General features: G+C 34.3%; 3 protein-coding genes across 33 annotated transcripts in view; 1 reads left to right on the forward strand and 2 right to left on the reverse strand.

Annotated features, from left to right (window-relative positions):
* The window catches only part of CERS3 (ceramide synthase 3), a 114,412-nt gene extending 110,480 nt beyond the window's left edge, over positions 1-3,932 (reverse strand). The window contains exon 1 of the mRNA XM_056807439.1: positions 3,609-3,932. The gene's annotated coding sequence lies outside the window, so the exon portion shown is untranslated. The remainder of the gene's footprint in view (positions 1-3,608) is intronic.
* Positions 3,933-48,838: 44,906 nt separating this feature from the next.
* LINS1 (lines homolog 1) lies at positions 48,839-78,925 on the reverse strand. Of its 26 annotated transcripts, none has more exons than XM_056807405.1 (13): positions 78,766-78,902; positions 78,091-78,167; positions 75,594-75,675; positions 68,435-68,529; positions 68,007-68,101; positions 62,055-62,190; positions 60,783-60,880; positions 57,147-57,637; positions 56,966-57,055; positions 55,259-55,400; positions 53,917-54,516; positions 52,407-52,578; positions 48,839-51,226 (listed from the first exon to the last, which is right to left on the reverse strand). In XM_056807405.1, exons 8-13 carry the CDS (start codon positions 57,540-57,542, stop codon positions 50,332-50,334), a joined length of 2,295 nt encoding a protein of 764 aa, XP_056663383.1. In that variant the 5' UTR covers positions 57,543-57,637; positions 60,783-60,880; positions 62,055-62,190; positions 68,007-68,101; positions 68,435-68,529; positions 75,594-75,675; positions 78,091-78,167; positions 78,766-78,902; the 3' UTR covers positions 48,839-50,331. The 26 variants fall into 26 exon arrangements, with proteins under 26 accessions (XP_056663383.1, XP_056663366.1, XP_056663387.1 ...); XM_056807388.1 differs by having other exon boundaries at positions 75,594-75,726; XM_056807409.1 differs by lacking the exon at positions 68,435-68,529 and having other exon boundaries at positions 78,788-78,925.
* A 211-nt stretch (positions 78,926-79,136) lies between these two features.
* Positions 79,137-119,407, forward strand: ASB7 (ankyrin repeat and SOCS box containing 7). Of its 6 annotated transcripts, none has more exons than XM_007479453.3 (7): positions 79,137-79,299; positions 79,603-79,799; positions 79,984-80,068; positions 87,727-87,849; positions 91,018-91,279; positions 102,677-103,282; positions 114,477-119,407. In XM_007479453.3, exons 5-7 carry the CDS (start codon positions 91,069-91,071, stop codon positions 114,614-114,616), a joined length of 957 nt encoding a protein of 318 aa, XP_007479515.1. In that variant the 5' UTR covers positions 79,137-79,299; positions 79,603-79,799; positions 79,984-80,068; positions 87,727-87,849; positions 91,018-91,068; the 3' UTR covers positions 114,617-119,407. The 6 variants fall into 6 exon arrangements, with proteins under 6 accessions (XP_007479515.1, XP_056663441.1, XP_007479514.1 ...); XM_056807463.1 differs by having other exon boundaries at positions 79,603-79,710; XM_007479452.3 differs by having other exon boundaries at positions 79,137-79,283.
* The last annotated feature ends 24,772 nt before the right edge of the window (positions 119,408-144,179 follow it).

Below are 144,179 nucleotides of genomic sequence, written 5' to 3' on the forward strand. Positions count from 1 at the left end.
AATACTCACAGCATGCTTCTTTTAAAATATGATTTCTAAATTTCAGAAGATACACAAAACTTTCTCGTATACTAACAGAAAACATTTGGAAAATTCAATGAGAACAAATATAATATATAATATAAATAAAATTATACAGTGACAATTAAATTGAAGCTATACAGTGCCTTTCTAACAAGAAATTCAAAATGCTTTACATATATTTATCTTCTTATTTATCTTCAAACATCCGTGTGAGAGAAGAAAGAGAAAAGAATTGTTTAAATACTAATAGACGCAATAATAGGAATGAAATCTCAGAAGTAAATATAAGGGTAATGATTATAATGATAGATGGCATTTCTTCACCAGGTCTTCTCTAAGCCAATGAAATCACAAGTTTGGTTTCCCGTCACCTCTGTAACCCACAATGATCATTACAGTAAGCATAGATAACTTATAGAATATGTAAAATCTCTAACCCCAAAGCGATTGGGGGTTTTATTTTATTTTTTAAACCCTTACCTTCTGTCTTAGAATTAATACTGTGCCCTGGTTCAAAGTGAGAAGAATGGTAAGGGCCAGGCAATGAGGACTAATTGATCTGCCCAGTGTCATCCAGCTAGGAAGTGTCTGAGGCCAGATTTGAAGTTGGAAGTCTTTGGGCCTGACTCTCTCCACTGAGACAACTAGCTGCCCCCCTTTTAGGGGTTTTAAATGCAATTTCTATTTTAATTAGGTCTTGAGTTTTATTATATGCCTCTACCCTGGACAACACTAATAAATATATGATTTTGAGGCAACATACAATAAATGACTCTAAGGTAGTAAGACTGGTTATCATATCTGACTTGTAACAGTCTCATTGTTTTGTAGCCAAGAGCCCAATGTTGTAAAAACATGTTTTGTCAATTCTGGGTCCCAGAGCAAATGGCTATATAAACAAAAGGACCTAGAAAACAATAGACTTCTATTTTATAGAACTAACAGAATTTCAATTTGCATACTCTGAGAGGAGTGGATGAAAAGAAAATAAGTATTAATATGAAGAGCAGGTAGGTAGAGACAGTGCCAGGCCTGGAGTCAGGAAGACTCATTTTCCTGGGTTCAAATATGGCCTCAGACATTTCCTAGCTATGTGACCCTGGGCAAGTCACTTAACCCTGTTTGTCTCAGTTTCCTCACATGTAAAGTGAGTTGGAGAAGGAAATTGCAAACCACTCCAATATCTTTGCCAAGAAAACCCAGAAAGAGGTCATGAGGAGTTGGACACAACTGAAAAATGATTAAATTGAATTAATATTCCACTTAACTGCAGAGTGAACAGCTCCTATGTTTCTCCCTTTATCTACAAGACTGCAAGATTCAAAGTTTGGGATTATTCACAGATGCATATTAGCCATGATGCTGACTGACCCACTAACCTGGTCTGGCTTACAGGAAAGATTATCCAAAATTTTTTACAAATTAATCTTTATAATGAGGCACATTATCTGAATGGCTAATCTTTTTTTTTTAATAAACCTTAGCTTCTGTCTTAGTGTCATTTCATTTCTAAGAAAGAAGAGCAGCAAGTAATTGGAGAATTGGGGTTAAGTGACTTGCCCAGGCTCACACAGCTAAGAAATGTCTAAGGCCATATTTGAATCTAAGTCCTCCTGATCCAGGTCTGGAGTTCTCTCCACTATTCTACCTCGCTGCAGCTCCAGAATATTTAATCATTTAAATGAACTCCTAAATTCAGTTCTGGGAGGTATGGTTAATCCAAAGGCTAATCAAGAGATGCCTGAAGTCCTGGATAAATAATTCCACACTCTGGCACATTCCTCACGTGCATGAAACTAGCCTACGCTCATAGCATTTTAAAGTTTAGAATGCTTTTCTCTCAGTTACCCCCATTTTATAATGCGGAAATTATAATTTGGTGAGGTTAAAGTAACTAAGATCACACATGTACCAACAGGGCCTTTATATTGAACAGATTTTTTCCTGGTTTCAAGTACAAGTTTTTGATTCTACTATAGTCTTTGGTACCTGACTCAAAGAGAAGCAGCTGAATATAGGGGCTAGAGAGCTATTCTCAGTCAGAAAGACGTGGGTTCAAGTGCTGCCTCTGATGCATATGATCTGTATGACCCTGGATAAGTCTCTTGATCCCTGAGCCTCTCAGAATACTGACCCATTATATTAATATAACTAATATTACATTATTAATTAGTATAATATATAAACATATATAATATATTATTTTATTATTGTATTTTTACCTCATATTAATAAAGAAATCACTAGATGACTTGTGTGACATCACACAGATGCTATGTGTCTGAGGTTACATTTGAACCCAGGAAGATTAGTCTTCCCGTCTCCATGCTTGGCACTGTAATCACTGCATCACCTACCTGACTCATTGTAAAGGATGCTAGTAGAAAACATTAGACTGGCACTTGAAATAAACTGAAATACTAGGCATTTGAACATGATAGGTAGGAGCATAAACTTCTATAGGTCAAAAAGAAATTCAAGAGAGGTTAATGTAGTGGATTAAATATAGAGGAATGTTCTCCAGACAATGCACATCCCAGTCAAAGAAATCAGTTAAAGCAATTTCTATCTGGGAAAAGAAGGAAATTATTTTATAGTGACAGAGGGTTGATGGAGAAAAATTTGAATTCCTAAACAAATGAACATAATCTCATATTCCCTTTAAATTACTCACCCCATTTTCCAGTAATTCTATAGATAAATCCCAAAGTGGAAAATCTTGTATCTTGAAAAGTTATTTTTTAAAAAGGAAGAATAAAAATCTAACTCACAAAACATAAATATTTCCAATGGGAGGAAAATACATTGAATATAATTAAAGAGTAAAAAGTTCTTAATCTCATTAAGTCCCAAATTCTGCTTTTATAATGTGTTGTTCCACATGTATGATGTTTCTGAAAACACAAACTCCTAAAGAATATCCTTGTATCCAACAATTGTTAAGAATGAGGGGAAATGTTTTATTTTCTCTAAGTCCACAAGGGCTTAGTTTGGTGAAATGATAAGTAATGAAATTCTTCAGTGCATGACATTGTATGTTCTAACCTTTAAGGCAGAATAGCTTTTTTTTCCCCTAAATGATCAAGTGCCTGTTACTTTAATTTGAGTAAGTCCTTTACAACTCTGATGTATAAATGTTCAGAAATACTTTAAAACAAACTGCCCTGGGCAGCTTTGAAACTTGCACATTTTTTTCATAATTCTTGAATTAAGGACTTACAAATAAATAAGTATCTTAAGAATAGTTGTTCTGTATTTTGATATTATGGAAACTTGTGCTTCTAGATCTTTTAAAGGATCCCTTGTGGATCCCAGGGCACAAAGAATTTTTAAAAATGTAGTTTAGAAGAAAAAGTTTTGATTCAATGTGTTATAATGTACTAATAATGTTTTCAAGGTGAAATTAGTGATGAAAGTTAGAGAGTTTCAAATTTTCTATCTGAATTTATGCCAACAGTAGGCCAAAAGGTTTCTGAGTATATTAAAATTTCAGTCATTACTCTTAAGACAAAACCCAGTCATGGCTAATGAAGTTCTCCCACTATAGTTGCTTAGCTGACGATATATATAAAAGAGACTCCTACCTTTCTGAAACTTCAGTCCACAGTGATGCACTTCACTAAGCAAAAAGCCGTCAGAGACATGGATTTCCAGCATTCATGCCAGTTTCATTCTCAACAGAGATCAACACACCTCATCTCTGAGCTTTGAAATTCTTCTGGGCACACCCTCTAAAGTTGTAAGTCAAGATTTCTAAGAGCAATCAGTGACGTGATGAAGAATGGCTGGGTGAAGTTTTGAGTTCTCACAGATTACTGCTTCCTGTTTCACTAATTTGGAAAGAGAAAATTGAAGTTCAGACCCCAAATTTTAAAGTGCACTTAAGTACCCCAGTCTTTGGCTCATTTTATACACATAATCATTAGTCAGCAGCTGAACAGGATTGGTTAGTTGGTTGCAAAAAAAAAGGGGGGGGGAGAGAGAAACCTGAAATACAGTCCACAATTGCATTTTATGATCTGGTTTGACAACTACATAAGAATGTATGTATTTCTGGGAGTGTTCAGAGAACTCATAGCTTTTGGAAAAAGGCCTCCATTACCAATGGTTGAAATATAAGCTAACACTATAAAGAACAAAATAGAAAATGTACTCTCTTTCATGAGACTTGTTTAAACATGACATGTTTAAATTATTTTAAGTTAATAAAGCAAATAAAAGCCCCACTTTAATTTTTTATTACAATGAGATATAATCCATTTTGCTTTTTACTTTTTCAGCAACTAATATAACCATCATATAGAGAGTAAGAGTGAAAAAAATCGAGACCTAATTGGATGATGAAATAACACTTGGTACAAAGTAAGTTTTCAGTGAATTGATTAATTCACCCACATTTTCTTTGGGTATTTCAAATTAATAGGCTAGGTGAAAGGGTATGCAAGTTTAAGAGCATTTCTTTTTGATAGACCACATCATTGTACCGATTTTCTCTTTCTCATGTCTAAAAATGAAACACAACCAGAGGCTCAGAATATTTAGAGGTGCTTTTCCAAAGAGGAAAACCCTCAACAAGTTGATTCATGTTGCTTCCCTGATGTGATACACCCACATTGGCAAGCTTAATTCATACTCTTCTCATTGGGCTGAACTTGTTTCCTTAAACCTCTCTTTACTTTTAATTTGCTCTAATAGTTGACTGATGAGCACAGTCTAAAGACAAAGAATGAAAAATGTTAGTTTTAGATACTTAAGTGAGAAACACAAGTTTCTCAGATTTCACTAATAAATTTGATTTAAAGAATGACCTTTGATAAACTTTTAATCATTGCCTCATCAAGGGAAGATAGCATCTGAACTCAAAAATGAAAGAATCATAATCCTTTTCAGGATATTTTTATGAAGGGGGTTGATGAGATTCTTAATCTCTTTTTACGGGAACTTATTATAATAATAAAAACTCCACCAGTTCAAAATTTCCATAATAGGAGTTTTAAGTATTTTATATTTAATTTTTTTAATCCCAAAAAATGGGAGCTATTATTCTTCCCATTTCATTCTGGGGTTTGGGTCACAAAGGGAGAAAGTTGACTACTGGAAGTCAAAAGCAGACCCTTATTAGACTGGGAAGGATCTGGTACCTGTGAACTTTAATTTACTCCATCCTACTTAGATCTTACTTTATGGTGAAGATAAAATTGTTATCTCTTGATTGAACAATGAAGGTACTTAGCTCTTACTTTATAGTGAAGCTAGAACTTTAACCTAATTCTATTTATAGATCTTACTACAAAAAGGTGTTAAGTAACTATCAAGGGTAAATTAATCACAAAAAAATCAAGTAACTAACAAAAGGTGAACTTAACAAAGAAGTGTTGAGTAACTCAAAAGATATAATCTAATCAAAGAAGATGAGAACTAAAGAATGGGCAGTCTTGGAGAAAAGCCTCTGGTGTTATTGGTCATGTGAAAATTTAGAGGGGACACAAGAGTAAAAGGTCTATATATTTCACATGACTTCCTCTCTCCAGGACCTTTGGCGGATTAGAGGTGGCTGGTGGCAGCATGCTGGGCCTTTTGGCATCTTGTCATGGCTACAGCTACTGTCCCGTTCGGTGGTGAGTTTCTGGCTGATTTTTTCCTCCTTTACTTTCCAAATTTTATCCTCTTAGAAGCCTCTAACCTAGTGGTGGAGATCTTGAACTCCCCCTGGCACAGGCCAGGCAGGAGAAATCCTATACCCTCTTCCCTCTTTCTCCTTAAATCCTTCCCTCTATATTAATTAAAATTACCATAAATTTCCAGACTGACTTGGGTATTTTATTTGGGATTTTTCCCTGGTGACCAATTAATTTAGATTTTAAGTCACAACCCAAAAGTTATTTTTACAAAGGTCAGTCATTGATGGCAAACCTTTTAGAGGCCGTGTGCCCTCCCCCTCCCAATGCAATGTATCACCCCCACTGACCCCACACAAGGGAGAGAGAAAGTGCTTCCATTAGGCTGCTGGGCAGTGGGGTAGTTGAGATGAAAAAATGCCCTCAGGAATGGAAAAGAGGGTAAGGGGAGCAGTTCCATCCAAGACCCTCTGCCTTTCTAGTAATGAACTCTGGCAGGGGATGGGTGCTCATGCCAACAGAGAGTGTTTTTTGTGCCATCTTTGGCATATATGCCATAGGTTTGCCATCATGAGTCTAAGCAAACAAAGGCTCAAGTTCAAGATATTTAGGTAAAGTAAGGGGAAACTAACAAGTAAATCAGTACTGGCAAGGTCCAGATTATGACAGACACATCCACAGGCATCAAGATTTCTGGGAACTGATTGAGAAATAAACTATCAGACTCTAGATAAAGAATGAGGCAAAGGGCATCAGTAAAAGAACAGTACTTTATATGAAACTAAAGTCTTTTTTTAAAATATATTTTATTTGATCATTTCCAAGCATTATTCATTAAAAACATAGATCATTTTCTTTTCCTCCCCCCCACCCCCCATAACCGACACATAAATCCACTGGGCATTACATGTTTTCTTGATTTGAACCCATTGCTTTGTTGATAATATTTGCATTAGAGTGTTCATTTAGAGTCTCTCCTCTGTCATGTCCCCTCAACCTCTGTATTCAGGCAGTTGCTTTTCCTCAGTGTTTCCACTCCCATAGTTTATCCTTTGCTTATGAATAGTGTTTTTTTCTCCTAGATCCCTGCAAATTGTTCAGGGACATTACACCGCCATTAATGGAGAAGTCCATTACGTTCAATTATACCACAGTGTATTAGTCTCTGTGTACAATGTTCTCCTGGTTCTGCTCCTCTCGCTCTGCATCACTTCCTGGAGGTTGTTCCAGGCTCCATGGAACTCCTCCACTTTATTATTCCTTTTAGCACAATAGTATTCCATCACCAACATATACCACAATTTGCTCAGCCATTCCCCAATTGATGGGCATCCCCTCATTTTCCAATTTTTGGCCACCACAAAGAGCGCAGCTATGAATATTCTTGTACAGGTCTTTTTCTCCATTATCTCTTTGGGGTACAGACCCAGTAGTGCTATGGCTGGATCAAAGGGTAGATATTCTTTTGTCGCCCTTTGGGCATAGTTCCAAACTGCCATCCAGAATGGTTGGATCAGTTCACAACTCCACCAGCAATGAATTAATGTCCCTACTTTGCCACATCCCCTCCAGCATTCATTACTTTCCTTTGCTGTTATGTTAGCCAATCTGCTAGGTGTGAGGTGATACCTCAGAGTTGTTTTTATATTCATCTCTCTGATTATAAGAGATTTAGAACACTTCTTCATGTGCTTGTTAATAGTTTTGATTTCTTTATCTGAGAACTGCCTATCCATGTCCCTTGCCCATTTATCAATTGGAGAATGGCTTCATTTTTTGTACAATTGATTTAGCTCTTTATAAATATGAGTAATTAAACCTTTGTCAGAGGTTTCTATGAAGATTTTTTCCCAATTTGTTGTTTCCCTTCTGATTTTAGTTACATTGGATTTGTTTGTACAAAAGCTTTTTAGTTTGATTTGGTGAAAATTATTTATTTTACATTTTGTGATTCTTTCTAATTCTTGCTTGGTTTCAAAGTCTTTCCCCTCCCAAAGGTCTGACCATGTATACCATTCTGTGTTTGCCCAATTTACTTATGGTTTCCTTCCTTATGTTTAAGTCACTCACCCATTTTGAATTTATCTTGGTGTAGGGTGTGAGGTGTTGATCTATTCCTAGTCTCTCCCACACTGTCTTCCAATTTTCCCAGCAGTTTTTATTGAATAGTGGATTTTTGTCCCAAAACCTGGGATCTTTGGGTTTATCGTATACTGTCTTGCTGAGGTCACTTTCCCCCAGTCTATTCCACTGATCTTCCTTTCTGTTTCTTAGCCAGTACCAAATTATTTTGATGACTGCTGCTTTGTAATATAGTTTAAGGTCAGGGACTGCAAGGCCCCCATCATATGTGTTTTTTTTTCATTATTTCCCTGGATATCCTTGATCTTTTGTTCTTCCAAATGAACTTTGTTATGTTTTTTTCTAAATCAGTGAAGAAGTAGTTTGGTAGTTCAATGGGTATGGCACTAAATAGATGAATAAGTTTGGGTAGGATGGTCATTTTTATTATATTGGCTCGTCCTATCCATGAGCAGTTAATGTTTTTCCATTTGCTCAAGTCTAGTTTTAGTTGTGTGGCGAGTGTTTTGTAGTTGTGTTCATATAGTTCCTGTGTTTGTCTTGGGAGGTAGATTCCTAGATATTTTACTTTGTCTAAGGTGATTTTGAATGGGATTTCTCTTTCTAGTTCTTGCTGCTGAGCTGTGTTGGAGATATATAGAAAAGCTGATGATTTATGTGGATTTATTTTGTATCCTGCAACTTTGCTAAAGTTGTTGATTATTTCAATTAGCTTTTTGGTTGAATCTCTAGGATTCTTTAAGTAGACCATCATGTCATCTGCAAAGAGTGATAACTTGGTCTCCTCCTTGCCTATTTTGATGCCTTCAATTTCTTTTTCTTCTCTAATTGCTACTGCTAGTGTTTCTAGTACAATGTCAAATAGTAGAGGTGATAATGGGCATCCTTGTTTCACTCCTGATCTTATTGGGAATGCATCTAGTTTATCCCCATTGCAGATGATATTAGCTGATGGTTTTAGATATATACTGTTTATTATTTTTAGAAATGACCCTTCTATTCATATGCTTTCTAGTGTTTTTAATAGGAATGGGTGTTGTATTTTATCAAATGCTTTTTCTGCGTCTATTGAGATAATCATGTGGTTCTTGCTGGTTTGCTTGTTGATGTGGTCAATTATGTGGATGGTTTTCCTAATGTTGAACCAGCCCTACATTCCTGGTATAAATCCTACTTGATCATGGTGAATGATCCTTCTGATCACTTGCTGGAGTCTTTTAGCTTGTATCCTATTTAAGATTTTTGCATCTATATTCATTAGGGAGATTGGTCTATAGTTTTCTTTCTCTGTTTTTGACCTGCCTGGTTTTGGAATCAGTACCATGTTTGTGTCATAAAAGGAGTTTGGTAGAACTCCCTCTTTGCTTATTATGTCAAATAGTTTGTATAGTATTGGGATTAACTGTTCTCTGAATGTTTGATAGAATTCACTGGTGAATCCATCAGGCCCTGGGGATTTTTTCTTAGGAAGTTCTTTGATGGCTTGTTGGATTTCATTTTCTGATATGGGATTATTTAAGAATTCTATTTCCTCTTCTGTTAGTCTAGGCAGTTTGTATTTTTGTATATATTCATCCATATCTCCTAAATTGGTGTATTTATTGCCATATAATTGGGCAAAGTAATTTCTAATGAGTGCCTTAATTTCCTCTTCATCGGAGGTGAGATCCCCCTTTTCATCCTTGATGCTGTTAATTTGCTTTTCTTCCTTCCTTTTTTTAATTAGATTGACCAGTACTTTGTCTATTTTGTTTGTTTTTTCAAAGTACCAGCTTTTTGTCTTATTTATTAAATCAATAGTTCTATCACTTTCGATTTTATTAATTTCTCCCTTAATTTTTAGGATTTCTAGTTTGGTTTTCTGCTGGGGGGTTTCAATTTGATCGCTTTCGAGTTTTTTCATTTGCATTTCCAATTGATTAATCTCTGCTCTCCCTTGTTTGTTAATATAAGCATTCAGGGATATGAATTTACCTCTGATTACTGCTTTGGCTGCATCCCAAAAGGTTTGAAAAGATGTCTTGCCATTGTCATTTTCCTCAATGAAATTATTGTTTCTATGATTTCTTCTTTAACTAAACGGTTTTGGGGTATCATATTGTTTAATTTCCAATTGGTTTTAGATTTGGTTTTCCATGTACCATTACTAATCATTATTTTTATTGCCTTGTGATCTGAGAAGGCAGCATTCATTATTTCTGCTTTTCTGCATTTGTGTGCTATGTTTCTGTGACCTAATGTATGGTCAGTTTTTGTGAATGTGCCATGTGGTGCTGAGAAGAAGGTGTATTCCTTTTTATCCCTATTTATTTTTCTCCATATGTCTATTAATTCTAATTTTTCTAAGATTTCATTCACTTCTTTTACCTCTTTCTTATTTATTTTTTATTTGATTTATCTAAATTTGATAATGGTTGGTTTAAGTCTCCCACTAATATGGTTTTACTATCTATTTCTTCCTTCAATTCTACTAGTTTCTCCATTAGAAATTTGGGTGCTATATTATTTGGTGCCTACATGTTGATTAATGATATTTCCTCATTGTCTAAAGTCCCTTTTAACAAAATATAATTACCTTCCCTATCCATTTTGATCAGGTCTATTTTTGCTTTGGCTTTATCAGATATCATGATTACCACTCTTGCTTTCTTTCTGTCAGTTGAGGCCCAGAAGGTCTTACTCCATCCTTTAATTCTGACCTTGTGGGTGTCAACCCGCCTCATGTGTGTTTCTTGAAGACAACATATGGTAGGGTTTTGGATTCTAATCCATTCAGCTATTCGTCTACGTTTTATGGGTGAGTTCATCCCATTCACGTTCAAAGTTATGATTGTCATTTGTGGACTCCCTGGCATTTTGATAGCCTTCCCTAATTCTAACCTTTTCTTCTTCGACTCTACCTTTTAGTCCAGTGATTTACTTTGAATCAGTCCCCCTTGTCCCCTCCTTTGATGTTTCCCTTTTTAGTCCCTCCCTTTTTGTTCCCTCCCCCTCCCCCTCTCTTTCCCTCCCTTTTTGTTTTCCCTCTCCCCCTCCCCCCCTTGGTTATCCCTTCTCCCTACCCTTATTGGGTAAGATAGAATTCAAGATCCCAATGGATCTGGATGTTTTTTCCCTCTCAGAGTTGATTTCCCTGAGATTAAGGTTTAAGTAAAAAACCCCTCTCTTCCTCTCCTTCTTATAGGAGTTTTCTTCCCCTCCCCTTCCCATGTGAATCTTTGTGTGAGAAAGATTATTCTATTTGGTCTTTCTTTACCCCCTATTTATACATTACATTTTCCCCACATATTAGTATACATAGATTGATATAAATGTAGTCCTTATAGAAGAGAGTTTGAGTAAAAGAAGAAGATAACATTTTTCCCCTTTCGTTAATATTTACCTTTTCAGGTATTCCTTGCTCTTTGATTTTCGGTATCAAACTTTCCACAGAGCTCTGGTCTTTTCTTTGCAAAAAAGTTGGAAGTCTTCTATTTTGTTGAATGCCCATACTTTCCCTTGGAAGTATATAGTCAGTTTTGCTGGGTAGCTGATTTTTGGTTGAAGACCCAGCTCTCTTGCCTTTCTGAAGATCATGTTCCATGCCTTATGATCATTCAGAGTAGAACTTGCAAGGTCTTGTGTGACCCTGATTGGCATTCCTTTATATCTAAATTGTCTTTTCCTGGCTTCCTGTAGGATTTTTTCTTTTGTTTGATAGCTTTGGAATTTGGCAATTACATTCCTGGGAGTTGTCTTTTGGGGGTTTAGTGTAGAAGGTGTTCTGTGAGCTCTATCAGTGGCTGTATTGCCCCCTTGTTCTAGAATCTCTGGGCAATTTTCTTTGATTATCTCTTGTATTACGATGTCAAGTTTGGTGTTTATTTCTGGCTTTTCTGGAAGTCCAATTATTCTTAAATTATCTCTTCTTCCCTTATTTTCCAAATCTGTCACTTTGTCAGTGAGATATTTTATGTTCTCTTCTAATTTCTTGGTCTTTTGGCTTTGCTTTATTAATTCTTGCTCTTTTACATGATCGTTGTCTTCCAGCTGCCTGATTCTGGCCTTTAAAGCCTGGTTTTCCTTTTCAGTTTGGTCACACCGGTTTTGTAGATGCGTGAATTTCTTTTGCATTATTTCCCACTTTTCCTCCCAGAAGGCTTCCATCTTTTTGGTCATTTCTGATTCAAATTCTTCATGGGTTTGTGGAGAGTTTCCATTTCCTTTGGAAGGTTTCGGAGCATTTTCTTGCGTATCGTCTTCTATCTCCTCTGTATTTTGTATTTTGGCTCCATAGAATGTGTCCAAAGTCGCCCCTTTCTTCTTATTTTTCTTGGGATTTTGGGGCTTCTGTGCTTCTGTGGAGTTTGCCATCTCTGAATGTGGAGGATTTGCTTTTCTTATCTCTGGTGTTCAGAGGCTTTAGTCCTGGGCAGATTGTCGGTTCTATGAGCTTTCCCTGGGTTTAATTGAGTATGCCTCACTGGAACTAGAGCGGAAGGGTCTGACCAGGGGGCCACACTCTCCCCCGGCTCTATCTGCTTCCCTGCTGCTAAGGTGCCCCCTCGACTGGACTGGGTTGGGTTGCTTTCCGGAAGTTGCCTTCAGAATAGCTGGCTGTGAGGCTGCTTTGTCGGCCCTGAGGGTTGCTGTTGTTTCAGAGGACCCTGCTCTCTGCGGAGGAAGGAGCCACGGCTTCCCAGAGCTCAGAGGGCAGTGACTTTCACTGAGACTCCGATAGAAGGATCCAGCCCGTGAGGCTGTCTTGCCCGCCCTGAGGGTTGCTCTTGTTTCAGAGGACCCTGATCTCTGCGGAGGAAGGAGCCGAGGCTTCCAGGAGCTCCGAGGGCAGTGACTTTCACTGAGACTTGGATAGCAGGATCCCGACCGTGAGGCTGTCTTGCCCACCCTGAGGGTTGCTGTTGTTTCAGACGACCCTGCTCTCTGGGGGGGGAGCTCCGAGGGCAGTGACTTTCACTGGGACTTGGATAGAAGGCCCTGAGGGTTGCTGTTGTTTCAGATGACCCTGCTCTCTGAGCGGGGTGGGGCCGCGGCTTCCCGGAGCCTTGGACTCTGTGCTCCTACCCCTTAGGTCTGAGTGATCTCAGGTTCTGGCTTTTGAGGGGGGCCGTACCTTTTGATCCGGGTCCAGGTCCAGGAGGAGGATTCCCAGGGTCTGTGCTGTTGATCGTTTTGAATTTCGGTGCCTTAGGAGCTTATAGTTTGAGATCAGTCGGGAAGGGTTTTCCGGAGATCTGAACTTTAGCTTTCTCTAATCCACCATCTTGACCGGAAGTATTGACACCAAACTAAAGTCTTTAGGAATCAAAGAATTCTATATACTCTGCTGTGGGCCAGACTTCATTCCAAATATGAGTGGGCTCAAGTTTGAAGGCAATGGTTAGCAACTACAGCTGACTAATGTGGGAAAACAAAAGGTTTAGAAACAAAGGAATTCCTCATATCTCATGCTTCAAAAAGATATCAGAAAACAGAGTCCATCTGCAGAAAGTTAACTTCAATTACTACTTTCTTAAGAAGAAATTCTGATTTGAATGGGAATTGATATGTCTTTCCATATTTTCACATATACTACAAAAGGAAAAAGAGCTCTCTCAGAATACGAAGGGCATGTAATTTCTCCACACAGAAAAAGTGAATACAATATCTACAATAATTACATTTCAAGATCACAAACTATTCACAGAAAATAACTAAGTGATTGGTTGCAAGAAGTCATAGATTTCAGATTGTCAAAGAGATCTCTCTCTCTCTCTCTTTATATATATATATATATATATATACATATATACATATATGTATATATATATATATATATATATTGTAATGGGTTGCCATTTCCTTCTCTAGTTCGTTTTATAAATGAGGAAACTAAAGCAAATAATGTTAAAAGACCTGCCCAGGGTCAAATAGCTAATAAATGTGAGGCCACATTTGAACTTGAGTCTTCTTGACTACAGATACATATATCCAAAGAAGGACATGTTTTGCTTGACTATGCATATCTGTTAAAAGAAATTTGTTCCTCCTTTCTCTTTTTACTTCCCAGTGGGGTAAGAGATGGAAAGATATAGATTTCTATTAATTAATTTAAAAAATCTTAAAAAGAGAAGTGGAAAAGATGCTACAGATGTATTTTAATGTAATTGTAATTATTATTGTTATTAACAATTGTAATCTCTCATCCACAACATTACAGTATATACTTTTAGATAAGATGGTTACATAGTTTTATTTTTGTTACAAGAAGGTAATCCATACATGTGATAAAACAAAACACAGAAATAAATTTTTTTAAAACTATACATGAAGCCACTTAATCAACTTAATCATCTACTATATTCAAGGAATTATATTAGTCGGGTAGCCAGGAATATAAAAATTTTCCAGCCAGTAATGTAATTGCCCTCACAAAGATCACAAAACTAACTACTAAATGATCTTTTCTCATTTTCATTCCCATTTGCTTCATAAGATGATTAATTTAGAATGGAAAAGACCTATCTTGAAACAATTTCATCAATGTCTTCAGTTTATAGATAAGAAAAGTTACGGACAGAGAGGTTGTGTTTTACTCATGATCATACAGGTATTAAGAAGTAACACTAAATTTGAACTAGGTCCTATGACTCACTCAATGCAGTGATCTTTCTTTCATATAAGCCTTTAATTTTTAATCTAACAATTGTTTTCAATGTTTTTCCAAAAAATTTTTAAAAATTTAAACATTAATTTTCTAACATTTTGAGCTCCAAATTCTTTCACTTTTTCATCCCCTCCTTTCTCCCAGAGAAAGTAAGCAATTTAATATACATGATACATTTGTGATCATGCAAAACATATTTCCATATTAGTCACATTATGGAAGACACATCCAAAAAAGGGAAAAAAATTTAATTGTATACTTATCTGCATTCAATTCCCATCAGTTCTTTCTCTGGAAGTGGATAGCATTTTTTATCATTGGATTTATCTTGGATCATTGTTTTGCTGAGAATAGCTAAGCATACATACTTGATCATCATAAAACATGGATTTTACTGGGTACAGTGTTCTATTTCTGCTCACTTCATTGTGTAACAGTGTGTGGAATTCCAGGCTTTTCTGAAATCATCCTACTTGTCATTTCATATGGCACAATATTATTCCATTACAATCATTAATTTTATAAATTACAGCTTATCCAATTGATGGTTAACCCCAAATTTCTAATTCTCTGCCATCACAAAAAGAGCTGAAATAAATATCTGTACAAATAGGTCTTTCCCTCTACTCCCTGGCCATTTTTTTTAATCTCTTTGGGCTATAACCCTTCTAGTCATATTCCTGAATCAAAAGGTAGGCACAGTTTTCTAGCCCTTTGAGCATAGTTCCAAACTGCTCTACTAGAATGGTTAGATCAGTTCACAACTCCACCTACAGTACATCTAGTGTCCCAATTTAGTGTCCTGAATCTTCTCCAACATTTTCTTTTTTGTCATAGTAGCCAATCTGATAGATAGAAGGTGGTACCTCAGAGTTGTTTTAATCTGCATTTCTCTAAAAAATAATGAGTTTGAACTTGCTTCATATGACTATAGTTTTTTATTTCTTCATCTAAAAACTGCCTGTTCATTTACTGTGACTATTTATCAGTTGGGGAATGACTTGTATTATAAATTTGACTCAGATTTCTATATAGTTTAGAAAAGAGACTTCCAAAAAAGACACATGTAAAAAAAAATCTCCAGTTTTCTGCTTTCCTTTTAATCTCAGTAGAATTAGTCTTATTTGTGCACAACCTTTTAATTTAATATAATCAAAATTATATTATTTAATACTTTCTCTTACTTGGTTACCAATTCTTTGCTTATTTATAAATCTTTTAGGTAAACTATTTCATGCTCCTCTTATTTGTTTTTGGTAGCACTCATTATGTCTAAATCATATACCTATTTTTACCTTATTTTGGTAAGTATTGTGAGGTTCTAGTTTATACCTAGTTTCTGTAATATTGTCTTTTAGATTTCCCAGAAGTTTTTGGTCAAATAATGAGTTCTTATCACAAAAGCATGGATCTTTTAGTTTATAGAACACTGGATTACTATGATCATTTACTACAATGTTTTGTGCATCTAATTTATCCCACTGAAACACTACTTTGTTTCTTAGCCAGTATCAGATTGTTTTGTGATAACTGCTTAATAATGTAGTTGGAGAGTGAGGCAGAGTCAAGACAGCAGAGTAGAAGCAGGGAAAACTCAAACTACCATGAGAATCCTCTCCAACCAATCTTAAATAACAACACAAAATGAATACTGGAGTGAAAGAACCAACAAGGAGATGGAGTGAAGCCACTTCAATGCAGAGAACAACTTGAAAGATAGGCAGTGAGCATCTGGTTGACTAAGGTAAGAGGGGGGCATAGCCAGGAAGCTACACCAAAGAATACCTGTGAAAATCAACAGCAAACCCCTCACCCAACATCTACTATTACAGAACCTGGGCCCAAGCCAACATCCAGACTCTGAGATCCAGCCTAAGCAATAGCCGTACAATTTCATGCACAACACATACAGTTCCAAGTCCCAGCCCAAGCCTGCAATAAGGTCCAGAATCCCTGTCCAAGGAGGCTGTGCTGTACACCTAAGCTGTATGAGCCCAGAGCAAGGCCAAGAGCCCTACTTCAAATTTGTAGTGAGGGTGTGAATCCCACCTTGAGGTAGTATGGACACTCCTTCTCTATGTAAGCAAATTAAAAAACTAGAAAGTGAAAAAATTTAAAAACCTCAGATGAAAACTAAATTAGAGATCTTAAAAATCAAATGAGGAGAAATTAATAAAATTGAGTCAAAGAACTATTGATTTAATAAATAAGACTAAAAGCTGGTACTTTGAAAAAACAAATAAAATAGACAAAGTACGGGTCAATCTCATTTAAAAAAGGAAAGAAGAAAATCAAATTGACAGTATCAAAGATGAAAAGGGAGACCTCACCTCTAATGAAGAGGAAATTAAGGCAATCATTAAAAACTATTATGCCCAATTATATGGCAATAAATATGACAATCTAGGTGACATGGATGAATGTTTACAAAAATATAAATTGCCTAGACTAACAGAGGAAGAATTAGAATGCCTAAACAAACCTGTATCAGAAAAAGAAATTGAACAAGCCATCAAAAAATTGCATAAGAAAAAATCCCCAGGACCAGACGGATTCACAAATGAATTCTATCAAACATTCAAAGAACAATTAATCCCAATATTACACAAACAATTTGACAGAATAAGCAAAGAAGGAGTTTTACCAAATTCCTTTTACAACACAAACATGGCACAGATCCCCAAACCAGGCAGGTCAAAAACAGAGAAAGAAAACTATAGACCAATCTCCTTAATGAATATAGATGCAAAAATCTTAAATGGGATAATAGCACAAAGATTCCAGCAAGTGATCATGAGGGTTATTCATTATGACCAGGCAGGATTTATACCAGGAATTCAAGGATGGTTCAATATTAGGAAAACCATCCATATAATTGACCATATGAACAAGCAAACAGACAAAAATCACATGATTATCTCAATAGATGCAGGAAAAAGCCTTTGACAAAATACAACACTCATTCGTATTGAAAACACTTGAAAGCATAGGAATAGAAGGGCCTTTCCTAAAAATAATAAACTATGTATCTAAAACTATGAGCTAATATCATCTGCAATGGGGATAAACTAGAAGCCTTCCCAATAAGATCAGGAGTGAAACACGGATGCCCATTGTCACCTCTATTATTTAACATTGTACTAGAAACACTAGCAGTAGCAATTAGAGAAGAAAAAGAAATTGAATGTATTAAAATAGGCAATGAGGAGACCAAGCTATCACTCTTTGCAAATGATATGGTCTACTTAAAGAATACTAGAGAAATAACTAAAAAGCTCGTCGAAATAATCAACAACTTTAGCAAAGTTGCAGGATACAAAATAAACCCACATAAGTCATCAGCACTTCTATATATCTCCAACCCATTGCAGCAGCAAGAATTAGAAAGAGAAATTCCATTTAAAATCACCCTAGACAATATAAAATACTTAGGAACCTATCTGCTGAGACAAACATGGGAACTATATGAACACAACTACAAAATACTCTCCACACAATTAAAACTAGATATAAACAATTGGAAAAACATTGATTGCTCATGGGTAGGACGAGCTAACATAATAAAAATGACAATCCTACCCAAATTAATCTACTTATTTAGTGCCATACCCATTGGACTACCAAAAAACTTTTTTACTGAATTAGAAAAAAACATTAAAAAGTTTATCTGGAAGAACAAAAGATCAAGGATATCTAGGGAAATAATGAAAAAAAAATATGAAGGAAGGTGGCCTTGCAGTCCGAGATCTCAAAATATAATATAAAGCAGTGGTCATCAAAACAATATGGTACTGGCTTAGAGATAGAAAGGAGGATCAGTGGAATACATTTGAGGTAAGTGACCTCAGCAAAACAGTCTATGATGAGCACAAAGATCCTAGCTTTTGGGACAAAAATCCTCTATTTGATAAAAAGTGCTGGGAAAACAATATGGGGAGAGATTAGGCTTGGATCAACATCTCACATGCTACACCAAGATAAATCAGAATGGGTGAATGACTTGAATATAAAGAAGAAAACTATAAGTAAATTAGGTGAACACAGAATAGTATACTTGTCAGATCTTTGGGAAAGGAAAGACTTTAAGAACAAGCAAGGTCAGGCCGACTTCCGGTCAAGATGGCGGCTCAGAGAAAGCTAAAGTCCAGATCTCCTGAAACCCTTCCTTACCGATTTCAAACCAAATGCTCCTAGGGCACCGAAATCCAAAACGATCAACAACATAGACCCCGGGAGTCCTCCTCCTGGACCTGGACCTGAATCAAAAGGTACGCCCCCCCCCCAAAAGCCAGAACCCAAGACCACTCGGACCTAAGGGGTAGGCAGAAGGAACGTCCTAGGACCCATCCCCCCCCCAACCCAGAGCGCTGAGTCCGAGTCCGAGGCAGCAGAGGCAACCTCAGAGCCCCAAGGCCTGCTATTCTGAAGGCCGCTTCCTGAAAACAACCTGACCCAGTCGAGGGGGCACCCAGACAGCAGGGAAACAGAGAGAGACGGGGGAGCTCTTAACCCCCTGGGAGGAGCCCTTGGAGCTCCAGGAAGCCGCGGCCACTCCCCCTCAGAGAGCAGGGTGGTCTGGAACAACAGCAAAACTCAGGGCTGGCAAAAGGGCCTCAGGAGCCGGCTATTCTGAAGGCCACATCCTGAAAACAACCTGATCCAGTCGAGGGGGCACCCAGACAGCAGGGAAACAGAGAGAGAGGGGGGAGCTTGTAACCCACTGGCTGGATCCTTCCATTGGAGTCTCACAAAAAAAGTCCCTGCCTCAAGGCATACTAAATTCAACCCAGGGGAAGCTAATCTCATTAGGAGCCCTCGGAGCTACAGGAAGCCACAGCCCCTCCCCCCCTCAGAGTGCTGCAGCTGACGGGCTAAGGCACAGGAACAAGGGCCAAGCTAGGCTCAGAGTGTGGAAGTAAGGCAATGGAGAAGCATCAGGAGGGTGCCGAGGAGAGGAGGGCAGTAACAGGGACACACCAGCAATTCCTGGCTCCCCGGGAAGACAGAATAACAACTGCATAGAACAGACAATCTGCCTAGGGCTAAAACCTCTGAACTCCAGACAGAGATAAGAAAAGCTAGTCCTCCTCACTCAGATAGAGATGGCAAACTACACAGAAGCACAAAAGCCCCAAAATTCCAAAAGAAACAAGAAGAAGGGGGCAACTTTGGACACATTTTATGGAGCAAAAATACAAAACACAGAGGAGATAGAAGAGGAAACATAAGCAAATTCTCCGATACCTTCCAAAGGAAATGGAAACTCTCCACAAACCCATGAAGAACTTGAATCAGAAATGAGCAAAAAGATGGAAGCCTTCTGGGAGGAAAAGTGGGAAATAATGCAAAAGAAATTCACGCATCTACAAAACCAGTTTGACCAAACTGTAAAAGAAAACCAGGCTTTAAAGCAATAACTAATAAAGCAAAGCCAAAAGACCAAGAAATTAGAAGAGAACATAAAATATCTCACTGACAAAGTGACAGATTTGGAAAATAAGGGAAGAAGAGATAATTTAAGAATAATTGGACTTCCAGAAAAGCCAAAAATAAACACCAAACTTGACATTGTAATACAAGAGATAATCAAAGAAAATTGCCCAGAGATTCTAGAACAAGGGGGCAATACAGCCACTGACAGAGCTCACAGAACACCTTCTACACTAAACCCCCAAAAGACAACTCCCAGGAATGTAATTGCCAAATTCCAAAGCTATCAAACAAAAGAAAAAATCCTACAGGAAGCCAGGAAAAGACAATTTAGATATAAAGGAATGCCAATCAGGGTCACACAAGACCTTGCAAGTTCTACTCTGAATGATCATAAGGCATGGAACATGATCTTCAGAAGGGCAAGAGAGCTGGGTCTTCAACCAAAAATCAGCTACCCAGCAAAACTGACTATATACTTCCAAGGGAAAGTATGGGCATTCAACAAAATAGAAGATTTCCAACTTTTTGCAATGAAAAGACCAGAGCTCTGTGGAAAGTTCGACACCGAAAAACAAAGAGCATGGAATACCTGAAAAGGTAAATATGAAGGAAAGGGAAAAGGAGAAAAATGTTATCTTCTTCTTTTACTAAAACTCTCTTCTATAAGGACTACATTTATATCAATCTATGTATACTAACATGTGGGGAAAATATAATGTGTAAATAGGGGGAAAAGAAAGACCAAATAGAATAATCTTTCTCACACAAAGATTCACATGGGAAGGGGAGGGGAAGAAAAACTCCTATAAGAAGGAGAGGAAGAGAATTTTTACTTAAACCTTACTCTCAGGGAAATCAACTCTGAGAGGGAAAAACATCCAGATCCATTGGGATCTTGAATTCTATCTTACCCAACAAGGGTAGGGAGAAGGGAAAACCAAGGGGGGGAGGGGGAGAGGGAAAACAAAAAGGGAGGGAAAGAGAAGGGGGGGAAGGGGAGGGAACAAAAGGGGAGGGACTAAAAAGGGAAACATATCAAGGGAGGGGACAAGGGGGACCAATTTAAAGTAAATCACTGGACTAAAAGGTAGAGCCAAAGAAGAAAAGGTTAGAACTAGGGAAAGATATCAAAATGGAAGGGAGTCCACAAATGACAGTCATAACATTGAACGTGAATGGGATAAACTCACCCATAAAATGTAGACAAATAGCAGAATGGATTAGAATCCAAAACCCTACCATATGTTGTCTTCAAGAAACACACATGAGAATCATGGCTGCAATCTAGACGCCACATGCTTCCTCTCCCCGGCACCGAACGAAATAGACTACATCAAAGGAGCATAAAAATCACCTTTGGAGAAACAGAAGGACACCCCAGTACTCCCAGTAATTCAGAGAGGTGAATGTACGGGGGGCTTGAACATTTCCACACTATAATAAGGAGGAAAAGCTTGCACAGAAAAGTGAACTGAGCCGCCCTTCCCCGACCCGGCCTCCCCCACCAAACCAGAGTGAGCTACCTGAGCGCTCACCGAGACAGCAAGTGAGTAGGGAAAGTCTCTGTCTGGGGGGGGAGGGGGCACTCCATGGTCCTTGGGATCTGGGGACTGCCAGGAAAAAACTTCTCAGGGCGGTTTCACTGGATAATCCGGCGCTGATTACGGGGGTCAGTGGAGCTATACTTGGGGCGGCTGCGCTGAACATCTCCATGGAGCAAAACACCAGGGGTGGACCACGCGCTGATTATTTGGGCGGAGCTGAACACCTGGGCAGTGTGGCTGTGATCAGGGACCCAGCCCTCTAAGAAACCTCGGAGGCTGGGAAGAACTAGTCTGAGGCAACCTAAATTCACAGAAAAACCGCCCATATAACCCAGACCCCAGACCAAAAAGGAAAGGGGAATAAAACCACCAAAGGGATGGCTCACATAGCCCAAAATCAAGCCTCCAGGAAGAAAGGGAAAAAAGTGACTATTGAAAACATTTATGGTGAAAGTACCCAAGGAAAAGAGGAGACTGAGGAGGAAATCCAAAAAAATTCAGAACACGCCTCCCAAAATGGAAACTATCAACAAGCTCTGTAAGATCTCAAACTGGAACTTATCCAAAAGATGGAAACTTGGAAAGAAAAATGGGAGAAAGATATCAGCAGTCTGAAAGATAAGACTGCTCAATTGGAAAAAGAACTCGAAGCATCCAATAGAAGGGCAGACAAGGCTGAAAAGCAAAACCAGTCCCTAATGACCAGAATTAAGCAACTCGAAGAAAGCGAGATGATAAAACAGCAAGAATCAATAAAGCAAACCCAAAAAAGTAATGAATTCGAAGAAAACATAAAATATCTCACTGAGAAGGTCACAGATCTGGAAAACAGAGGGAGAAGAGAAAACCTCCAAATTATTGGTCTCCCAGAAAAACCAGAGATAAACAATAAACTCGATATTATTCTACAGGAGATTATAAATGAACATTGCCCTCACATTCTGGAGCAAGTGGGCAAAATAGAAATAGAAAGTATTCTTAGAACACCTTCTATACTAAATCCCCAAAAGACAACCCCTAGGAATGTAATTGCCAAATTCAAGAGCTTCCAAGAAAAGGAGAAAATCCTACAAGAAGCCAAGAAGAGGAGCTTCAGATATAAGGGGGCTCCCATAAGGATCACACATGACTTAGCGGCTAACACACTAAGAGACCGCAAAGCATGGAACACAATATATAGAAAGGCAAGAGAGCTGGGTCGACAACCAAGAATCAACTACCCAGCAAAACTGACTATATACTTCCAGGGGAAAGTATGGGCATTCAACAAAATAGAAGATTTCCAAGCATTTGCTAAGAAAAGACCAGAGCTCTGTGGAAAGTTCGATATCCAAGCACAGAAAGCAAAAGAAACATGAAAAGGTAAATATGAAAGAAAGGGAAAAGGAGATAAATCTTATCTTTTTCTTTAAGTCAAACTCTCTTCTATAAGGACTACATTTACATCAAATTATATATATTAATATGTGGGGAAAATGTTTTGTGTAACTTTCATAAATTGTACCATCATAAGAGTAGTTAGAAGAAACATGCATAGGGAAAGATTGGGGCATTAAGAAGATTTGGGGAAAGTGGGAGCAAAGAAAGGAAAAGGGAGGGAGAACCGTCGATAATACTAAGATTAACTTCAAGAAATAGGGGGGGACTCAATAGAATAATCTTTCCCATATAAAGATACACATGGGAAGGGGAGGGGAAGAACTCTCATATGAGAAGGAGATGAAGAGAGCGTGAAGTGGAATTACTTAAACCTTACTCTCAGTGAAAGCAAATCTGAGAGGGAAGAAAATCTAGATCCAGTGGGATCCTGAATTCTATCTTATCCATTGGGGCAAGAAAGAAAGGAAAATTAAGGAGGGGAAGGGGGGAGGGAGTATAAAAAGGGAGGGAAGGAGAGGGGGGAGGGGAAGGGAGCATAAAAAGGGAGGGGCTATAAAGGGAAGCATCTCAAGGGAGGGGACTAAGGGGACTGACCTAAAGTAAATCACTAGTTCAAAAGGAGAAAGCTAAAGAAGAAAGGTCAGAGCTAGGGGAAGATATCAAAATGCCAGCAAATCCACAAATGACAATCATAACATTGAACGTGAATGGGATGAACTCACCCATAAAACGTAGACAAATAGCAGATTGGATTAGAACGCAAAACCCTACCATATGTTGTCTTCAAGAAACACATATGAGACGGGTTGACACTCACAAGGTTAGAATTAAAGGTTGGAGTAAGACCTTTTGGGCCTCAACTGATAGAAAGAAGGCAGGAGTTGCAATCATGATATCTGACAAAGCCAAAGCACAAATAGACCTGATCAAAAGGGATAGGGAAGGTAAATATATTCTGCTAAAAGGGAGTATAGACAATGAGGAAATATCACTAATCAACATGTATGCACCAAATGGTATAGCATCCAAATTTTTAATAGAGAAACTAGGAGAATTGAAGGAGGAAATAGACAGTAAAACCATATTAGTGGGAGACTTGAACCAACCACTATCAAATTTAGATAAATCAAACCAAAAAATAAAGAAGAAAGAGGTAAAAGAGGTGAATGAAATCTTAGAAAAATTAGAGTTAATAGACATATGGAGAAAAATAAATAGGGACAAAAAAGAATAAACCTTCTTTTCAGCACCACATGGCACATTCACAAAAATAGATCATACACTAGGTCATAGAAACATGGCAATCAAATGCAGAAAAGCAGAAATAATAACTGCAGCCTTTTCAGATCACAAGGCAATAAAAATATTGATCGGTAAGGGTACATGGAGACCCAAATCAAAAATTAATTGGAAATTAAATAACATGATACTAGAGATCCTAAAAATTAAGGGAGAAATTAATAAAATCAAAAGTGACAGGACTATTGAGCTAATAAACAAGACTAGAAGCTGGTACTTTGAAAAAATAGACAAAATAGACAAAGTACTGGTTCAGGGCTGGTTCAACATTAGGAAAACTATCCACATAATTGACCACATCAACAAGCAAACCAACAAGAACCACATGATTATCTCAATAGATGCAGAAAAAGCCTTTGATAAAATACAACACCCATTCCTACTAAAAACAATAGAAAGCATAGGAATAGAAGGGTCATTCCTAAAAATAATAAAAAGTATATATCTAAAACCATCAACTAATATCATCTGCAATGGGGATAAACTAAATCCATTCCCATTTAGATCAGGAGTGAAACAAGGATGCCCATTATCACCTCTATTATTTGACATTGTATTAGAAACACTAGCAGTAGCAATTAGAGAAGAAAATGAAATTGAAAGCATTAAAATAGGCAAGGAGGAGACCAAGTTATCGCTCTTTGCAGATGACATTATGGTCTACTTAAAGAATCCTAGAGATTCAACCAAAAAGCTAATTGAAATAATCAACAACTTTAGCAAAGTTGCAGGATACAAAATAAACCCACATAAGTATTCAGCATTTCTATATAATTCCAACACAGCTCAGCAGCAAGAACTAGAAAGAGAAATCCCATTCAAAAATTACCTTAGACAAAATAAAATACTTAGGAATCTATCTCCCGAGACAAACACAGGATCTATATGAACACAACTACAAAACACTTTCCACACAACTAAAACTAGACTTGAACAATTGGAAGAACATTAACTGCTCATGGGTAGGACGAGCCAATATAATAAAAATGACTGTCCTACCCAAGCTCATCTATTATTTAGTGCCATACCCATGGAACTCCCAAAACATTTTTTTACTGATTTAGAAAAAACCATAACATAGTTCATTTGGAAGAACAAAAGATCAAGGATATCCAGGGAAATAATGAAAAAAAACACATGATGGGGGCCTTGCAGTCCCTGACCTTAAACTATATTACAAAGCAGCAGTCATCAAAACAATTTGGTACTGGCTAAGAGACAGAAAGGAGGATCAGTGGAATAGACTGGAGGCAAGCAACCTCAGCAAGACAGTACATGACTAACCCAAAGATCCCAGCTTTTGGGACAAAAATCCACTAATTCATAAAAACTGCTGGGAAAATTGGAGGAAAGTGTGGGAGAGATTAGGAATCGATCAACACCTCACACCCTACACCAAGATAAATTCAAAATGGGTGAATGACTTGAACATAAAGAAGGAAACTATAAGAAAATTAGGCGAACACAGAATAGTATACATGGCAGACCTTTGGGAAGGGAAATACATCAAAACCAAGCAAGACATAGAAAGAATCACAAAATGTAAAATAAATAATCTGGATTAATCAAATTAAAAAGGTTTTGTACAAACAAAACCAATGTAACTAAAATCAGAAGGGTAGCAACAAATTGGTAAACAATCTTCATAAAAACCTCTGTCAAAGGTTTAATTACTCAAATTTATAAAGAACTAAATCAATTGTACAAAAAATCAAACCATTCTCCAATTGACAAATGGGCAAGGGACATGAACAGGCAGTTCAGAGCCAAAGAAATAAAAAATATTAATAAGCACATGAAAAAGTGCTCTACATCTCTTATAATCAGAGAAATGCAAATCAAAACAACTCTGAGGTATCACCTCACACCTAGCAGATTGGCTAACATGACAGCTATGGAAAGTAATGAATGCTGGAGGGGATGTGGCAAAGTGGGGACATTAATTCATTGCTGGTGGAGTTGTGAATTGATCCAACCATTCTGGAGGGCAATTTGGAACTATGCCCAAAGGGCGATAAAAGAATGTCTGCCCTTTGATCCAGCCATAGCACTACTGGGTCTGTACCCCAAAGAGATAATGGAGAAAAAGACTTGTACAAAACTATTCATAGCTGCCCTCTTTGTGGTGGCCAAAAATTGGAAAATGAGGGGATGCCCTTCAATTGGAGAATGGCTGAACAAATTGTGGTATATGTTGGTGATGGAATACTATTGTGCTAAAAGGAATAATAAAGTGGAGGAATTCCATGGAGACTGGAACAACCTCCAGGAAGTGATGCAGAGCGAAAGGAGCAGAACCCGGAAAACATTGTACACAGAGACTGATACATTGTGGTACAATCGAAGGTGATGGACTTCTCCATTAGTATCAATGCAATGTCCCTGAACAATCTGCAGGGATCTAAAAAATACTACCCACAAGCAGAGGATAAACTGTGGGAGTAAAAACACTGATGAAAAGCAACTGCTTGACTACAGGGTTGGAGGGGATAAGACTGAGGAGAGACTCTAAATGACCACTATAATGCAAATTCCAACAACAGGGAAATTGGTTCGAGTCAAGAACACATGTGATAACCAGTGGAATCATGTGTCGGCTATGGGAGAGGGAAAGGCGGTGGGGAGGAGGGGAGGAAAAGAAAATGATTTTTGTTTCCAGTGAATAAGGTATGAAAACGACCAAATAAAATAATGTTTAAAAATTAAAAAAAAAACACACATGAGGCGAGTTGACACCCACAAGGTCAGAATTAAAGGATGGAGTAAGAACTTCTGGGCCTCAACTGACAGAAAGAAGGCAGGAGTGGTAATCATGATATCTGATAAAGCCAAAGCAAAAATAGACCTGATCAAAAGGGATAGGGAATGTAATTATATTTTGTTAAAAGGGACTTTAGATAATGAGGAAATATCACTAATCAATATGTAGGCACCAAATAATATAGCACCCAAATTTCTAATGGAGAAACTAGAAGAATTGAAGGGAGAAATAGACAGTAAAACCATATTAGTGGGAGACTTAAACCAACCATTATCAAATTTAGATAAATCAAACCAAACAAAAAATAAGAAAGAGGTGAAAGAAGTGAATGAAAATCTTAGAAAAATTAGAATTAATAGACATATGGAGAAAAATAAATAGAGATAAAAAGGAATACACCTTCTTCTCAGCACTACATGGCACATTCACAAAAATTGACCATACATTAGGTCACAGAAACATAGCACACAAATGCAGAAAAGCAGAAATAATAAATGCAGCCTTCTCAGATCACAAGGCAATAAAAATAATGATCAGTAAAGGTACATGGAAAACCAAATCAAAAACTAATTGGAAATTAAACAATATGATACTCCAGAATCATTTAGTTAAAGAAGAAATCATAGAAACAATTAATAATTTTATCGAGGAAAATGACAATGGCGAGACATCCTTTCAAACCTTTTGGGATGCAGCCAAAGCAGTAATCAGAGGTAAATTCATATCCCTGAGTGCATATATCAACAAACTAGGGAGAACAGAGATCAATCAATTGGAAATGCAAATAAAAAAACTCAAAAGTGATCAAATTAAAACCCCCCAGCAAAAAACCAAACTAGAAATGCTAAAAATTAAGGGAGAAATTAATAAAATCGAAAGTGATAGAACTATTGATTTAATAAATAAGACAAGAAGCTGGTACTTTGAAAAAAAATAGACAAAGTACTGGTCAATCTAATTTAAAAAAGGAAGGAAGAAAAGAAAATTAACAGCATCAAGGATGAAAAGGGGGATCTCACCTCCGATGAAGAGGAAATTAAGGCAATCATTAGAAATTACTTTGCCCAATTATATGGCAATAAATACACCAACTTAGGTGATATGGATGAATATATACAAAAATACAAACTGCCTAGACAAACAGAAGAGGAAATAGAATTCTTAAATAATCCCATATCAGAAAATGAAATCCAACAAACCATCAAAGAACTTCCTAAGAAAAAATCCCCAGGGCCTGATGGATTCACCAGTGAATTCTATCAAACATTCAGAGAACAGTTAATCCCAATACTATACAAACTATTTGACATAATAAGCAAAGAGGGAGTTCTACCAAACTCCTTTTATGACACAAACATGGTACTGATTCCAAAACCAGACAGGTCAAAAACAGAGAAAGAAAATTTTGACCAATCTCCCTAATGAATATAGATGCAAAAATCTTAAATAGGATACTAGCAAAAAGACTCCAGCAAGTGATCAGAAGGGTCATCCACCATGATCAAGTAGGATTTATACCAGGGATGCAGGGCTGGTTCAACATTAGGAAAACCATCCACATAATTGACCACATCAACAAGCAAACCAACAAGAATCACATGATTATCTCAATAGACACAGAAAAAGCCTTTGATAAAATACAACACCCATTCCTATTAAAAACACTAGAAAGCATAGGAATAGAAGGGTCATTCCTAAAAATAATAAACAGTATATATCTAAAACCATCAACTAATATCATCTGCAATGGGGATAAACTAGATGCATTCCCAATAAGATCAGGAGTGAAACAAGGATGCCCATTATCACCTCTACTATTTGACAGAAACACTAGAAACACTAGCAGTAGCAATTGAGAAGAAAAAGAAATTGAAGGCATCAAAATAGGCAAGGAGGAGACCAAGTTATCACTCTTTGCAGATGACATGATGGTCTACTTAAAGAATCCTAGAGATTCAACCAAAAAGCTAATTGAAATAATCAACAACTTTAGCAAAGTTGCAGGATACAAAATAAATCCACATAAGTCATCAGCTTTTCTATATATCTCCAACACAGCTCAGCAGCAAGAACTAGAAAGAGAAATCCTATTCAAAACCACCTTAGACAAAATAAAATACCTAGGAATCTATCTCCCGAGACAAACACAGGAACTATATGAACACAACTACAAAACACTCTCCACACAACTAAAACTAGACTTGAACAATTGGAAAAACATTAACTGCTCATGGGTAGGACGAGCCAATATAATAAAAATGACTGTCCTACCCAAACTTATTTATCTATTTAGTGCCATACCCATTGAACTACCAAAATATTTCTTTACTGATTTAGAAAAAACCATAACAAAATTCATTTGAAATAACAAAAGATCAAGGATATCCAGGGAAATAATGAAAAACAACACATATGATGGGGGCCTTGCAGTCCCTGACCTTAAACTATATTACAAAGCAGCAGTCATCAAAACAATTTGGTACTGGCTAAGAGACAGAAAGGAGGATCAGTGGAATAGACTGGGGGCAAGCAACCTCAGCAAGACAGTACATGACAAACCCAAAGATCCCAGCTTTTGGGACAAAAATCCACTAATTCATAAAAACTGCTGGGAAAATTGGAGGAAAGTGTGGGAGAGATTAGGAATCGATCAACACCTCACACCCTACACCAAGATAAATTCAAAATGGGTGAATGACTTGAACATAAAGAAGGAAACTATAAGAAAATTAGGCGAACACAGAATAGTATACATGGCAGACCTTTGGTAGGGGAAAGACTTTAAAACCAAGCAGGACATAGAAAGAATCACAAAATGTAAAATAAATAATTTTGACTACATCAAATTAAACAGCTTTTGTACAAACAAAGCCAATGTAACTAAAATCAGAAGGGAAGCAACAAATTGGGAAAAAATCTTCATAGAAACCTCTGACAAAGGTTTAATTACTCAAATTTATAAAGAGCTAAATCAATTGTACAAAAAATCAAGCCATTCTCCAATTGATAAATGGGCAAGGGACATGGATAGGCAGTTCTCAGATAAAGAAATCAAAACTATTAATAAGCACATGAAGAAGTGTTCTAAATCTCTTATAATCAGAGAGATGCAAATAAAAACAACTCTGAGGTATCACCTCACACCAAGCAGACTGGCTAGCATGATAGCAAAGGAAAGTAATGAATGCTGGAGGGGATGTGGCAAAGTTGGGACATTAATTCATTGCTGGTGGAGTTGTGAACTGATCCAACCATTCTGGATGGCAGTTTGGAACTATGCCCAAAGGGCAACAAAAGAATGCCTACCCTTTGATCCAGCCATAGCACTGCTGGGTCTGTACCCCAAAGAGATAATGGAGAAAAAGACCTGTACAAGAATATTCATAGCTGCACTCTTTGTGGTGGCCAAAAATTGGAAAATAAGGGGATGCCCATTAATTGGGGAATGGCTAAACAAAATGTGGTATATGTTGGTGATGGAATACTATTGTTCTCAGAGGAATAATAAAGTGGAGGAATTCCATGTGAACTGTAATGACCTCCAGGAATTGATGCAGAGTGAAAGGAGCAGAATCAGGAGAACATTGTACACAGAGACTGATACACTGTGGTACAATAGAATGTAATGAACTTCTCCATTATTGGCAACCAGTGATCCAGAACAACCTGGAGGGATCTATAAGAAAGAACCCTCCACATTTAGAGGAAAAACTGTGGGAGTAGAAATACCAAAGAAAAATAACTGCTTGATTACATAAGTCAAGGTGGATATGATTGGGGATGTAGACTGTAAATGATCATCTTAGTGCAAACATCAACAACATGAAAATAGGTGCTGATTAAGGACACATGTAATACTCAGTGAAATTGTGCGTCAGCTACAGGAAGGGTGGGACAGGAGAGGGAGGAAAAGAATGTGATTCTTTTAACCAAGGAATAATGTTCTAAACTAACTAAATAATAATAAAATAAAATGAAGTGAAAAATAAAAATAAACAAGAAAGAAATAAAGGATTTATATATATATATATATATATATATATATTTTTTTTTTAGAAAAATCAGAACTAATAGATCTCTGTAGAGAATCAATTGGGAATAAAAGGAATATACCTTCTTTTCAGCAGTGTATGCCTCCTACACCAAAATTGACCATAGGGCAAAAAAGAAAAGCAGAAATAAAAAGCATCTTGTCCAGATTATAACACAATAAAAATTATAACCGATAAGGTTCCATGGAAAGATAAATAAAACTAATTAGAAATAAAATAATCTAATACTAAAAAGGGGGTGAGTCAAAAATTACAGAAACAATCAATAATTTTATTAATGACAATGACAATGAGGAAACAACATATCAACATTAATGGGATACAGCCAAAACAGTAATTGGGAGAAAATTTATATCTCTATAAACATTTGCATCAATAAAATAGTAAAAATACAGCTCAATGAATTGGGCATGTGACTAAGAAAAAACTAAGAAAGAACAAATTAGAAATTCTAAAAATGAAAGGAGAAATTATTGAAAACAAAGTAAGAGAACAATTGACCTAATAAATAAGACTAGTAGTTGGTTTTATGAAAAAAAAATAGAATAAAGCATTGGCCAATTTGATTTTTAAAAAAGGAAAGAATAAAATCAAATAATCAGTATTAAAAATGAAAAGGGTTAACTTGACACCAATAAAGAGGAAATTAAAGCAATCATTAGGAGCTGTTCTGTGCAATTAAATGCCAATAAATCTGATAATCTAAGTGAAATATATGAATATTTTCAAATATACAAATTGCCTAGATTAACAAAAGAGGAAATAGAATGTTTAAATAATCACATCTCAGAAAAATAAATTGAACAAACCATCTATGATCTCCCTTAGAAAAAATCCACAGGGCCAGATGGATTCAGAAGAGAATTCTATCAAAAGTTTTAGGAACAACTAATCTCAATACTATATAAGCTATTTGGGGAAATAGGCAGAGAAGGAATCCTTCCAAATTCTTTTTTTATGACACAAATACGGTACCTTTACTTAAGCAAGGAAGAACAAAAACAGAGAAAGAAAATTATAGGACACATTTCATTAATGAATATAGATACAAAAAATTTAAATAAGATACTATCAAAGAGATTATGAGCAATATATCAAAAGGATCATTCACGTTGACCAGATGGTATTTATACCAGAAATGCAGGGCTGGCTAAATATTAGGAAAACCATCCACATAACTGACCAGATCAATAAGCAAACCAACAGAGGTGGAGTCAAGATGGCCATATAGAAGGAGCAGAAGTTCAGACCTCTGAATGCCTTTCAGTACTGATCACAAACTTAATGCTCCTAGGGGACTGAAAATCAAACCTAACAACAAGACAGAGCCTAGGAACCCTCCTGCTGAACTTAATTTAAAAGGTACACCCCCAAAAGCCAGAATCCGAGAACAACTGGGTTTAAGGGAAAGGCAGAAGGAAGGTCCCAGGACCCATTCTCCCACCCACACCTAGAGTGCTGGGCCTCCAGAGGTAGCGGGAATCTCTGGGAAAGCAAAGGCTCTGGTCTGGTGGGTGTACCTTGTGGGCAGGGAAGTACCAAGCTTGGAGCATCAAGCACAGATGGTGGGGAATGAGCTGGAGAAGGAGCTGGCAGCCCTGTCAGAGCTGTGGAGATCTTCCATACTGCTCCAGCCTTCCTGCAGGTCTTTGGCCTTAGAGCACACCTAGCCCAACCCAGCTGAACTTAATCCCATCAAAAGTCTTCAGAACTCAGGGAAGCCTAGGTTGGGACACTGACTGCTGGACTTTAATCTAATCAAAAGCCTCCAGAGGACAGGGAAGGCCAAACTCCAACACTCTTCCCCCAGAGACTGCACTGAGAGATCTGACAAAGCTCCAAGAGGGGAGACTGACAGAAAGCCCCAAAACCAAAAACATGAGAGGAGCAAGAGCACAGACAAATAATGGGGAGCAAAGAAGGGGTAAATATGAGCAAATAACAGAAAAAGAAGAAAGAAATTACAATTGACAGCCTCTGCACAGGCAACAAACCAAGAACAAACAATACACGGGAAAATGCAAGTAATAAAACAGAAATCCCAGCAAATTGGACACAGGCTTTGGAAGAACTCAAAATGCAATTCAAAACACAATTAAGAGAGGCTGAAGACAATTGGGACAAGAATTTTAAAACTAAGATAAGTCATCTAGAAACAGAAAATAGTGTCTTGAAAGCCAAAATCAACCAGCTTGAAAATGAGGCAAAGGAGATAAAAGATGAGGCAAAGAAGATGAAAGATGAGGCAAACAAGATGAGAGATGGGGTAAAGAAAATGAAAGATGACCTCCAAAGAAAATCAGACCAGAATGAAAAGGATGACCAAAAAGCCAGGGATGAAATCTAGTCTTTAATAACCAGAATACAACAACTAGAATCAAGTGACCTCACAAGGCAGCAGGACACCATAAAACAAAACCAAAAGAATGAAAAAATGGAGGAAAATATGAAGCATCTCATTCACAAAACAGAGGATTTAGAAAATCGTTCAAGGAGAGACAATTTAAGAATCATTGGTCTACTAGAAGACCATGACAAAAGAAAAAGCCTGGACATAATACTACAAGAAATTATTCAAGAAAACTGCCCCGATATTCTGGAACAAGAGGGAAAAGTGGAAGTTGAAAAAATCCACAGATCACCTCCTGTTCTTAATCCCCAACTGACAACACCCAGAAACATTATAGCCAAACTCAAGAACTATCAGACCAAAGAAAAGATATTACAAGCTGCCAAGAAAAAGTCTTTCAGATACCATTGAACCACAGTGAGGATAAAACAGGATCTGACTGCATACACACTGAAGGACCAAAAGGCATGGAATATGATATTCCAGAAAGCAAGGGAACAAGGTCTACAACCAAGAATTAACTACCCAGCAAAACTGACTATATTCTTTCAGGGGAAAGTATGGTCATTCAACAAAATAGAAGAATTCCAAGAATTTATACAGAAAAGACCAAACCTGAACAGAAAATTTGATCCAAGCACAGAACTCAAGAGAATCATGAAAATGTAATTTTAATAAATAGGAGGAAAAGAAAAACAAAACAAAACAAAACAAAACCCTCTTTTTTTAAGAGACTCAATAAGTTAAAATGTTATGTATCCCTATAAGAAAAGAGGGCATTGGTAACTCTTAAAAACTGTTGTTATCATGTGGGCAGCTAGAAGAATTCCACTTAGAGGGAACCGTGACAAACTGTATAGGATGAAAGGACAAGACATAAAGAGGTATATAGATATATGCATGCATAAATACATATACATATGTGTATATGTACATACATATATACAACTAGAGCTAAAAAGAGGTTAATACTAAAAGAAATGGGAAAAGAAACAAATGGGGGTAAATTTATATATCACAAAGAATCTTATGGTGGGAGGGGGGAGAATATCAATACACTGGAAGGGTAAAGAGGTTGGAGATAGGAAATTCTCAACTCTTATGTGCATTGAAATTGACCCAAAGGGGGAGGAACAATCCAATCCATTGGGGAAGAGATTATATTTGTGCCTTATAGGGGAGTAGAAGGGTAACAAACAGACTGGTGGGGAGGGAAGCAGTATAAGGGAGTGAGAGGGTGGGGTGTAGTTTTAGAAAGACTACAGGTAAAATAAGGGGGTAACAAGAAGGGAGGGGGGTCGAAAGGGTAGTAAAATAAGGGTGGCAATTAGGGGGACTGATTAAAAATAAACATTGGTGTAGAAGGAAATAGTGAAAGAAGAAAAGTCAGGACCAGGAGTAGAAATCAAAATAATGGGAAATACACAGCTAGTAATAACTCTGAATGTGAATGGAATGAACTCACCCATAAAAAGCAAGCAAATAGCAGAGTGGATTAGAATCCAAAACCCTACCATATTCTATCTGGAAGAAACACACATGAGGAAGGTAGATACGCATAGGGTGAAAGTAAGAGGATGGAGCCAAATCTATTGGGTATCAACTGATAAAAAGAAGGCAGGAGTTACAATCATACTATCTGACACAAAGTAAAAATAAATCTAGTTAAAAGAGATAGGGAAGATGATTACTTCCTGATAAAAGGAAAAGGCAGTATAGACAATGAGGAAATATCAGTACTCAACATGTATGTACCAAATGTCATAGCATCCAAATTTCTAAAGGAGAAATTAGTGGAGCTCAAGGATGAAATAGAAAAACTCTACTAGTGGGAGACCTGAACCTTCCTCTATTCAAACTACATAAATGAAACCAAAAAATAAATAAGAAAGAGGTAAGAGAAGTAAATAAAATCATAGAAAAATTAGAGTTAGTAGACATGTGGAGAAAAATAAACAGGGACAAAAAGGAATACACCTTCTCTTCAGCAGCACATGGTACATTCACAAAAATTAACCATGTATTAGGGCATAAAAACATTGCAAACAAGAGCAAAAGAGTGGAAATAATAAATGCAACCTTCTCAGATCACAATGCAATGAAAATAACAATTAGTAAGGGTACATGGAGAGGTAAATCAAAAATTAATTGGAAAATAGGGAATACTATTCTCCAAAAACAGTTAGCTAAAGAACAAATCATAGAAACAATTAATAACTTCATTGAAGAAAATGACAATGATGAGACATCCTTTCAAAACCTATGGGATGCAGCCAAAGCAGTACTCAGGGGGAAATTTATATCCCTAAGTTCATATATTAACAAATTAAGAAGGGCAGCGGTCAATGAATTGGGCATGCAAATTTAAAAAAAACTAGAAAGTGAACAAATTAAAAAACCTCAAATGAAGCCTAAATTAGATATCCTAAAAATCAAAGAAGAAATTAATAAAATTGAAAGTCAAAGAACTATTGATTTAATAAATAAGACTAGAAGCTGGTACTTTGAAAAAAACAAATAAAATAAACAAAGTACTGGTCAGTCTAATTAAAAAAAGGAAAGAAGAAAATCAAATTGACAGTATCCAAGATGAAAAGGGAGACCTCACCTCTAATGAAGAGGATATTAAGGCAATCATTAAAAACTATTATGTGCAATTTTATGGCAACAAATATAGCAAAATAGGTGATATGGATGAATACTTACAAAAATACAAACTGGCTAGACTAACAGAGGAAGAAATAAATTACCTACAAAACCCCATATCAGAAAAAGAAATTGAAAAAGCCATAAAAGAACTCCCTAAGAAAAAATCCCCAGGACCAGATGGATTCACAAATGAATTCTATCAAACATTCAAAGAACAATTAATCCCAATATTATACAAACAATTTGACAGAATAAGCAAAGAAGGAGTTCTACCAAATTCCTTTTACAACACAAACATTGCACAGATCCCAAAACCAGGCAGGTCAAAAACAGAGAAAGAAAACTATAGACCAATCTCCTTAATGAATATAAATGCAAAAATCTTAAATATGATACTTAAATATGATATGAAAACCATCCACACAATTGACCATATTAATAAGCAAACCGACAAAAATCACATGATTATCTCAATAGATGCAGAAAAAGTCTTTGATAAAATACAATACCCATTCCTACTGAAAACACTAGAATGTGTTTCCTAAAAATAATAAAAAGTATGTATCTAAAACTATCTGCAAACATCATCTGCAATGGGGATAAACTAGAAGCCTTCCCAATAAGATCAGGATTGAAACATTATCACCTCTATTATTTAACATTGTACTAGAAACACTAGCAGTGGCAACTAGAGAAGAAAAAGAAACAAGTTATTAAAATTGGCAATAAGGAGACTAAGCTATCTCTCTTTGAGAATGATATGATAGTTTATGTAAAGAATTCTAGAGAAATAATTAAAAAGCTCGTCAAAATAATCAACAACTTTAGCAAAGTTGCAGGATACAAAATAAACCCACATAAGTCATCAGCATTTCTATATATCTCCAACCCATTTCAGCAGCAAGAATTAGAAAGAGAAATTCCATTTAAAATATCCCTAGACAATATAAAATACTTTGGAATCTATCTGCTGTGACAAACACGGGAACTATATGAACGCAACTACAAAACACTCTCCACACAACTAAAACTAGATCTAAACAATTGGAAAAACATTGATTGCTCATGGGTGGAATGAGCTAACATAATAAAAACGGCAATCCTACCCAAATTAATCTACTTATTTAGTGCCATAAAAACACCAAAGAAAAACAACTGCTTGAATACATGGGTCAAAGGGATATGGTTGAGGATGTAGACTCTAAATGAACATCCTAGTGTAAACAACATCATGGAAATAGGTTCTGATAAAGGACACAAGTAATACCCAATGAAATTGCAAGTTGGCTGTGGAAAGGGTGGGTGGAGGGGAGGGAGGGAAACAATGTGATTATTGTAACCAAGGAATAATGTTCTAAATTGACTAAACAAACTAATTCAAATGGAAAAAATAAGTAAACCAACAAAAATCACATGATTATCTCAATAAATGCAGAAAAAGCCTTTGACAAAATACAATACCCATTCCTATTAAAAAATACTGGAAAGCATAGGAATAAATGGATCATTTCTTAAAATGATAAGTAGTACCTACCTAAAACCATCAGCAAGTACCATCTACAATGGGGATGAATTAGAAGCCTTCCCAATAAGATCAGGAGTGAAGCAAGGATGCCCATCATCACCACTATCATTTAATATTGTACTAGAAATGCTAGCTTTAGTAATAAGAAAAAGCAATTGAAGGAATTAAAGTAGGCAATGAGGAAATTAAAGTATCATTCTTTGCAGATGGTATGATAGAATACTTAGAGAATCCTAGAAAATCAATTTAAAAAATAGTTGAAATAATTAATAACTTTAGTAAAATTGTAAGATACAAAATAAATCTACATATATCAATAGTATTTCCATATATCACCAATAAAGTCCAGCAGCAAGATAGAAAGAGAAATTCCCTTTAAAATGACTTTATACAATATATAATACCTGGGAATAGACTAGCCAAGACAAACCCAGGAATTATATGAACACAATTACAAAAATATTTTACCCAAAAAAAGTCAGATCTAAACAACTGGAAAAATATTGCTCATGAGTAGGCCAAGCAAATATAATGAAAATGATAATTCTGCCTAAATTAACTTATTCAGTGACAAAAAGTCAAAAATATCAAGGAAACTAATGAAAAAAATGTGAAGGAAGGTGGCCTAGCAGTACCAGATCTCAGACTACTATAAATCAGCAATCATCAAAACAGTCTGGCACTGACTAAGAAACATAACGGTGGATCAATGGGAAAGGTTAGATACACAATATATAGTGATAAATGACCTTTGAAACCTAGTGTTTGATAAACCCAAAGACCTCATACTTTAGTATAAGAAGTTGCTAATTACCAAAAACTTTTGTGAAAACTGGAAAACAGAATGGCAGAAACTAGGTACAGACCAATAACTCACACCTTATGCCAAGATCAGGTCAAAATGGGTATATGATTTAGTTATAAAGAGTGATACCATAATTAAATTGGGGAAACACAGAATAGTTTATCTGGCATATCTTTGGCGATGGTAAGAATTTAAGACCAAACAAGAGACAGAGAGCCTTATAAGATACAAAATGATTAATGCTGATTATATTAAATTTTTAAAGCTTTTGCACAAACAAAACTAATGTAACCTAGAAGGGAAACAACAAAGTGGGGAAATTTTCTATAATAAATTTCTCTGACAAAGGTCTAATTTCTCAAATTTATAGAGAACCAAGTCACATTTATAAGAATACAAGCCATTCCCTAGTTGAAGGTCAAAGGATATGAACAAGCAATTTTCAGATAAAGACTTTAAAGTGATCAATAATATGAAAAATGTTCTAAATCACTCTTATTAGAGAAGCAAATTAAAATAACTCTGACATACCCCCTCACACCTATCATATTGGCCAATATGGCAGTAAAAGAAAGCAATAAATGTTGGAGGGGATGTGGCAAAATTGAGACATAACGCATTGTTGGAGTTATGAACTGATGCAACATTCTGGAGGGCAATTTGGAACTATGCCCAAAGGACTACGGAACTGCATACTCTTTGATCCTATAATACCACTAATAGGTCTATATCCCAAAGGGATAATGACAAAGGGGAAAGGACCTACTTATACAAAAATATTTATTGAAACACTTTTCGTTACTGACGAAAGTTGGAATTTATGGGGATGTCCATCAATATGGGAATGACTGCTCAAATTATGATATGTGTTGGTGATTGAGTAGTATTGTGCTATAAGAAATGATAGCAAGATGATTTCAGAAAAGGCTGGAAAAATCTGCAGGAACTGATGCAAAGAAAAGTAAGCAAAACCAGGAGCATTGTACAGACTAACATCAAGATTGTATGTTAATCAACTGTGAAAATTTGGCTACTTACAGCAATGCAATTATTTGGGACAGTCCTGGCATGATGGGGAATGCTATCCATGTCCAGAGGAAGAACTGTGGAGTCCGATGAATGTGGATCAAAGCATACTATCTTTCACATCAATGTATTTATGTTTTATTTGGGGGTTTTGGTTATGTATCTTACAGCTATGATCAATATGGAAATGTGTTTTGCATGAAAATAAAAAATTAAATAATACAATTGGAGATTTGGTATAATTATACTGCTTTTCTTCATCCTTTTTTTGTTAATTCCTTTAATATTTTTGATATTTGTTCTTTCCAGATGAATTTTAAGTTTCTATGTCTATAAAATAATTCTTTGGTAGTTTGATATTGTACTCGGTAAGTAAATTAATGAAGGTAGAATTGTCATTTTTATTACATTGTTTCAGTCTACCCATGAGCAATTAGTATTTTCCAGTTGTTTAGATCTGACTTTAATTAATGAGAAAAGTGTTTTCTAATTGTGTTCATATAGTCCCTGGGTTAGTCTTGGCATGTAGACCCACATGTATTTTACATTGTCTACAGTTACTTTGAATTGAATTTCTCTTTTAATCATTTGCTGCTTCACTGTCGATAATATATTAAAATGGTCCCGATTTACAGGGTTTTGTTTTGTATTCTGCAACTTTGCTAAATTTATTATTTCAATTAGTTTTTTAGTTAACTCTCTAGTATTCTCTAAATATAACATCACATCATCTATAAAGAATGATAGGTTTGTTTACTCATCACCTATCTAAACTCCATTTTTTTTCTCTTACAACTATAACTAGCATTTCTAATACAATATTGAATAATAATGATGATAATGGGCATCTTTGCTTCACCCATGATCTTACTAGGAAGACTTCCAACTTATTCCAATTAGAAAATGGTTGATCTTTGTTTTAGAGATATTTCTCATTTGAAGGAAAGCTTCATTTATTCCCATTTTCTCTAGTGTTTTAATAGTTTTTTTGTCAAAAGCTTTTTCTACATCTACTGAGATAATCATATGATTTCTGTTTTTATTACTGATGTGATCAATGATGCTGGTAGATTTCCTAATATTTCTATTGAAGCAGCCCTGCAATCCTGGCATAAATACTACCTGGTCTTAAGAGGATGATCCTTGTTTATATTGCTGTAATCTCCTTGCTAATTATTTTATCGACATTTTATGTTAATAATCATTAGGGAAATTGGTCTATATATTTTTTTTTTGTTCTCCCTGGTTTAGGTACCAGCCTTATATTTGTGTCATAAGAGGAATTTTGTAGGACCCTTTTTTTTTGTCTATTTCCCCAAATAGTTTATATAGTGTTAGAATAAATTGTCCATTTTAAATGTTTTGTAGAATGCACTTGTGAATCTATCTGGCTTAATAAATTTTTCTTAGGGAGTTCATTGATGACTTGTTCAGCTACTTTTTATGAGCTGGAGTTATTTTCTTTTTATGGTTCTTCTGTTGATCTCGGCAATTTATAATTTGTAAACATCTATACATTTTATTAGATTGTCAGGTTTATTGGCATATGATTAGGCAATATAGTTCTCAATAACTGCTTTAATTCCTCTTTCTGGGTAAATCCATCCTTTTCTTCTTTGACACTGGTAATTTGGTTTTCTTTAATTTTTTATCAAATTAATCATTGGTTTATCTATTTTATTGATTTTTTCTCATAAAACTAACTCCCAATCTTGTGAGTTGAAAATTTTTCTTATTTTCAATTTTACTAGTCTCTTTTTTTGATTTTCAGGATTTCTAATTTGGTGTTTATTGGAGATTTTAAAATTTTGTTCTTTTTCTAGATTTTTTTAGATACATGCCCATTTCATTCATCTGTTGTTTTTGTTTTTCTATTTTATTGATGTATTATGCTTTTTAGAGAGAAATTTCCCCCCTACATACTTCTTTAAAGAATGTCATATTTATTACATTGCAGTCTTAAGAGAATACATTTAATATTTCTGCATTTGATTGTGAGGTTTTATGTCCCATCACATGACTGACTTTTTTTGTAGGTGCCATATACCACTGAGAGAAAGATGTACTCCTTTTTATTCCCTTTCAATTTCCCCCTAGAGTTCTATCATATCTAACTTTTCTAAAATTCTATTCCTCTCCTTCACTCCTTTATTTTTTGGTTAGATTTACTAGTTTGGAGAAAGAAAAATTGAGGTGCTCTGCTAGTATAGTTTTAATGTTTATTTCTTCATGTACTTCATTTAACTTCTTTAGGAATTTGTATGCTATACCATTTGAAGTATATGTTTGTTATTGATATTACTTCATTAAGTAGGGTATCTTTTAGGAGGAAATAGTTTCCTTCTTTATCTCTTTTAGATTTTTGCTTTTGCTTTGTCTGAGGTCATGATTGCTATTCATGTCCTTCAGGAACAATTATCTCTCCACTATAGTTAGACTCTGTGTGGAATATTGCTTTCAGTTCTGAGTACCACTATTTAGAAAAGGTACTGTTAAAATGGAGAGCATCCAAAGGACAACCATGTCATATAAAAGGACTAGAAACTTTAGCCTCAGAAAATAATTCTTTTAGAAATGTATTTAAATAATTAAGCAGCTATCATGTGGAAAACATATTAAACTTGTTCCATTTGGCCACAATGGGCAGAACTTCAATCAATGAACAGAAGGGAAATTTTAGGTTTGATGTCAAGGAGAAACCTACTAACAACTAGAACAGATTGAAAGGGAAATGGGCTACATTAGGGACAGTGTGAGTGGTAGCCTACTAGGGCTCTTCAAAAGTTTGGATGACCACTTAGAGGGTATTCTAAGAGTTCCTTTTGAAAACAGGTCACTGAAGCTCTGATTCCATAGAGCAACTATAAATAAAGGAATTATACTAGATCTCATAGGTCCCTTATAACTCTAAAGCTATAATTCTATGAGATGTTTCTTAAATTGAACTAAAGAAGAGTACCTCTTAAATATATAAAAATAAAAAAGAGATACACATACACATGAGAGAAATATGTACAAAGATAAAACCTTTCATAACATATACTTAGGTCAGAAATGTAGTAAGTGGTATGACTCTAACACATTCCTACTGATCAAGATTTTGAGAAGATTTTTGAATGACTTTATGTCTCCTCCTAATGCTACATTAAGAAGTATTCCACGAGGAGCTCATGGAATAGTTGGGGAGAAATGGGTAGACATGTAATAACTTAGGGAATAAAAGAACTATATCAACATTTATAACGATAGCATTCAGTTACACAATACAACTAGGGAATTATCCATTAATGTATAAGGTACTAATAAAACAGCAAAAACATTAAGTGCTAAAGGAGGTAGACAAAGCATCTTTGTCTTTGAAACCACACTACTGTGAGGTCCCTGTGGTTCTGAAGAAAGTAATCTACAATTGTTGATACATATTGTGCTTAAGAAAAAAGAACACTGCATTTACTGTATCTTCTTGATTATGAAACTTCATTTCTAGTTTTCAGTGTAAACAGTGTAACTCAAAGATTCTAGAATCTTTGGCACATGGCAATAGTAGGAATGACCCATAAATTATACTTGCATGATAAAAGGTGCATCTCATAGCTTCCATAATCTGCAACTACTAGAGTGATTTGATCTTACATTTTGGAACAATTCTGCCATTCCATTCATTTTATGTCAATAAAGACATAGATTTAATGTAGGGGGACAGACATCTAAGCATATACCATACTAGCAATATGAAAAATAATGCCTAATACTGAACTAGGGCAAAAATACTTTACTACCCAAAAATATCATATACTTCTCAGTAAATATTTCACACAGACTATTTCTGTACCCATAGCTCTTTTCTAATCTACTGAATATTTATCTGATGGTCATAGTGTAAAATACTCTATTATTTCTATGAGTTCCAATAGTTCCCCAAACAATGTATGGATCTTGATGCCTAAATTAGCTCTATCGCTTTAAGTATATTTTCTAATAGCCTTAAAAAATCAACTTGCCCAAGTGTTCTTTAAAAAACACAACTTATTTAAGCCCTTAACTTCTGTCTTAAATTTGACACTTAAGTGTGTGTGTATACATATATATGTATATATAGAAATAATGTCTCTTCTATTAAAACATGAGGTCCTTGAGAGAAGTGACTATTTACCCTTTTTGTTTCTCCAGCTCATAACACAGTGCTAGTTTGGCAGAATAAATACTCAATAGATGCTTTTTGAATGATTCGTGCCCTTTTCTCTTGACATTTTTACCCAAACTGTTCCCAGTCAATGGAAGCAAAGAGAGATCTATCCTGCCCATAAGAATTCAATCTGCTTTGCATACACTGGTTTAAATGGCATCCTGTATTTGTATATCTAACCTCCTACATTGGTGATGTGTCACCACTGACCTGAAATTAATGGAATGAGAAATCTCTGGAATATAAGTTCCTGCCATCTTTTTACTATTGATTTATAATGAATTATAATGTTCATTCACATTTCACTGTATTTTTAAAAGAAATATCACTATGTATGCAATATTGCTCAAAAATCAAGGAGTAGATGACCCCTTCAGGAAATTTTATGGTCTATATCAGGGATAGGAGAAAGAGTAAAATCTATAGTTTCATTTGTAAACAAAAACAAACAAACAAACAAACAAAAACCCTCTCATATAAGGAAATTTCTACCAATGCCTCCAAGCAGCTTCTCTACAACTTATCTAAAGGGCAATCAGAGTTAAATAGCTTGCTGGGTAACATAACTAGTATGTGTTAAAGATTGGCCCTGAACTAGGTCTTCCTGGCTCCAATTCTACTAAATACTACTAAAATTCTACTTATTCTGCCTTTTATCAAACATCAAATTACTCAGAAATCCAAAATACCAACATCAATAGCTGCAAAAATCTCAAAATGCTGACAAAGGCTTCCAGAAAATCAGGTTTGACTTATAAAACTTGATTATTTCCAAGTGGTATTACAGTTCCAAGGATTCATAACTATTAATTTATAATAAAAACAACCCATCAAGTGGTGGAATCTGCTACTGCCAAGTATTTTTATTTTGAATTTACAAGCCACCTATCTTACTTACCTATTTACTTATCTATATTTTGAAAGTTGTGAATATTTTAAAGGTTATAAATCATTCATCTAATAAAAGGCCATCTAACTAAAAACTTCTAAAAGGTAAAAATGTCTCTAAAATTTTCTTAAATTTAAAAAGTATGTGGTGAGTATTCAAAAGGCACAAGGGGAAAAATACCACAAAAAAAGTATCACAATTTTGTGAAAAAGTCAAAATTAGAACTCAGACTTACAATAGTAAACTCATATACACTTTTTTTAAATAAGTGGGAAAACACAAAAAATATATATTTAGAGAAATTTGCTTTTTCAATTACCATTATCATATGAAACAAAGAATATGCTGAGAAAAACATAATTTTAAAAGCATGTGCATATGCAATAATGTTGTATGGTATTCACATTATATACCTCAAATGAAAAATGATAAAGCAGAGAACCTCAAGCACCTAAGAAACACAAATATTACAATTATTCTAGCAACTTATTCTGCATCACCACTTATATAAACTGGTTATTTTCATTTTTAATGTATACTCATGTTTTAAAGTTCCACAGCCTTCAATCATTGGTCAGATTGTTCTCTCAAACTTAGTTGTATGAATACCTAAACTTTTCCATGAAATCACAGAGAAGGAAAAGGAATGGTATGCATTAATGTAACACCCTTAATGGTTTTGTTCTGTTCTTCACACTTATTAGAACATTCTATTTTTTGAAAGGTTTTATATATATATATTCTAATTCTGAAAAAGAAAAGTTTAGGTCCAGGATTAGTCTTAAATATATAAGATAAAATTCATTTGGAATTTGGAGAATTTTGCGTTAAGCTATTCTCAGAGGAAATGGCATGTTAACAGGAATAAAAAGATATTTTAATGAAGTGACAAATTTATATGAAATTATAAATGATTATTAATATTGGTAAAAGTTTTAAGATTTATTTCAAAATATGGGAAGTAGAGCATATGCATCAAATGGATAAAAGTAACAAGTCACTGATATGTATTTTTCCATTGAGATTCATTTATTTTTCCCAATTAAATGTAAAAACAACTTTTTAACATTTATTTAAATTTTGAGTTAGAAATTCTCTCCTTCCTACCTTCCTTCCTCCTTCTCTGAGATGGTAAGCAATCTGATATAGATTTTACATGCACAATCATGTAAAATATTTTCCCATATTAGTAATTTAGTGGAAGAGATTTCAAACAAAAAAAAGGAAAAATGAAGAGAGTGAACTATGGCATTTTTCATGAGTCTATGGGATTGTTTTAAACCACTGCTATTATGATTCTGCCCAGTCTCTGGCATATATTTGGCTTTGTATTACTTCAGGGTTTAAAGCAGTAAGACAATTCTCTTTTACAAACAAATAAAGGCAAAAATGACAAATAAGAAGGTGGATTCAATGACTGACGACTGCTGAGTTTCTAATTTCTGATGTACTGTCTGCAAGATAAAATGGGAGGCATAATTTTCCATTATATCCAGTTCTTAAGTCTAGCTTCCCAACTCTATAAAGTTCCATCTCACACCCATCTGGTAGACAAAGATGACAAAAAAGGAAAATGACAAATGTTGGAAGGGTTCCAGAACAAACTTATTAATGCATTGTTGGTCAAGCTGTGAACTGGTTCAGTCACTCTGAAAAGCAATTTAGAACTATATCCCAAAAGTCAATAAACTCTGCATATCCTTTGACCCAGCTTTTCCACTTTTGGCCTCTAGCCCATTAGGATTAAAAAAGGACTCAGGTGTATAAATATTCATGCAGTTCTTTTATGGTGGTATAGACCTAGAAACCAAAGGGATGTCCATCAATTGGGGAAATCATTGAAAAAAAATTAAGTAATTCATATAATGTAATTATGCTTCAAGAAATGATGAAAGGAATGACTTCAGAGAAACCCAAGTATTTGAAACAATTCAAACAAAATGAAGTAAGGAGAATCTGGAGACTAATTTATACAATAACAACACTGTAAAGGCAAACTCCAAAAAATTTAAGAAGTCTGATCAATTCAATGGTTTGCAATGATTCCCAAAGGAACACTAGCACTGGGGGAGACTCTGGCTATCCTGTTAAAAGCCAGTCTCTTCTATTGGCCTCTTCTTGACTGCAGGAGACAACATTCCATTACTATGCCAGTCTCTGGTCTTCTTTTCTGCAGGATAAGGAGTGAAAAAACATTTTCTAGAAAACTTACAACTAAGATATCTATCTAGCTTTTTCTTGCTTGCAGGGAAAGGGCAGACATGTTGTTTCATCAGGCCTGTCTTTTTATCCAGTCCTCCCTCTGCCTATCTCCTGTCTTGTCTCATTTCTGCTACACTGGGAAGGGAACCATATTTCACCCTGCTGTTTCCACCAGTGTCCTGGCCAGGCCTGCTGGCAAGGGAAGGAAAGAAACATCATCCTGTCTAACACAACAGATTGTTCCTTATTAACATCCCCATTACTGCCCCATTTTCAGTATCTCCCTATCTGCTGGTTGCTTCCCAAGAAACAAGTTTATATTTTTGTCATTCTCAAAAAACTCTCGCTTGATCTACCTATATACAAAATATCTTCTCACATTTCTTCATTTTGCACTAAATTTCTTGAACGGGCCATCCACAATCAATGCTTCTCTCTCTTTCCTCTTATTCTCTTAACTCTAATCTGGCTTCCAGCTTCAGTATTCAACCCAAATGACTGGGGTTGGGCATGTGCAAAATCATACCTGCTTATTGGTTAAGTGAGCATTGATACTTCAGAAATCAGCAAACTACAGACCAAGAGTTGGTTTGCTTTTTTGTTCACTGCTTATGTTAAGATATAGTGATGGAAATGTTAATATAAATGAAACATGACTTTCTGCGGGTTTTTATAAACATTTACCAGCAAACCTCTTTAAATGTGTGCCCCCAAAGTTATAGTCTTAATTGCTAAATCTAATACCCTTTCCTCAATATTCATCCTTCTTAACCTCTGGAGCCTTTGACAGTGTCAATTCACCCGCTTCTTCCCTCTTGGTTTTCACAACTGTCCTGATTCACCTTCTAATTACTGCCATCTCCTTTACTCCTTTGTCAAGGTCACACTCACTAATGGTAGAGGTCCCAGAGGGTTCTATCCTGGACCCTCTTCTCTCTTCCTTTACTAGCATTCCACTTGGAGATCTAAGCAATTTCCATGGATTTAATAATTATCACTATGCTGATGATTCTCAGATCAACTTGCCTCCCTGATGTCCGAGTTTCTCAACCATCCAAAACTGAATTATCTTTCATCAACCCTGCCTTCTCTCAGCCAAATTTCTCTATTACCGAGGGTACCACCATTTTCCTAGTCACCCAGTATCTTAACCCAAGTGTCATCCTCAACTTTGAGTTCTTTTATCTCCCAAATCCAATCTGTTGCGAAGTCTTGTCAACTTTACCCTTATAGTACCTTATATATGTCCTCTCTTCTCTCTCACTGCCATTGCCCTGGTACAAAGCTACCATGACTTCACATCTGTACTACTGTAACAGATTATTGGCTCGTCTCCTTGGTTCGGTTTTTTATCCATTCCACTCCAAATTTCACTCAATGTTAACAGATCTTCCTAAAGCACAGATCTAACCATGTGACCTTTCTATCCAAACTGCAGTGGCTCCCTATGACCTACAGCATTAAATATAAAATCTTCTAGAGTTTAGAAGTCCTTCTTAATCTGGACCCCTACTTTTCTAGTTTTCTTAAACCTTACTCACCACTGATGTTGACTCCCATGAATGGAATTCTTTCCCTCTTCTTCTCCACCTCCTGGCTTTTCTGGCCTCAAGTGCTAGCTAAAATCTCACCTTCTATGAGAAGCTTTTCTTGAACGCATTACAATGTTTGTGCCTTCTTTCTCACTACCTCTAAACTTATCTTGTATGTCTTGTTAGTAGATAGTTGTTTTCATGTTGTTCTTCTATTACACTCAGCTTCCAGAGAACAAGAATTGTCTTTTCTTTGTGTCCCAAGAACTTGACAGAATATAGTGCTTACAATATATTACTTCCTTAAAGAGAAGTGATAGATTCAAGATACAGATTAAGATATGTATTTTGGGACATGGCCAATGTGGAAATTTGTTTTGTTTTACTATACATATCTACAAGAAGGGTTCTCCATCCCACCTCATTGGAGGGAGATGAGAGATAAATGTTAATTAAAAAAGAAAATGAAAAATGTATTAAAAATCTAGCTACCCTTTCTTTAGCATTATCAAGGTTAACTTCACAAACAAAAATCCTATCTGTTCATGAGAATCGTTTTAAGTTCTATTATGATTAATGTCATTAGTTAAGTTGGATACTGTAAGGTGAAAGTTCAGATTTAAGCAGTTTTTTTAACATCTTAAAAAGATTAGTCCTCTAATAAGATTAAAGTCTACTGAAAATAAAATTCCATTTACAGGTCAGATTCCTTATAATTAACTCGATAGATACTGAATACATATATGTAAGTTATGGTGATAAGTACTATGGAAGACAAGGTCTCTGTCTTAATGGAACTTAGTTTAGCAGAGGAGATGTAAATAACACAACTAAATTTAATTCAGCATATATTTATTAAAAACCAATGTGTACAAAGCATTGTTCTAGGCACTGGGTATATAAAGGAAAAATGAAACAAGGACTCATATCAATATGCTTATATTTTACTGTACATTTATCCAACATAGAATGTAAAAGTGCAACCAGGGATAATTTAGAAGAAAATTATTTCCATCTTGGAGAGATGAAGGAATACTGTATGGAGCTGGCATATCAGCTTGGGTATGAATTAGGCTGGCAAAGCTTTGGGGAATGAGAAGAGGAGAGAACTATAAGTAAAGGCCAAAAAGGTAGACAATGATGGTGATATTTAGGGGAATGGAAACTAGTAATTTCTCACCAAAACATGGGGTAAGGGGCAGCTAAGTGTCTCAGTAGATAGAGCTAGTCCTGGAAAAAGGAGGTCCTGGGTTCAAATTTGACCTCAGGTACTTTCTATGTGCCCCATGGCAAGGTATTTATCCATCACTGCCTAGCTCTTAATGCTCTTCTGCCTTAGAAGCAATATGTAGTATTAATTCCAAGATGGAAGGTGAGGACTTTTCTTTTTTAAGCAAAAGCACAGGTGCCTGATGGAGAATAGTAGGGCGAAGACCAGAAAGACAGAATTGAATTAAATTTTGTAGCACCTGAATGTGAGACCAAGGAATCTGACCTTTATTCAGGAAGCAGTTGGTATTGGCTTTTTTGGTATGGAGACTGTATATGACATTATCAGAACCCGCTTTAAAGAAAATTAATCCAAGAACAAAGTAGAGGATAGATCAGAAGATAAAAGACACTGATCATATAGTTACGAGTTAAGAGATTTATTAGTACATGCCAGATCCTCTAGGTTCAAGACATAGGGAATTGTTAAAGATTTAAAATTAAGGTTAAAAATGTTTTTTAAAAAAATCAATAATGCAAGTACCTGTAAAAGGAGAGGGAATAATATAAAGGATAGCATAGGTCAATTTTATTTCTTCCTTTGAAAGGTAGAAGAACTGAAAAAAGAACTTTTGAGTCAGGAAGAGTAGAAGTTGGAAGCACTCATATCAAATACTGTTGTCTAAGTAAAATAAAAAACGAAGTTATCTACAGTGAGCAAAAAGGTAATAAATAGACAAGAATGGAATAAGTTCTTAACAAATGCTTTGAGGAAAGTAAATTGACAGTAAGTCAACTAAAGATGAATATAATGATTTTTAAGGCAAATGGAGGATCTGAGATTAGACAATATTAATTTGTACTACAATAAATCATCACTCTTGTAATTTTCTCTGGCAATGCTCAGTAGCCTAAAGAAGGAGAACAAAGGGACCAAAAAATGACATAAGGGCAATATTAGCTGAAAAAGTCCATTAGTAACAGCACCTGAAATAACCCTGATGTTCAGTCTGAGTAGGGGAGTGGTGAAACAATAACAAAGGGAATAAAAGTGCCTAGACTTCTAAAAAATTTTTAAAAAGCAGATTAATTAGGAAAGGCTACATGGAAACGTAGTCTTTATAACAGGTTCACAGTCTTATTTATCATTTCAGTGTGTTTTAACAATTTCAATAATGCCGAAGGATTGTATGGAAAGAGATGTCTCCTCTGCAAACGGGAAATTGCCTCTTCTAGCTCTTTCAAGCATTTAAGTGTTTTAGAAGATATTACAGTTTGGGAAGCAGTATTATTTAGGGTAGCTTCACAACCTAAAGATGACAAAGTAGAAGACTTTTTTGGATCTAGTAATCTGGCATTAAAATCTAAGATATTCTGGTTCTTTTCTTCAGTCATATTAACAGTTTCCCTTATCTTCATATTGGCTTGATGGTTCAAAGGAGTCTGTTTAATGCTTGATAAACATTCTTCTTCCACTGACTCCTCTTCAGACTCCTCTGAGCTGTCATAATCAACCAGGCGTTGAAAGGCTCCCAGTGAAGATGTGTTATCAGTGCATATCAGTAAGTTAGGTTGCTTAGACTTCATTGTCTGGTTGTCTCTTTGTTCAATATTTGTTCCAGAAGAAGTAGGATCAGAAGTCAAGGGCAAAAGAGCATAATTTGTACCACAAAAATGAGGCTGGTGAGGAGCTTCATTGCTGTGTCTTTTTTCAATATATGAAGTGAAAGTACTAGAAATATGCATATCATCTCTTAATTCTGCTACATCAAAGAACTTACAAACTTTTAAAAAATGGTTCCTTTCTACTTGGAGCAGTTTTAAATACCTAACAAAGTATTCAAGAAAGCAGGTTTCTGATGAAATTAAAAAGTCAAGGAGAACTGTTGCATCAAAATCAATATTTTTTAAGAGAAATAAGAAAATACAGTGAGGATTAAGGCCATTTTCATGTGTCTGATGGTCCCAAGTTTCTTTTTCTTGGGTCGTGCCCTTAGCAGCTTCATTCCATGCTCTGTAAATAAATGTATTTATATAATCCAGATTAAATATAAGCTCAACTACCAATTATTTTCAAAGCAAATAGACTTCAAAAAAACATCCTTTTCCAAATTACTTAATAATCTGATCCCAAATGACAACCAGAATGAAAAAAGCAAAATACTTAAAACATTCAGTGTGATTTCACGACATATTGAACATTTAAAGTTCACAGAAAAGCTATTTCATATGAAAACTTCAAATTTATTCATAAATACAATTTAGAAATATCTGCTTCATTGTGGGGGAATAAGAAACCAATTTTAATGTAACTAAGTTTCAAACTGGATTCACATTTGACCTTTTTTAAGCCTCATTCAAATTGCAGAGGAATTTATGTTCCTGATTTAAAATCCTTTGGAAATCTAGCTCTAAACATTTAGTCTCAAAATAGACATTGCCAGCAATGTCATAAGTACTGGGAGCAAAAAACTCCACATAAGATCATTAATAAGAAATCTTTCTCACTAGCCAAGAAAAGAAAATAGAGAAAATAGGTTTGGTTTTAAACACAGCAGAAGCAGAAGCAGTGTAAAAAATGGTCATCTGTAACTTAATAATCAACTACAGATATTCACTTTAGGAAGACTGTCTCAAACTCATTTGCAAAATAAACGTAACATTCAAAAGGGATGGTTTAATTATTTCCATGTATATATTCATATATAAAAGTATAAAGATGAAAATCACTTTAGAAGTAATATTTCTTATTAATGAAAAAACCATAGAATTTTAGAACTAAAAGAAATTTTAGCAAGTGTTTAGTATAATTTCTCCACTTTACAAATAAATGAACACAAAAAAAAATAAATTATTTTCCTTGGGGAATACAGCTACTAAGGAGAAGATCCAGATCTAAACCTGGGGTTTTGACTTCAGTTGGTGTTCCTTTTGCTATGCCACTTATAAAACTGTGTCAGGGAAGTTTTCATTGTGAGGACTTAAATGAATCCTGTCAGTCAGTAGGCATAAAATTGAGTTCCATCAGAAAGTAGGAATAAACACTTATTAGGAAAAGTTTTAGTTTGTTCAGTAAAAAAAAAAATCAATACAAGCTTTTAAAAGCAACTATTATTCTCATTTTCCTGGTATTTACTGGTACAATAATAACTTTTAAATATTTTATAGGGTTAACTAATAAACAATATACAAACCTAGTCAGCTTTTGGTAAATGCCTAATGATGCTTTTGCAGCCTCTAGCATGTCATCATCTTGTTCTATGAAGATTTTAGACAGCCATTCACAGTGATGATTCAGTTTTAAGGAAGACGGAAGATGGTGTTTCAAGACGGCCAGCAACTCAGACATGAATTTCTGTAATTCAACTTGACAAAAAAACCCCACAAAAATAAAATTATCAAACTACAAATAATGAAAAGTTTTCTTTCTAAATAAAAATTCTTACAAAAACACATCTTGTCAATAAAAGACCTACTAAAAGATATTTCCTCATGGTATCTCAAGAAGGCAAAACTAAATTTTTAAATGGTTAGTATAATGCAAAGTTATTCATTTAATACTTTTCACAAACAGTTAACCATAGAAATTAGGGAAATATAATTTTTGAAGTAAGTTTTTGTTAAATTTAAATTGATGAGTGGAATATGTATAAAATATAAATATGATAAGTTTTATAGTGGAAATGTGAATTATTAAAAATTCAAAAATGACAACTACTAACCAACTGCTATAAATATGCTATAAATAGCGGAAGTCTTAATTATATGGAAAAATAAGTGCATGCTTTAAAACTCTTACCTTTAAATAAGCATACTGCCAAAACTGCTAAAATCACTAAAACTTATAAAATTACCATGAGTAATTTTTTTTACTCCAATGGCAAACTCTAAAATTACACAGGAATGCCACCTAGTGTTATGCCTTATAACTGCACATGAAATAGAAATATTTCTAGAATTAAAGATTAAGAAACAGCCAGGATAAACTTGTAAGACTTGTAATTTGTTGTAAAAGGTGTCCTGGTGTGAAACTTTACCATCGAATCAATATTCTCTTCATGCAAGGCTTAGATCTGATGGTTTCTCTTTAGTAAAACCAAGGAATTTTTTTCATAGTACCTAAACTAAAATGTCAAACTTTAAATGATCTTCATTTGATAAGTTATCCCTTCCTAACTAGTTAATTCAACAAAAATATCTGTAAATGAAATAAGGATTCTCCATATTAATTTTCCCAAAAGACCCTGAATAACTAGAGATTTAATGCAATCATTTCTTTATTAAATATCTCACTGATATGTTTCATTTCTAAGTTTTATCAACATGTATACTGGCAAGTGTCACTCTTTTATATGGGGTTATTGTATAAAAATACAATGCTTGCATAAAAACTAATTTTGTTGGTCCTTTCTTAGATAAATTAGCTGCACATTTTTTTTTCTGAAATAAATTTAATCAATAAAAATGGTAGGTATAGAATGTACTCATTTAAAATTAAGTGGAAGCGACTAATTACAAAAACTACTTTATATGTTTATTAGTTCATACATACTTAGAAAAACTTCATTAATATTCATTTACTAAGTTTGGAGAAAATTTCATAATAGTTCAAATTAGGAAGAAGTACAAGTTTCAAGCTCTAGAAATAGCTTAGAAATCATTTATCACTCTTCATTGAGAGTAAGAGGGAAAATGTTAAATTACCTTTTATTTCAATTGCTGATGTACAATTATGCGCCTTGATTTCTAAAGATTTCAGTAAAACCAAACTTGATGCTCTGAGCATAATGAGATCAGGGACAAGAAGACTTTTATTTCCAGGTTGAACTTCACTGCCTCCAAAATGGCTGGGTTTTCTACTTATAGTTAATTGCTTCAACCATCCCAAATTCACAGCTTGCAAAAAAGCATTGCCCAAAGCTAACATGTCCATATCTAAATAAGGATCTTGTATAACTGAAGTGGAAAATGAAGTTTTTAGGGCATCCTCACCCACTTTATGTAGTAGACATCTTTTAATAAGTATGATAAACTTCTTTTTGACTAAAGAGTGAATAGGCCAGGTAATAATATCCAAAGCACAAGATATGTTCAAATAAAAAATCCTCTGGCAAGTAAAATGTAACTTCAGGTAAATTCGGGAGGCTATTAGAATTTCAAGAAATTCCAAAAAACAAATCAAGAAATTTGTAATTCGGGGATTTAGTAAAGAATCTTGACAGTTTTCAAAATACTGAGAAAAAACTGAATAGTAAAAGACTTCAAAAGGAGAATCAAAAGATGTCAAAAACTGCTTCAATATTTCTGAAAAAAAAAATGGGACTGTTATTAAAGCACAACTAAACAAACATTAAGAATTTTAAACAAAACTTTAAGGCTGATTCTATGTCATAACTATAATCATAAGAAAAATAAAATGTCTAATGCCCCAATGAAAATATTTATTAAATGCCTACTATGTGCTAAGGAATAGAGATAAAAAGAAAAAAGTTTATGAGGAACTTAAGACTTATATGTAAAGACATTTAATAGAAAAATAAACTACAAACTAAAATAAGATAAAGTTTAAAATACTCTTAAAGTTAGAATTTAGAAAAGGAGAAAAGGGGAAAACTTGAAATTTAAGGTTATATGGTATAGTAGAAAAAAGACTGGCCTGGTAGTGAAAGGACTTGGGTTTTAGATTCAAATCCTGCCTCTAACAATTATTACCTACGTGACCTGGGCAAGTAATTCAACCTCGGTTTCCTCCATTATAAAATTAGATAGCTCTATTAGATGGTTCAAGAGGTCTCTTTCCAGCTCAAATTTATAGTATATTATTTAAGGGTCATAGGGTTAAATAATAATGGAAAGCTTCAATTTCTACTTCAAAAATACAAACTTATAAAGTTAAGCTATTACTCTAGATCTTTGAAAAGCATTATAAGGAAAGTCTTTCTTATTTTAGTAAAAGATGGGCAGTTGTGAAATAGAATTCATTATATACTATAAGCATAAACTACTCCTGGGGTAATGGTGCTTATTTATGTCAAAGAACTGGCACCTGTTTTTTGTAAACATGTAGCTTTCAATATTTCTTTTATCACGGCTGTAAGAGTCCAGAGACAATATGAAATTGCATTACTTTCAGGATAGTCAGAAAGAGTTTTTAAACAAAAAGCCGTCCATGTTTTATTTATTATAGCCTATAGGAGAAAAGAGAAAAAAAGAATGTTTTAAATTCTACCACAAATCGGTTATTCTTTATGATATAAAGCAATGCTGCCCAAACATTTTAAAATTTAACATTTTTTATTAACAAAAATCTATTTTCTCTCCCTTTTATCACTGTCCTTTAAAAATTATATTTTAAAATGCAAAGTCAAGGAAAACAGATTCTCATATTGGACATGACCAAAAATGTTTCCCTCTATAACCATTTCATAATAAAATATATTGTGGCACTTCCAGAATTGTATTTGGCTACTGTTTGAAGTTAACTTTTAAAATGTCATTGTTATTGTATAAATTGTTGTCCTGATTCTACTTACTTCAAACCATCTCTAACAAGTCTCCTAGGTTTCTCTGAAACCATCTTTTTATCACTTCTTGCAGCACAATATTAGTCAACTCTATTATATTAACTTATTATCATCTCTCCATTTGAGAGGCACTTCCTTTATTTTTTTTTTATTTTGCCACTAAACAAAGAGTTGCTATGAATATTTTTGTATATGAGATCTTTTTTCTTTTTCTTTTGATTCCTTTGAGATACAGGCTGAGTACTGGTATAAGCTGGTTAATATATAGTTTTCTGATACTTTGAAACTAATTCCAATTAAATCAATTCACCATTTCACCAAGTATTTGGCTATTCTACTGGAGTTGCTTCTATTTGTCATTTCCCTTTTGTCATCTTTTCCAATAAAATGAGTGTAAGGTAAAACTCCAGAGTAATTTGCATTTTTCCATCTGGCTAATGATAGACTTGATTTCTTCTTCAGAAAACTGCCTGTTTATATTACCTATCAGTGGAAAATAACTTTTATCCTTTTAAATTTGAATGAGTCTCTTCTATATCTTGGAAATTAGACACTTAGAGAACTTTGCTATAAAGGCTTTTTTTCCTTGCTAAACATTTCCTATCTAAGTTCTCCTCCAAAGATTCCCCTCTCCTTTCCCCCACTTATCAGTTACCATTCTAATTTAGTTGCATTGGTTTTAAGTGAAAAAAAAAAAAAACAAAAAAAACCTGCTACTTTTACATAATCAAAATTCCCTTATAAAGAATTTCGTAATGATGATATACTCACCCACAATTTCATATGAAACAAATAAGATAAAAAATAGGCTGTCTGGCATTTTATATATTCTAATATTATTCAAGCTAGTAAGTGGTATTAGTTGATACTTGTTTGTGAAGAAATCAAAATAGGAAATAGGAAATAAAGCTGAAATTGTATACAGTATATATGTATATGTATGTATATAGATAGAAGTGGCAAGGGTAATAAAGGCTAATCTTAGAAATGCACACTAATTTTTATATTTATCCTAAATTTGATAATAATGATCTATTCAAAAGTTTCATGATTCTAATTCTTTACTCATGTTTATATTATTAGAATGTTATTTAGCACAATACAGTACTAATCAAGAAGCGTAAAAACAAAATTTTAAATGAAAAAAATTCATAAATCTCAAAATAATCACTTAAATTTTCAGAAAATTTATTTTGGGTTTTTTTTTGGTATCATTTTTCTATACTTACTTTTTCTCTTAGTTGTAAATATAATATTGAGGCAAGACACTTTGCAGCCATATGAGACAATAACTTATCAGAACCATGGAATGTGCTGATCTGTATAAAAGCAGAAATTCATCAGTATTCTTAAAATCTGAATTTTAAAAGCTCAACTTTGACATTAATATTTTTAGATTAAAAAACTTACTAATTTGGATTCCAGTTCATAAGGCTTTAAAAGAATTTCAATTATATCACTGTACTTCTCTTTTATACTGAATTCCATTTTTGTGGATAATATTTTGGTTATCATCATCTTGATTACTGTTAGTTGAAGTAGCATTATATCTCTGGGGTTATTAACTTGAAAATTCATTTTTAAATTTATTGATGCTGTTGGAGTGGGAAAGGTATCCACATTAACAGAATTAGCCTGGTCACCATGATGAACACTTGGCCACTTTAGGAAATTTGATGTGGATAAATCTTGGGCTGAAAATGATAGATTGAGATGAAATGCATATTCCTGGCTATCATTTTCAAGTGTAGCTTCAAGAAGTACCTCCTTATATAACTGTTCTAAAACTTGATAGGAAGCTTCCATTTTTTTTCCCCCAAGATGTTATTTGTTTGATCTTAATTCTCTTGAATTGTAGTCTCTTCAACCTAAACACAAGAAAAATATTTCTTCAAAGATACCTAAAATACAAATATATAACAGTATTATAAATTTCATTTTCAATATTACAAATAACAGTTAATTCTCTTTTTAATCACTTATGTTACTTCTAAAACTGATGATATGCAATAAAAATGACATAAAAATTTTAATAGCAGCACAGCATAAGATACAAACCCTGGAATCTTTGATAATTTTTTGAGTGAAATAATTTAATTAAAGTTTATAATTAACATCTTTAAATAGAAAACAATGGTTGAAATAAACTTGACTATGCAAATATGTATTATCTACTTTAGGTTAGGCACTAGGAAAAAAAGGGGGTTAGCTAAAATACAATTCCCACACTAAATGAACTCATATAGTAAGAAGATGATAAGCAAAACAAATTATCTAAATGTATGAATAAGGTTGAAGTCGAACATTACATCATGTCCAAGTGGATAAATGTCACTTCTAAGAAAGATCACGAAAAGCAGGTACAGTCTGGTCATTTGGTACATTCCCTTAACTAGAGAGCTTCAAGAAGCTAGATGACCATTTGTAGAGTAGAGTGAGAATTTCAAGTATGAGTCATAGCTGGTGATGTCCAACTGTCAAATTGTGATTTTGTTTTTCAAATTTTAAGGCAGAATTTCAATTGGCCTTAAAAAAGATGAGCAAGAATGTAAATGTTTTAGAGCAGAGGTCTCAGGAATGTAGCCTCCAACATTCCTGGCATGTTATATGAATCAAAATAAAATGTGATTGGGAAATATTTAACAAAATAAATAAAATATGTTAAAACAAAGATAATCCTACATTTTAAGAATAAGCCAATATGTGTCCCACAGGAATGCTTATGTATGAATTAATGGCCCTCATTTCTATTTAAAACTCCACTGCTCTAAAGGATGTAACCTATCAGGTCCGCATGAAAAAGTAGAAGGCAGTCCTCAGCAAAGGGAACAATAAGAGAAAAGTAGAGGGTATGTTTAGCTGCAGCATGGAGTATGTGCAGGCAAGCTAGAAAGAGATTAGCATTTATATAGTATCTATTATGTACTTGCAACTGTGCTAAGAGTTTTTAAAAATATAATACTTCATTTGATTCTGATTTTTTTTTATGCACTGACATCAGGGTCTATAAGTTTATTTGCTCAACGTATGATAGTCACATGACTCACATTCATGATATTCCATCACTGAGGAAAACTGCTAAGAATGTGTGTGAAATAATCCCTTACAGAAACACAGAATTAAAAAATAATCTCTGATTAGACCTTAAAAATAGTTCATTGCATAACATGACAAAAAGCACAAAGGTTCATTCCAAGAACATATTCATTGTTTTCCTACACTGTGATAGTTATAATTTCACTGTGACAACAAACACCAGACATTAAGATTAATCTAATCCTGGGGTTTCTTTTTCTTTGTTTTCCTTTTTAGAAACAAAATAAGATAAAATTGCATGTCACTATAGCAACATCTATAACAGATCAATTATCTGTTATATATCAATATATCAATATCAATAAATCAACTTATACTATTTGGTAGTGCAAACTTTACCCCTAAAAGAAAAAAAAATGAATTTAAAAACTTAAAAAAATTTTTGAAGACAATTTTTTTTGTCGTAGGAATAAATAACATCTACAGTATAAGTTAATAAATTTCAAGCTATGTATAGAAATACAACACTAGCATGCACAATATGGTAACAAGAGTAATGGAGCAGTCATCATTTCACTCGAGAAACAGTATCATAGGCAATCATGCATTTCTTTCAAAAAAAAGAAAAAAAAAGAAAAGGCCATTGAAGCTGCTTAAAAATCAAATCCCCGCCCCCATTCCTCTCAGCCTCTGTGTGATCTTGGCCTGAATGGTTTTCTAAAAGTGGCCAGAGCCAAAGCTGAAGTTAAAAAAAAAAATTAGGTTTTGTAATTCCAGTAAACCACACACTGGGAGGTAGCTACTATTATATCCATTTTACAAATACAAACAGGTTGAATGACTTTCCCCAGAGGCACACATCTATTAAGTATCTAAAGCCAAATTTGAACTCAGGGCACCATGACTCTAGGTCTCTCGGCATCACCTAGCTGCCTCAGTAACATAAGGCTAGAAAGATAGGGAAGTGGTCAGATTGTGGAAAACTTTTTTTTTATGTCACAGGGGAAGATTTTAAATAGAGTAATAAGGCCCAAAAGATGGATTTCAGTGGCAGAGTGGAAGCTACAGTCCATGTTGGCAGGAATCAGGTCTTCTAGTAAAGTGGTGGCAATGAAAAAAAGGGGGTAAATGTGAAAGATACTGCCAGAGTTGCTTCTACAGGACATGAAATAGTGCCTTCATCATGGTAGATGCTCAATAAATATTTGGGTTGAAATAACTAATTGGATATGAAAAAAAGAGGAGAGGGAAGGGTCAAAGATAACAGTAAAGTCTGAACATTTTGGGTGCCTGGGTAAATAGAAGTGTCACTTATAGGAAAAGTAAAATGGGAAGGAGAAATTTGTTTTTGGACTTACAGAATTTGAGGTACCACTGGAACTTTTAGGCAAATACATCCTGTAAAGAGAGATGTGCATTTTGGATTTGGGGAAAAAAAATCAGGGATAGATGGAAATGCGGTAGTTTGATATATATAGGTGACAGTTAAAGTACTAGGAATGAATGAAATTGCTGAAATTGTAAAAAAAAGAGAATACAACAAGTAACAAAATCTATTTTATCTATTCAAGAAGAGACAACAAAGGAGACAAAAGTTGTATTTTGAGAAAAGAACCAAGAGAATGATGAAAAGTTAAGGAAAAGAAAGCAAAAGAATCTTTAATTACTCTCTTCCAGAAATATACAGTCCATTTTTAAAAAGAAAAACTCCATTTTTTTTGTTTCAAATCCTTTTTCCAAAGACTATGTACAAAATGTTAAAGACTGATTATGAACCAAGCACAAACTAAGACTGATTACAAAAATATGGCATAAACATATAAGAAACTCAAGATATTAATGGTTAGAATGGGCTTATAAGAAAAATGTTAGACGAAAAACAACATTTTTCTTAAAGCTAGGTATAGAATGGGACTAGATTTAAAACTGGAAGGTTCCTTAAATTTCATTTAGTCCAAACCGTCATTTTACAATGAGAAAACTAAGACCCACAGAAGATAAATTACTTACTTAAACTCATACAGGTAGTAGAAGTGCAGATAATGGAATTCAGGTTCTTCAGAGATATGAGATCAAACTGTATTCAGATACTCCAAATCTGGGACTTGCTTCATGAAAATGACAAAGAGAAACTTCACATTATAAAGGATAAAGCAAATAGCATTAACTAAAGCCTAAGAAAACATTCAGCCATTTTAAATTATGTGACCTAGATACATTATATTTTGGAGTTCCAAAAGAATTTCTAAATGATTTCCCAGTCAATCAAGTTCTCACCTATGGAGAACTTCATTCTTCCTTCTCTTTCACCTCCATCCCCATATAACTGTTTGACTGAATGTATATTATCAAGTCCTGATTCTTCTTTAACAACATCTTATATCTGCTCCTTTTTATCTTTTCCCCTGACCACCATTTGAGTTTCATGTCTTCATCACTTCTCACTTATAATAGCTTTCAAATCATTATCTCTGACCCTAGTCTCTTCCTTCTCCAAAATATCCTATATGCATTTGCAAATAATCTTCCTAAGGCAAAGAGCCAATTGTGTCACTTCCACCCTTGTTATTAAAAAAACCCTTTAACTCCTTAAAAATGGAATGCACTGAATACAAACCACTTGGCATTGTGTTTAAGTAAAAATCCTCCAAAATCTGACTCCAATCTCCCTTTCCGATCTTACTTTTTATTATTCTCGACCTACTCTGTGTTCCAGATACATAAGATTGAGCTACTCAGCATTTCATGAGTTCACTCTTGTAAAAACTCCATTTCCATTTCCCCTTCTTGCAGGTGGGAATAGACTATGAGATTTAAGAGACTGAGAACTAGAAGAACACTGGATGTTCAATAACTTGCCTGGAGTCACAAAGCAAGAAGTGTTAGAGATAAAAGTTCATTTCAGATACTTGCACTCAGAAATCTTTCCTAATTCATTCAGCTGTGGTTTTCTCCCTTCCTCATGTCCCAGCTTTGATTACTAACTACTGGAAGTGTAGTGTGCTACATACAGCAAGAGCTTAATGGCTGCTGACTTGAGTTCTAGATGTGAAACTGTTAGTAATTTTTGAGAAATGGCAGCCAAGTGCTCATTGCCCATGTGCAGATCCAGGTTGCAATTCTGGGGCATGTTCTCAGGGTGAGGAAGATCACAGGCTCACACCAGCAGTTGCAACCACAGGGGAGCAAGGGACCTTGGTCACAGTTCCAAAGAGTAAAAGAGTGCTTAGGGGTTACTCACAGAACAGAGCACAAGCCAGAAGAGTATTAAATACATCTCACCTTTCATCATACCACCCTGGAAGAACTGAAAGCAGAATAGATTCCCAGAACTAGTTCTGAAGACACAAAGAACCTGAAGCTTGTAACAGTGTTATCTTCACCACTGTTATAGAGCCCAACTTTAACAGTTTTTAAACTAAAAGAAAAGAAAAGAGAAGGTAAAATAGAAAATAATGAAAAAAGAAACTCAACATAGTTATTTTGATGACATAGTAGACTCAAGAAGTCGGTATTGCTACATTCAAAGACTCCAAGAAAAATATGAATTGCTCTCAAGTCCAAAAGAATTAACAGAGAAGCTCAAAAGGGATTTAAAAACATCAAATATGAGAGGTAGAAGAAAAGAAATGAGTGATAACAGAAAATTCATGAAAAAAGAGTCAAAGCTTGGTAAAGGAGGCACAAAAATACTGAATAAATTGATACTTTAAAAAACAGAATAGGTCAATTGGTAAAGAAGGCACAAAAATTTAGAGGAAAAAAAACCAACAACAACTCAAACAGTAGAATTGGCCAAATGGAAAAAAGATATACAAAAATGTACCAAAGAGAAAAACTTGAAAGACAGAATTGGCCCTTTGGAAAAGAGGTACAAAAAAATCACTGAGGAAAAGAACTCTACAAAGTAGAACTGGCCAAATAGCAAAGGAGGTACAAAAGTTCAGTTAAGAAAATCATGCCTTAAAGATTAGTATTGAACAAGTGAAAGCTATGAACTAGGAAATATCAAGAAACAATCAAAGTAAGTCAAAAGAATGAAAAAATAGAAGAAAATGGGAAATATTTCATGGAAAAAACAATTGGCCTGGAAAATAAATCCAGGAGAGAATTTAAGAATTATTGGACTACCGGGAAGCCATGACCAAAAAAAGGGCTTAGACAAATCATGAAGGAAAACTGCCCTGATATTCTAGAATCAGAAGGCCAAAATAGAAATTTAAAGAATCCACTGATCACCTCCTGAAAGAGATTGCAAAAGGATGACTCCCAGGAATATTATAGCCAAATTTCAAAACTCCCAGGTCAAGGAGAAAATACTGCAAACAAGCAAATAGAAACAATTCAAATATTGTGAGACCACAGTCAGGGTAACACAAGACTTTGCAGCTTCTACATTAAAGGACTGTAGGGCCTGGAATATGATATTCCAGAAGGCAAAGGAGCAAAATAGAGCATAATCCTTTAGAGGAAAAAATAACTATATTTAATGAAATAGAGGATTTTCAAACATTCCTGATGAAAAGACCAGAGCTGAATGAAAAATCGAACTCTTAAATACAAGACTCAAAAGAATCATGAAAAAGTAAATAGGAAAGAAAAATTTAAAAAAAAAATTCAATTAGGTTAAATTGTGTACAACCCATCCCTACATAGGGAGCCTATTCCTGTAACACCAGAGAACTTTGTCATCATTAAGGCAGTTAGAAGGAGTATAAGTAGACAGAGGACAAGGGCTTATAAGTTGAATATGATAGGATGATATTAAAAATTAAATTAAGGCATGAGAAAGAGGAATGCACTGGGAGGAAGGGGAAGGAAAAATAGAATGGGGTAACTTACTGCACACACAAGTGGCAGGAAAGAGCATTCACAATTGAGGAAAAGATGGGGAGGATGGGGGGAAGAGAGCAAGTAAATCTTACTCTCATCAGAATTGGCTCAATGATGGAAGAACATACACAATTAATTGACCTTATGCTATAGGAAAAAAGGAGGGGAAGGAGAAAAAAGAAGGGGGAAGAGGACTGACAGAAAGGAGGACAGACAAATTAGGGGAGGCAAAAATCAGAAACTAAACAGGGGTAAATAGGATGGAAAGTAAATGATAATCATAATGGTGCAAAACTTTTTTACAAATCTAAAAAAGGACTTATTTCTCAAATACTTAGAGAAATGAGGTAAATATATGTAAAAGAAGTCATTCCCCAATTGACAAAAGATCAAAAGATATCAATAAGCAGTTCTCAAACAAAGCAATTAAAGCTCTCTATAATCATACCAAAAAATACTATAAATCACTACTAATTAGAGAAATGCAAATTAAAATAACTCTGAGGTGTCACCCCAAACCTATCATATTGACTATTATGACAGAAAAAGAAAAATAACAAAACTTAGAGGGGATGTGAGAAAGTTGGGACATGAATGTATTGCTAGGGGAGCTGTGAACTGATTCAGTCCTTTAGAAGAGCTATTTGGACCTGTAAACCTCAAATTTCCTTAGACTTATAAATGTTGGAAATTTCACCATTGGGATATTTCATACTTGGAAAATTTCTTACTGATAGTCTATTGGAATGGGAACCCCATTGGCATGGGAGGTTCCTTCTCTTCCCTTCTTAAGATTACTTTAGGACAGAAACCTTTTGCTGAACAATGGAAAGGACTTTGACCTATGCTTAAGCATAGAACAGGAATTTCTTTGAGTCTTGATTGATTTTAGAATTGATACAATGGAGATACTTGGAATAAATCTCCACCCTATTCAGTCCTAATAGGATTGAGTAAGGGCTGCAGCCTAGATCAAAATTTAATTATTCCAATCTCTACCATACTCAAGTTAACAGGATTTAGAAAGGGCTGTAGCAAAGGAGTAAAGATTTAATCATTTGAAAATATGACCTTCAACAGACATGTGCAAAAGCCAGAAACCTCTGGGCGGTCCTGGGTTAAGCTAGAGCCTCCATTGGCACAGGGAAATTGATGAAGAGTGATTGGTAGATGGGAGAACTGAGGGGAGGAACCTGGATGGTTTCCTTAAAGATAGGAGGGTCTGGAGACTGGGGGTGGTTGAGGAGAGTTGGTCGGTGTGGTTCCTGGGCTCTGAGAAGGCTTGCTCTGAAGGAAGCTGAAGGTGGGGGCCTCTGAGACTGTTTCTCCATTTTGGACACGTGAGTAATAGGGACTGATCTCTTTTCTTTGCCCCAGCTATCTAAGGGCTTGGGCCTTTTGGCCCAGCCTAAACACAAGGGGTATTTAAGCCCTATTCCCTTCTCTCCCTTTTTCTCTCTCTCTATCTCTAATTCCTTTCTTACTCCTATTGTAATTAAACTCCAAAAAAGGCTGACGGCTGACTTGAGTTTTTCATTTAGGAATTACATAGCTGATTCCTTGGCGACCTTAAATTAATATATATCAGTCTTTTAAAGTGATTCCCTTGTTACAGACCTATGCCCAAATGGCTATAAAACACCCTTTGACCCAGCAATACCATTATTAGGTTTGTAATCTAAAGAGGTAAAAAAACAAAAAAGGGAATCACTATATGTACAAAAATATTTAAAGAAACTTTTTAGGCAGGCAAAGATTTGAAAAGTTAGTGGATATCCATCAAATGTGGAATGGCTGAGTAAGTTGTAGTATAGGATTACAATGGAATAATATTGTGTTGTAAGAAATGATAAGCAGGAGGAGCTTAGAAAAACCTGGAAAAATTACACAAACTGAAGCAGAGTGAAATAAGCAAAACTAGGAGGCATATAGTATAGTGCAGGAATGCTATACAGTGACCAACTGAGAAAAACAGATATTCTCAGCAATACAATGATCCAAAACTATCCCAAAGGATTCTTGATTAAAAAAAAAAATACCATCTAATTATGGAGAAAAAGAACTGAGTCCTAAATTCAGACCAAAGCAAACTTTTTTCACTTCCTTAATTTTTTCTACTTTTCTTACATCTAATGAGGGTCTAATGAGGGAGAGAATTCAAGCTCAATATTCTTTGAAAAATGTTGAAAACTATTTTCACATGTAATTGGGGAAAAATAAAATAAAAAAAAGAAGAAGGAAATTCCTTTGGTGGCAATGTGCAGGATAGATTGGTGTGAGGATGGTCATAAAACAGAGAGATCAATAATGAGGTCACTATAACAACAAAGAGATGCAGCCTAAAGTAAGGTAGTGGTTTTGAGTAGAACTAGATGTTGGGGAGTTTGAAATAAGACTTGACAACTGATTGGGTAAGTGAGAAGAGGGACAGCATGAAATTGAAGATGAATATAGCATAACAATTATTTCTATATGGATAAAAGAAATGTGGCTCATTCATTATAATATAGTTAAATGGGTCCATAAGTGATTAGATGATCAAACTCAAAAGAATTCTAATTCATTTTAGGCTAGAAAATCTCTAATGAATGATATATTACAAGACATGTAACTGACAGAGCTGGGGCATGTGCCCATAAGTGGAATTTAAAAATTAGTATATTTTCTACTTCTGAAATTAGTGTCATCATCTATTACAAGTTTTAAGACATTACTGAAATAGAACATGAGCTGTTACTGAATGCTAAAGATTTATATTACATAAAAATAGAATTTTTGGCATTAAAAAGCAGATATTGGGGCAAGGAACATGAAGTCTATTCCTGTGATTTCATCAATGTAGTGAACTGCCTGTATGGAAATTATCTCATTAATGTAGAGCCTGGGCTTACCAATAATTTATAGGCTTTAAAAACTGCTTAGGGGCACCAAGTGGTAAAGTGACTTGTCCATGATCAAAGCCAAGTGTTGGTCAAAGGAAATACTTGAACTTGTGTCTTCCTGACTCCAAAGGCTTATTCTTTATCCATTATATGACACTGTCTTTTCAGGAATTCATAAAAAGTGACATTTAAAAGGATTTCTCATTATGACCTCTTCCCCCTAAGAATTCTCCATCAATGGAAGTCTTTAGGCTAGATGTCCAGAAAATTAGGAATTTTATGAAGATTGGATTTGGCTCTCCCCTGATTGTTAACAATGAAGGTACTTAGCTCTTCCCTGACTCTGAAAATTTAAATTGTAACTCATGTATATTTTTAGATTTTAATCCCCATAAGTGTAAAAACACTACTTAAAAGTTAAGTATGAAGATCTGTCCATTTAGATCTAATCACCAAAAGTACAAATATCCCACTTAATCATGAAGTGGAAGGTCTGTGACCCACGTGTGATAGTGGGTAATGAATCAGAATCGACTAACTGCCTTCTGGGCAGTCATAGAGCAGAGCATCAGATGTGTTTGGTAGACGTGGAATTAGGGGAAGTGACGCAAGAGAAAATGCCTTTAAAAGAGAGAGTGCTATATAGAGTTTTGGGGATTCTTGGAGTGGAGTTCAACTTAGACTTCCACTTCTGCTGGAGTTCAATTCTTCATGTTTTCGAGTTGAGGCTGGTGAAGAGGGGCAGAAGGATCTGCTGACTGGACTGACAAGTGGTGAGTGAAAAAGCTGACTCTTTCCTGGACATTTTCTGAAGAGACTAGCCTCAGAAGAGACTTCCCCAGGTCAACTCTCCCTGTCCTGGTTTTGAGCCAGGGGCTGTGAGTAAATTACTTAGTGTTTAGGCTAGATATCTTACCTTATCCTCTCTGATTTCTTGCTTCCCTCTTTTTACATTTTTAAAATAAATTGTAAATAAAATTTCTTTGGAATTAATTAAATAATCAAGTCTAACCTTTAAAAAATTAACCCTTTTTCCAACCCTTACAATTTCTACAGAAGTGCTGACTGGATTAAATGCCCCAAGGTTCTTAACTGAAATTCAGTACTATTGTAGTCTTAGCAGCAACCTGTATTTATAATTCTAGTTTTCATTTTGATCCTTGAATCTGATCTATTCAACATTTTTATCAATGATTGGGATGAGGCAATGGTAAGTATGTTTACCAAATCTGCAGATAGATAAAAACTAAAGATAGCAAATACATATAATGATAATCAGGATAAAGAATATCTATGAACCAAAGCAAAGGTTATTATATTCAACAGGAAAAAAAGTAATGTCTTATTTTTTAGGTTAAAAAAAAAAAGCAAATATAGACTAATGCGAAAATGACCTAACCTAATGTAGGTGAGAGAAAACAAATGGGGGAAAAAACTCTCACCTTCAATTCAATCACTTGGATTTGAATAAATGCACAAAGGAACTCATTTATTCAACAAAAATTTACTGAGCACTTACTGTGTATGGAGTGCTATGAAAAGACTGATTTCCAAGATAAAGAGTTCCCATCATTGAAGGTGTTCAAGTACAAGTTTCTCAGGACTGTTAGGAAACTGAATTAGGGAGGAGGAAAAGAGGGAAGACAGTAAGTGGAAGGGCACAAAGGAAGCATAATTAAATGACAAATAAGGTCCATTCCAACTCAAAAGATTTGTCAGTGACATATGATCAATATAATTTCAGACTAGTTTCCTATGCCTTCTACAGCAATACATATAATATGTAATAACCAATATTAAAAAGCATACCTACTAAAAATCCTAAAGAAACCTTACATTTTATACCATTTTAAAGTTTACAAAGTACTTTACATGCACTTGATTCACAATGGATCTGTGAACTCATCATGGATGTTATTTCCTCCAATAACAAAAATCCCAACCCACCCATTCCTGCTCTTCCTGACTGTTGTGCTCATGTTTTCCCATGTATTCACCACAAAGGGGTCTTCCCAATGTACTGGTACCTTTCTTGAATTCACCTGACAATAAAGCATATAGGTTTATTAATTATCCATTATTCTTAACACATGACCAGCCTATCTTTTTTAATCATACATTTCTTTGTCATCCTTTACACTGTTTACTTTAAGTAATTCCTTACTGGAAAATATCTTACAGACTGCTCATACTTGTTCACCTCTCCACTGACTTTTAGGTGAATTTCAATTTCACTTTTTTAGAAACTGTAGTTATTTATGCCTTGTAGTCATACATCACCACTAAATATTAGCATTAAAAAGATAGTCCTTTGTTTTGAAGAGAAGCTTGAGAATATTACAAGAATTTTACAATTTCTTCAAGGCAATCTAATATACTCATCTAATCCTGTTCCAATCTGAGACTGATTCACTATCCAGGTGAAGGGGCTGTCTGAAATATATATGCTATATATGTTTTTTAGTTTTTTCTATTTAACTGAATAAAACCTATACAATAGACATTCTTTACCCAATTATTCTGTTTGTTTGTTTTTATGTGGCTAGTTAGGCCAGACTCTTCAGAGTAACTGCTGGATCTCACTTGGGAGACAATAATCCTGAGCTTAATGTAATCTATCATCTGTGAGCAGAAATATCTGGAGGACCTAACTATAAATGTGGTTTGCTTCTTTGGTTCTCTGCACTAGGCCATGACAGCAATGTAACTATAAAATATTATATTATTTTATGCCTTACTGGATGTGAAATTAGAAGGGCAAACCATGTTCTCTGTATTAGATAAGAAAACTGCAGTTCAGAAAAGAGCATTGCCCTTTGGTCAGATAGCTTTATAAGCAACAAGGACAAAACCCAAGTACGCATTTCTTAATTCCCATTTAACATATTGCCTCACCACTGTGGTAGAAAGACTACAGAGATGATCTTTAATATCACTATTCCAACTAGGAACCCTGAGCAAGTCACTTCCCTTCACTACGCCCTGATTTCTTTATTACCACTATTATCATTATTATTGGTGTTGCTAATCCTTCATTTTGAAGAGGTCCAATGACATTACAAGAGGTCTTGACTCAAGCATGAATTTGATTAAAGTGAGACAGTTGCACAAAGTCATTAGTCTCACTCTTTCTTCCAGTTTCCTAAATCCAGTGGCAAAACAAAAAGTCAGGACAACTGGCAACAGTCCAGGATGCAATGGATGACCTTGGCCATCTCTGATGAATGTCAAGGTTTTAAATATGTCACAGTGGCTGCTTCAGCCACCTTCATGGCTATTGGAACAAACTGTCTCACAAGTCCATTCCACCTAGGAAAGTCTTCACCTGGTTGGAACAGACATCTCCCTAACTTGTCAATAGGTTTGAAGCCTGTCAGTTACCCTCAACCTGACTTAGCCAGCCTGCCTTCCTTCTAAGATGGTTTACCAGGATGTGGCCACCGGATATGCTATAGTTTCTTGGAACCACAGGAGAGAATTGGGTGAAAGGTGGACCAAAGGTAGATAAGCAGTCCTGAAAAGGGCACCCACCAAGACCTCACACCTGAAGTGCTAGTCTTTCTAAAACGCCCCACATAGATCCCTGATTTCTCTACCTATAAAATGAAGGAAATGGATGGGACAGTGACTATGGCCCTTCAGTCCTATGATTCTTTTTAAGACAATTAATTGAAACTTTATTTTAAGTGTTTTTTAAGAGGCATTTGCTTTAGAAACTCCAATTATAAAGCTGAGCTATCCATATGAAGATGATCTACCTTACAAGTTCTTACAAAATGCAAAATACTTCAATGTTTTTAAATGGATGCATGTTATTAAGAACCTAAGTTTTATCCTCAATTGATGGATATCTTTAACAGTGCAGACTGGACCACAGATCTGGAACACCATGTAATTTTGTGATAAATATTTTAGTAAACATTTAAGATTACTAAGATTTTATGATTTAACAAAATTTTATAACTTCAAGTGAAGCAAAATGGGAATTTTCTTTTCTTTTTTTTTTAAAACCCTTACCGTCTGTCTTAGAATCAATACTGTGTTCCAAGGCAGAAGAATAGTAAGGGCTAGGCAATAGACATGTCTGAGGCCAGATTTGAACCTAGGACTTCCTGTCTCTAGGCCTGGCTCTCAATTCATTGAGCTACCCAGCTGGCCCCAAAATTTTCAATAGGTATAAAAATATGTGTTTTCTTAAAAAAAAAGGGAAAGAAAGGAGAAAAAAGATAAAACAGAAAAGATATCCAAGTAGGACAGATATCTTAAAAGTACAAATTGTTCACTGGAAAAACAACATTGTCACATCATTGCAATTCCAAAAGTATCAAACAAGCTACAAGTAATCTATCTCCTATATTCTGCCAAACAAAATAGCTGGTTCCCTTCTGATATGCCTAATAATTTTTTTGGTTTACTGATAGTTTCAGAAATAAAAAATATAACTGATGCCAATTAGGAAAAGTAAAATGTGATGAGTGAGTAATGCAGTGAAAGAAATGAGATCTCAAGTCAAAGAATATGGATATAAATTTCACCTCTGTTATATACTATGTATCTTTGAGCAAGTCACCAAAACTCCTCATCTGTAAATTGAAGGAGTTATACTAGATGGTTTCTATGTCCCCTTTCAGTATATGATCCTCAATAGTAATATGGTAATTACAGTACAGTAATACCTTTACTAATGAACAGTTTGAATTACAATGATTTTTTTTTATCAGAAATGTCATAAGTATAGGTAGAAATAATACAAGGGACCCAAGTGTGCATTTCATGACAAAATTTTTGAATCACTTAACAGTAAAATGATACAAAACATATCTGTAAATCTTGGGGAAAAGATTGGGTGAAGGCTACATTAAATTAGATTAGGTAGAGACAAGGGTTCCTTCTACTCTCAGGAAAAGTAAAGGGGTTAGGGGGTTTAGAAGTATTCACCTGCTTGCAAAGGACTTTATAGAAATACTATTATGTTCATCTTATTAATAGTTAATCCATCATTTTATTCTTCAGAGACTATTGGGACCCTAATTCTATCATCCAACATGTTATTTATCCTTTTCACTTCATATATTTCAGAAACTAAACATATTACTTTATCCAAGTCATTGACAAAAATGTCAAATAGGATACAGCCTTGTGACATCTTACTGAATACCTTTCAGGGTGACATAAATCTAGTAAACATTAGTCAAAGGTTCCAATCATTCAGCCAGTTCTAAATCAATTTACATAATAATGTAGACACTAATAGTGACCCTCTACTAGAATTCTCAGCTACTTCCTTCTGTATCTCATTGAAAATATTCACTGAATTCCCCCTCCTAGAAGGTATATACTTCTGGTGACCTCATCAAAGTCATGATCTCCCTGAACATGGTAGCAACTATTATGGTACCTACAGCTATAGAATCTGATCATCTGATCATCCTTTAAAATCTTCCCTTCCTGGGACCATGATTCTTCTACTGCCAGAAGGTCCTTGGATTAAGACTTTAAGCAATTTCATCTAAGCATTCCTAGTGATCTGAGAGAGGGGGAGAAAGAAGAGGAAGAGGGAATCTCTGAAAGATAACCACTCAGATTTACATACAGGCATAAATGAAAACTGAGGACCACATAATCATTTTATAAATGAATAATCCAAAGTGAACTGCCCAGATGTAATTCGAACTGAGAATTCCAAAATGAGAGATCTCCTTCCTAGTATTCTGACACAGTGGATTTTCTCAGCTTCTCCTAGGAACCCAAGAAACCTTAAAAGGATTAATTGAGGTAAATTCAGATACATGTACCAGTATAACCAGGGGGATTTGGGAACCTAATCTCAGAATCTGGCTTCAATTGCAGTTTGAGATTCATTTAAGAATCAGAAACAAGTTTTGTTTTTTTGTTCTTTTTTTCCCCACAAGCAGAAGTTTTAAAATGCAAAATTATAGTTGAGGTAACACTTCAATGTGAAATGATCAAAAAATAAATAAATAAATAAAGTGCTACTCCCCAGCTGAATATAAAAGACCAGAACCAGTCCAATTTAAAATTTATAAAACTAAGATCTATCCACTAATATATAAATTGGTAAAAAGATATGAACACAAAGTTTTTAAATGAAAATACTCAAGCCATAATCATATGAAAAACGTTTTTAACTTCTAATAATTAGAGAAATGCATATTAAAGTAAATTTGAGATTCTATCTAACACAGACTGGCAAAGATGACAAAAAAAAAAGACATACATTGAAGAGAGGCTGTGGGAAAATAAATACAACTAGTGCACTGCTGGTCAATCTGTGAATTAGTCCAGCTAGTTTGAAAAAGCAATTTCAAATTATCCCCATTAAGTTACAAAACTGTTCATACTCGTTGACTTAAAAACCTCTAGCCCTATACCTCCAAAGAAATCAAAGAAAAAGGACCTATCTAAATATACAAAAATGCTTATAGTAATTTGCTTCATGGTAGTCAAAAATTAGAAACTAAGGGATTATCCTGCTATTGGGGAATGGATAAACAACTTGTGATGTATGGATACAACAAATATTATCATGCCACAAGAAATGATGAAATGGAGAATTTCAGAGGAAAATAGGAAGACCCTTGCAAATTGGTGTTGATCAAAGTGTATATGGCAAAAAAACCACAATTTTTATAATGATAATAGTGCAAAAAAACTTTGAAAGACTTTAGAGCTCTGATTAATGCAATGATAAAAAAAAAACATATACAAAAGAAAGCCAGATGAAACAATGAGCTTCCCTCCTGATAGACATTATAAAATTTAAAATGCATTTAAAAAGACAAAAACTTTCAGATATGGCTAAAATGAAAATTTGTTTTGCTTGACTATGTAAATATGTATTGATGAATTTTATTAGGTTTTTTTTTTAATCCAGTTTCATGGGTTTTGTAAAGTAATATGAACAAGAAAACATTATGTGGGGGTGCAGCTGGGTAGCTCAGTGGATTTAGAGTCAGGCCTAGAGATGGGAGGTCATAGGTTCAAATTTAACCTCAGACACTTCCTGGCTATGTGACCCTGGGCAAGTCACTTTGCCCCATTGCCTACCCTTACCACTCTTTTGCCTTGGAACCAATAAATAGTATTGATTCTAAGGCAGAAGATAAGGGTTTAAAAAAATAAAAGAAGACATTATATGCCCAAGATGTACATGAAGACAAGGAAATTGTCCACATGGCAAGTAAAAAGTATAAGATGTTGGGTAGAGAAGAAAAATTTCTTAGACTTAACTCTATGGTTGCATACAAAGAGAACTTGTGCAAAGAGGTATTCATCCCCTCATACAATTCCAAATTTATGTGGCTATTTAAAATAATTTATGGAGATTTTCTTATTTTTTTAACAAAGTATGAAACAATTTTGTTCCTACAGGATTAGTAGTTATTTGAGTATCTCTATAACCCAGAACACTAGAAATTATCTACTTCTTTAGGAATATAATACTATCATTCCAGACAGACAACTTTTAAGTCTTTGGATTTCAAGAAATTTTACTTAAATCTCTACTAAAAATAGTACTACAATCTAATAATGGACACTGACTAAATTGCATTTTGCTAAATGCAACTTTTTTTTTGCTTAAAGGCAAAACTGTATTAATCACTGTGAGGAAAAAGTGTCCTGAATTAGAAAAGCTAACTTCTGATTATGTGACTATGAAATGTTAAATGGAAGGCTTGCTAATCACTCTAAAGACCCCTCAAAAATATCAGAAAAATGCAGCTGCAAGTATATCTAATTATTTTGAATTGGCATATATACACAGCAAATAATCTAAGATAATGTAATGAAAGCAGTAAATTAGCTCTGCAGATAAAGAGCTGGGCCTGGAGTCAGGAAGACTTGAGTTGAAATCCAGTCTCTAATATCTACTAGCTCTGAGTAATTCACTCAACCTGTTTGCCTTGGAGTCAGCAAGGTGGCTCAGTAGAAAGGCCAGAAGCCTGGAAGACCTCATTTTGAATCCAGTTCCAAGTACTCACTAGTTGTGAAACCCTGGGCAAGTCACTTAATCTCTATTTGTGTCATTTCCTAGAGAAGGAAATGATAAACAATTTCAGGATCTTTGCCAAGAAAACCCTCTATGGGGTCACAGAGAGTTGGACAGGATCAAACATCAAAACAAGCAGCAAAAAAATCTGGGACAGTATAATAAAGTCGTTACTTTATTCAACCACAGTTAACTACAAAAATGGATTTTATGCACTTCATTAGAATTTTGTATTCTTGATGAAATAAGAGAAGACTTAAGGGCATCAGAATTTGACAACCCACCCTGAAGTCTTGAGGTTCAGTTTGTGTTTGTTCATTGTTAGCATATATTGATAGCAAAACTAAATTATCCTATCAAGTCTTTTTTCATTCCTTTAGTAAAGAATTAAACTCAAATTTGAGGCACAACTTCATGATCCAAGGTCTCATAAAACTTATTCTCAATTACTTTGTGAACATGTTTAATTATTACTCCCATTCAAATTTAATATTTATTAAAATGGAAGATAAAACAAATGTTAAAAAAAAACAAATCATTAGTTAAAAATCATTCTGTAGTCAGAAATGTTTCTTTTTAAAAATCCAAAGTAAGAAGTTACTATCAAATTTAGAATTATCCAGAAAAGTCTGGAGGTGGAGTGGGTAAGGGAGAAGTACTCTGTATACTATTCAGTCCTTTGAGTCATGACTTTTGGGATTTTCTTGGCAAAGATTCTGGAACAGTTGGCCATTTCCTTTTCCAGCTCATTTGATAGATGAAGAAACTCAGACAAAACAGTGTTAAGTGACTTGCACAGGGTCACACAACTAATGAGGCCATATTCAAACATAGGAAGATGCCACCTAGCAAGTATTTAAATAAAATTGTTAAAAAATAAAGAAAATTAGGTTTTGCTGATCTGCACTTTGAAATTTTAATTCCGGACCAATAGAATGGTCTATGGTTACATTAAACATCTAATTGTTTTGAAGACCATTTTAAGTTCAAGGTAGCAGTATATAGTGAGAAAAGCACTAGACAAAAAAGAAAAATAAAGCACCAGAAAAACTGAATTTTGACAACTAGCTCAGCAACCTCAGGCAAATCACTTACCTTTTCTGGGCCTCAGGAATCTTATTTGTGACATAAACGGTGTGTAGTAGTAGATCATCTCTAAAGTTCTCCATTGGTTTTACTATCAATGTAGGTTTTGTAAAATAGAATTATTAATTTTGAAATACTTTGCCTATGGAAAATAATAGTAAATAAAAAAATTACTGAAGATGTTGAAAAACTACAATCTGTTTAAAATTATAAGATTTATAGATTTAATAATTCAAATACTTTTATTAAAGGCTAGATATAGAGGGAAACAAAAAGTATAAGACCCCTTTATAACTTCAAGTTATTTATAAATACTATTATATGGCTTTACTATTATATTTTCACTCTATTAGCAGAAAAGCAATAATTATGTGCTTTAAAACTCAATACTTATAATAATATTAAACATGTCTAGACTGTACATACAGGGTATGATTCCAAATTAATGGATAATTTTAACAAATATATCCAAGAGAAGACTATCTCCTTCAAAAGTCATATTTCAAGATACGTTAATGTTTTTAAAATTCTTCCATTTGCACAAAGCATATTGTTTTAGATAATCTCAGAAAATCTTTGTTTTTAAAAGTTTATTTTTTTCAAAAAGCCAAAATTAATTTGGAGACAGCGTGTAAAAATGAAAAACAAATTCTGGCTCACTCTTTCTACCTAAGAGACCATGGGCAAGTTTCTTTTCCTTTCTTTGTCTGTTCCTTCATATATAAACTGAAAGGATAGAGTTGATTAAGGTCCTTGCAAGCTTTAACTTATGCAAGCTATGAAATCTGCTGAACCAATATGGGCAATTGCCTGTTCTGGTCAAAAAATGAGTAGCGATTATGAAACTGATTTTTCTTATGAGATTAGCAAACTTGCATTACTCTTAATTACCAAACAAGCACTGAAAAAATATTGTAGCAGTATCAGAATGAAGGTATGCCATTAATTACTTTGAGGGAAATCACTTGTTTTGGTCAGTTTATTTTTTAAAATGTTTTGTTATCTTAATTATAGTATATTTCTTTTGTTTCATGGTCATAGAATTAAAATTGGTCAACCATAAAGGATTCCTTTAAAAAATATAATAGAAAAAAGTTTTATCTGATGACCCTTTGATTATTAACATTAATGAATCATAAAACAAAGTGGTATATACTTGGCAAAGGTATTTGCCACAGTTATGGAAAATTTGGAGCAGTCTAATGGATATGGGAATTCCCTATAGATAGTGAGACGGTGGATAGTATAGTGAGCTTGGAGTCAGCAAGATTTGCGTTCAAATTTGGTCTCAGTCATTTATTAGCTATGTGACCTTGGACAAGCCACTTAACACTGTTTGCCTCAGTTTCCTCATCTGTTAAATGAGTAATTGAAAGATATGGCAAACCATTACAGTATCTTTGCCAAGAAAACCCCAAATGAGGCAATAGAGAGGCACAAGACTGAAACAACTGAACAGCCTAGGATGTGGGGTGTTTCAGAAGCTTCTTTGAGAAAGAAATTTTGTTAACAAGCCTAGACACACTGCATAGCCTCCTGAGTGATATTTACAATAAAGAGTTTGGCCTATTAATCCACAAAGAAGAAGAAAAATCAAGCAGTAGAGAATGCCTGTTGGAGAGATTATAATTCAGCTGGGTGGATAAACCACCAGTACCTATATTTTGAATAGTAACTGTACCTAGGCAATAATCTAAGCATAAAAGCACTGGGAATAGGATAGTGGGCTGGAGTGACTTTGCAAAATTGTACAAAGCTTTCCAGTTTCTATTTGAAACAAAAGTTTTATAATTTTAATCCAATATTTTCTTACAGTGCAGTCTAGAATTCAATTCTGTGCTTATGAGATTCTATCTTGTCTTATACTCCTTTATGTATATATAATAGATTGACAACTCTGATAACAGAGGTTCTCTTTCATCTTTGCATACCCAAAGTAATCATTTGTGTATGCTTCCAGAATCTGATTTCAAGTGGTCACACTACAGTAATGTAGACTGCAAATTGCCACTTTTCAGAAGTGGTTGTTCAATGGATTGCTGTGGCCAAAAATAAACAAACTTCATCTTCTGTTCAACCTTTTAGTGATGGGCTTCTAAACTCCAAGGCTGGACCTTGGAGAACATAGGGTCCATAAATAAGAATGTTATACTTGGGATTTCTATGTTTGGTTTCTTAAGAAATCTGTCTTGTTTAAGATTGTCAATAGGCCTCTCTACAGTTCCAGGATCACAAGACTGAAAGCCAAAGAACCCTTAAAGGGTATCTAATTGAAGTTTTTCATTCTACAGAAAGTAGAACGCTGGTAGTGGTCTGTTGAAGTTGTCAGGGGAGGAGGAAGACCACAATTCTTTATAAGTGACTGTATTGTATATATACCATTACATTGTAGAATACATTACAAATATTTAGAAAGAAGTAAAATTTCATAGATTTGGACCCCACAAATTTGTACTCAAAGGTTACCTGAGAATTTGTAGAGATTTCACACCACACTAAAGCTTACCTTTTCAAACTCTATTTAAAAAGATTCACCAAGCAAAACAATAGTATAAACCGGATGTCACATTTGGTAACTAATATCTGTAAAAAGTGAATATAATTGCTAAGTAAACATTTATTCCTTAAAATTAGAAGAGTAATGTTCATTTCCTAAAATAAGATGCTGTTTAAATTTAATTGTCAATTACTAGTCCGACTTTTGTAAAGTAACAAAACATTAATTTAACAATAGCAACAATGGCTTAGATAGACTTGATTCTTTTTCTATTCACAAGGCGTATTCCCCACAAAAACGCTTCGAAGTGATATCTATTTTACAAACGTCTAGTCCTTGACTCTTTTTAAGAGTAAACTTTTTTGGAAAAGAAGGGCAGAGGAGGTGGCTAGTACCAGCCCCTGCCCCGGGAATCTCACACATCAGATTCTAAATCAAACTTCCCAAAACTCAGGAACAGAAACCAGAGCAGGAAAGGCTCCTCCCACGGCCCCCAGCGTCCCTGGGAAGTAGCGATCAGCCCAGTCTGCAAGTGCCTCCGGGCAAAGGAGCCAGAAGAGGCGTCCGTGCTCCGAGACCTCAGAGTAGGGCAGGCGCACATCACCGCCACCCCAGCCATCACCTCTCCCCCGCCTACTCCCCTCTCCCCTCCCCCACATCAGTCTCTTCTCTCAGTATCACAACCTCCTCGACCGAAATTCCGTACTCCCTGGCGTCGTCAGCTCTTTCCTTCATGTCACCGTTTTTATCCGCCCTGGAGATCGGTCGAAACTTCCTCGATTTCAAGCTCAAGATCCAAGTGGACCATGGATCCCCGGGACGCTACCTCATCGCTACCTCCAGGGCACCGTAGTTCGAAGAGACTCGAATCCCCTCCTAGTCTCCGCCCACCGCATGCGCAGAGACCCCTCCCTCGGGCTGTCGTCGCTTAGCAACTTCCCCGAGTCCTCTCGCTAGGGGCGGAGCCTGGAGGGGAGTGGAGAAGCGGTGAGGGGAGCGGGGAGCAGAGCCAATCGGAGACTAGTCCTGAAGCAGAACGGCACGCCTCTTCCAACTGTCGCGAACGCGCATGTGGCTTTACGGCAGAATAGGGGGGGTGGGGGAACGGGGAGAAGGCGGAGAGAAGCAAGCAACCAACCAACCAAGCCACCCCCACCCCCACCCACCTCAGACCTGGTTTACGGCTCCAGGCTCAGTCCCTTGTGAGGCAGCTGATTGGTTGGTGGAGGGTTGGTCCCTTCCCTGTGACCCCAAAGTGCTGAAGGGGGGCGGGGGTGGCCCTGTGCAAAGTGCACCCAGAAAGCCCCCTGCCTTGAACCCCCTGGCCGGCACCTTCCCGCCTCCGGCACCCTCAGACCCTGCATGAGGTGATCTCTTCCTGCCCAGAGACCTCCCCGGTCCCCCCACAACTGCGGCGCTCCTGCCCCTGACATCGGCAACCCCCTGCCCTGAGCACCCTGACTGGATCTCCCCTCTTTTTCCTGACCGGGACTTCCTTCTTCTTCCACCCCCTGCCTTGAGGTTCCCCTAAATTAGGATTTCCTCCACCCCCTCTGCTGTCTTGATGCTCGCCGGGGTGAGACGGAGGCGCTGAGGAGAATTGGAAACACCAAGTGATTTGGCCCTGAGGTGATTTTTTTTTTTTTTAAATGGAGAAGTTGGTGGCTGTGGTAGCGGCTGAAAGGAGGAGAGGAAACAGCTGAGGGGGAAAAAAAAAGGTAAAAAAAGTCAGTTATCTCCTAGGGATGGCGGGGAAGGGAGGGAATCATTTCTCTTTCCCTCTCACTCTTCAATCCTTTTGCCCTTTTTACCTTACCTCAGCTTCCTTTCTTCATACCCTTTTCACTCAGACATTGCACTAACTGAGTTCTGCTTGTTTGTTTGTTTAATTTTTTTTTTCAGGTTGACTGGAGATCTAAAAACAGAAAGATTTCTGCCATTTACTCACAGAGAGGCAGTGAGAGTAGAATCAGCATCCAGTACAAAGGTAATCTTAATAATCTTCCCCTCCCCCCACTTAGTTAATGCCTCCCCCTCCTCACTGCCACCTATCTCTTTAGTCAGTGTTTTATTTTTAGGGTAGAACCAAGGGAATATTCACAATCCCCCACACCCAACAAAACAGAAATACTGTTTTCTAACCCTGAACATTCAACAACTTCCTTGCCTCAGGGACTTTGTTTTCCCAGCTCTGTACTGTTTTTCTATGGTTTATGTCATTATTTCTTATGCTTCACTTAGACTTTGCTTTGAAGCTTTGAGACTTTTCAGTGCCATTTTATTGCTACACCCATAGGAATTTCACAAATAAATTGCTTTGCTTGTTAGTTCTGAGTAACTTTAGTTTTTAATTAAAATGTGATTTATAGTCATTTTCTTCTTTACCACCAACCTGACTCTAGTCCTTACTTTCAAAGTTATCAACCCATGAAATATGGAGTGGGCTTATAAAGAAATAGTTTGAAAATTGATGTAAAATAATCCAAGTCATGGAAAATCTATTGATTACTGTTATGTACAAACTTTATGTGCATTAATTTTGTGATCATAACAAATAATTATTTTCACTTTTTTGATAATTTCAAATTTTAGATATGTAACTGAAATTATCAAAGCAAAATATATTGCATTTCAGAATTTCACAAAGAATTCTTACACCTCACAATATTTTGACAATAGTTGTCTGTTGCTTTGAGAGAGAGAGAGAGAGAGAGAGAGAGAGAGAGAGAGAGAGAGAGAGAGAGAGAGAGAGCGCGCGCATTAGCGTTAAAGTTGGGCAGATTTATCTTAGGCCATGGTTTGATTAGCAGAATGGGACTTTATTTTGTCAGTCTTCCCAGTTGGCTTGATTTTTAAATATTAGAAGTCCTGCAGAAAATGTGCTGCTACTATTTTAAAACAAAAATCTTCCATTTTGAGTATTATAATAGTGAACGTGATTGAGATGTAAGTTCAGACATTCAAATAGACCATATACTGGGACAAAGAAACAGAAAAATTTTCCAGGAAAAATTTTATGTAGGAATTGGCCAAACAAATGATATGTTTCTGTCATTTAAGGACATAAAATGACTTCTAACTTCTTTCAAAATTGTCTTAATATTTCAGATTATTTAGGATGTTTCCTTTTTAGTTACAGTTAAAAACATCACTTAATAGCAAAGGGAGTCAGTAGGAAGTCTTTGCTTCATCTAACTACCCTGTGGCCTTGTACCTTCCTTGGGAAAACAAAAAGTATGTCATTAATAGCCCTTTCCACTGTCATTACATATCTTAGTGTAAGTTCCAAGATAATTCTCCTTCCGATATGTTACACTTATAACTACTATGAACCTTCCTTCCTTAGGATTAACTATCAAAGGGAGAGTGAATTGTACTGAATATATTTTGGAAATACCATCTACTATTTATTTTACATGGTGAAAGTTTAATGTAGACTTTTTTGTCCACTCAACCTGCTTTTACATGTATATATGTGCATTTGTGCATAAGCATGTAGAATCAAAGATAATCAGTTGCTACATTTCAATAAAACCAGACAGTGCAGTCAAGTTAAGGAATAAGCTCCCACATTTAATATAAAAATTTTAACTGTAAATGGTAGATATGATAGGATCCTAAACTCTTCAATTTTTGAGATCAAAATGAAATACTCTGTCATATAGCTTCTCACTTAGGCATGTTTCAAGATTAAATTTAATAGAACATATTCCTTTCTGAAGGTTATTTTTAAATATTCTTTTGTTAAAATGACTAAAGTATCATTAGGGTATACAATTCTAATTTCTGTAAGGGGTTATCTCAGTAAAGAAAAACTGTAGGAAGAGCTATCAACATGGAAGGGCATGCATAGGGTTCTTCCATGTACCTGTCTGTTATTCAAAGACAGTCTTAAATTTAAAGAGAAATTTAGAAGGTTGACCACCAAATTTGCCCATCACAACATTTGAAGACCATGTAATAAAATGTGGAAGAGTTTTGATTTGCATTAGTAAGGAATACCCATATCAGTGGTATCAAAGGTAACTTGACATAATGAAGATTTTTTTTTCTATTATCTGAACAAATTCTTTAATTTTTCTTTTTTTTTAATAATAATATTTTATTTGATCATTTCCAAGCATTATTCATTAAAGACAAAGATCATTTTCTTTTCCTCCCCCCCACCCCCCATAGCCGACGCGTGATTCCACTGGGTGTCACATGTGTTCTTGATTCGAACCCATTTCTATGTTGTCAATATTTGCATTAGAGTTTCATTTAGAGTCTCTCCTCTGTCATGTCCCCTCAACTGCTGTAGTCAGGCAGTTGCTTTTCCTCGGTGTTTCCACTCCCATAGTTTATCCTTTGCTTATGAATAGTGTTTTTTCTCCTAGATCCCTGCAGATTGTTCCGGTGAAGATTTATTTTTTAAATATCAGTTCTACAATTATATCTGTAACTAAAGCGTAAATATAAGATAAGGAAGGTTTAGTTCCTTACCCCACAACCTAGCCAGTCCATCTATTTTTTTGTTGTGTATATTAAACATTTTGAATTTTATTTCATTGGTTTTTTAATTTTTTTGTATATCTCTAGTGAGTTATTTAGCTGATAAAATTTCTAAACTTCTTTTGTGTTCCTGAGAAAATAATTGAGGATCTTTGATCCAAGTTGTGTCAAAGACATTAGCTAATTAATTAGTGATATGTCCTTTATTGTTCATATCTTAAATCTGATATGACTTTTTAGTTTATCAATTCTAATGAAAAGTATATTTTAAATTATTTTGGAAAACATTTGAACTAATAACCTAATTTCCTTGGTTACCATAATGTAGTTATAATTTTGTAGAGTTTTTAGTATGTTCATATTAATGAATTATATGTTACAGTGCATCTTTGCCATGTTATACAAATGTATTTTTACCACACATGTGAAGAGTAATATCATTTATAACTGTCACCTCTTATATTTATATTGTTGAGTTTTTGTGTGATTATGTAAGTTTGTAAATGCAGAGAAATCTAGTTAGATATGGCTCATGAAACTGAATCTAATTCTTGAAGCATTTAATTCTAAATTAAAATTATCACCTGGATAAAATGCATACATCTTTTTTCTGCCTTAGATATCTTCAAACACTAACATATGAGACTCCTTAAATGAGATTTAGCCTACTCATTTCCATTCTGGACAGATATGTTCATCTGTGATCCATATCTCTCCATAAGTGATATGGATAGTATCGATCGAATGAAATGAAGTGTTGTTTTTTTTCCCTTACATCACTTTGTCCCCAATTTTTTTAATTTGGTTAGGAAAATTAGAATTGTATTTTTTAATATTTCTAGTTGTATTATGTTAATTAGTTCTGTTCAATAAAGACTTAAAAGTTGGAGATTGTGAGGGGATAGAGATTTCAATAAGTAAACTTTTCCCTTTGGAATGAAAATTGGGAGGTATTTTTTGGTGTTGTTTTTTATTGGATCTGTGATTTCATTGTTTTAGGAAGCTTTTAGTGAGGAATTCCCTTTACCAATGCAGATCATTACCTGCTTTACAAGAAATGATGATAGAGAATTGCCTGAGACTTTGAGGTTAAATGACTTCTTCAGGGTCCAGCTATCAGAATATGTCCAAGCCCTTACTTGAACCTAGGTCTTCCTGTTATTCACTATAGCAGGCTGCCTCTTTCATATTAAAATGTTCATGTTTATTTTGTATTCTCTCCTTTTGATCATATAAATTGTAACAAGTCAACAAATATTTTTTCACAATAGATTTAGAAATAAAATATTTAGACATAACCATTCTTTCCTCATATTTTTATAAATTTTAAATCAATTATTCCTTTAAAAAGTCAGCATCATTGAAGTTACTGATTTTGTTTCTCTATTCCCTCCCTGTATCTCTTTACTTGGGAAAGAAATGCTTGTTTCTTTTTTTGTGGAGCAAGCTGTTATCTTGTTTCTAGTTTGTGTGAAATCAGAAAGCACAATTCTCATTTGCTTCATCTAATAAAAAATGTGTGGATCTTTTTTAGTAAAATTTATATGCAAAACACTATTAATGACTAATCACTTTTGTAGGATTAAATTTTGTAAAATAATATGATTCAATTAAATGAAGGTTATTTCTTGGAAATTTCTGTATTTGTTTTGTTTAGTATTGCTTTTATGCTTCTCATTTTAAGAATATAGGCATTTTATAAACATTAGGAGTAAGGCATTCTTGTTATAACTAAATTAAGTTTTATTTGCCATCTACATGGAAATGGAGTGTATATTTCTTGAACTTTTAAAAATTTATACGATTTATAATAGTTCCCAATATGAAAAGTTAGGTTGATTTCTTTTGATTCAATGTCAGCTAAAACCAATAGAACCCTTAGAATAAACTTTAAACATTCTTTTGAAATAAAGGAAACAATTATTTCCAATTTAAGATAACCTGGTAGAAACTTATTTTAGCAGCATAATGATACCAAAAATTTGCATCCTTTGAAAGTTATATTAAAATGAAGTATTTGGACTCACAGACTCTTCAAGTTGGAAGGGACCTCTAAATAGCTTTTAGTCCAAACTTCTCATTTTATGGATGAGTAAATTGAGGCCTACAGAGATAAATGGCAAAGCTAGCACTCAAAACCAGGTCTGCTAGCTCTGAGTTCATACTTTTCAGCATACTTTTTTCACAATGGTTATGAAACACCTATTACTCTTTTCTTTCCTTTCTTATTACCATTCAAGTGGTTTTTCTCAAAATGTGCCTATTCGTCTTCTGATTTCTTAGTCTTGAAGTATTGAATGACATTTGTGGTTTTTGAAGTTAAGCTATGTTTCAATGTTCTATGACACTGAATGGCAATAATGACAAGTTGTCATTATTCAGAATTTTCTCCTAAAATAAGTTTCCTCAAATATATTTGTATCAAACTTAATTTGCTATTTAGAAAATTATTGCGTTTGATTTTGTCATGACCATTAATTTATATGGAATGTGTGCTATCAAATCTTAGGCTTATATTTCATGAGAGAAAGCAAATCTATTCTTATTTTATTAGTGATTCTGATAGCATGTTTGTTCAATTTTTTGCTTTGTTTACATAATAGGTAACTAATGAAGAAGGTCCTTAATAAAATGAAAATAAGATTATTCACTATCAGCCTTGTACTTCTGACAATTAGAATATATCTAGTTACATAGCACTGTCCTTTACAATTGATATCCATTAAAGTCTTTGTGAGCACCACTGTAAAAGTATTACCAAAAAAGACTGATTTATTGTGCATGTGCAAAGTGTGGTGTATTCTTGTTGTTGAGGATGCAGTCAATATTTATAGAGCTTTACTAGATAGACTCTAGACTATAGAGTCAGAAAAAGGGAGAAAGTTTTGGAAATAAACAGTATTGTTTCATTTGTTTTAGTTACCCTAAAATTATATTTTATTAAAATATAACCTAAAGAAAATGATTATCAACTATGCAGTACCTACCATAGTGCTCAGAACATAGTAAGTGCTTAGTAAATCTCCATTAATAAGTTGACCTGTACTGATGGTAATCAGGGCAAAAACTCAATAGAATTCCAACTACTTCAAAGTCAATGGTATTTATGCTTCTTTTCAAACATGGGGGGGAAATAACTTTATATAATCTTAATGTTAGCAATGACTATGTCTTTGTGCACTAATAAAATATATTTCACACACACACTCTTTATCTTCCTTGTTTTCTCCCTTTGAAAGTTGTAGGCAGAAGCCAAGTTTAGGAGAAATAAGGATTGGAATTATGCTGGAACATCTCTCCTCCTACTGGGTACCAGAAGCAGCCAAAGACATTCAGTGGCATTTTCTTTGAAAATGTGGGCATAGTTTAATATGAGTTGTTAAACTCTATAGGTTTTAAGCATTGTACAGTAATCATTCAAAGTGCTTATTAAACACCCTTTTGCATCTGCCATTACATTAAGTATGTACATCTGTATATTTGTAAGAGGCACTATGATGAAGTAGAAGGAAAAATACTGAGATTAGAGTCAAGAAGACCTAGGGGGTTCCACAAGGTAGTTCCGTGAATAGAGAGCCAGATCTTTATAAGGAAAGTTCTGGGTTCAAATTTGGCCTCAAGACACTTCTACCTCTGTGACCCAGGGCAAGTTATTTAACCCCAGTTGCCTAGCCCTGTGCCTTGGAACTGATACTTGGTATCACTTCTAAGACAGAAGGTAAGTTTTTTTTTTAAGACCTGGGTTCAAATTCTAACTTATATACTTGATAACTTTGTGACTGTAGGCAAATCATTTAACTTTTTCTCATCTGTTAAATGGAGATAATATATAGTGCTTGCCCCATTGGTTATAATGTAATTGTTTATGTAAAAGCACTTTACCAGCCTAAAATCTCTATAAAAATGTCAGGCATTATCATCATTATCCTAATTTATTAATGTAGAAATGTTTTATATGCTTAGTTTTAAAACAATTCATACTTTTGGATGTTTTATGTAAAGGAAATGAGGATAAAAATATTATATGGAAAGAAAAAACGGCATTATAGTTGAATGAGATAGGAAGGGATTTAATGGATATGTATACTTGAGCAAAAATTCTTTCTGTCTTGAAATTGGCCCAGATAGTTGAAATTCAAGATTTCCAGATACAACTCAAAGCTGAGAAAATGGCCTTTGTTCTGTACAATCAGAATGCTAAGTTTTTCTAGCCCAATTTTACCCATTAATTTCATTGATAGTAGCTGTTTTCTGTGTCACTTCTTCTGAGGTCCCTTCCAACTCTCAATCTGCAGTCCTGTGTTCCCATGACCTGAACAAACAATGACAACTATATCCAAAAAGATGCATGGGTGATCTATATCTTTTTGTTTTAAATATGACTATATAAGGTCTAGTATGAGCTAAATAAAATTTGCAAAAATTTTAATCTTTTGTCAAAAAAGATTCCTTAGTTACAATTCTATATTTTTAATAAAAGTCACTATAGTTGTTTTTTTTTTTTTTTGCTAAATAGCTATGATTTCACTGATAAAAAGAAAGATTCACTGTTTAAGGAGTAATTGTTTTTTAATAGCTTAAACACTGCTAGTTTACATGGTTTAGTATATAGGTAACAAAATAACAGTTTCAAATACCATTGACAATCTCAAAAACTATTTCAAAACCTAAAGTTTACTCTTTATTTTTTTTTAAAAAGCAACAATTAGTCACAACAGTGTTTTTATTTTTTACCAAGTTAGCTACTTATTGAATACATATGTATATATATTCACTTTAGTTTTATTTGGAGTGAACAAATGACTAACTGTAGTAGTTAAAAAGGCAAAATAAGACCAAAAATATATTCTGAATATATAGAGAAAAGAGTGTATCTACTTATATCCATTTCCTAGAAATATTTTTTTATTTATTTTTTGAAAACTGTCTTTCCAAGAAAAAGTGCCTGAATATAAACCACATTACACAACCTGGAGATTCTAATTCATAATGATATTTCCTACAAAAATTGGCCTTACTTCATTTTTTATCCTATTTTGGCAAGATAAAGATGGTGAAATTTGAACTTAATTAAAAGTAGAATTTAAGATAGATAACCTTTGTCAAGTCTTGTGAAGAGATTTTCCTGTGACAGCTATTTTTTTTTCCTTTAAGGTAAAAGAAGCTTGTTTGCTATGTGTTCTGGACTCATAGATTTAGCGGAATTCCCCAAATTGTGCTTTACAAGCACAATGATCACTGGCACACATAGCAAGAAAAGTGAAATTCTTCAATAAGGTAATCTTTTGATTATGGATTCAGTTTTACCTATGCTGAGCAATATTTTTTAAAATTAGTTTACTTAAAACAATTTTTTGATATCTTTTGGTGTCATATCATCTCCATTGCCAAATGTATACTTCCCCAGAAAACTTTTAACAATAAATTTAAAAAAGAAAGAAAAAAACATTTCAACAATACTGACCAACACACCATTCAAGTCAGATATATGTAAAGATAATCCTTAACTTTTCACAGGGGTAATATTCCTAGAAAATAGCAGAAAAGTCAAAATTGCAAATGTTTATACATAGAACCTATGACAAATAAGGGGTTAGGTTCTCATGACTACCAAAATCATTTTACTAGAAATTGCTGAAATATACTTTCTGCCTATAATTCTTTATAACAAAACATTCTAATAATATATACTTTCCCTAATACAATAATCATGAAATAACTCATAAAATGCAGTATACAAAATAAAATTGATGACATGGAAAACATGTTTTCTTGCTAGTAATTCCTTAGAAATCTGTAAACTTCTATGCTAATATCTCAATTAAAAATAATTTTAAACAGTATTCACTTTTTTATAACATGAAATTACTGTACAGCAAATAAAATTCCTAAGAAACATTTTTTAACCTGAACCTTACCTTCCACTGTGTCAAATGGTGGTGTGAAGACATTGTACTGACTACTGCTATCAACCTTTCTACTTTAACCACCCTCTCAAAACCAAGGGGTACATTATTGGTACTTTAGTTGCTGCTATCAAAGATACCAAGACAGTCCTTCACAGCTAATGGTTAGCATTGGAAGTTGTGAAGGACACCCCAGCTTAAAATAATATATCCTGGTAGGATACCAGGTGCTCCACAAACTTGTATGCATTGCACCTGCACCTCTCACTTTTTTTCTTTATTATGCATAGCCACAAATGTGTGCAGTTGCCAATGCAAAAGTGAAAATGAGGTTACTAATAAAATCATGCAAATGTTTGAAGTTGTGAAAGCAATGTACAAATGTTGAAGATTGACTTTATATATGCATATACAACCATAGTCTTCCACTTCTACAAAGCAGAAGAATACATTTTCTTGTCTTCTTTGAATCCAAGCTTGGTTATTATCCTTACGTAGCATTCTATTTTTTATCTGAATATTTTACTTGCTTTCATTATAGCTATTTTATACTAAATATAACTAACTCCCTGCCCCAGGTGTACATTTTGGTATTTTTAAATTTCCTTTCTTATTAAATTAACACTGAGAAATTCAAGAAGTTTTTTTAAAAAAATATTTAAAGCTAGTAGTGATTATCAAGATTAACTAATACCTAACCAGTCAATATTTCCATTAGATCCAGCTGATATACCTCAATTTTTTCTTTTATTACTCCGTATCATGTCCAGAATGATATGCAGTGTCTTAAAATTTTTAAGTCAATTTTTCTACTTTTAATTACCAATTTGGTACATTTTGCGTCACTTAAAACATCTATTTGGGAAAATTATTAAAAACTGCATATTAAAAATGAACAGAGATCAGAAAATCAGTCATTTTTCAATTTAAGTATCTGTTTGTAGTTATAATGTTAGTTGATCTGAATTATATCTCATTAGCCAACATTATGAATATAGTCAATGATGCTTTTAAAAAATACATACACTAACAAGTTTAATTTAAATGTTTAAAATTGTGATCTTTCCTCTGAATAAAGAAAAGTTTAGCAGTGATTACAGGATCATTAATTTATGTACTTAAAAAGGAATACAATGATATTTCTTTTTAAAATACTGTTCAGTCCATTTGCTTATTCAGTATTGCTTTTCTCACATTGGTTTGATATTAATGGTATTTTAATAATTTTTTCTATTTGGTTTCTTTTTGATTCCACAGAGATTCTATTGACTGTTTTAAGTTGTACTCCCTAGAACTATCTCCAAGCCAAAGTTGTCCATGAGGCATTTTTCTCCCATACTATTTAGTCTAATGGGCTATCTCAGTTTTTGTATCATTATGATGTTTGATGTATTCTCTCTATCATAATAATATATATGTAGATTTAAAATAATTCTGAAAAATGAATTTGTGAAAGAATGTAAGAAGAAGAAATGACAACTGAAGTGGGATAAAAAACTCATGAATTAGATTGCTATGAAATATTTTAGATTGAAGTGGAAGTAAGAATAAACAGAAAAGAAAAATACATACCCCAAACCTGTGAAGTAGGTGTTCTAATTTTCCTTAAGTTAAGAAATTAGTACTGAAATACCACTTATTACTAAATTATATTAATTTATTCAATCTTTTTTCATAATATACTTTATTCATTGCATATTTGTCATCTAATTATACTGAACTGAAGTCATTTAGAAAATAGTCCTTTATTCATTAAAGCAGGTAGGATAGAAAATGTTTGCATAGAAACATTATTGATATTTCTCTTAATAACTGGTCTTTGATTAAGAAAGAGCATACAGAAAGAAATACAGTTTTGTCCAGTGAAAAGACTGTTCCATTTTGTAATGTTAATCCAGTTCTCATAAAAGTTGTCACTGACCTTTTTTCTTTTTCAGTAAGGGTTTGTTAAATCCTTTATTGGTGGTTTCCTTTTCTAAAGAGATCTTTCTTTTCTGTTTATTATTCTAGGCTTTTTTTTCCTTACTATAAATTTTAAGTTTTGTCTTCCTGGTTAATATTTATTTTGTATTATGGGAGTACTACTTTCATTGGTACAGAATTTTTCGTTGGCTTGTTACTTGTGATTCATTAATGCTCTCTTGTACCTGGCAGATAATTTTCTGTTGCAGACCACTTCCACAACTGATAAAAACATCTATCTTATCCTGTGTCTTTAATGGGCAGGGCATCCATCCTTTGTAATAGAAATATTGAATGCAGTGGTCATTTGTGCTGTATTTCAGAAGGCCAGATCTCAAAGAGTAGAGAAGAAAGGTTTTTATATTCAGTTATAAGTTTCCAACCCAATATTCTTTATCATTCTTTGAACAAGTTGCTGAAATTTTCTATTCTAAATTTACATTCTCAGTTATTAGATCCTATATTATCTGTTTCCTAATGATTTTGAGTTTTAACAATTTGAAATTCTTTAATCTTATTTTATAAATGTAGCATCAAAGGAACCAAGTATTTTGAGTTGTGTGTTCTCCATTTGAAGGTGAATCCCTATGACCCAATGAATCTTTTGTAAAAAGTCGACTCAGCTAGGATGTTACACCACCACTGTCGAAGGAACCCTGAACTACAGGAAGAATTGCAGATTCAGGCAGCAGTGGCTGCTGGGGATGTTCACACAGTACGAAAGATGTTAGAACAGGGCTATTCTCCAAATGGCAGAGATGCTAATGGGTGGACCCTGCTTCATTTCTCTGCAGCAAGAGGAAAGGAAAGATGTGTACGAGTATTTCTTGAACATGGAGGTGAGTGTACTTTTCTTTCCCCAAAATTTTACTCCCAAATACAAGCTTTTAATTAGTTGTAAGATAGTTTTAGTATGCCTATGCAATTCCTTGTCATTAATAATTAGAAAATATTTTAATGTTCTACTTTAGTGAGGACTTTTTCTGATTACTTTCAAATTCTACTAAGTCCTGATTAGTAACAGATTTTTTTTTTTTAAGGTATCTCACTTTGGGAATATGCTATTTGGCTATCTTGCTTGATAACAATGCTGATTCTTTTTTGGCTCTTTCCCAAGCAACCCAGTTGTCTAGCCTATTTTATTTCAGAAGCAGAAGGATGGCCCCTTGCTCCCCTATTTAGAGAATTTTTTTCCCCATAAGTAATTGCCCAGACTGAGATACTTGCTAAAGGTAGTCCCCTTAGAAGTTATACTATAAATTACTCTTTGAATTTAGCTCTGTAGTGATATTGGTTTAGTTTTTTCCTATTCATACTTCCTAGAATTGCCTGTAGTTTGTAGACATTAGAGGAATCTTGTTTTAATTTATTATACTTATTATAGGCCATTCCCAACTACAGTAGCCTTATCTTTATCTTGGCTTTTTTTCAAGTCTCATAATTACATTAAATGTCTCATTTTCGACTCCTTTGTCTCATTAATCCTCCTCCTGCCCCCCAGTTGGGTCTCTTCATACTTTTGTTATTTACCCAAAGTTACATATTATACCACCTACTTGTCTGAATTTTCTTTGTAAGTTATTAACTAAAGACGTCTTAGTCATGACATATACAGTAGATTATAGGAAATAAAGAATTTAGAGCTGGAAAATGCACCATCTATTCTTACCCTATGAAATAAAAACACAATATTCTGATATTTAACAAAGTCTGTCAGAAAAAAATGTATTAATTATCCATCTAAGCATGGTTGCTGAGATAAAGAGGGAGACAAAGAAAGGGAAGGAAGAAGGAAAAAGAACAAGTACCAAAGGGTAGATTTTTATTTATTAATTCTTTCTATTACAAGCTATTTCTATTTAGGATTTATAGTGTTTAGGATGGAAAATTTCATAGAAATATTGAAAACCAGGTTAACGAACAATGTTAGAATTTGATTCACCAAGCAGAACTCTATAAATATTAGAATTACACCTGTAAAAATGAAATTTAAATCTCAATAATAAAATATTTTATTCTAGGAGGTTTATTAAATTATCATTAGAAGGGATACAAAAATAAAGACCATGTGCCCATGGCTGATCAGCCAGTTCAAACACTCACCTTACCACTATCAAGCTCTGGACAGGAAGTAAAGAGGTGGGACCCTCCATGTCTCTGCCTAATATCCCCTGTCTACAGGAAGTATGTAATGACAGAAAGTCGCTGGGCTCCCGGGAAATGTAGTTCTTTTTTAGGTTAACAGGTTTTCATTTATACACACCCTTAGAAATACCTTCCCCAAAACCAACTTCAGGTCCAGAGTGTAATATAGGGGTTCATTCACTTACATTGCTTTAATGCAAGACAAAACTAAGAACACCTCTTTTGGCTAAAATATGATTATTCACTCTGTGGCCCTCCATCTTAGGATTTATCTTTTCACTGTCTTCAAAGGTGTTCTCAATAGATAAGTGCCTTAGTCCATTCAAAGATTTTTCCACTCCTTGTTTATACACCACAGATAAAAGTTTTTTTTAATTTTCAGGAAGATCCCTCCCTGAGTTTGATTGTCTTCATTTACAAGAAAAAATTCAAGAGTACAGTATTATTACTTTGGAACTTTGTATAAGTATTGATAAGGTTTTCTGTTCAGACTAGGACACTGTTGCAATATTATTTTCTTAATATTAAATAACCTAGGGGCACCTGGGGGTCTCAGTGGACCAGACCTAGAGACAAGAGGTTCTGGGTTCAAATTTTATCTCAGACATTTCCTAGCTATGCGACTGAGCATATTACTTAACCCCAGTTACATAGCCTTTACTAGTCTTCCGCTTTGGAACCAATACTTGGTATTGATTCTAAGATTGAAGATAAGGATTTTAATATATGTACACATATCATATGTATATAATATATATCCATAATATATACATACAATACAGTCTCAAAAAAGTCATTCAATTTAGTTATCTGATTTAATAAAACAAGTATCAGAAGTATATGAAACTCTCTCAACTTTAAAATATCTCTGGGCTCTGATAACAAGGTGAACTGTCAGGAATGGTATTCATTGAGATAATCTTACCACAGACTGAGGAATTTCGCTGTTAACATGCATTTTTATTGTATTGCTACTCCCTCCACTTTGCTTGCTTACGCCTTACTTTTCTGAAACTGGAACCACAGCCTATGGGTTCCTATTCTGGTGGTGCCACTATTATTATTCTTTTTCCACCTCTCTCTGTCTGTCTCTTTCTCTCTTCCTCTCTCTCCTCTCCATTTCCTTCTCCCTCTCCCCTACCCATTCTCTCTTTTTACCTTTCTCTTTTTCTCACCTTCTTTTGCCTGCACACTCATGAAACGCACTTTACAGAATATAAACTTCAGTGTACTTTCTGTACCCTACAAAGTTTTTTTGTACTAATAATACTAATAATCGATTTAATAAGTCATCATTTTTCCACCAGTCCTCTTTGTAGTTCCCAGAATTTTCCATTTCCTTTTGAACACATTACAGCCACCTATCACTGGCAACCCTACTCTTTTCACTTTAGAGTCAGGCAAAGTGAGAACCTACAAACCCTTTACACTTTACTTCTGAGATACTACAAAGTTTTGCTCCTATATCCTACTATTGCTTTCTATTACCAGATATGATTATCTGCAACTAGTGATGATTATTCTTAAGAATTGTACAAATGATATAGGAGTAGATTCTAAGTAGAAACAATATTTTCCCAGCCTATTCTTTCCTGTCCTTGTTTTCTATTTCGTCTGCCTTTTTCTTTTTACTAACAGTCTTTTCCCACTAAATGATCTTGTCATTACTAAAATTAGTGTTGCTGTGGTGGTCTTTGATCACTATTACTAGAAACCAGAACTACTTAGTAATGGCACTCTAAGCTACCTGGAAAGGTAGCTGGGCCTGGACCTGGAAAGAGAATGAATTCAAACTTCTTTTCACCATTTTCATAGAGTTAGAGCAAATAGGCTCAAGGGATCTTCCCTGTGTCTCCATTTTAAGAAAATAATTCATCTCTTCTTTTAGAGTGATTAGAAACCATGCCTATAAGAAAATCTCAAAGTGGGACTTGGGAAAGTTTAAATTCAAAACTGCTAGGAGCTGCATGTTAATTATTTAGAAATTTCTGGCTCTGCAAATGAATATTTGCTACCTCTGCTCAGTTGATTGTTGGGCTAGAATGATAAAGCCGAAAGTAAAGTGAATGAACAAGATTTCAAGAATAAAGAAAAGATGCTATCTACATCAGCAAGATGCTTTCATGTTCCTAATATATAAATTAAGATGGCTTTTGAAAATGTAAAATTCTTATAGCTACATGTTAACTGTTTCCCCATTTTTAAATTTAGTCAAATCCATCTTATTCAGTAGCATTGATGCTTATTTATTTGTTCTGTTTTGTTAGCATTATTATATAATTAAAAGAACACTTGAGATCAATAGGTCTAGATTCTATTCTTGTCTAATATGTAACTCATTTCAACAAAAATTAACCCATCAGTTATTTGTGAGGCACAGCTAGATGCTGGGTATGTGATGGCCAAATTAAAATAGTCCTCAAGAACATATATTCTTCTTAACTCTTTAGAGGACACAATATCTATATAGTTAAATATAAGGCTTTTTTTTAAAAAAAAAAGGAGAGAATATTAAAAATCAGAGAGATCAAGACAGGCTTCCTGTGGGAAATGATACCTGACATGAACCTTAAGATCGTAGGAAATAAAGGGCATGTACAAAGGCATGGCAGGTGAAAAATGGAATTCCAAATTTGAGAAATGGCAAGTATTAGTTTATCAAGAACATAGAATTCATGAAGGGAATTAATAGAAATAAGTTTGGAAAAGTAAGTTGGAGGCAAACTGTTAAGGACTTTAAATGCCAAACAAAGGAGTTTATATTTTAAACCTAGCAGTAAAGAGCCATTGAAATTTTTAAGCAAGGGGTGATTTAGTGAGATCTGTACTTTAGAAGATTTTTTTTTTAAGTTTGAACTCAGGATGTGACTGTGAGAGAAGAGATATGAAAGATGCCGTGAAGGTCTAATCATTAAGATTTGGCAAGTAATTTGCCATAGTAGGTGAGAAAAAGGGAAGAGTTGAGCACTAGGTTGTAAACCTGGATGACTTGAACAATCAATCACTCAATAAACATTTATAGCATCAAGTGCCTACCATATGCCAGGCATTGTGCTAAGAATAGTAGAAGTTTCAATGGCAATAGAAAAATTTGGAAAAGAATGTGTGTGGTTATTTTGTAAGACAATGAATATAAAGATTAATTTTCAACATGCTGAATTCATGATGCTTATGAATAGCAACTATCAAGCAGTTGGAGAAATGATATTGGATATAGATTTGGTAATAACCTGCACAGAGCTAATAGCTGAATCTATGGGAACTGATAAGATCACCAAAAAAGAGTATAGAGGGAGTAGTCAAACAGGAGAATTAAGATGGATCATTGTAAGCCAAGAAAAAGAAAATTATCAAAGAGGAATGCTGTATCAGTAGCATAAAAAAAAAAACTGTGGAAAAGATGAAGGATATGGGCTGGAAAAAAAAAGATCATGACATTTAACAAATAACACATAAATGCTCTTGGGCTAGTCATTTAAGCACTCTAGGCCACAATTTCTTCATCTGTAAATTTAAAGTATTAGACTAAATTATCCCTATGGTTGCTTTCAGTGCTGAAACTCCAAGGTTTTATTCCATAATGATTATAAACCTTAACAAACATACCATCATTGGACAACACATGCACACAAAAATTAAAATATGATAAAAAAAAATGTATGCCCCTTCTGGATCATTGCCTTGTCATGACAGAAGGGCTTGTATAATACCCGAGTGAAACTTTGAGATAAGTCATTAAGGGTTACCCACGATAGACCGTTCATAATAGAGAGCTCCGACAAAAGGTGATCATTGGAGGAAGAAATGGCAAACCATTCCAGTATCTTTGCCAAGAAAACTTTAGATGGCATTAAAATTATCAAAAATATGACACCACAAGATGAGCCCCTTTGGTCAGAAGGTGTTCAGTACAGTACTGGGGAAGAGCAGAGGACAATTACCAGTGCACCAGAAAGAATGAAATGACTGGGTCAAAGTGAAAAAAAAAAGCTGGAAAACCTAATGCTGTAAAGATCAGTACTGCATAGGAATTAGGAATGTATGATCTATGAACTGTGGTAAGCTGAATGTAGTCATGGAGAGATTAAATATCAATAACTTGGTTGTCAATGATGTCAATTGTTGTCAAGTTGGTTGTCAAAGATGAAATTAATTGGATAAATTGTAATCAGATAATCATTAATATACTACTTTGGGTAAGAATCTCCTAGAAGAAATGGATCAGCCCTCTTAGTCAATAAAGGCAATAAAAACAGCACTGGGGTGTAATCTCAAAAATAACTGAATGATATCTGTTTGAATCCAAGGAAACCATTCATCACAATAATGCTCCAGCCACTGGTGCTGATGAGGACAAAGTTGATCAATGAAGCCCAATAATATCTTCTAGAAATAACAATCAAAAAAAAAGAGAGATTCCAGATTCATCATAAGGGATTGGAAAGCAGGAAATCAAAAAGATAATTGGGAAGAAGCAACTAGGTGACTTAGTGAATTGAGAGTCAGACCTAGACATTGGAGGTCCTAGGTTCAAATTTGGCCTCAAATATTTCCTTGCTATGTGACCCTGGGCAAATCACTTAACCCTGTTGTCTAGCAGTTACTGCTCTTATGCATCAGAACCTACTACACAGTATTGATTCCAAAATGGAAGGCAAAGATTAAAAAAAAAAGATAATTGGAAGAACAGGCAAGTTTAGCTTTGGAGTACAAAAAGAAGCAGGGAAGAGACTATAGAATTTTGTAAAGATAATTCACTGGTCATAGCAAATATTTTTTTCAACAATGCAAAAGATGACTCTACACATGGACATTACCAGATGGCTAATATCAGAATCAGATTGATTATGTACTTTGCAGCTAAAAGCAGAGAAGCTCTATATAGTCAGTTAAAACAAGAGCTGGAGTTGACAATGGCTCAAATCATGAACTTATTGCAAAATTCAAACTTAAATTGAAGAAAATATAATAAATTATCACAACATCTAGGTATGACCTAAATAATATCTCATATGATTATGAGGTGGAAGTAATGAATTGATTTAAGGGATTAGATTTGCACTATTGTATAGGAGGCAGGAACAAAAAACATCCCAAAGAAAAAGAGCAAGAAAGCAAAATAGCTTTTCTGATGAGGCTTTGCAAATAGCTTAGGAAATAGCTTAGGAACTGTAAAAGGTAAAGATATATCTAACTGAATACAGAATTTTAGAGAATAACAAGAAGAGATAAGAAAATTTTCTTAAATGAACAATGCAGAGAAATAGAAGAAAACAATAGCCTGGAAAGGGCAAGATCTCTTCAAGAAAATTAGAAGTATCAAAGGAACATTTCTTGCAAAAAAAGGCATGAAAAAGACAAAAATCATGGGGATTTAACAGAATTACAAGAGATGCCAAACTTTATAAAAAAGATCTCAACATCACTAATAATGACAATTGATGTGGTTACTGATACAGAGCTATACATCCTGGAGCATGAAGTTAAGTGATCTTAGGAAGCATTGCTAACAATAAGAGGTGATGAAATTCCAGTTGCACTATTTAAAATAGTAAAAAGATGATATGTTAAAGTGCTACACTCAATATGCCAGCAAATTTGTTAAACTGAACAGTGGCAACTGGATGAAAAAGATCAGCTTCTATCCCAGTCCAAAAGAAGGACGATGCCAAAGAATATTCAGATTACCAAGCAATTGCATTCATTGCATACATCAGGATGGCCATGCTTAAGATCCTGCAAGCTAGACATCAGCAATATGTGAACCTAGAATTACCAGAAGTGCAGGCTGGTTTTTGAAGAGGAGCCAGAGATCAAATTGCCAATATTCACTGGCTTATGGAGAAAGCAGGGGAGATCAAGAAAAACTTCTACCTCTGCTTAATTGACTACACTGAAGTTTTTGAATATGTGGATCACAATAAAATGTGGCACATCCTCAAAGAGATGGGAGTACCAGATCATCTTATTTCCTTTGGAACCTGTATGCAGGCCAAGAAGCAACTATTAGAACCAAACATAGAATAACAGATTGATTTAAGATTGGGAAAGAAGTATGAAACACCTATAAGAAGCCTCTTGATGGGGGTGACAGATGAGAGTATAAAAGCTGGCTTGGAGCATAACATTAAAATAACTAAAATCATGGCAACTACTTCAGTCACTTATCAGCAAATATAGAAGAAATAGAAGTAATGTCAGATTTTATATTCATGGCCTCAAAGATCACTGCATTGAGCCATGAAATTAAAAGATGCTTGGTCCCTGAAAGGGAAGTTATGGCAAATCTGGATTGCATACCAAAAGGAAAGATATCACCTTGCTAACAAAGGCCTAGATAGCTAAAGCTGATGTTTTTCCAGTAATATGACTATGACAGTTGGACTATAAGGAAGGCTAAGCAATACTGAATGGATGCTTTGAAACTATGGTTCTGGAGAACCCCTTTGAGGGTCCCTTCAGATCAAATTAGTCAATATTTAAATTTACATAATTCATTGGAAGGACAAATATTGAAACTAAAGCTTAAGTACTTTGACCACATAATGAAAAGACAAAACCCATTGGAAAAGACCCTAATGTTAGGAAAGATTGAAGACCAAATGAGAAAGGGACAGCAGAGGATTAGATTGGTAGTGTCATAGAAACAACAAACATGAGCTTGGATGGTCTTAAGGAGGTAGTAAAAGATAGAAGGACCTGGAGTGGAGATCACACAGAGTGAAACACGACTGAACAACTGAACAATAACCAAAAATCACATAACCACGTTAGGCATTTTGAGAGATTAACATTTTGGGAATATAACTTTAGTAATGGCAGTGGTGATTTTCAGAAGTGAAAATACATAGTCTTTATATTATCTGTACAGAGCAGGAAAGAGAAGACTTGACTAAACTATTGAAGTTGAAAAAACATGCAAAGCAAAAACATCTATCCTAATTTGGTTAACATTCAGTAAGTATATATCATTGATAGAATTTTCCTGGGGAAGACTTTAAATTACAAATAAAGGAAATTAAGAACAAAAATAAAAACTCACAAATATGCTATACACACATATTGTAGGAATTCTGAGCAAAATTAGCTGTTCATAAATATTGAGGCTGTTCTCCTAGATTTCTTTCATGAAAAATTCATGTCTATAGCAGATTTATGCAAGCAATATATTACACCTTTTTTCTTTTCTTTCATTTCCCCCTTTTTTCATTCTCCCTCTCCCTTTTTTTGCTTAGCATCTTTTGTTCATAGGCTTTCAAGTAATAATGATACTAATAGGCATTAACCTGACTTGTGACATTCTTGTTTTAATAAGTTTCCTGACACCTAAACTTATATATATATATATATCCCTTTAAACAAAATTAGCCCATGTTTTTGCCTTAGGCATGTAATGATAGATATTCTGTAAAACTCTGTGACCAATTTGGTTTGGTTATATATGCAAACAATGCGTTTCTTTACTAACTGCTGAGATTAATTAATTTGAGCTGCTATTATGTACTGTGATGTTGGTGGAAGCAAAATATTCAAGATATATCATTTAGCTTCCATGACATAATAGTTGTAAAAACTTTTAGCATGAACATATCTAGATGTATATGCTACAGACACTTAGGTAAAAATGTGGAGATTCAAGGGTTTGTAATAATATGTCAGTTTTAGTCATGTCAGTTAAACAACCATCATACTGCATATTCTTTTTTGTAGCATGAGCATGGGAAAAGTCCTGGAATGAATGGAAACTGGTATTAGCCATAAGGGTTTGCTACTAGCTTTCTATATAGCTAAGCCTAATCAGTCTGTGTTTTTCACCTTTCCTCATCTGTAAAATAAAGGAGTTGTACCAGTAAAGGTTCTTTCCATAATTCTTTGATGTGTTTAAAATTTAGAATTTAACCCAGGTTAATTAAGAAATAAGATATAAGCCACATTTAAAAGAAAAGGAAGACCCAACATTAAAAAAATTAAGTTGTAGGATCATTACTTTAATATAATTGATAAATAGAACAAATTAGCGTAGAAGGAAGGACCACTAAAGGATACTTTATACTATATAGCGAAAATTCATCCATAGTAACAATTGGAGAAGAAAGAAAAGTCCAGCAATTTCACTGATAGGAAGGCACGGTAAATGCCCCAATATGACAGAAGTAGACAACTTCTTGAACAGGATCTTTTTTTTTTTTAATAATAGTGGAGAAATCCTTTACAGTTCATGACTCTTGTTGCTTATCTGTTTTAGAAAAGCATAGTAGCACTTTCTTCACTGCTACACTTATTTACATCAAACAAACAAACTTGATTGAATAGAAGTATTCCCACTGGTAAAAGGTGCCAAAAATCAATGTAGGTAGCTCAGTTCATGACAATTTACACCAGGAGGTGGCAGTAGAATACTTTTTTAAAAACAAGTTTCTGGCTGACTTTATTTTTAATCACATAGTTTCTCAGTTTTGTCACTTACCTCTAAGACAAACCATGATATTCTCACTATCACTATGAAAATAAAACCATATGCCCTTGGTTCTGGTCTTTGTATGTTTTAACGTCCATTGACAATATTCTCTGGTGCCTCTTCATGGCATGAAGATAATCCTGGCTTTTCAAAGGCTATACCAGTGCAGCATAGGCTATCATGTCTTCAATGCTGAAAAGATTTTGAATACAAGCCTGATTATAAACCATATATCTGTTGTCTGAAGATTAGACTAGCTAAGTTCAGATAGACTAATCACCAAAAAGTCAACCAGCAAATGATTAAGTTTTTTGACTCCCCACACTCAACAACAATTTACTTGTGCATTCTGGGTCTATGAAGGGAGTACTCACACCAATGAAATCAAAGTATATTTTTATAAATGTGTCTTGAAATCTTTGTGTTTTTATAAATTGCATTATCTATTTCATTGAAATATTTTACTTTTCCCAGATATTACCCAATATCTTATATACTGTTTCCTGCCTTTTTACTGAATGCATTGTTCATAGTATTTGTTTTAGCATTTTGTTGAGCAACATATGAATGTTTAATTCCACAACTTTGAAAGCTGCTTATTTTTCAAAAGCTTTCCCTTCTATATCCGTGAAACAAGCTAAAATAAGTCTTTTATATGAACAAAACAGTATTTTAATAAGTCATTTAAATTGACAAATTTAACTTTTGCATTTAATGCTAGCTTGATAGAAGTATGGGCACAACAAAGTGACCTACTTAGTCAGGTAACAGAAAAAACTCTTGCCCTTGTTTGACCAGTTGGTCAGGCAGTGCTGGTGGGATCAGAGACACAAACAGCTGCTGATGAAGTCTTTGGCTTAAAGATTCTAGGACAGGTGATGAACATCTTAGGCAATGCCAATAGATAAAGGGTCTTAGATTATTGTAGTTTCATTCTTAAGTCAGTCAGATTGGAGAGTTTTGTATGGTTTTCAAAAATAAGAATATTTACACAACAGAGGTTTCTTCTAATTTTTCACACAATGTGCTGCTTACATTCTTGTAAATTCCAAAGTTCTTGTAAAACTAATAATTCAGAACAGACTTTTCATCTTATAAAAACATGCTTTATCAAGATCTCTTAAAGGACATATATCTTACATGCTTTGGAAATCCTACAGACCACAAAGAAACTTTTACCTAATACACCCTAAAATAACACAATCTGCCAGACCACAGCACATCCGCAATTTGGAATAGCAGATGTTGCTACACATGCTTCTCTTTAAGACTAAGAAGCAGTACAAGAGAAATAAAATAAAAAGTTTGAAATGGAGGAAAATCTGATAGAGATGAAAGTTTGTAATAGTTAGAAGAGAGATGTAGGCAATTGGTCTTAAATAGCCACAAGAAAATGATGTGGCTGTCAGGGAGCTCTATGTTTTGTGGATGCCTTTTCAAATGCTTATGTGATCTGTTACCCTCATTCTATTAAGTTAGATTTGATAACTTTCCTTTAAGGTGAGTTCTGATTTCACTAGTCAAAAGAATATTATGTGTTCATTCAAAAACTTTTATTTAAACTTTTGTTTTGAAGTGAAGTTTTTTTCTCTTATTGTTTTCTAACATTTTTTATTTTGGTTTTTAACTTTAGCTGATCCCACAGTTAAGGACTTAATTGGAGGCTTCACTGCTCTTCATTATGCAGCCATGCATGGTCGAGCCCGAATTGCACGCTTGATGTTAGAATCTGAATACAGAAGTGACATTATCAATGCAAAAAGCAATGATGGTTGGACTCCCCTCCATGTAGCTGCTCACTATGGTAGGGACTCATTTGTCAGACTCCTGCTAGAGTTCAAGGCTGAGGTCGATCCACTGAGTGATAAAGGTACAACACCGCTTCAGCTAGCCATTATCCGAGAGAGGTCAAGCTGTGTGAAAATCCTTCTGGATCACAATGCCAATATCGACATTCAAAATGGTTTCCTGTTACGATACGCTGTGATCAAAAGCAATCACTCATATTGCCGAATGTTCCTTCAAAGAGGGGCAGACACAAACTTGGGTCGCTTAGAAGATGGACAGACACCATTACACTTGTCTGCCCTTAGGGATGATGTGCTTTGTGCCCGAATGTTATATAATTATGGAGCAGACACTAACACAAGGAACTATGAAGGACAGACCCCATTGGCTGTTTCAATAAGTATTTCTGGAAATAGTCGACCCTGTTTGGATTTCTTACAAGAAGTAACAAGTATGTAATATATTTTATTATAATTGTCATTATTGTTGCAGTTCTTTTTACTCTTGCATATTTCTTTTGAGGAATTTGAAGCATTTACAAACTTCATGTAATGTCAGGCATCAATCATTCATAGCAGCTCTGACTGGTAAGTAATATTTTATTTGTTCTATAAAAAGGAAGTTACCTTCACATATTAAACATCCTGTCACAAATTAAAGGGGAATGGATGCTGCTACTAGTGTTGGGGATAGTTATAGTTTTACAGTAGAAGAGATCAGAGAAGGATGAAAGAGAATCAAGGAAATTACAAAAGGTCCATGCTAGAACAATGGAAAACAAATCCTTTTGGCCATAAGGTTTATCTTTTTTAAATCTTTTCAGGATCCACAGTTTTGATATCGAGATTCACATCAACAAGAGTTTTATTGTCTTTATATAGAGTGATATTCAAACATATTACAGTATGTAATTGTGATATCTTTTTAATTTGTTTATAGTGTTTTGTATATTGTGAACTTTAAATATAAGGAACAGCAATGTTAAAATTTTATATTTGGTTATTTCATGAATATGTTCATCCTAACAATTACAGATAAGAAAACATTCGTTTTACCTGTTTTGTTGCCTATATCGTGCTGCTTACACTACTTTTTAGTAGTTTTTTAGAAAATTCTTAGTTTCTTGAAACATATTATGCTCATGGGGATGGAAAAAATAAAGTCAAGCCTAGATGAGAGCAAAATAATTTGGTGGTTTATTGGAACATTTTGTTTAGTAATGTGATAAAAATCAGTCAATTATTTGAATAATGGAATTGACAGTCACTGTAGATCATATTTTAACCCTGTGTACTGTCAAACTAAATGTTCATTACTACTGCTCTTCATCTTATTTGATATTTTTATAGTATAAATGTTTTCAATCATTTCTCATGGTTTCTTCAGTTTTATATGTGCTCCTTTAAAAGCAAAAATTAGGGCTTTTCTTTATAAGTGAAATATTCTACTCCTTAATCATTTAGATGTACCCTTTTACAAAAATAAGATACATATGGCTCAGAAATAAGACTTAAAAATCAAATTTAAAGTTCTAATTTTGCCTCTGATTTCAGACAAGTTATATCCATCTTGGCATTTTTTCCTTTAAAAAGGAAATCACCATGCTTTGCCAATCATCTTCAGATAGGTTTCATGATATTATGCCACTAGCAAATAATGGATACATACAATGGCTGACTATGTGCCGTCTTTTCTACAGGAAGATCCATGTGATCAGTACATGTGTTATATATCAAATATCACACTGTCATGTTTTTCCCAATAGGGATGGCTATTTTGTATCTATCAACAAAACTGTCAAGACTTTCAGTTCACTTTTATGTAACCCTTTAAAATTTACCAATCATCTTCCTCACATCATCTTTTTGAATTAGTACATCATCTCCATTTTACAGGTGAGGAGGCTAAAGTGTAGGAAATTATGATTTAATGCCCAAGACTAATGAGCTATTAAGGAGCAAAACCAAGATTTAAATTCAGATCTCCTAATTCTTAAGCCCAGTGCTCTTTCTACTGTACCATGCCTATCACACCCCACTCCCACTCCCATCTAGTTAGCTTATATATGTTACTATTTGTGTCTTGAGGTTTAAAAGTAATATTTAATGTTGTACTTCATCCCTGCTCCACCTCCCCATCCCCCTATGCCTTTTTTGTGGCTATTAAATGTTGTGTTTGGTCGTTATTTATATAAGATGTAATCTTAACATTGTACACTTAAAATGTTAGAGTTTTAAGTATTTTGGTCTCATATGTTAAAGTTTTTACCATTAAGTGTCACTAACATTAAAATAAGTGAATCTAACTACATAGGGAAGGGCCTTATGGCCTGCCTCATAGTCCTTATTTAGGTAAAATAATTTGAGCTCAAGAAGAGTTTGAGCAGGAGTAGAAGGTTATGCTTACAATGATATAACTACTTCTTTCTCACCATCTAACCATGATCACTTCGTCTCTGGTGCTATGATTTTTAAAAAGGTATTGTATTGAATGAAATTTCAAACCCTGCATCTCTCAGCAACTTTCCTAGCATTCTTCATTTTCAGCACTGATAAGGACTTTAGTATTGTCACAGATAAAACGACCCTGAAGTAGAGATTCAAAATTCTCTCATATCATATCTCCTGAAGAATTTTCATATTTCCTTTTTTAAATTTCATATGCCACATTTTCATCATATGTCACATTTTTGAGACTCAGTTGAATTAACCTTTGCAAGTCAAGTCCAAGAAGACACACTTGCCATTTATTAATACTGTAAACCATTCACCATTTAACAGATATTTAACTGCTAAAATAAGGGGAATCAGGCAGATGAATTACTTCTTTTAGAAATTTTGGCTCTCTGTGGCCTAAAGGTTCTCAACTTTTTTTATATCATGGACCCCTTCAGCAATCTGAAGCCTCAGTATTCTTTGTCAGAATGTAAATATGGTAGAAATTTGTAAATGAAGAAAATGCCAATAGTTAGAAATTAAAATTAATGAAAATATTTTTTCCTTCCTAAGTTCATAGTTCCTGTGAGATCCATCCTTGGATTCCTTCAGGGTCTTTGGATCTGCTTAAGAACTCCTGACTTTGAGAATAAATTGTGGTTAGTTGAAGAGATATAAATTTATTTAAGAATTTATTTTTTTTAATTGCAGAAAACAAGTAGCTAAAAATTGTTCAACTACTATTGTTAAAGTCCCAGAGCTCCTGGAGTCAACCACATTTGTGTTCCAGAAGAGTATATAAATATTTCATATATATTCCTTATATATTTATATATATTCTTAATATATAGATATGTGGATATATATATATATATATATATATATATAAAGAGGTTAAGACCTGAAATCATGTTTATTCATAAAACTAATTCTTGGACTGTAATAAAACAGACTTTTATTCATATTTGTATTCCCAAAGAACTGAGCATAGTGCCTTAAACATAGTAGGTGCTCAGTAAATATCTATGTAGTAAATAATAGAGAAAATAGGAATCTAATTACAGTTTTCTGGAGTGATTTCTGACCCCTTCCTAAATTCAAAAAATAGATATCATTTAATTTATCTTAAGCTTCAGTTCTCTTAAGATTGTTTTCTGCCAAAAAATAAATGGAATGCTTGTCTGACCTGAGTATTGGTTTGGTGAATTCTTTAGTTAATGGTTACATGAAAAACTAGCTATTCTTCACTAGCATTCTCTTTTATGATATGAAAAATCAAAGTGAAGGAAAGTGCCCACCCTTACTAAGTTCAGGGAGTACTGAGTCAAAACTGGAAACTGCATTCAGTCATCTGACATGGAAGTGAACTGCACTTTTTTTTTTACTGTTGTATTATATTTAATATGTACTTTAAAATTTCATAACAGAAGTTCACTTTCATATACAATCACCTCTTCAGTTCTTTATAAACTGAAATGTTCATGTTTATGTTATGAACTGCACTTTAAATAACTTTTGGTCTATAAACTTAGAGCCCCAACATATTAGGAAATCATAATTACCTCATGATGATTATTATGTAGGAACATAAAATTTATTAGATAGACCAGCTCTTCAAAGATAATTACATCTGAATTTTGACTATATATATACTATCTGATCTTAAAAGAAAAGAAAATCTCTGTTGCTTTAAAATTTTAAAACCCTGGGACTTACTTTTTAAAATGTTTTTATTAATGTCTTTTTTTAAAAAATGCAAAATTTACTTGTAGCCCTCTTCTTCACATAGAGCCATCCTATATTATACATGTTTTTAAAGAAAAAGAAAGAGAAAAATCAGCAAAACTGATCAGTATATCAAAAAAGTCTGAAAATGTGTGCAGCATACCATTTGCATACCTCCCACTTCAATAAAGGGGTATAGACTTTTCTTGTATCTCTTCTTTGGAGTTATAATTCCTTTCTATAATTTTGCAAATGTTTGCTTTTGATTTTTTTGTGTGTGGTTCTTCCTGTTTACATTAGTGTAGCTATATATATTGTTTTCTTGGTTTTGCTTACTTCACTTAATCAGTTTCTGTAGATCTTTCCACACTTCTCTGTGTTCATCGTATTTATCATTTTTTATGGCACAAAAATATTCCATTACACATGAATCACAGATTATTTAGCTCTTTTCCAGTTAGTGACTTTGCTATCACAAAAAGTCTATTTTAAATATTTTGGTGTCTATGGGAACTTTCTTCTTACCTGGGACTTATTTTTCAATAAATGGGCCTCATTTTCCTCCACTGTAAAATAAGGCACATGGACAAAGATCTCTCCTTGCTTTTCAATTCTTTTATTATGCCTTTAATTATCTAATGTCTGTTAATCATCTTTTGCGAAACAATGTGGCATAATAGGATAGAGAACCAGTCGGAAATACACACAATTTGCTTTTGAACCTGGGGAAAATCATTTAACCAATTAAGGTTTAGCACTTCTCTGAGATTTTAAATTGCAGAGGAGATGCATACTCTTCTGTATTGGTAGAGGAAATTTCCTCATCTGATAGTTTATTTCAGTGAAATCCCAGATCTAGTTTCTATCCCTCTGTATCTCTTGATGATATATATATATATATATATATATATATAAATAAAGAAAAATCATAATTATAGCATATTAAAGTAAAACAAGTCATTGTGAAATCTCCGTTATCCAATACCCTATCTTCAAGATGAGCTTTACTTTGATGTAGCAAAAGTAGTCTTTTAGCAAAGCACCTTCTTTACTTCATTTTATAAATGTGAAAAACATAGGAGTGGCCATCCTGGGTGAACTAGAGGGTTATTGCCTAAACCCCAGAGATTTTCTCTGGAAGCCTATATAGATGGCCTACTTGACATCAGTTTTAAAGGTGAGTTTTGTATCAGGGAAGTGTGATGAATTGAAAAAGATACTGAACTCTTACTTCAGACTAGGTTTCCAGTCCTTGCCTTTCCACTGACTTGCTGTGAATTTAGTCAAATCTTTTTATCTCACTAGACCTCAATTTTCTCATCTATCAAATGAGTAGGTAAGATTAGATGTTATCTTTCAACCCAAAAATTCTATGGCTCCATTTATATTTCTTTCCATTACTAGCTTCTGCAGTATTAAACCCTTATATTTATGGCCTGCTATGTAAAATAGCACTTCCTTTTATTTTTCTGTATATATGTCAAGTTTCAAAGTATTTCCTTTTGACAAGCTTTTATTAAGCAATGTTCCAGATCTACTATTTCAGTTTAGGTTTATCTCTTTTTTTCTTGCTATTTTCATTACTCTATATTTGACATAGTAAAAATAGTTATCTGTTCTTTATTTGAATACCATGTACAGTTGAACTATAATAAATATTCTGCAAGTGGGCATTATGTGCTTTATTGGTTGTTTTATTCTTAACATCTTAATGAAGCTTCATTGAGTAGCACTTTCCTATGATTTTCTATAATTTATGAAAGATGTATAATATTCAGTCCTGTTTTAATTTTCTCTTATGAATGAATGATTGAAGCTAATGTTTTCCCTAAATGGTAGAGGAGATGTTAGCTGTTGTTTAGTAAGATTTTTTAAAGTCCTAGAAACTATCAATGGGTTACAAGTTTTAGAATATTTTCTTTGTACACTAATCTGGTAGGGACTGATTTCTGTCTGGCTTGCTCTGAAAAGCACCAAGTATATAGCCTTTTGGGAGAAGCTTAAAAATACTTTTTTATGATAACAGTGACCCTAAACTTACAGTTTTGTTCTAATTACAGCTGTTTTCATTTGAAGAAGTATAACCATTCAAAGTTTCTCTTTTTAAAGTAACAATAAAATCACAACACCTTTTTTTTAACTCAAGGCAATGAAACTTAGTTTGAAGCCTATATTGTTGAATACAGTGCAATGTTAGGCATATGAACTAGAACACTGCACAAAAACATTACACCAAGTTCTATTAAATGCATTAGCTCATGCATTCCTTTGTGTACTCTTCCTTGATGTATCAGCTAAAAGAACCAAAGGAATTTATCAAAGTAGCATTACAGAGGAACTCTTTGGTAAAAGATTATCTTGAACTATATGCAAATTAAAGGTAATTTCAGATATTCAAGGTAGATCCTTCATTACATTTTTCAATCACGAGTCTTAAAAAAATCACTGTTAGAAGGAATGGAATATAAAATCATAGATCAGATTGCTTGAGATTGTAGATTGAATGAATGCTTTTCTCTTGAATTTTTATTCTTTTGTATGCCTTTCTATACTTACTCAAAGACTTCACTTTGAGTGTATCATATTATTAGGATTTGACATTCAGTACAACTTGAAAATATTAGACAAAACTAATAACTTGCCTATGGAAAATATGATTTATAGGCAAGATCTCATCATAGCTAACACTGTATGTGTTCTGATTGCAAATTAATTAAAGTTAGGCTTTGATTTTAGATAACTAGTGATTTTTCACTAAACTATTAAAAAAAAAGACAGTAAGAGTTGATTTACTTCTATTTTATACCCACCCATTATGAAAAAAAAACTGCATTTGTCCATAGTTATGATTTTGTTTATCTTGTTTCTACTATATTCAATGTTTTACTGTTTTAAGTTACTGTGAAATTATAGAGTTTTTAAAATAGCAGAATGAGAAGGGAATTCCAAGGCACAGGAAAAGGAGAAAACATATGTTTGTGGTGGGATTTTGAAATGAGATGGTGAGATAAAGCAAGGAGGTACAGGAAGGCTTTTCCAGATGTTGTACTGATGTGAAGACCCTTGAACTAACAATAGTGACATTGTATGGAGTAATCTAGGAAAAGTTTCAGGGTTTTCTTTCATATTCATATTCTAAAAATTCCTCAACCTTTCTTGTTTCAGTTTTTTTTAAGTGCTATGTATTACAGATATTTTGCCTTTGTATATTTTTTAGATTGTTTCTTATCTAAGTTAAGAACTTTAACCAGTCATCATTGTAATTTTGATATCATAAGTGAGTGGACTTGAATTTCTAATTCCAGAAATTATGATAATATGTCATGGTTTGTGATGGGCCTGTAAGAGTTGATTTACTTCTATTTTATATCCACCCATTATGATAGATTTTTTACAAAAATCAAAATGTCCTTTGAATTGTCACAGAATATATTTAAAGTCTTCAGTATGATTACCTTGCAGTTTTTGTGTATATCCAACAATTGGTATGGCCTTTAATTTGTACTTTTTATGATCTATCTTCATGTTCATTTCTCCTTTTAAAACCTTTATAGACATTTGAGTACTTACAAACCAGCATAAGAATGAATTTCTAGGATACTAAACAAGCCACATTCCTAAACATATTTGGTTTTTTCCCTTTCCTTAATTTCTTTTCCTCATTTTTACTTCTTTACCCTCCACTCACCTGACCCCCTTTATTTGTAGTTTGGTGATATTGCAAGTTTCAAACATTTGTAAATAATGAAGTGACAATAAGAGCTAACATTTATAGATCACTTTAAGATATGTAAAGCACTTTAGATATATTATCTAATTTTTTTTACTCAGCACAGTCTTGTGTCAAAAAAATATTACAAGTATGCAGCTTTGTGTAAGAACTAAGTTCATTCCACAAACATTTATTAAATATCTGCTGTGTTTAGAAAATATGCTTTGTTAATTTTGTTATTGATATACAGTATTCCCAGGCACTCGTGAAATTTCTTAGTAAATTTCATTTTGTACATGGATTAGTTTTTTTATTTCTTTAAATAATATTGCAATCAAATACATAGTATCTGAATCAGTACATATGTTCCTATAGCATTTTAAGCCTCCATTCATTCAAACATGTGCTATCTGAATGAACAATTGCCAGTTTTTCTATAGTAATCTTCTTGTATATGTTTTTATTCATATCATTACCTAATTTTCTTTAGTAATATAACAAAAGTGTATAACTTCTCCTAATAGGTCCCAGAATATTTCCAAGAATATTCTTGCCATTCAATAATTCTAGTGTTAAACTATTAATTAGGTCTTGATTTCTTAGAGAAATTACTTTGTCTCTGAACCTTAGTTTCATCTTCAGATGAATATTATACTTACCTACTATGACACCACAGTTCTTATGAAGATCTAATGAGGTGAAATATGTGAAAACATTTTGAAAGTATTATTACAAGTATTTAGTGGTTGATGTCTTAGAACAGAGGTGTCAATTTTAGGGGCCCACTCTATGACACCATTAAAATTCTCCATTGTTACCAGAACCAGATTAAAACATAATGAGGAAATTGTTAACAAAATGAATGTATAATACAACACAGATAACATTAATTTGTGCTTTCCTAAGTCAATATCCCATAGAATTTAATTTCTATTTGAGTTAAATTATTGGAAGTTAAGGTAGTAGTTAATTTCCCTTTATACACTGATAATGATAATAGCAATGAAAAAAAGAGGGTTTTTTTTTTCGTTGAAAACTTATTTTGTTTATATATTTTGATCAAATGAGAGAGTTGGACTTGATAATCCTCTACCCCTTAGCTCTAAATCTATGGTACTATAAGACTCACAATCTTGTGAATATAAATAGTTTTTTTTTTAATTAGGAATCTGTGAGGAAATTTTTTTAAACTATGTTAGATAAAAAGGGGAAATTATTTTGCTAAGTCAGTTCAACTCAGAGGCATTTAGAGTTTTAGTTTCTTTCCTATGTGCAGTTTTTTTATTTGACTTGAGATATATTATGTAAACCATTTGTTTCCTAGAACATCTCTATAAAAAATAAAGTAGGGAGATATGTATAGTCCTACTGAAAGACACTCTTTAAATCTCAGAGATATATAAAAATGCAAATTTACTGTTATTCTATATACCCAATGGACAGAGATTAAATATTTCAAGGAGAGGAAAATAATTTTACCTAGCAAGGAGTTTGATCTGTAAAAGTATCCTTGGTGATTAGAGAGGCTCAGTTTACCCTTCCATTTGTCAGAATGCCTGGAATAATTTCCATTTCTATAGCATTGGCCCTTCCTTTAATTTTAAAGACTAGAAATGCAAGAGTGGCAAAAAGAAACAGCATTTCATTAAGAAATATTTTTCAAGTGTCAAATTTCAAAATAAGAAAGGATTTAACTCATTTTCTAAGGGGAAAAAAAGAACAAATTAGATCAGTTTTCCATTGAGACTTAGCCCTGGAAGATATGTATTCACAGAGAGGGTTAAGGAAGATGTTTGCAGAAATCAACTAAATCATAATTACATCAGAAGACACAGCAATATATCATGCTTTAGACTAGCTCACATTTTCTTCTTTGGATATATTATTGTGATGGTTTCTATAAATTAATCTGGAATATAGCTTTCAACCATATGTATAATGTGATCATTCATACTGAGAGGAAATATCATAGTTTAGGTTCTACAATTTCATTTTTTAAAATGGGAGTATTAATTCCCCCCTTTTGTAGATTAATTTCTACTCTATTACTGTTTGCAATTTATTTCAGGTATTGCAGATAATCTGTATATAGCAGTAAACCTTGAATTGAAGATTTTAAGAATCCTTTTAGCTGGATAAGGAAAGATTTATGTAAGCATTTATTGAAAATGACAGTGATAGATTATTCTCCTAATAAATGTGTATGTAAATGATAATTGGAGACAACTATATGGAGTTTATATGGCCACCCCAATCTGGTTTGGCTGCTGGGTTGGAGTGAGAATTGGAGGGAATACTACTTTGCAAGACAAGTGTTTGGGCTAAAAAAAATTTCCTTTTTGAGGAGAGATAATAGAAAGAACAGGACTTCCTCATTTCCTACCAAAGATCCAGCCTTGGATTAGCACTCAGGGTAGGTAGAGAGCCCAAGCAACAGTGAATTCTGCATCATTGAGGAGGAGTAGAACATAGTGGAAATTCCAGATGTTGGCAGGGGTAAAGGGGGAAAAGGTCTTGTAATTCCTTGGTCTTCTTGCTAGATCAACAATGCTTAGGTGGCTTATCTTAGGTAGTGCTTATCTGTAAGCTGAGCATGCATAAGTTTGTCTGCTTTGACAATTTTTATAATAGGAATATATACAGTATTTGTAACAGATTTACCCCATATTGATCTCTACTTCAAACCTTTTCCATGACTTGTCATTACAGGTGCATGTCAGTGTATATTGTATACACATGCACACACTCACACATATGCACGATTACATTTTCTCATATTTTAGGGATTGGTTAACCATTATCCTGATAGAATTTTAAAGATAAAGTTTCCTATAAAGAACTTATGTATCAAACATCTTCCTCTGAGGAGGTGGTTCAATCACAGAAAACTTCATTTTAGATTTACACTATAAACAAATGTTATTTTATCTAACTAGCATAGTTTTTAAAAGCATTAAAAACATTTTATCAGACCATAAAAATCTTAAATAATAAAGTAGCCATGTAGTCTATGAAGTATCTGTTATTTTATAAGATAGATTTTCACTTTGCCAATATAAATGTTATATTACTTTACAGTAAAACCTCTTCTGGGTTCCACTTAAGAAGTTGCTGAAAATGATTACTATGCAGTAGGCATTAAGCTAAACATGAGAATACGGATATAAAAGAAAGTTTCTTCCCTCAAGATGATTATGTTCTAATGGAGATGGAGCATATATTGCAAAGTGATAGCTAAGGAAGGATACTTTGTTCTGGAAGTCACAGGGATGATGAATGGAGTTAATGGGTAGTGAATTTACTTACCCTTTCCAGAAACAGTGATGATGTTGATTTGAATACCATTCCCTAAGCACAATTTGAAAAACATGGGTGATGGGAAGAAGGTTGCTCTTGGTTGCAATGACCACATGATTGGAAGTTTACCAGCTAGATCAAATGAACCCTCCTCATCAATAAAAGTAATACAGCCTCAGAACTGAAGTTGTAGGAGCAGCAATAGAAAATATGTATCACTGTTGTTTTCTCTATTGGGGTATAGATAAAAGGGGGTGGGTCAGTAATCTGAAAATGGAAAGAAATTGGTCATCAAGAGTTTTAGGTAATTACTAGGCAGTTAGTTATTCTTTTCCTGTACATGGTTAGTTGATTAATAGAAAAACAGGCTGTGTAAAAGTAATTAGAAAAACAGTTCCTTATGAGATAAACCAAAAAGCTACCTTAGATCTTGCAACTTTAGCTTTATAACTTTTTTTTTCTAATTTTCTTTTTAGGGCAGCCCAGAAACTTGCAGGACCTGTGCCGAATTAAAATTCGCCAATGTATAGGCCTTCAAAACCTAAAACTACTTGATGAACTACCAATTGCCAAGGTCATGAAAGACTACTTAAAACACAAATTTGATGATATCTGATATCAATGGGACATCATGAGCAAGATTAGGAGATATATACCAGATACTTAAAAGGCTTGTTGCCTTGCACAAAGTATATCCTATGCAATTTCTGATTTGCTGTGAAGTCAGAAGGCAGGTATACGCTTTCGGGTTTTTTGTTTGTTTTTCACTGTAAGGGAGGGATTTTTTTTTATACCACATGCTAGAAGGTCTTAATTTTGGTTTCTTGGTCCAAGTTTAAAAGGTCCAAGCTTTCTATACAATACTGCATTTAGAAAATTGTTGTGTTTGTTGTTATTGTTGTTGGGTTTTTTGTTTTGTTTTGTTTTTGTTTTAATGAAGCGTGCAGGTTTAGAATGGAGAATTTACCCCTTTCAGAACATTTATGGTTTCCATTGGCACGCATGGTATTGTAAACCAGCTGAGCAGTTGTTAAGCTGAGTGAGGTTTAGAGGTATAGTTTTATGCAGGGGGTCCAGGGATATGCTGGAAAATGCCATAAGAAATTTTAAAAGAAATAGTCACCCCATTCCATTTTAATGAATACAAATTGGCTGTTTTATACAGTTCTTTTCCTAATTGCTATAGCTAAGATACCATAAATCTAGTACCTCGGCTTTTCTGTTGGTGTGCTCATGTTTTTAACTTTGTTTTTTAACAACAGTAGTACACTACACAGAGACATGTCTCACTTTCTCTTTGTCTTTGTTGAATATGTTCTTTAAAAAAAAGTTAATGGGAAAGATAACTTTATAAAGCTAATCTATTCTGTTTCTAAAACAGTGCCTCCAGTGCAATAATATTTCTGGTGTATTTTATACATTGTTTTATTTTAACATTCATCATTCCATAACCAACTTAAATATGCCCGTGAAAGTAAGAACTGACTGCCATCTTAACTTTGCATCACTGTACCATAATATATCAGTTGAAGTTTTGATTTTAGCCTCTTGCTGGATTCATACTTTTATTTCACTCCAAGCATAGATTTTACACTCATGTTGGTAGATCTCTTGAAATATAGTCCAGAATTTGATGAAAACATTTTGCTTTAATGCAGTTAAACAATTTGGAGTAGTTTCAATTTTCTTTCCAAATAAAGTCAAATAAAATGTCTGTGGACTGCATATTTGGTAAATCTACATAATTCATAATATAGTAATAAAAATAATTTCCCCTATAACTTGAAAAATTATAAAGCTGAATGATTTCATTTTCTATGTTGACTGGGTACATATTTGCACTGTAAACATAAGACATGATAAAGTGTCTTAACAATTGACAAGATTTCTGGGACCGAAAAAGATCTAAGATGATGCCCTTGAAGTGTTTTCTGTACATGCTTTGGCATCATAATAGCTTCAGAATGTCATTGTTCTTAATGTTTTTGTAGATTTTTCACAGTTTTAGGTACTGGTAATGAGTTCATTATCATAAATGGGCTGGAGCAGTTCTTATTATTTTCTGTATTGCTAGTTTCAAATCAAAAAATATGAGGGAAATGGTTTAACTGAAAAATGTAGCTAAATTCAGAATTGGGCCTCTCCTTTGGCTTTCTCTCTCTAGAGCCAGAAGTAGTAGCTTTAAGCACAAAGCATTATGTTAGTGCGAAGGCACAATATCCAATGGCAGTGAGGCATACTTACTCTATTGTGCCGAGGCAGTGAGCAGGTTTTCAAAAATGAAGGCCTACAGAAAGAAGAGATTGATAATATGATCCATAAAGCTTTTCATTTCCAGGACACCAGTTAAAAAATGATCTAATTCAGTAGTGATTAAAGAGTTATAATCACTTGGGCATTGTGGGATTTGAGTTGGTCTGTGCTTTTCATAGTGAAAAAATGTGGCTTCCAAAAGTGGTCTCCAAAGAGAGGCCACATCCTAAATAAAAAGGGAGTCTGAATTTAACTGCCTTCTCATTCCATTAGGTGATTCCCAGGTCAGGGTGGATTAATAAAGGTTAATTAGGGACACTTGCATTGCTTGAGTCCACCTGGCTCCTCTCCATGTATGTTACCGTGTCTAGTCTTATAATCAGAAAATTGCAGCACCTAGGTATGATGAGGTGAGAGTAGGATGGCATGGGAGCCTTGCACTCTTTAATTTCTTGGCATTCCAGAGAAGTTATGTTAGTTGTCTTAACATAAGATTTTCCCCATAATTGTTAATTTATTAATTTAGTTTAAAACTTTTCTTCCCCCCATTTTGATTCAAAAGTTACATCGGTATTTTCTAAGCTGATTTAGCCACTGAGTTTTAGTCAGGGAGTTCCAGATAAACAAATCAGATTAAGGTAAATTCTTTGTTCTGCATTGCTGCTGTGACTTCAGAAAAATTATGAGAGATCTTCCTGGAAATGAAATTTCTATTTAATGAAGAATTGTATAATTCCATTATTTATTGTTTGAAGTTTGATTATACTGGTAACTTAAAAAGAACATTTTATTTTGTTGTTATTAATAAAATCCCAATCATATATCACATTTAACAGTATCTAAAATTTATCTAGGTAATTGGTGGAATTTATTGATTGAAATGCTAGTCTGTATTTGAATTTGATTTACATGGAACTATTCTGTTGTCACAATTTGGATAGAACAAGGATTTTCAGAAAACAAACTGATTTGATTATACCAGAAAATCTTGACTATAAAAAGTTGAGACCATATTATAATTTTCACTGATCCTCATAGTTTTCTTTTAAACTACTTTATTTAACTTATTACTAAACCTTTAAAAAATATATTTGGAAAATACACCAAAGACGCAGGCGAGTAAAAGATTATGATCATTAATGAACTGCAAACCTCATCCTTTAAAACTAAGCAGAGTGTTTTGTAAATATTTGTGTTTATAAATGTACAGCAGAGTAAGAGTGTTTTTTAGATTATTTAATTCCCATATTTCTAAACTATTTACTATGTTATAGTCCATACTCGTTAGTTTGAAAGGCTTTTGACTGTTTTGGTTTTTAATTCATTATCACTCATGCTTGGAACAGCACTTCAGCTAAAGAATTTAGTGTTCTGGCTAGAATTGGCAGTAGCAGAAGTGCACATCTGGACAAAGAGGAGCATGATTCATTTCTCATACACACCCTGAAAGAGAAGAGAATATGTAGTTTGATTACCAGAGTGGACCATGAGGAAATTGAAATCCTAACTTTTCTGCAGAGTTGCTCACTAGCCCAAAATGTGATTGGGATAAGAACAACTTCCAATTTGCCCACAAATTTAGCTTCCATGTAACTCCTTGTATGTTATATCATAATGTATTTTGTTCTTCCTTTGTAATGTAAGTTTTGTTTGGGTCAATTTGAATTTAAGAAAAAAAAAACTTAAACCTGGTTTAAAAAATATTGTAGCCTTGTCCTGTTTATTTCTAGTTTGTCTTAACTTTTTTTTGTTTCCAGCTGTTTTATGAAGAAAAAAGTGAACCACTTTTCATGTATCAGCTGTTATATTGACTGACCAGGAATTATGTAAGACCATGATATAGAAGCCATTGCTGATGTAGATAAAATCATCAGATATTAAACCTTTGTTCAAGTGAACTTTATCATCCAGTCACGATTCTCAAAATGAAAAATCTGTAATCTCCCAAAATCAAAACACATTCATATACTTAACCAAAAGCTGACTTAGCCCCAAACTTGGGGGGAAATTCAACTACTGCTTTCATATGTGCCACACAGAAAGGGGATATACAAAAAGGTATATTAAGACAAGTTAATTAGTTTGAAATAGTTTACCTAGGCCTCAAAGAGAAGGAAACAAAATGACTCTGGCCTCAGACAAACATATAATATGTCCTGATTGATCTAAAGGAGAAAGGTAGTTGAAACTCTAGTGATTGATTCATCACCTCCTTGAAAAGAAAATTCTATATAGTATATTAGCTAAAAATAATAATAACACCTTAGTACAAACCTACTAAGTGCTTGGCTTATTGAAGGCCATCAACAGGTGGGTCGAATTTGGAAAATTACTAAGTTGTTTGTAAGTCTAACTTTAGCACTATTCATGTGTTATATAAGTACCCTATTTGTTTTTTTAGCTGAAATATGGGTTATAAGAATGATTTGCCAGCTATTGACATAAGAGATTATCTGTTTGATGAAAACATTTGCAAGTCCAAATGCAGTTAGTTATTAAAAAGTTATTAAAAATGAAATTAAACGCAACTCTACCATCTTCTGTTCTTTGGTTACTTCTATATCAGGAAAGAAGTTCTATAGTTTTGAAACATGACTTTCATCATACTAGTAAAGATTTTAAATTCTTATATTCAGAAATTTTGATTTTCAGGAATAAGTGGCAGACATGGATACCTGAAAAGTAGTGATTAGTTCTTTATCACTCACCTAGTTTTATGCTAAGAAGAACATGAGATTTGATCTTAGCATATTTTATAGATGTTCTTTTGCCTTCCAGAAATACTGTTGATACATGAACAATTTTTATTGTTGATACTTGAGGCAGATTTTGAGAAATTTATCCATTGGATAAATACCAAGGTAAGAGAGTTGTGGCCTAAAAATAATACCTCAGATTCCTTTTTCTGTACTCCTTGTTTTTCTTTCTTGTTGCTCTCTGAAGATGGTGCCTTACATATAGTAGGTGCTCTGTAAACAATTTTTATTAGGATAATTGTGGATCTGCCCAATTCATATATCTGTGCTGCATTTTAATTCAGCACCAAAGAGATAGGTTATTTTATGTGTGTGTTTGTGTGTGTGTATAAAATATACACATACACATTTATATATAGGAATGATTAATACATTTCAAATAAACATGATTGAGCAAATTATTTGTCCTGTATTGACTGTGATACCTTAAAATTATGAAAAATGTTTTGTTACTAAATTACATTCCTCTCTAATGAAAAAATATATCATTATTTGGCATTTTGTCATTTGTACATCTTAAAAGTAGCATTACTTTGATTTAAAATTATATTGCTTTATAGGTATAATTTTAATTAGAAAGTTGGTTTGAAATAAATACAAATAGAAATGTATTTCAAGTGTGATCACCATTTAATAGGCATAAGTAATGTAGTAACTCTTTTTTTGAGTGAAACAAGAATGTTTAAATACCAACAGACTGACAGGTGAGCTTAGATAACAGCCATCAATTGAAACTAGTAAATAACCATTATATGATGAGTAGATAAGCACTATGAATAAAATAATGATAATCTGCCTATAGACATTCCAGTATTATCTGGCACATAGATACAGATCTTTCCTTCTGTTATTTTTGGAGCTAAGTGCTATTTCTTCCTCTCCAGAAGTTTCAAATCAGGTTAGTACTCAATGTTTTCTTCCCATCTATACCACATTCCTCCTCTCCCCACCCCAAAATAACATTTTATAGAATACTTGCTTAAAACTAGTTTAAAAATATGCCCTCACTTAGTTTGCTTTTTACTAAGGTCCAATCACTTTTATCTCAGAAAATATTTTTGAGATTACATCCTTAGAGTTTCTGTGCTACTTATTTTCCATCATTTATACCTAATGGAGTATCAGTCATTGAACATGTGTATACATTAAGCACTTCATATGTGCCAACTATGGGGCTAAGTGCTAAGGATAGAAAAAGAGGCAAAAGTGCTAGCCCTCAAGCTCACAGTCTATTGGGAGAGATAATAAGCAAAAAGATATATACAAACAAGGTGTATATATAGGATAAATAAATAATCATAGGAGGGAGGCATTAGAATTAAGAGGGATCAGGAAAGGCTTCCTGTAGATGGAATTTTAATTAGGATTTAATGGAAGCCAGAGAAGACAAGCAGGAATGAAGAAGCAAAATATTCCAAAATATTCCAGACATGGGGGAGGGAGGATTTACACTTAACTTTTTGTTAGAATATCGTGTGAATTATTCCTAGTGGTAGCTACTTCTACTAGATTTCAAAAAAAAGTAAAAGACAATGTTGCAGTATGTAACTTCTATTGAGTGTTCTTGCACTGAGTAAAACTACCAAATGAGTAGTGTTGAGTGAGAAATAATTTTGCGTGTGTTTATCTAGTATCTTGAACACTCATTACATATGACTAATTAGCAGTTGTAATTTGCTACTTCACCATTACATTCAGACTTTTAAATTCTAACAGTGATGTTTATTATATTGAAAAAAATATTGTTAGCAAGTTCATTATACTCGATTTCTCCATGTAGTTCTTTTCCATTGCTTTCATCATGTGGAAATGAACAAATGCAAGCTTTGGCAATTGCTGTAAGTAATCCAAGGGAAATAGTTTTCAAAGTCCAGTTTAGCTAAGTACAGAATAGTTTGTCACTAGTGGGCTGGATGTGTGATAAAAAATGTATTTGACCCATTGCAACCCATGAAACACTGAAATCTAAAACAACCATGAATCCTACACAACCCCTTCTATGTCTGCCATACTGGTAACAGAACAGGAAGAGAGGATGCTAAAAATTACAGTTCGTAGATGCTTAGTAAGTAGAATTTTTTGCTTTTGAGATTCTATTGAAATCAATCCCATCCAGTGACCAATGAGTGGATATACTAGTGAAAGAAACTGCAATATAACAATCTCATTATAAATTAATCCAGAAGACAACAGGAAAGTGTGCCAAAATGGAAGGATGGGTCATAGGTATTTATTAAAAGAGAGGTAGGAGGGTGATAAATGCTTTTTAATTTTAAAAAATTTTAAAGTATATAAAGGAAGTGGTGGGTTTCATTTTAGACAATAAGAAATATCATTTCAAGGATAACTGGTTATTTTGTATTTATTGCTCATGATTTATAAAAAAATAATTTCACCAGTATGATTGTGTTAGTTACTTGATGTGACCTCATGTCACTAATAGGAAAGAAACATGCTTTACCCTACCCACCAAATCCTTTATTAGGTCGTTAAAATTCCTTCTGATTGTTTATTCATGATTCATAAAACCATACTTTTTTTTTAGAACCCTTAGTGTCTTAGAATCAGTCCTATATATTGGTTTCAAGGCCGAAAAGCAGTGAGTAGAACATGTCAGGCTAGATTTGAATCCAGGACTTATGGTCTCTAGGCCTAGTTCTCTATCCACTGAGTCACCTAGCTGCAACAAAACCCATACATTTATATAAATAAGGACTTAGCCTCTCAGCATTTACTCTTCTCTTTCCAACAGATCATAGTCCCCAAAGGCACAGAAAACAATTGATAGGGGAGAAGGAGAGGGAGAAAAGAGGAGACATAAATAAGGCTTAGGGCTAGACACAAGTTCAGAAAAAAACAGGCCTTTCGAGGAGCACTTTAAGAGCCACTGGGCACAAAGATCTCAGGAGCAGAGGTTTTCTGCTAAATGAGAGAAGAAAAAAGGATAAATATGAGGGATATGGAGTAAGAAATGACAAATTTTGACAACTGCTTGGCTATGTAAGGTGAATTAAAGCAGTTGATGATGACACAGAGGTGTTGAGCTTGAGTAATTGGAAGGATAGTGGTGTTATAAACAAAAAGTAAAGTTCAAAAGACCTTGATCTCCTTGCCAAGCAGATAACATGATAGCCAAACTTGTTAGCACTTTTTCCCAAAGTGTGGGCCTTATCCCACTGGAGGACTGTGATATGACCCCAAGGAGTATGTGATTAATTAGAGTAGAAGGACAGGTCACTTCTTTTCTGCGTGAAGCAAGGCCTTTTCTCCAATACAAATCACAAGTAGTCTTCAAAAATCAAGCTTCTCTTAGTGAAGGAGCATATTTTAAATGCCTACTATGTGCCAGGCACTGTGCTAAGTGCTTTATAAATGAGATCTCATTTGATCTTCAACAACCCTGTAATGTAGGTCCTGCTGTTACCCTCATTTCATAAATTAGGAAGTTGAGGCACAAGTTAAATGATATGCCCATGATCACACAGCTGGTGTCTGAGGCTCATTTTAACCTCAGATCTCTTGATTCTTGGCCCAGTGCTCTATCCGCTGCACCACCTAGCTTTCTCTTGTTGACAGAGTCTGACCATCAGCTTCAGACCTTAAGCAAGTTTCTAAAGAGAGAGGATGTCTTGAGGGCTTCTCTTTTTCTACACAAAAAAGAGATCTTCCTATGTTCATGAACTCTTTCTAGCTAAGTTACAGCCATTGGAAATGTAGAAATGTGAGTGAAGGAATGAGAGGGTAGAGATCACATGCAAAATGGAATCTAACCCCTCCCTGCCTACTGAGAAAGCAAGCAGTATGGTATCAATTATACATGTGAAGTGATATAGAACATTTCCATATCATGTCACAAAAAAAGTGAGAAAAGTATACTTCAATTTGCACTCTTTCGTATGTTCTTTTTGGAGGAAGATAACATTTTTCATCGTGACTCCTTCAGATTTGTCTTGTAGCATTGTCTTGATCAGAGTAGCTAAGTGTGTCATAGTTGATCATAATTACAATATTGCTGTTACTGTGTTACAATAATCTTGTATTACTCACTTCTTATCAGTTCATATAGGTCTCCCCAGTTTTTTCTGGCACTCCCCCTCATCATTTTTTATAGAGAAGTATTCTATCACAATAATATAACACAAATTCTTCAGCCATGCCCCAATCGATGAACATTTCCTTGATTTCCAATCCTTTACCACTACAAAAAGAGCTGCTATAAATATTTTTGTCCACAAAGGTCTTTTTCCTCTTTCTTTGATCCCTGGGACCCAGATCTACTATTGCTGCACCAAAGGGGATGCACAGTCTTATATAGCCCTTTGGACCTAGTTCCAGATTATTCTTCAGAATGATTAGACTACCAGTTCACAGCTCCACCATCAGTTCTTTATTGTACCTATTTTCCCACATCCCTTTCAGCATTTTTCATTTATGATAGACATGAGATGGTTCTTTAAATTTGCATTTCTCAAATCAATAGTGGTTTAGATCATTTTTTTCATACAACCATAACTTTGATTTCTTCTGAAAACTGGCTGTTCATATCAGCTGGATAATGGCTCTTATTTTTATAGATTCAACTGTCCTCTATATATTGAGAAATGAAGCCTTTATTAGAGAAATTTGCTGTAAAAGTTTTTATATTTATTGCCTGTGGTGCTTTTTAGTAAAATGTAGTTTACCTGATTTTCTCATAATTTGATCTATTTTTTGTTTTTGCTCTGAGATCAGTATTATTTTTTTTAATTAGAGAAACTGATGTTTATTTTTTTTCTCCCCAGATTTGTTAATTTTTTTCCAAATTCAAAATGAATGTGATATATCACAGCTCCATCTAATTTCTTTTTTTTTTAGTTACAATACTCACTTTATTTCCCTCCCTCCCCTCCACCCATCCTTCCCATAGCTGAAGCGCAATTTCATTGGGTATTACTTGTGTCCTTGATCAGAACCTATTTCCATGTTGTTGTTTGCACTAGGATGTTCATTTAGAGTCTACAACCCCATACATATCCCTTCGACCCATGTATTCAAGCAGTTGTTTTTCTTTGGTGTTTTTACTCCCACAGTGTTTCCTTTGAATATGGATAGTGGTTTTTCTGGTAGATTCCTCATAGTTGTTCAGGATCACTGCTGAGATCAGCATTATTAACCCTGCCTTTTTTTAAATTTCATTTGAAGAATAATACATCTGTTCCACCCACTTATTTTAACTCTGTATGTCCTATTTCAAGTCTCTCTCTCTTATAAACAACATATTTTTATAAACAAATATTGTTAGATTCTGATTTCTAATCTATTTTTCTATCTAGTTCCATTTTATTGGTTCATCTTATTCAAATTCACAGTTATAATTGCTGTATATTTTCTACTATCCTAGTTACCTTTTTTGTCCTTTATCAATAATCTGGTTTGCTTCTGACTGCTGCCTCCCTTAACCTATCCTCCCTTTTATCCCCTTTCCTCATTTTCTTATGCCCTTCCCTTCCTATTTCCCTTTTTGGATAAGATAGATTTCTATGCCCAACTGAGTGTGTGTGTGTATTATCTCTTTGAATCAATTCATATGAGAATGAGGTTCAAATATTGTCCCATCCATTATCCCCTCCACTGTAAAAACTCTTCCATGTCTCTTTTATGAGATAATCACCATTTCTCTCTTTCCCCTTCTCCCAGTGTTTCCCTCTTTCTCACTCCTTCTTTTGAGAACATCCCAACATAATCAATTCACTCTCATGCCTTCTATATAGACTCCTCCTAACTGCCCTAATAATGATAAAGTTCTCAGAAATTACATATATCATCTTCCCACATAGGAATGTAAATAGTTTAACTTTATTGACTCTTATTTCTCTTTCATATTTACCTTTTTATACTTCTCTTGGGTCTTGTTTTAATGTCAGATTTTCTATTCATCTCTCTCTTCTTTTCATCAGTACTGGTTGAAAGTCTTATTTCATTAAGTATGTAGATTTTTTCCTTCTGAAAGATTATATTCAGTTTTTCTAGGTGGCTTATTCTTGGTTGTAATCCTAACTACTTTGTCTTTTATAATATCATTTTCTAAGCCCTTCACTCCTTAAAGGCAGAAGCTGTTTAATCTTGTCTGATTTTGACTGTGACTCAATGATATCTGAATGATTTCTCTCTGACTGCCTGCAATATTTTCTCCTTGACATGGGAGCTCTAGAATTTGACCATAATATTCCTGGAAGTATTCATTTTGGGATCACATTTGGGAGGCCCTCAGTATATTCTTTCTATTTCTGTTTTACCCTCTGGATCTAACATACCATAATATTTTCCCTTAATATCTTGAAATATAATGTGCAGGTTCTTTTTTATTATGATTTTCAGGTAGTCCAATAAATTGTGTTATCTTCTCTTGATCTGTTTTCCACATCAATTGTTCTTTCATTAAGATAGTTCACTTTTTTCCTATTCTTTTTATTTTATTCTGTTGTTTCTTATGTCTAATGGAGTCATTAACTTCTGCTTTCCCAATTTGAATTTTTAAGGAATTATTTTCTTCAATAAACTTTTGTGCCTTTTTTTCCCCATTTGGCCAATTCTGTTTTTTTTTTCTTTTTTAAACCCTTACCTTAAGTCTTAGTATCTATTCTAAGAAAGAAAAGTGGTAAGGGCTAGCTAATTAGAGTCAAATAACTTGCCCAGGGTCACATAGCTAGGAAGTGTCTGAAGCCACATTTATGCCTAGATCCTCCCAATTCTAGGTCTAGCACTGTGCTACCTACCTGTCCCCAATTCTGCCTTTAAAGAAGTTCTTTTCTTCAGTGAATTTTTGTACTTCCTTTTTCATTTGGCCTATTCTGTCTGTAAGATGACATTTTCTTCAGTAATTTTTGTGCCCCTTTAAGCTATTAATTCTCTTGCTTCACTTTCATTTCTTTTCTCAAATTTTCCTTTACTACTTATCCTTTTATGAATTCAGAAAAAATTTTTGGCCTTGTGTCCAGTTTTCTTTGAGGCTTTGCTTGTAGCTCTTTTCAAACTGTTATTTTCTAAGTTTGTGATTTGGTCATCCCTGCCACTGGACTAACTTTTAATAGTCAAGTTATTTTATTGTTCTTTGCTCATTTTTCAAGCCTGTTTATTAATTTAGAAGTTTATGTTAAAGTTGGGCTCTGCTCACTTATTGAGAGAGAGGCATTGGCCCAACTTTAGACCTTTAGTACCATTATTTACAGAACTAGGTCTGAGGTTCTGTAAGTTTTATTATTTCTGAGGTGGTATGATCTGTGGAGAAATATGTTTACTAGTTTCCTGATATGTCCTCTGGTCTTTTCTCAGGAACCAAGCATAAACTCCCCTGCAACCAGAAGCACTAGTGCTCCTCAACACCTTGAAACTTCAATTAGGGTCCCTGTTCTCTTGAGATCATTCACCAGCACTGCTCTTCACCCAAGATCTGTGAGCCAGAGCTGTTTTTGAGCAGTATGGTCACAAAACACCATCAGGGCTTACACCCAATGCCAGAAAAGTCCCCTTGTAATCACACGCTTACAACCTCTGCTGAGAGCTCCCCAGGCTGCCATGGCCATGCTGTCTCTATCTCCACAGATCACCACTGGCAAACTTCCTGAGAGGCCGGAATATACAACACTCAATGCTCAAAAAAAATACGCACACAAAACAGGACTAAACATGGCCTTGCCATTGTCTCAGGTGAACAGAGCTTGGCCCTAATATAAAGTTCAAAGTCAGGAATTAAGACTGGAAGAATAATTTTTAAAAAGTTTTACCAAAAAGATCAATTATGGTGGTAGGAATGATCAATTTACAAATATAAAAGAAAATTAAAACACTTAGAAGCAAAACTTCAAATAAAAACAACTTGGGCACAAGTTCAACTAGAATTCTTGGAATGAATGGAGCAAGAGTTTTTTATGTTTTTCTGTTTTTTAATAACTATATTAATTTATAAATTAAATGGGTGGTAAAAGAAACAAATTTCACATTATTTAGTAACCACCACTAAAAGAAGTGGACAGTTTGAAATATAATATTCTAGAAAGGCAAAAGATGCAGGTTTGCAATGAAGAATAACTTAACTAGCAAAACTGAGTATAATCCTATGGAGGAAAAATGAATGTTTAACAAAATAGAGGACTTTCAAGCATTCCTGATAAAAATATTAGACTTATGTCCTTTTTTTGGTAGCAATTGATTGTCATTGGTTAAGCTTAGGAAATGGTGATAGGAGGTTGATCTTTTATTCTTTTTCTGTTTTGGCATGAAGAAGTTGTTTAAATGGCTCAACAGTGGAATTGCCTCAATTATATACCCTGTGTACAATGAACCTCATGTGTTGTGGACTCTGGGCCCTTGACTATCCTGGTTGCCTTCCTCTGGAAATTCATGCTCTTCTTAGACCATGGTGTCCAGAACTGACAACATTCTTCCTGATTATTGTGGTCTGATTATTATATGCTCACCAAGTATCATAACAGGTTTCATCCTCAGTTTCTCACTCTCATGCCCTCATATTCAATCAGTTACCAGGTCCTATCATTTTTGCCTTTGTAACATCTCCTGCACATTTCCTTAATGTTCTCTGACACAGCTATCACCCTGGTATAGGGCCTCATCATCTAACCCCATCTAACATCGTCCAACCTCTAACACAAAATAACCTGATGGTCTCCTTGACTCAAATCTCCCCCCCTTCAAGACTGTCTTCCTCTCAGCTGTCAAATTGATATTCTTAAAGTGCAAGTCTCACCATGCCAATCTCACCCCCAACACACATTCAATCAACTCCAGTGGCTCCCTATGGCTTCCAGGATCAAATATGAAATCTTCTGACTTTTAGCATCTTACATAATATGGTCTCTTCAAACCTCTAACTAACCTGTAATCCAGTGACACTGGCCCCTTTGCCTGTTCCTAGTACAAAACACTTCATTTCCCAACTCTGGCCATAGTCATGATCCTTATACCTGAACTATCTTATCATCTCTCTGCCTAGCTTTCTTGGATTCTTCAAATCTCAGCTGAACTTTCTACAAGAAGCCTTTCCTATTCCTCCTTAATCTTAATGCCTTACCTCTAAGAGTATCTCCGGTTTACCCTTTATATTTCCTGTTTTTACATTGCTGTTTGCAATCTCCCTGTTTGCTATCTCCCTCTTTAGATTGTGAGTTCCATGAGAGCAGGGAGTGGCTTTCTATATCCTCATTACTTAGCAGAGTGTTGGTATATTGTCAGTACTTGATAAATTCTAATTGACTATCTTCTAATTTAAGATCAATTTTACCTTATTCTGGTATACAGTGTCAGCTGCAGACCTGTGCTTAGTTTCTGTCCAACTGCTTCCCAGTTTTCCCAGAAATTTTTGTCTAGTGGTATTTGCCTCAAAAGCTTATATCTTTGAGTTTATCAAACACTAGATTACTATGATGACATAATACTGTGTATTAGGTACCTAATCTATTCCCCTGATCTACTTCTCTGATTCTTACCCAATACCAGGTAATTTTCATGATTACTACTTTGTAATGTCGTTTGAAATCTGAGACTACTAGACCACCTTTCACATCATAAATTCTTGGATCATTATATTTCTGAGAAAGCTGTTATTTTTACAACCGATCATTGTATAATATTGCTGTTATTATGCATAATATTCTCCTGCTTCTGCTCACTTAACTTTGCATCAATTCATGTAAATCCTTCCAGGTTTTTCAGGGAGCATCCTGTTCACTTCTTATAGCAAAATAATATTCCATCACAATCATACACCACAGCTTGTTCAACCATTCCCCAGTTGATTAGGTGTCCCCTCAATTTCTAATTATTTGCCACCATGAAAAGGGCTGCTATAAATGGTTTTTTTATGTAGAAGTCCTTTTCCACTTCAGAAAAAATATCTTTGGGATATAGACCTAGTAGTAGTGGTATTACTAGGTCAAAGGGACAGGGTTTTATAACACTTTGAGCATACTTCTAAATTGCTTTCCAAAATGTTTGGATCTGTTCAACAGTTCCACCAACAGTGTATTAGTGTCTCAGACTTCCTGTATTGTATCCAGTATTTTTCATTTTCCTTTTCTGTAATATTAGCCATTCTGAGAGGTGTGGGGTTGTACCTCAGAATTGTTTTAATTTGCATTTCTCTAATCAATAGTGATTTAGGACACATTTTTTGTATGACTATAGATACCTTTGATGTACTTTGTACTTATGCCTGTTGACATCCTTTGACCATTTGTCAATTGAGAAATAATTTGTATTCTTATACATTTTACTTAGTTCTTTATTTATTTGAGAAAAGAGGCCTATGCATCAGAGAAACTTGCTAGGAAAAAATTTCAGTTATGATTACTGTTTATTTCCCTTCATCCTATTTTCCTTCTGTTTATCCTACTCTTTCTCTCTCTTTTCACCCTATCCATCTTCAAAAGTGTTTCACTTCTGACACCTCCCTTACTCTGCCCTCTCTTCTATCAGCACCCTCCTTCTTTCATCTCCTTCCCCTTCCTCTTTTCTATAGGGTAAGATAGATTTCTGGGCCTACATATGTATATTATTCCCTCTTTGAGCCAATTCCAATGACATTAAAGTTCAAGTTCCCACCCTCCTCCATCTTCCCCTGCACAGTAAAATCTTTTTTGTACATCTTTTATGGGAGATAATTTACCAAATTCTACCTTTCCCTTCCAGCCCTTCCTCTAATACATTTTTACTCACCCCTTAATTTCATTTTTTAGACATCTCATCATATTCAACTGATGTCTGTTCTCATATATTTATACTTCTTTTAACTGCCCTAATAATGATAAAGCTCCTAAGAGTTTTAAGTATCATCTGCCCATGTAGGGAGACAAGCAGTTAACATTAGAGTCCCTTACAATTTCTCTTTCCTGTTTACCTTTCTATGCATCTCAAGAGACGTATTTGAAAGTCAAATTTTCTATTTGGCTTTGGTATTTTCATCAGAAATATTTTAAAGTCCTCTATTTCATTGAATATCCATTTCTTCTGTGTGAGGTAAATATTTAGGGAACATCTAATTCAGTCCATCTCAGAAAGACTTAAAATAGGAGTCACGGAGTCACATGTCCCCCAGCATCAGTGTCAGCACCTGCATCTCAGTTCAGTGTTGCCATGAAGGCAGATGGTATGATGTTTAAAAGCCATTGACCTATGGAAGGATTTGGGGGAAGGAGCTTAGGGTTGAAAAGCCAGCAAGGAAAACTAAGGCAGTCTTTTATTTTTTCCCCAAACTGATCTCTGAATGAATTTTGTCTCTGGGCTTTCTCTCTTATCTCACTTGGCCTTCTCTGACAAGCCATAGTTTGGAGCACTAGCTGCAATGGGGACTGGAATTTTAGCTTAAGTTAGAAAGACTGAAACCCATTTTCTCTTTCTCTTTGCTAATTAATGCTTATAAATCCAGTAATAAGCTCCCAAGATTAATTGGTTTTTTGGTAATAATTCTCCAGAATGATTATACTCAGTTTTGCTAGATAGGTGATTCTTGATTATAATCCTAGCCCCTTTGATCTCTGAAATATCACATTTATAGCCTTTCATGTAAAATGCCCTAAATTTTGTTATCCTGGCTTATCTTCTACAATATTAAAATCATTTTTTTTATTGTTTGCAGCATTTTTTTAAATTTGAGAGCTTTTGAATTTGGGTATAAAATTCTTAGGAGTTTTCATTTTGAAATCTCATTTAGCAGTTTATCAGAGGGTTCTTTCAATTTCTTTTTTACCCACTGGTTCTGGAATCTCAGAGCAATTTTACTTGATAATTTCTTGAAAGATGATATGTAGGACTTTTTAAAAAAATCATAGCACTCAGATAGTCCAATAATTCTTAAATTATCTTTCCTATATGTACTTAACAAGCCAGTTATTTTTCCAATGAAAAATTTCATATTATCTTCTTTTTTTCATTTTGTTTTATTTTTTTCTTGATCACATGGAATCATTAGCTTCCCTCTACTCAATTCTAATCTTTAAGCCATTATTTTCTATAATGAACTTTTGTATCCCCTTTTCTATTTGGGCAATTCAACTTTAAGTTTTTTTCTTCAGTGAATTTTTATATATATCTTTTTTTTTCCATTTGGCCAATTTTTCTTTTTAAGGAGTTTTTCTCTTCAGCAAATTTTTGTGACTCCTTTACTATTTGGCCTACTTTATATTTTAAGATGTTATTTTCTTCAGCATTTTTGTGCCTTCTTTAACGTTACACACTTTTTTATGGTTTTCTTTTATCAATCACATTTCTTTTCCCAAATTTTCCTTTAACTCTTCTTATTTGATTTTTAAAATCCTTTTTGAACTCTTTCAGAAATTCTTTCTGGGTCTAAGACCAAATTACCCCCACCCCCTTTTTGAGTTTTTAGATATAGCAGTTTTGACTTTGTTGTCTTCTTCTGAGTTTTTCTTTTGATCCTCCTTGTCACTATAAGAAGTTTCTATGGTCAGGTTCTTTTTGTTGTTTTTTTACTCATTTTTTCCAGCCTATTTCTTGACTTTTAACTTTAAAAACTATTAAAGATGGCCTCTGCTCTTGGGGTCAAGGGGGCACTTTCCTAAGCTTCAGGTTTTTAAATGTAACTGCTTTCAGAAATAATTCTGGGGTTTATAAGTATTCAGTTCTTCCAAGATGGTATGATCTAAGCAGAAGTGTAGTTTTTACTCTCTTAACTTGTGCTCTGGTCTGTGAACAACCAAAAGCACTCTTTTCCCCACTGGAACTGTAACCACAATCCATACTTCCTTGTGACTGAATGCTCTAGTGTGATAGTGCTCCTTCTTGCCATGGGACTGTATTCCAGAACTGTGATTCAATTTGTTTACCTAGATCAGCATATGGGTAATATAATAATAGTGCCAGCAAAGGGATCCCTGTAATCGCCTGACCAGTAGTCTGACCCCTTTACCTTCTGTGGGCTGAGAGATCCAGAGGCTACTACTACTGATTCAGTTGGCTTCAAAACATACTGCTGGTTTGCTGAGGTGAGATCTGTCCTGACAGGGCCTGTATTGTATTATTTATTCATTTAATTAAGAATATTTTTCCATGCTTACAATCCATATTCTTTCCCTCTTGCCCCTTTTAGAAAGAAGTAATTTCCTTGTTTATCTCTTTTAATTAGGTCTATTTTTGCTTTTTCTTTGTCTATGATTATGAGAGCCTTTTTTTCTCCTACATATCTCTGCTGAAGTATATTTCTTTTAAACCTATTGTCAGATTCTAGTTTTTAATCCATTCTGCTATCTGCTTCCATTTTATAAGTGAATTTATCCCATTTACATTTATAGTTATCATTACTAATTGTGCATTTTCCTCCATCCTATTTGCTTTTATTTATCCTTATCTTTTTTTTACCCTGTCCTCAAAAGTCCTTTTTTTCTGATCTCTGTATTCTTTAATCAGCTTTCCCTTTTATAAACCTCCCCACTACACACACACTTTCTCTGATCCCATTCCCTTTCTACTTACTTATTGGGTAAGTTAGACAAAAAAGTATATATTATATATATTATACTTCCCTCTTTCTCACCCCTTCATTTTTTTTGGAGGACTATTCAATATAATCATTTGATATTCATGAATTTCTTCTAAATGTTGATTCTTTCTAACTTCCCTAATGATATATTTTTTAAGAGTTACATGTATCATTTTTCCATAAAGGAATGTAAAAAATTCAACTTTATTAAGTCCCTTATAATTTCTCTTTCATGTTACCTTTTAATATTTCTTTTGGGTCTTGTATATGAAAGTCAAATTCTCTTTATTTCTGGTATTTTCTTCAGGAATGCTTGAAAGTCTTCTCCTTAACATATCCATTTTCTCCCTAATATATTATGCTCAGTTTTGCTATTCTTGGTTATAATCCTATCTCCTTTGCCTTTTGAAACATCATATTCCAAGCCTTTACTCCTTTATTGTGGAAGTTTCTAAATCTTGTGTGATCCTGAATGTTGGCTCAATACTATTTAAATTTTTCTTTCAAGTTAGATGAATTATTTTCCTTTTTGACCTGGAAACTCTGAAATCTGACCATAATATTCCTGAAACTTTTCCTACTAGTATGTATTTTAAGCAATTAATAGATTTTCTCCATTTGCATTTTTCCCTCTATTTCCTAAGTTGTTGGGGTTATTTTCCTTGAGAATTTCTTGAAATTTGACATATGGGCTTTATATTAATCATGGTTGTCACACAGTTCAAACATTCTTAAATTTTCTCTCCTCAATCTACAATTCAGTTGTTTTTAGATGAAATATTTTACCTTTTATTCTACTTTTTTACTCTTTTGATTGTTTCTTGATGTGTTGTAATCATTAGCTTCCATTTACCCCATTCTAATGTTTTAAAACTCATTTTCTTCAATGAGTTTTTGTGAAGCTTTTACCATTTGGCCTATTCTGCTTTTTAAGAAGTTATTTTCATCAGTGAAGATCTGTAAATCTTTTTCCTTTAAGATACTGGTTTTTCAGTATTTTTGTGTCTCTTTTACCAAGCCATTGCCTTTTCATAATAATTCTTTTTAAAAATCATTTTTAGCTCTTCCAGGAATTCTTATTGGGCTTGTGGTAAATTTGCTTTTTTCCCCTTTTGAAGCTTTGACTTTGTTTTCTTCTTTTGAATTCATGTCTTGATTTTCCCTGTAACCATAGATAAATTTTATGGTCATTTTTTTTGTTATTGTTTGCTCATTTTTCTAGCTCATTTTTTCCTGATTTTGAACTTGATATTAAAATTGGGCTCTATTCTCATGGTGTGGTTAGGGACCTGAATAAGATTTTAGAAAAGTTAGATATTGACAGATCTCTGGTGTCTATTAAATAGGAAGAGAAAAAGTATGTCCTTCTTAACTATGAATAGCATGTTTATTAAAATTGATCATATCATAATGCATAAAAACTTTACAAATAAATATAGAAAAGAAAAAATGTTAAAAATTTTCCTTTATAATGCAATAAAAACTATGTTTAATAAAAAGTCATTGATGAAAGGATTAAAAATTAGTTGGAGACTAACTTAATTCTAAGGAATCAATGGGAAAAGGCATTAAAAACAAGATAATTTAATCAGAAATGATGACAACAATGGTGCAACATAACAAAGTTTGTGAGGTATACCAATTAAAGATTGAGGTGAAATTTTCTATCTAAACACTTTCAACAAAAGAGAGATAGAATAGGCCAGTAAATTGAGTATGCAATGGGAAAAAAAACCCTAGAAAACCAATACATTAAGATATGGGAGACTATGGATGTGGAATGTTGCATATGAGAGTGAAGTAAGCAAAACCACAAGAGCAATTTGGTCAGCAACCACAGTTATGTTTAGCAAGGAGCTCAGAACTCTGACCCATGCAATTACCAGTCATGACATCAGAGGACTTTACAGTATGAAGCTTCAACAGAGGTTGTAGACAACAGTTGCAGAATAAAGCACACATTTTTTCAGATATGGCCAACGGGTTGAGTTTTGTTTTATTTATAAAAAGAAGGTAAGACCATAAAGAAAGCATTTAAAAACGAATGAGGTATATGCCATTAGATATTGGCTAAACTTTTTTAAAACTTTAATTGCCTGGGAATATGGTGGTTCTATAAAGAAATCTGGAAAAGTTATATGGAAGTTTGGGGGGAGAAATTATGTTTCATTTTGGACATATGGAGTTTGAAGTTTACTCGGGTAGAAATATAGTACCAAGCAGTGTGTGACAGACTAAGAATAGTAGGCAGAGCACTGCATTTGGAGTCAGAGGACTCAAGTTCAAATTTTAGCTCTATCATTCATTACCTATGTGATCTTGGGCAATTGATTTCCTCCTTTTTCTTGTCTTTAAAATGAAGAGATTGAACTAAATTACTTTTTCTTTTCTTTTTTTAAAAAATCTTACATTCTGTCTTAGAAAGAGTTGTAAGGGCTAGGCAGTTGAGTTAAATGACTTGCCATGGGTCATATAGCTAGGAAGTGTCTGAGATCAGATTTGGACCCAGAACCTCTGATCTCCAGGTCTGGTTCTCTTACTACTGAGCCACCTATCTACCCCAGACTAAATTATTTTTAAGGTCTCTCAGTGCAATATCTTAGGATCCTATCATACTTTGTAGATGGGTTGGGACTAGGGACTTGGATTTTCCATTTATTTGTATAGAGGTGATTTTTTTAAACAGGCAATGGAAAATTTCACTGAAAGGGGGGAAAAGAAGAAAGTAAGGGCAAAAGCTTAGGGGATTCCTATTTCTGTAGGGAGAGGAAGAAGTGGAAGGTGGGGCAGGGCAATAAGAGGATGAGGACTAGCAAAACAATAGAAAGAGCAAGCAGAAAAGTAGAAGATACATAAGAGTAATATAAAAGTCAAAAGAGAAAAAGTTATCAAGGAAAATGGAGTAGTTCTAGGGTGATGAAGATTTAAAAGGGGAAATTTAGATTTAGGATTTCCAGTGTCATTACATTGAACATTGAGGTATGGGAGATAGTTTTAAAGTGAAGAAAAGCTTATATTACAAGAACATCAAGACTATATCAGTGGGTGGGGAGGCAGTGGAGACAGAAGTTGAGTGAAGAGCAGCCCTCTCAGGGATATATCTATCTATCTATATATAGATATATATATATATATTCTAACAAAAAGATGAAATTCTGAAAGAAAGATTGTTAGCTGGTTAGGAGAGAATGTTTTGGGGGGATGAGATAAAGCTACCCTGGCCTGTTTCATTTTTGAAATGTTGAGTCTAAGCTAGGTAAACAAGTGTTGGAGCCAAATTCATTTGCTTTTTTAAAAAATCTTTGGTTTTGATTAAATTTGATTTTTTTAATTAGTCACTCAAGAAGCATTTATTAATTACCTATTATGTGCTAGGAACTATGCTAAGTAATGGGGATACATTCAAGGAGTTCACAGTCTAAGGTAGGAGGCATCAAACAAATACATACCAAAAATTAAATGCAGGATAAAAAGGAAATAATTGACAGAGGAGAGACACTACAATTAAGAGGAGTTAGTAAAGGGTTTCTAAAGAATGTGGGATCCTAATTGTTTAAAGGAAACCAGGAGGCATGGATGGGGAAGGAGAGTATTCTGGACATAAGGGAGAGCCAGAGAAAATGCCCAGAGTCAAGAGATGGAGCAACTTGATCAGAGAAGAGCAATGAAGCTAATGCCACTTGTCAGAAGATTATGTAGTAGAGAATAGGGTATAAAAAGACTGGAAAGATACAATAGGTTATGATGCCTATGCCAAATGTTTAATGTTTATTTTATTAATGTTTAATGCTAAACAGAAGATTTTCTACTGGGTCCTGAAAGTGAAAAGGAGTCACTGGAGTTAACTGAGTGTGTGTATGTGTGTGTGTGTATGTGTGATGGGGGGATTTTGGGGGGTAATATTGGGATTAGTTTGGATCTGCACCATAGGAAAATCACTTTTAGCATAGAATAGGTTGGGCTGCTGGTTGAAGAATTTCTCCTCATTTTTACAATCTAACAAACTGGCCACAGTAATTATCAACCTTCTCTGAATATGATGAAAATAAAGAAAAAATATTCAGGGTCTTTTGAACTGGTCATTAGTTATAGCCCAGGCTTTAAATATATTCTTTTCACATGAATATCTGGCAAGAGGAATGAAAAAGTTATCTTGTTACAAAGAAACAACTTCCTATGGCAATGGTCATCAGTTTAAACTGACAACAGTTATATGATGAATGGACTAATATTGTGTGATCAAAAATAATTGTCATACAGTGTTTTATTATATATAACATACATATGTTTTAAAATGCATGTTATATATATAATAACACTTATAATGTATATAAACATGTAATATAAATGTATATAAAAGATAACATTTATATTAGAAAAACCTCATTTTAACTATGTTGGGGGCTAATTACTCTGTAAAAATTCAATTATAGAATCTTATAGCTAAAATGGATGTAAAGGGTCATCTAATCTAGTATTCTCACTTCTTTGAGGTCACATAAATATTGAGTGGCAGAGCTGGGACTAGGATCCCAGACTCCCAACTTCCACCACAGGATACTATCTCAGTTCTCTATCTATCATCCTCTATTAGAATGTAAACTCCTAGAAAGTAAAAATTTTCATTTTTTATATTTCTGTCCCCAGTGCCTAATATAGTGCCTAGGAAATAACATGTACTTAATAAATAGAGATTGATTAATTTCTGTAATATCCAGCAGTGTTGCAATGTAGAGAGTCTATAAATGTTCCCCCAAGAGTGAAGTGTTAATGATAGCATACACTATAGAAACTCTAGCTACTTCCTTTCAAAGCATTTTCCAATGCATGCTCATCTGTCTTTAGACCATTTCTTTGGATAAGGAGTGAAAGCAGGGACTACATCCCCAAAGTACTGGGGATGAATTAAGTACAAAGAGGTCGATAATGTGCCCAAGGCCACTCAATCATTGCAAGATTCCCAGCTAGAGACCATTTGTCCCATCCTCCAGATAAGAGCTCGTTTTACTAAGCCATAGTATCATTCTTCCCCTTACTATGTTGCTGAGAAGCCAGGGATGACAGATAAGCCATCACATCTCTTCTTATAATATTTATTTTTTCTCATCATATGCCTGAGTGGATCACGGTTTAAACCAAGATTGGTTGATGACTTGTCTAGGATTGCATAACAAGTCAGCAGCACAACTGTTGTTAGACCCCAGAGCTCTGGTACTATAACTTTAGATGGTTGCCTCATCCATTGAGCCAAGCTGTCTCCCTTAAGGCTTTAATTTTCCTTTGCATCCCATTTTTAACACCTTTCTGCTTTAAGATAAAAGGCTGCTTACAGATAGGAGGTTCTGTGTCATACATCTAAACTCTGTTATAAAAGGGTCTTGGTCACTAGGCAGCCTTACAGAAGCACTCCTTTGATGATTCAGTAGAAGTACTTGCTGAATAGCCTATAAATAGATAGCACTGGTTAACTTCCCAAGAATGCTTGAAAGTTATTTCTTGAGATAGTCTGAGAGCACCATTATTTCTTTACTCTATTTTTGCTATTAAAATTAAATTTTCATGGGCATTAGTAAAGCATTTGTTTGGTAGAACCTTATTATAGCATGGGTTTTTTATTGCAAAGATTCAGATATACTTACATGTGCAAACTGCATCCCCCAAAGACTTGAAACTGCTTTCTTTGGGATAAGTGATCACATCAGCAATGCAGACTGCATCCTTTCTACAACTTCTCATCCCATCAGAGGTTTGTTCCTGGATTTTCGTAGATCATCTACAGGGGATCTACCCAAATGTGCTAGAGGCTTTCCTCAGGTTCTTTTAAAATCTCAGAAATCTATTGCCTATCTGTTGCCTCTCACTCTCTCTAAATAGTAGACATACCTCCTTTTTGGGTCACAGAAGGGAGAATGTTTTTTAAACAGATTCTACTAAATTGTCTTCATTAGTAAAATGCTATCACCTACATTTGCCATAATGTACTTTTTTTGTTGCCCTAAAAGCAACTTTCCATTTTGATTGCTTTAAAGTCATAGTGTAACATAAATTGTAGCCATATAAAATAATCACCGGGAGAATACTGGTGTTAAAGAGATGGTATTTAGTGAAATGAACAATTTTGAATCATTGAAAGCATTACAAAAATAGCCCTGCCCATTCTCTTCCTTCCTTTCAATTCTGGAAGCTAAATATCTCCTTAAATGCATCTATTGAGAAGTTTTATGGTTTTAACACTGTATAAGGTTTCTTTTAGACTATTTTTTCTTCTGAGTCAAATGACTTTTTAAAAAAATCAATAAACAATAGATATAGTAAAATTCTATAACTATATACTTCTCCCTAGAGAATACATAAAATAAAAGTCCTTATAGAACAAGGATGTTGTTAGTCATCTGCCTTCAAAGAAACACCAAAGTAATTAAATTATACCATTGTTTAGACCCCAGTCTAAACCAGAATACTTTTCTACATACTAGACTTTTAGAATTTAATTTTTGTATTTCTATCCCCAATGCCTATTATGACATTTACCATATAGTATGTACTTAATGAATGCTGATTGATTGATTTGTATAGTATACAGCACAGTGGTGTATAAAGGCAGTTTATTAAAGCTCCTCAAGCAATGAAATATTAATAACAGCATACAGAATAGATACTTTAACTGTATCTTCTTAAAACACTGTCTAGTACAAACTCATTTGTCCTTAGATCATTTTTTTGAACAGGGAATGAAAGTTATGACTACCATCCCCACAGCACTGGGGATAGATCAGGCACAGAGAAGTCAATAATGTTCCTGGAGGGGGCAGCTGGGTAGCACAGTGGATTGAGAACCAGGCCTAGAGACAGGAGGTCCTAGGTTCAAATCTGGTCTCAGCCACTTCCTAGCTGTGTGACCCTGGGCAAGTCACTTGACCACCATTGCCTAGCCTTTACCACTCTTCTGCCTTGGAGCCAATACACAGTATTGACTCCAAGATGGAAGGTAAGGGTTTTTTTAAAAAATAATGTTCCTGAAGCTACTAAGTCATTATAAGATACTCAGTATTTTTAAATGAGGAAATATGATATAGAGAAAACAGCATTTGGTTGAAAGTCAGAATACCTAAGCTCTAATCTTACCTTTGCCACTCCCTATGTAATTTTGGAAAATAACTCGCCCACTCTGGTTCTCCATTACCTTATTATCAGATAAGGACATTGGATTTAATTATCCTTACAATCCAGATCTTGAGATTTTTATTATGAAACTCCTCTTTAGCACTTGTGTTTTCCTTTGTTAAGGCATTCTACTGGGTGTGTTCAGGAGACCTAGAGAAATTAAAAAATGAACCAGTCTAAGAATCTCCAGTTGAATGGATCCACATCTCTTCCTGAAATTAGCTCTCTTCTTAATTTTTTGTTGTTGTTTGCTCCATTAGGTATCTAAAGAGTCTAGAAATAAAAACCAAACAGGCTCAAAAGTAGCCTCCAGAAAAAGACTCCAGGTCTCTAAGCTCTTTGGGGCATCCCATGTGCTCACCAATTAGTATGAAGAATAATTAGTCTAAGGACAAATGAACTAACATACCTTCTAAGATGGGAAATTTGATTTTCTTTTCCTTTTCATGTTACTCAATAATTAACCCTACTTTATGAAAGCGAATCGTAGAGGGAAGTGAAGGCCTTGGTGGGAAACTGGGGAAAGGGTAATGGGGGCCTGGCCAATGGAGCTCCATCCTCAAAGCATGGAAAGCAAGTTCTGCTGCTGTCAGCCCATATAGAAGAGACTTTGGAGCTTCCTTCTGGAAAGATATGATGATGTCAGTCAGTCAACAAACTTTAATTAAGTACCTTTTATGCACTAGACACTATGCTAAGTGACGGGGGTACAAAGACAGGTAAAAGGCAGTGTCCTTTCAAGTAAAGTACAGTATGATGCAGAAGATAACATGCAAAACCAACTATATACAAACACCATGTAGAAGATAAAGAGGAAATAATCAGTGAAAAAAAGTTTTGAATGAAATGGTATCAGAAAATACTTTGTATGGATATGTAAAGGAAAAGTACTGTTCCCTGATTTGAAGCATATACAGATATTTCATAACTGATTTCAGTGTGTTAACCATATGGCAAAGATGTGGATTGATGATGGACTTCCAAGCTGAAACTGCTGGGTTCAAGTGAAGAGGCATGGATTGCCATAATAAGTCCTTGGTGGCCTCAGTAGCCACCATGTAGCCTATGGCCCTGCTGTTGCTTCCATCTCTGTTATGTCTGTTCTTCTAATTGATTAAATGAACCTAGAGGCTCTAGTCACTAACAGTTAACATTAGGGAGATTACATCAAAATTAACATTAGGAAAATTACATCAGAATTACATCAAGCTGATAGAAGTAGAGACTATACTACTCCACTCAAACCCTAGTAAGGTAAGTTTATAGCCTAATTTTGCAGAAGTGCTGAAGGGAGCCTTACAATAATTTGACTCATAAATGGCTGAGAACATTTCCAAGGAGTAAGGCAAAAAACTGAAAACAAAACCTTTTTTTGTTGTTGTTGACTCTTTCCATCATTTTTTAGTATCAAAACTTGATTCCCTTCATTCTTCATTAGATTTGGGGCCATTTGTCTGTTCAATTCCTTCAACAAATATTTATGTTAAATTAAAATCTGAATCTTAAAAAAAAAAACTTTGACTATATGTAGTCTCTTGTTTTTAAACATCCAGTTTTAGCAAATGATCTGAAATTAACAAATTCCCTAAATCTATGAACACTTTATGATTTTCTAAGAATTAAACTGTGATGGAAAAGAAATGTGGAAGAAGCTGAAGGAAAATCAAGCATTCTGACTACAAAGTCTAAAATTTATACACTTTTGGGTCCATAAACGTTTAGATTGTTATGCTATCTATTCTGCTTATGTGTTGGGGATAGAGGCAGGGATCAGTTTCAGGTGACTAGAAGGTTGAAGGGGAAAACAGAAATCGAACTCACTTGTATGGAAGAAAATAGAAGCTAGACCTACCCATGTTGGCAAAAACGTGGCATGTGTGCCCGTGCGTGGGAGGGGACTGCTCTGTTCCCCCTCTCCACAGCATCTGAGGACATTTTTCATATGCCCACCCCTCTGCCAAGCAGCCCAATTCCTCCCTCAGCTGTCAGGTAATGCAGGAGGTTCACAGGCAACTTGAAGGTGTAGTTTGGGCATGTGATCTCTGAAAGGATAACCAATGTCCTAGACCAATCTTTTGAGCTGGATTACAGAGCTATGTGTATTGAGAATTGATTGTACATAAGTACTACCCCCAAAGAATGCTGATTAAATGGATTAATCTACATAGAGGCACTAGAATCTAGTGTTGTGCTATAGAGGATCTCGGGTTGTGCTGTAGGACTTTGTCTTCATCCTTGTTTGGTTCAACATTTTATCTATAACTTCAATGGAAATATTAATGACATGATTATCAAATTTGAAAATAAGGGAAATTAGCTAAACAGGATCACCAATTCTGAAGTGATTAGAAATGGGATGCAAGAAGATTGTGTCCTAGAAAAATAATAGCAAATCTATCAAGTTTAAATTCAGTTGGAATGAATGTATATTCCTCAAATTAACTGCTTCAGCAAATCAACTGTCCTTGTTATAGAGAAGTTCCTATGGAAAAATTGGAGGATTTTATTTATTTATTCATTTACTCAGTTTTATTGACAATTTTTACCATTACATTTTCTAATATACCCTTTACCTATATATTTCTAATATACCCTTCAGCTTTCTTATATAAAAAAGTATAGAAATAGCAACCAATACCAAACAGCATATACAACATTCTATCCATCATCCCCCATTTCATAATAAAAGGAATGAAGTATACTTTTATTATCTGTTTCTTGGGGTAGATTAATCATTAGAATGTCATATTTAGTTTGATTTTATTGTTCTTTCTATTTACATTGCTTTGATCATTATATACAAATATTTTTCTGTTTACTTCTTTTCATATTGATATATCTATGAATTATTCATATTCAACATTTTTTTAAACCCTTATATTCTATCTTAGTTCCAAGTCAGAAGAGCAGCAATGGTTAGGCAAATGGGGCTAACTGGTTTGCCCAGGGACACACAGCTAGTAAATATTTGAGCCCAGATTTGAAACCAGGTCCTCCAGATTCTATGCCTGGCACTGTAGCACCTAACTGCCCCACATCCATTATTTCTTACAGCTTATGAATACACCACCACATTAACCTACTACAATCTATTTAGTCATTCAGTAAATAACAGACACCTATTTTGTTTCCAGTTCTTTGTTACAACAAAAAGTGCTGCACTGAATATTTTGAAATCTGTAGGGCCTTTTTAACTTTCTTGTCTTTGGCCTTCTGATAGTATATGCTATGTATATGATATTTCTGGATCAAAGAAATATGAACATTTTTCTACATAATTCCAAATAGTTTTCTGGAATATTTAAACCAGTTTATAGCTCCATTAGTAGTTTTTTTAGTATGACCAAAGTAGGAGATTTTAGTTTACTTCAAATTCAATATAAGTAATGTTATAATGCCACATAGAATCCAGAATTATAAAGATTATAGTCTACTAGATTCAGTTCTTGGTAGATCACTTCTGGGAACCACATTTTAAGAGGGCTTTGGCAATCTAAAACATTGTCAAAGGAAGTTTATTAGGATGATAAGACTCAAAACTTTGTCATGTGAGGAACTTTGTGACAGGACTGGATATGTTTAAGACTTCTGGGAAACATGATTGTTATCTTCAAATACATGAAAGCTATCATGTTCAAGGGAAATTTTCCCTTTTTAGCTAGGCTCCAGAAGAAAGGACAAAAGGAAAGAAACAAACATTTATTAAGCAACTACTCTGTGCCAGGCACTGTGCTATATGCTTTACAAATATATCATTTGATCCACATAACAACCCTAGAAGATAGGGGCTATTATGATCCTCATTTTATACTTGAAGAAACTGAGGCAGAGGTAAAGTGACTTAGCCACACTCATGCAGCTTGTGTCTAAGGCTACATTTTAACTCCTGACTCAAGACTATCTCTATCTATCTCTATCTATCAACACTCTATCCACTGTTGTGTACTTTTGCTGGAGGGAAGAAATCAAACCATTGAGAAAAAGTAACAAGAGAGAGAGATAAATGTATACTCAGTATAGAGAAGAATTCTTAACCATTAATGGAATAGGTTACCATGTAGAGTTCCTTGTTATTAGAGGCATTCAAGCAAAAAGCCTGGATAGTCACTAGACATATAGTAGAGAAGATTCATGCTTCAGATAAGGTTTGGATTAAATGAACTTTGGGGTTACTTTCCAGTGCTTGGGCTCCATATTAACAGAGATATTTTAGCTACATAAAGGCAAAGCCAAGGGAAAAAAAGTTTTTCCCTCAGTTTCCTCATCTGTAAAAATGGAGATAATTACTATACCTATTTTACAGGGTTATTGTGAGGATTACATGCGATCCATACATGCATTTTGCAAACCTTAAAGCACTATATAAATGTGAGCTATAATTATATATATATTATAATCATATATCATATAATACTGAATATGACATGTTGAAGAAAATATAGAACCATCTTCAGATTATGAGCAGTTTCTGCTTCTATGTAGTATGCCTTTAATTAACTATCATAAGTATTTAATTT

The sequence above is a fragment of the Monodelphis domestica genome, chromosome 1 (assembly GCF_027887165.1).
Source record: "Monodelphis domestica isolate mMonDom1 chromosome 1, mMonDom1.pri, whole genome shotgun sequence".
In the NCBI taxonomy this organism is placed as follows: Eukaryota; Metazoa; Chordata; class Mammalia; order Didelphimorphia; family Didelphidae; genus Monodelphis; species Monodelphis domestica.

Bases quoted from the DNA above. Each gene is read 5' to 3' on its own strand.
- ASB7 (XM_007479451.3), top strand. From the start codon at position 91,069: ATGTTACACCACCACTGTCGAAGGAACCCTGAACTACAGGAAGAATTG. The intron at 91,280-102,676 runs GTGAGTGTACTT...TTTTAACTTTAG, and splicing joins AGTATTTCTTGAACATGGAG to CTGATCCCACAGTTAAGGAC. The intron at 103,283-114,476 runs GTATGTAATATA...TTTTCTTTTTAG, and splicing joins TTTCTTACAAGAAGTAACAA to GGCAGCCCAGAAACTTGCAG.
- LINS1 (XM_056807409.1), bottom strand. From the start codon at position 57,542: ATGGAAGCTTCCTATCAAGTTTTAGAACAGTTATATAAGGAGGTACTT. The intron at 57,056-57,146 runs GTAAGTTTTTTA...GCTTTTATACAG, and splicing joins ATGAACTGGAATCCAAATTA to ATCAGCACATTCCATGGTTC. The intron at 55,401-56,965 runs GTAAGTATAGAA...TTTCTCCTATAG, and splicing joins ATTTACAACTAAGAGAAAAA to GCTATAATAAATAAAACATG.